The 140379-nt window shown below is 43.7% G+C and overlaps 12 protein-coding genes and 2 non-coding genes across 22 annotated transcripts in view; 6 read left to right on the top strand and 8 right to left on the bottom strand.

Moving 5' to 3' along the window:
* LOC112230245 (girdin) overlaps window positions 1–23160 on the top strand; it is a 28123-nt gene extending 4963 nt beyond the window's left edge. For 2 of the 6 annotated variants that reach the window (XM_042310725.1, XM_042310724.1), the window contains 26 exons: window positions 1424–1493; window positions 2329–2387; window positions 2621–2704; window positions 5176–5295; window positions 5718–5887; window positions 7168–7249; window positions 7806–7964; window positions 8308–8454; window positions 8790–8934; window positions 9183–9367; window positions 9544–10051; window positions 10364–10637; window positions 12444–12570; window positions 12880–13010; window positions 13262–13403; window positions 13543–13716; window positions 14028–14189; window positions 14630–14907; window positions 15265–15408; window positions 15656–15842; window positions 16568–16713; window positions 17653–17745; window positions 17917–18149; window positions 19878–20129; window positions 20422–20487; window positions 20926–23160. In XM_042310725.1, coding sequence (XP_042166659.1) covers window positions 1424–1493; window positions 2329–2387; window positions 2621–2704; window positions 5176–5295; window positions 5718–5887; window positions 7168–7249; window positions 7806–7964; window positions 8308–8454; window positions 8790–8934; window positions 9183–9367; window positions 9544–10051; window positions 10364–10637; window positions 12444–12570; window positions 12880–13010; window positions 13262–13403; window positions 13543–13716; window positions 14028–14189; window positions 14630–14907; window positions 15265–15408; window positions 15656–15842; window positions 16568–16713; window positions 17653–17745; window positions 17917–18149; window positions 19878–20129; window positions 20422–20487; window positions 20926–22106 — 5319 coding nt within the window. In that variant the 3' untranslated portion in view covers window positions 22107–23160. The other 4 variants (XM_042310726.1, XM_042310727.1, XM_042310729.1 and 1 more) reach the window with 4 other exon arrangements.
* Window positions 23161–23694: 534 nt separating this feature from the next.
* On the bottom strand, window positions 23695–28117 carry LOC121841575. Its single transcript, XM_042310730.1, has 3 exons — window positions 26411–28117; window positions 24678–25948; window positions 23695–24547 (listed from the first exon to the last, which is right to left on the bottom strand). Exons 1-3 carry the CDS (start codon window positions 26478–26480, stop codon window positions 24479–24481), a joined length of 1410 nt encoding a protein of 469 aa, XP_042166664.1. The 5' UTR covers window positions 26481–28117; the 3' UTR covers window positions 23695–24478.
* Window positions 28118–31341: 3224 nt separating this feature from the next.
* Window positions 31342–33743, top strand: LOC112230247 (methyltransferase-like 26). Its single transcript, XM_024396464.2, has 6 exons — window positions 31342–31688; window positions 31941–32103; window positions 32257–32316; window positions 32702–32769; window positions 32866–32944; window positions 33178–33743. The coding sequence occupies exons 1-6, from the start codon at window positions 31495–31497 to the stop codon at window positions 33232–33234; spliced, it is 621 nt and encodes a 206-aa protein (XP_024252232.1). The 5' UTR covers window positions 31342–31494; the 3' UTR covers window positions 33235–33743.
* Window positions 33744–36633, bottom strand: LOC112230246 (WAP, Kazal, immunoglobulin, Kunitz and NTR domain-containing protein-like). The gene is made up of 2 exons (XM_024396463.2): window positions 35946–36633; window positions 33744–35728 (listed from the first exon to the last, which is right to left on the bottom strand). Exons 1-2 carry the CDS (start codon window positions 36252–36254, stop codon window positions 34181–34183), a joined length of 1857 nt encoding a protein of 618 aa, XP_024252231.1. The 5' UTR covers window positions 36255–36633; the 3' UTR covers window positions 33744–34180.
* Window positions 36634–39764: 3131 nt separating this feature from the next.
* LOC112230248 (ras-related protein Rab-40C) lies at window positions 39765–48052 on the bottom strand. Its single transcript, XM_024396465.2, has 6 exons — window positions 47373–48052; window positions 46337–46397; window positions 46185–46245; window positions 45975–46052; window positions 44428–44650; window positions 39765–42536 (listed from the first exon to the last, which is right to left on the bottom strand). Exons 1-6 carry the CDS (start codon window positions 47524–47526, stop codon window positions 42232–42234), a joined length of 882 nt encoding a protein of 293 aa, XP_024252233.1. The 5' UTR covers window positions 47527–48052; the 3' UTR covers window positions 39765–42231.
* Window positions 48053–57423: 9371 nt separating this feature from the next.
* On the top strand, window positions 57424–61320 carry LOC112230136 (zona pellucida sperm-binding protein 3-like). Its single transcript, XM_024396334.2, has 9 exons — window positions 57424–58040; window positions 58210–58322; window positions 58471–58571; window positions 58656–58824; window positions 60394–60505; window positions 60607–60695; window positions 60779–60858; window positions 61058–61162; window positions 61254–61320. The coding sequence occupies exons 1-9, from the start codon at window positions 57495–57497 to the stop codon at window positions 61271–61273; spliced, it is 1335 nt and encodes a 444-aa protein (XP_024252102.2). The 5' UTR covers window positions 57424–57494; the 3' UTR covers window positions 61274–61320.
* Window positions 61321–62236: 916 nt separating this feature from the next.
* On the bottom strand, window positions 62237–64220 carry LOC121841615 (inositol 1,4,5-trisphosphate receptor-interacting protein-like). Its single transcript, XM_042310884.1, has one exon. The coding sequence runs from the start codon at window positions 64172–64174 to the stop codon at window positions 62390–62392; it is 1785 nt and encodes a 594-aa protein (XP_042166818.1). The 5' UTR covers window positions 64175–64220; the 3' UTR covers window positions 62237–62389.
* Window positions 64221–70236: 6016 nt separating this feature from the next.
* LOC112230137 (calcium homeostasis modulator protein 1) lies at window positions 70237–73520 on the top strand. 2 transcript variants are annotated; one of them, XM_024396335.2, is made up of 3 exons: window positions 70237–71216; window positions 71704–72299; window positions 72503–73520. In XM_024396335.2, the coding sequence occupies exons 2-3, from the start codon at window positions 71748–71750 to the stop codon at window positions 73031–73033; spliced, it is 1083 nt and encodes a 360-aa protein (XP_024252103.1). In that variant the 5' UTR covers window positions 70237–71216; window positions 71704–71747; the 3' UTR covers window positions 73034–73520. The 2 variants fall into 2 exon arrangements, with proteins under 2 accessions (XP_024252103.1, XP_024252104.1); XM_024396336.2 differs by lacking the exon at window positions 70237–71216 and having other exon boundaries at window positions 71223–72299.
* Window positions 73521–78703: 5183 nt separating this feature from the next.
* LOC112230251 (RING finger protein 122) lies at window positions 78704–85183 on the top strand. 2 transcript variants are annotated; one of them, XM_042310897.1, is made up of 7 exons: window positions 78704–78868; window positions 79734–80149; window positions 81592–81749; window positions 82735–82777; window positions 83013–83054; window positions 83310–83392; window positions 83683–85183. In XM_042310897.1, the coding sequence occupies exons 3-7, from the start codon at window positions 81646–81648 to the stop codon at window positions 83801–83803; spliced, it is 393 nt and encodes a 130-aa protein (XP_042166831.1). In that variant the 5' UTR covers window positions 78704–78868; window positions 79734–80149; window positions 81592–81645; the 3' UTR covers window positions 83804–85183. The 2 variants fall into 2 exon arrangements, with proteins under 2 accessions (XP_042166831.1, XP_042166832.1); XM_042310898.1 differs by lacking the exon at window positions 78704–78868 and having other exon boundaries at window positions 79390–80149.
* A 38-nt stretch (window positions 85184–85221) lies between these two features.
* On the bottom strand, window positions 85222–109802 carry LOC112230100 (protein RRP5 homolog). 2 transcript variants are annotated; one of them, XM_042310896.1, is made up of 35 exons: window positions 109718–109802; window positions 108588–108717; window positions 108220–108357; window positions 107785–107949; window positions 105034–105195; window positions 104606–104726; window positions 102746–102921; window positions 102348–102455; window positions 102030–102236; window positions 101502–101626; window positions 100916–100979; window positions 100519–100665; window positions 99448–99699; window positions 98884–99009; window positions 98499–98693; window positions 98060–98233; window positions 97432–97645; window positions 97079–97231; window positions 96659–96768; window positions 95873–96366; window positions 95661–95723; window positions 95476–95572; window positions 95279–95368; window positions 94997–95102; window positions 94513–94690; window positions 94279–94335; window positions 93932–94054; window positions 93487–93609; window positions 93056–93224; window positions 92335–92598; window positions 89663–89913; window positions 88192–88360; window positions 87784–87937; window positions 87268–87433; window positions 85222–85768 (listed from the first exon to the last, which is right to left on the bottom strand). In XM_042310896.1, the coding sequence occupies exons 2-35, from the start codon at window positions 108693–108695 to the stop codon at window positions 85597–85599; spliced, it is 5421 nt and encodes a 1806-aa protein (XP_042166830.1). In that variant the 5' UTR covers window positions 108696–108717; window positions 109718–109802; the 3' UTR covers window positions 85222–85596. The 2 variants fall into 2 exon arrangements, with proteins under 2 accessions (XP_042166830.1, XP_042166829.1); XM_042310895.1 differs by having other exon boundaries at window positions 109674–109780.
* LOC112230479 lies at window positions 89382–89622 on the bottom strand. Its single transcript, XR_002950340.1, has one exon. It is a non-coding gene; the product is annotated as a small nucleolar RNA SNORA53 (small nucleolar RNA).
* Window positions 104817–104964, bottom strand: LOC112230467. The gene has a single exon (XR_002950330.1). It is a non-coding gene; the product is annotated as a small nucleolar RNA SNORD15 (small nucleolar RNA).
* A 113-nt stretch (window positions 109803–109915) lies between the features above and the next one.
* Window positions 109916–111151, top strand: LOC112230252 (ATP synthase membrane subunit K, mitochondrial). The gene is made up of 4 exons (XM_024396470.2): window positions 109916–110034; window positions 110564–110662; window positions 110751–110841; window positions 111032–111151. The coding sequence occupies exons 2-3, from the start codon at window positions 110576–110578 to the stop codon at window positions 110838–110840; spliced, it is 177 nt and encodes a 58-aa protein (XP_024252238.1). The 5' UTR covers window positions 109916–110034; window positions 110564–110575; the 3' UTR covers window position 110841; window positions 111032–111151.
* Window positions 111152–111160: 9 nt separating this feature from the next.
* LOC112230250 (TAF5 RNA polymerase II, TATA box binding protein (TBP)-associated factor) lies at window positions 111161–119056 on the bottom strand. The gene is made up of 12 exons (XM_024396468.2): window positions 118613–119056; window positions 117126–117366; window positions 116720–116867; window positions 116474–116641; window positions 116069–116232; window positions 115597–115732; window positions 115248–115368; window positions 114915–115044; window positions 112905–113069; window positions 112488–112665; window positions 112040–112217; window positions 111161–111836 (listed from the first exon to the last, which is right to left on the bottom strand). Exons 1-12 carry the CDS (start codon window positions 119016–119018, stop codon window positions 111622–111624), a joined length of 2250 nt encoding a protein of 749 aa, XP_024252236.1. The 5' UTR covers window positions 119019–119056; the 3' UTR covers window positions 111161–111621.
* Window positions 119057–140379: the final 21323 nt, after the last annotated feature.

Genomic DNA, 140379 nt, shown 5'->3' with positions numbered 1-140379 from the left:
GTGTCATTACAGTATATCATCTAGAAAAATACATGAAGAATGATAGTCTTTTGAAATGATATTGTCGTAGTTTATACGTAAAGGGTATCTATCCAGCAATCTACTTTCCCAAGGGTTTGATTTGGATTCTTGCTCTGCAAAAAAAAAAAAAAACAGGAAAGAAACACCAAGAACAATCAGGATATCTAATGAATTCCCCTCAGAATCCCTTATGGGCCCCGGTCAAAAAGGAGTGGATTGCAATTTGGGAGGTATGCTAAGATGGCAAATGAAGACGGCAGCTCTCCTCTCGCTCTCTGCAGTAATGTAGGCTACAATGCTTGATCAAAAGATGAAATGGAGTCTGTTTCCCAGACACTATCATTTCAGGACAGATTCAAATTCTGTCATATTTAAACATAATTATTTTGGGATGGAATTGGCCTAGTTTGTGTTAGTCTTAGATTTGTGCATTTTGCGACAGGATTTTTAAAGATATATTATTTTTGTCATATTCAGCTGCAACGTTGCAGCTGTAATCTCTATGTCAAATTTATCCAAGTCTTATTTTGTGTGTAGTGCACCAATCACTGGTTGAAGAGATGATTTTACCTCAACTCTGCTACAAACCGCAGTCAGAAAAATGGACTTCACTTCATAATCAGATTTTAGCTCGAGGGGGAAATCAAAGTGACCCCAGAGCCCAGTCCCTTGAACATTCCTCACTGGAAATGGGTCGCGGTCACTGGAAAAATGTACTGGTTGGTTGGATGACAGTGGTTGATTTTACTGCATCACAGCTGCATGGCTCGCCAGACTGGAACTCTCTTACTAGGGACTTTACTAATTGTTTCCTGGACGTAAGAGGGGGCCTGGTTTTCCCAATGGGAAATTAAACACTGCATTACACATTCACACCACATTAGCCTAGCTAGCCACTGTAGCGACCAACAAACAGACATGGGTTCAAATAGTATTTAGTGTCTTTCCAATACTTTCGCTGTGCTCGATTGAGCTTACCCTGGAACCAATGGAATAGTCCCTGAAGTGCAAACCCCTCCCACCTGGCACTCGACGCAGGCTAAATAAAATGTGCTACATATTTGAAAAAAAATACAAATATTTTATTTGAACTCAGGTCTGGTCAACAATTCCCCAGACTGGAAAGTGCCTTGGCACCACTGGCGTTATAGGCTGAAAGGGTTATGCATAAAGAAGCACCAAAGAAACTGCCCATTTCTTACAGCCATTCTGATCCCTCTCCGTCTGTTGGCACCAAGTCGACACATTTAAATGCCTGACTATACAATCCCAACCCTACTCATTCAGATAGCATTGGCCAGATCCCAACAGTGTTTTTTTTTTGTCCTCCTGTCTCACTCTTTCGTTGTCCTTTTCTGTACCCATCCTCCCTCTTTCATCCCCCCTTTTCTCTCTTTCCTAGGAGACTCTGAGGCAGCTGATCATGATGCCCTTACCCAGCGTGTTGCTGCTTGGCAGGACTCCTCACTGTGGTGTGTTTGCCCACCATGCCCACACCGTCTTACATTCTGTTGAGAAACCCAAAGAGAGAGCAGTACACCCTTTGAATTCTACCGGTGGCCATTGAATTCTATGTGAAGTACAGTTCTACTATAGTTCCACAGATGTAGCATCTTCATTTGATCACCCTGTTGTTGCCGGAAATGTCGAACTTCTATTGTATTCAATGTTTAAAGACTTTTAAAGTTGCTCATATCCACTTAAAAATGTCCGACTTGATTTGCCCCAACAACATTTTTATCAACCATTACAGAAATGTTCATAAATTATAATCCACACAATAATTCACATTTCCTGTTGCTGCAGGATTCTTTTCCGTCTATGAGAAAGTGGTCAAATGAAGATCCTACTTGTAGACTTGGTTTGCCAGTCACACACGTCTGTTGAGAGACTAGAAATACCAACTGTATCTGTGCTGCATAATTAAGTACAGTTTGTAAGATGATTGACACCATCATACAGTTTGCAGTATCATCCTTCCATTTGTTGTCCATGACATACCATGACATAATATAATTATTCAAATGAGTAAACTGAACTCAAACCAGACCAGTTAATTTGCAATGCTGCCCTATAAATTGACCTCAAAACTCCTATAAGACAGACTTTGAGAGCCTTCGCTGTCTGTGTCTTCAGCAGATGTGTAATTCAAATGCACACCATCAGTCTGATAGATGTGCTAGCCTTGGTGACAGGCTCTGGCCTGATGAGTGACCCAAATTCACACAGCAGCCTGTTAGACTACATCTGAATCTCCTTTAATCTGAATTTAATGTGGGGGTTGTATTTTGGGGGTTTTCTCCTCAGAGCAAAGTTTGGAGGAAATGAAGAAATTACTTCTTCTCTTATTGGGCTGTGCTGTCCAGGTAGGAGGAGTTGGAGGGGTGTGTCACTGTGTGTGTAGTTGTGTGTCACTGTGTGTGTTTGCTTGCTTTTATTTGTCTGAAATTCAAATGGAAAGATGTTGTTTTAGCTGGCTCATAATTGAGGATTTGAAGGGGACCCCTGTTTCACCTCACCAACAGGATGTCTGTCCCCCAGGCTAGGCTACACACACTCATTAAGACCCTAATCTACTATACCCACTGTGTGTTTTCAGTGTGAGAAGAAAGAGGAGTACGTCGAACGCATCCAGACTCTCGACTTTGACACGAAAGCAGCAATAGCTGCTCATATCCAAGAGGTAGAGTATCTCGTTCCACGTTGCGCTTGTCCCTGGTCTGTGGGTGACAATGACAGCAGTAGAGTCGGCAAGACAGATCTGGGACTCAGGCTAGCTTGTTCCACATTCAGTAACATGCATGTTTCTCTTATGTGGAAGTATTAGTCATTGAGGACATGATAAGGGCAGGCTAGCCATTTGCAAACTGTTTATAACAACATGCACCAAACTGTGTTGTGATTGAAATAATTATCCTTTTTTAAAAAGCATTAGAAACATTCATTTTACAGTAATACGTTAAAGGTCCTGTATAACCATCAGGCTTTTAGTAATTAACAACAACATAATAAATGCATTTGGCATGTGTAAATACATTTTACATGTGGGTGGTCCCGGGAATCGAACTCAATACCCTGGCATTACAAGCACCACACTCTACCAATTGAGCTACAAAGGACTACATGGTTAGCTTTTATATCACATTTATCCCACATGTATTTATTTAGGAGAACATTGTATTTAGTTCATATTAGAAATTACGTTATTATTTCCCCCAAGTAATAGAAGTTCACATGGAACTTAAGGTCATAGGTCATTTTGTAATTTTTATTAGGATCCCCATTAGCTAACACCGTAACGCTAGTTAATCTTCCTGGGGTCCAACACCAATTAACAAGACATTACAAACAATCACAATCAAGTGTTCACAAACATTCAACATTTAGACAATACAGACAATTCAAATACCTGACAGGAAACACATTTAACATTCAGTTGATGCTTTCTATTTCCTGTCCAGTCATATGGTCTATTGCATTAGATGTTGTTTTATTTTATTCTTGAAGGTGGATTTACTTTTTGCCTGAGAAATATGGATTGGTAAAGAGTTCCATTCAGCTATGCCTCTATATAAAACTGTAGATTTAAGGCGATTTGTCCTTGGGTTAGGTTGTTTTAGCTGCCCTGAATTTGCCTGTCTGGTTTGGTGGTTATGTGTTTTGTTAGTATGTAATAACTGGACTGAAAAATGCAGTGTGTTTTTAAAAAATAGAACATTCCTAAAGAAAATCAGAAGACTGGATAGTAATTTGTTTTGAACGTGAAGCCATGAGAGATTCTGATGCATTTGGATAATATTCATACGGTTAGATCAATGAAGAGAATCTGGCTGCCCTGTTAGGAGACATTTGGAGATTTTTTAGATCTTTCTTTGCTGGAGATGACCATATAACTGGACAGTACTCTAAGTGTGATAGGACCAGGGATTGACCATGTAACCAGACAGTACCCTAAGTGTGATAGGACCAGGGATTGACCATATAACCAGACAGTACTCTAAGTGTGATAGGACCAGGGATTGACCATGTAACCAGACAGTACCCTAAGTGTGATAGGACCAGGGATTGACCATATAACTGGACAGTACTCTACGTGTGATAGGATCAGGGATTGACCATGTAACCAGACAGTACCCTAAGTGTGATAGGGGACCAGGGATTGACCATATAACTGGACAGTACTCTACGTGTGATAGGATCAGGGATTGACCATATAACTGGACAGTACTCTACGTGTGATAGGATCAGGGATTGACCATATAACTGGACAGTACTCTTAAGTGTGATAGGATCAGGGATTGACCATATAACTGGACAGTACTCTACGTGTGATAGGATCAGGGATTGACCATATAACTGGACAGTACTCTACGTGTGATAGGATCAGGGATTGACCATATAACTGGACAGTACTCTACGTGTGATAGGATCAGGGATTGACCATATAACCGGACAGTACTCTACGTGTGATAGGATCAGGGATTGAATCACATGATTCAGTGTGCTAGATGTTACATACTCTGAACAGGTCACGAGCAATGCAAACTAAATGAAAAGGCTTTCTGATTCCCCAGGAACGAATACCAAAGGAACGTTCTAGCACGTGTTGTCTTGTCTGCGTGACAACAATACACAGTGCTCTGTCACTGTTACCCAGCACGATCATCAAGCGCTTATTGGGAACAGTGTGCAATGAAAAATGAAAAACTGTCATTGCATTGCCAGTCTTCCATTGTAGCCAATCTAGTCACAGAGGCACTCCTACTTGGTTGCCAATAACATGGTCCAAACATTGTCATTTGAAACACATGTGCTGGGTGTTTCGCAACATTAGAGGATGTGTCTAATAACACACATAGATGCTGCTAAAAGACCTGCACAATATTTCACTATACTTGACTACACACACTAACGTGTTTTTAGGGTAATTTATCATGGAGTGGTACCTATGTACAGTATCATTCCACATACTGCTTTGAGGTACATATATAGGGAGAATGGAGTGAATGGAATGGCGTCAAACCATGTGTTTGATTTATTTGATCAAATTCCACTCGTTCTGCTGCAAACTTTACCACGAGCCCGTCCTCACCAACCTACGGTGCTGTAAATCATTGTGACTGCAACTCTCTGTTCCTCCCTGTGATTGGTCAGGTTACCCACAGTCAGGACAGTGTACTGGACCTCCATTGGCTGGAGGCCAGCGAGCTCTGTGCTGAGGACCTAGAGACCCTGTTCAGGCGCCTGGTGGACCAGAGAGACACACAGCTGGAGGTAGGGGGTTATAAATGGGTTATGGAGGGGTTATGAAGGGTTATGAATGTGTTATGTTATCCTTATGTAGGCCTGGTGGGCCAGAGAGACACACAGCTGGAGGTAGGGGCCACTGTTGACACACTGCACAGTGTTTATAGGTTTGACCTTGCTGAGTCATACAACATATTGCTGTGCCATAAAATATTCTGTAATTTGACGATAATGTATTTCAATGGAATATCTTTGAGCATTGTCTTACTAGGCTTTTATAGCAGTAGTTACTGATTTACTTTTATATTGATCTGTGATGAAATGGAGGAACTTGAAATGGAGGAACTTGAAATGGAGGAAGTTGCACTTGAAATGACAGGTGAAGGAGTGTCATTTCCTGTCCTATTTTCATCTTTCCTCCCTCCGTTCTTTTCTCCTCCCCACCCCAGACTATTTTAGAGCTAATGCAGGAGAGAGAGTCCACCCCGTCACCTTCTCCGCCCAGCACCCAGTCCCCCAGTGACTGTCCCAGCATGCAACAGCTGGCGGCCTCCCACCAGCACCTGTCTGTGGAGCTGGCCGACTCCAAGGCCAAGGTCAGACGGCTGCGCCAGGAGCTGTGAGTAGTCAGATAAGGACACTCCCAATCCCAACCATCCCACTCAGTGGTCATAAAGTAACCTGGGCATGACAATGACAGCCATGGGGTTGGCAAGACGACATAAACAGATCTCGAATGCAGGCTAAGCATAAATGTATTTGAAAGGCACAATCTGTCATTTTAACAGTAATGCAGTACTGCTTCAGGACTTTCTGAGTCATCTTCCACCCAACTGCTCATTGTGTTTAGAGGATACATATGTCATTTCCCTAACCCAGCGGTAGAGGATATACTGTATGTAAGCCTTCTTTAAAGACCTCAAAAGCACCCTAGGGCACCTTAATTCCTTGTTTTATATTCTGTACAACATTTGAAATAGCATGAATAAGACCAACTCGTTTTTTAAGACTTAATTGAAAGCAAATTCTGTAAGTGAGAGAGAGAGAGACAGAGAGAGACAGAGAGAGAGAGAGAGAGAGAGAGAGACAGAGAGAGAGAGACAGAGACAGAGAGAGTCTTCCTTAATGGATACAGGAGAAGGTGTCTGGGGATAGTTTGGCCCAGATTCTCTCCCTGGCCTGCCTTGGCATGAACCACCAAGGCCTTGCATCGCCATTGTCCCACATTCGCCCTCTGCCACCCCCCAGACCTGATTCAGCCCTTCATCTCTCTCTTTTATCGCTTTCATTGTCTAACTGGGATATGCTGACTCAAGCCCCCGGGCTGTACAGTATCCTCATAATGCAACCCAACACTATCTGTTCTGTCCCTAGAAATGCTTTAGTTTGTAGTGCACACTTGATGTCAACAAAGTGATAGGTTTGTGAGAAAACATGTACGAGAGAAGCTTTTCTCCTAGGGTTCTAAAAAATAGTCATGCCGTAGTACTGGCCAGTATGTTGCTACTTCCCAGAGAAACTGGGGGTGGAGGAAGTGATGGTCTGGGTGCTGCAGTGTGTGGTGGAATGTGGCCAAGCAAGCAGGAGCCAGGCATCCCATATCTGCACTCTTTAAAAAAAAAAAGGGTCCCAAAAGGGTTCTACAGGGAACCAAAAGGGGTTCTTCAAAGGGTTCTCTTATATAATATTAAATTGAACATGTTAAATGTCTTCTCCAAGAGCTGTATATAATGGCTGTATGACTTGACCTACTGTATCTGTCTGAGTGGATGGGGGGTAGAAGTCGGGACTGTGCGTGTGGCGTGCATGCGTTTGTGCGGCATCATTAAGAAAAGCTATGCATACTTACACCATCCCTCTCCATCTCTTTCCCTCCCTCCCTCCCTCCCTCCCACTCAGAGAGGAGAAGAGTGAGCAGGTACTGGACTGTAGACAGGAGCTGGAGAACATGGAGGCTGAGTTCAAGAGGATTCAACAGGAGGTAGAGAGAAGTGACGCACGCACACACACACACACACACACACACGCACACACACACACACATGGACCTCCTCACTAACCCTCAGTAACATGACACACAGTATCCTTACTTCTATCAGAGATTATTCAGATGAATGTACACTATGCTTTAGTGTAGATCAAGCCTTAGTGCTTAGCTAGTGACAGTGGCTACACCTCAACACCGTTTTCGACAACAGTACGAAAGCTGCAGCTTGATCTCCTGAGTTCCTCAATCTGTTTTCCTGAAAGGAGAATGAGAGATTTCCTATTTATTTTCATGCCTAAAACATGTTTCTACATCAACTGGGTTACATGGTCAGGGAAACCTCTCAGAAATTCAATGAAATTCAATGACTTTAATCTTCCAAAGATAAATACAGTGTAGATAGTTTTGTTTAAACTGTAGATGTATTTTAAGACAGGAGCTACTTCCCAGCATTTTCCTCTCCCCACTTGAGAGAACATTTGCCGTTTATTTACCTCACGACGGTGTCCCATGGATGCAAAACTCTTTCCCGTGTCGGTGTCCGTATCAGAACTCTGTGTTGCTAGCGGAGGCCCGGTCAGCCCGTACGTACCGTGACGAGCTGGATGCCCTGAGAGAGAGGGCCATCAGGGCTGACAAGCTGGAGAGCGAGGTGGGACGATACCGCGAGAAGCTGCACAACATGGAGTTCTACAAGGCCAAAGTGGAGGTACGGTAGCGTACGGAGAAACACATTCAATACTCTGACTATAGCATGATCAACAGCCACATTGAAAACAAAATGCGGTTTTACCTTCAAATGTGAATTTTGTCCTCAGTTAAATTTATATCCGAACGTTTCAGAATGCAAAACACCACAGCTACTAATATTTCAAATAAATTGTTAAGGTTTTACAAATGACTGTTATCGCACTTTGCAAAAAACTTAGCTAGATCTCAAACAATACTTCACGTATTTCATCATTTAACAATTGACATAAATCTGCTGTTATCATGTACCCGACAGGGGTTTCTTTGTTTGTAACAGCCTTGATTTGTGTCTCATCTTGTAGGAGCTGAAGGAGGATAACTCTGTGTTGTTGGAGACCAAGGCTGTACTGCAGCAGCAGCTGGAGGGGTGGAGGGCCCGCTCTGATAAACTACACCAGCTAGAGAAACACAGTCTGCTGCTCAACGCCAGGGTCCACGTCCTGGAACAGGTAGAAAACATGGACTATTATGCAGTGGATTACATGTATGTAAACGGTGGTCAATATCAACATTGTGGGGAAACAGGTTAAAGGTTAAGGGAAGGATGGGGAAGGGACTGGTCTTAGTGCAGGGGAGGATGTGTATTGGAAGATACATGCGATGGAACAGGTTGATGGACAAAGAGGATCATACATGCTTGGATTATGTTGGGGACATGTGTGTGCCGTGGTCAAAAGGTCATACGTTCAACGAAGATCAGATCGAGAAATAGGAAGTTGAATATCTTTAGAATAACAACGTCATCTCCCCCCTCGTCCTCTCTCTCTCTCTCGACCCTTCCCAGGAGAAGGAGGTGGACAGGAGGCGCATGGAGGAGCTGCAGGAGGAGAACCTGGCCCTGGAGCTGGCCCAGAGGAGGAGCATGGAGGAGTCACAGCACCTGGGATGGGAGCTGGAGCAGCTGTCCAGGAGCCCCGACAACTCACAGGGTAAAGGCTGACAGACTCTTTCTACCCACTTCCTCTGCCCTGTGGGAGCTGTTGTAACTTATGGGAAGAGAATTGACACGTGAAATATCATTCTAACGTTATGGGCTATTCTATATGGCACAAAAAGGATAACTTCAATAAGATCATTCAGTCAGTCAGTCATTATCTCACGTGTCTGTTCATAGTGGAGGTTATGTAACAGCTAGTTCGTATTCCTGTCATCCTTTCGGTCTGATGGTTGTGTTCAGGTCAGAAGTCTCTGGGTGAGGAGGTGGTTGAGGGGACCAGGAGTCGTCTGCTGCGGCTGGAGAGAGAGAACCAAAGCCTGCTCAGGACCATAGAGGAACTGAGAGCTGCTGACCTCAGCCTGGGACCGCAGCACAACCATAACCATGAGCACATGCGGAGGGACGGCCAGCGACCCACGAACACGGTAACTAGCCAGGGACCACGACACAAACATGAACACAATAGCCACACACAGCTGCTCAGGGAGCACACATACAACCATCAACCCACACATTCGGATTCCGGCGACTCTATTGAACTATAGCAGTGAACGGTGCTATTTCCATGTGAAAATGTTGGTCGTGTTTCCTTGTTTATTAGGCTGAGGTGGTTAGAGAGTACCTTGGCAGTTTAGACAACACCTCCTGGGAGCAGTCTGAATTGGTCATCAAAGAGGATTGTGACATTGACATAGACACATCACATCACAGGGACCCAAAGTGCAACGGAGTGTCGGTTGACCTAGAAGGAGAGATTGACCGACTGGAGCGAGAGAGCGAGACCCTCAAGGAGAAGATGGACCTTCAGAAGCAAGAGAAAGGCCAACTCGAAGACAGAGAGTCTTGCGATCTGAGTGACCCCATGGCTGACCTGGAAGCAGAAGCTAAAGACAACACCCGCAATCTCCTTCAACCAGGCGCTTCAGTGTCTCTGACTCGTGATACCTCACCCTGCTCTAAGAACAAGAGTCCACGTCGGGAGAACAGTAGCACGGAGCTGCAGACAAGGGCTTTCTCTTCATCCATGAAGCACACAGAGCGTCTGGAAGCGAAGTGTAGAGCCCTGGACACAGAGAACCAGCGGCTTCAGGCTGCCCTGGACAACACAGGTTGGTCTTCTGGGAGAATGTTGTGGTACTGCTGTCTCTTTGTAGCGTTTGGCTCTGTTGCGTTAGATACAGGGGCATTGAATGGGCAATGTGATGCACTTTATTTGTTCAGGGATCCATATGCTTGTTGATTGTTTTGCTCTGTATGCCGGCAAACCTAATAATTGATGATTGGTGATTAATGAAGTAGCCTATATTAATTCAGACTTTTTTTTTTTCATCCACCTACCCACGCACATGCCCATCCATCCAACCACCTATCCATCCACCCCACCCCCACACCCTTCCATCCATACATCCACTCCCCTCCAGGCCGGAAGCTCCATCGGCTGGAGGCCGAGGTCCACGAGCTGGAGGCTGAGAACCAGATCCTGCAGGCTGGGCTGGAGGAGCTGAGGATCTCCTCGCGGCGCATGGAGCAGCTAGGTCAGGAGAAGCAGACCCTGGAGCAGGAGGCTTCTTGCCTGGAGAGAGACAAGAGGAGGCTGGAGAAGGAGAACCGCAGGCTGAGGCAACAGGCAGAGATCCAGGACTCTACCCTGGATGGGAGCAACCTGAGGGTGGCTAATCTGGAGAGAGAGAACAGGTATGATGCTAATGGTCACCATGGTATGATCGGGGTGCTAGCAACGTCAGGGTTGTGGGTTTGATTCCCGCTAGGATCACATGTACAGTTGAAGTCGGAAGTTTACATACACCAAATACTTTTAAACTCAGTTTTTCACAATTCCTGACATTTAATCAGAGTAAAAATTCCCTGTCTTAGGTCAGTTAGGATCACCACTTTATTTTAAGAATGTTAAATGTCAGAATAATAGTTGAAAGAATTATTTATTTCAGCTTTTATTTATTTCATCACATTCCCAGTGGGTCAGAAGTTTGCATACACTCAATTAGTATTTGGTAGCATTGCCTTTAAGTGGTTTAACTTGGGTCAAACTTTTCGGGTAGCCTTCCACAAGCTTCCCACAATAAGTTGGGTGAATTTTGGCCCATTCCTCCTGACAGAGCTGGTATAACAAGGTCAGGTTTGTAGGCCTCCTTGCTCGCACACACAAATTTTCTATAGGATTGAGGTCAGGGCTTTGTGATGGCCACTCCAATACCTTGACTTTGTTGTACTAAGCCATTTTGCCACAACTTTGGAAGTATGCTTGGGTTCATTGTCCATTTGGAAGACCCATTTGCAACAAAGCTATAACTTCCTGACTGATGTCTTCAATATATCCACACAATTTTCCATCCTCATGATTCCATCTATTTTGTGAAGTGCACCAGTCCCTCCTGCAACAAAGCACCCCCACAACAAGTTGATGCTGCCACCCCCATGCTTCACGGTTGAGATGGTGTTCTTCGGCTTGCAAGCCTCCCGCTTTTTCCTCCAAACGTAACGATGGTCATTATAGCCAAACAGTTCCATTTTTGTTTCATCAGACCAGAGGACATTTCTCCAAAAAGTATGATCTTTGTCCACATGTGCAGTTGCAAACCGTAGTCTGGCTTTTTTATGGCGGTTTTAGAGCAGTGGCTTCTTCCTTGCTCAGTGGCCTTTGAGGTTACGTCGATTTCAGACTTGTTTTACTGTGGATATATATACTTTTGTACCTGTTTCCTCCGGCATCTTCACAAGGTTCTTTGCTGTTGTTCTGGGATTCATTTGCACTTTTCGCACCAAAGTACATTCATCTCTAGGAGACAGAATGCATCTCCTTCCTGAGCGGTATGACGGCTGCGTGGTTCCATGGTGTTTATACTTGCGTACTATTGTTTGTACAGATGAACGTGGTACCTTCAGGCGTTTGGAAATTGCTCCCAAGGATGAACCAGATTTGTGCAGATCTACAATTTTTTTTCTGAGGTCTTGGCTGATTTCTTTTGATTTTCCCATGATGTCAAGCAAAGAGGCACTGAGTTTGAAGGTAGGCCTTGAAATACATCCACAGGTACACCTCCAATTGACTCAAATGATGACAAATAGCTTCTAAAGCCATGACATCATTTTCTGGAATTTTCCAAGCTGTTTAAAGGCACAGTCAACTTAGTGTATGTAAACCTCTGACCCACTGGAATTGTGATACAGTGAAATAATCTGTTTGTAAACCATTTTTGGAAAAATTACTTTTGTCATGCTCAAAGTAAATGTCCTTACCGACTTGCCAAAACAAGAGTTTGTTAACAAGAAATTGGTGGAGTGGTTGAAAAACAAGTTTTAATGACTCCAACCAAGTGTATGTAAACTTCCGACTTCAACTGTATAAAAAAGTATGCACTCGTATACAAATGTATCTCATATACAATACAATATACAAAAATGTGTGCCCTGACTGTACTGTAAATTGCTTTGGATTAAAGCACCTGATAAATGGTTTATATTTCTATGAAATGATAACAGGGGGATGGGGAAGGAGGTGGAGAGGCTGAAGGAGGTGGAGGAGAGGGTCAAGGGGCTGGAGAGGGATAACAGAGAGCTGGCCAAGCAGGGAGCGATCAACCAGAGGGCCCTGGTCACCCTGAGAGAGGTGAAGCCACTCAGATCAGCATTAGCTTCTTATGTGTGATACTCATGTATTTCAGTGTGCCTGACTTGACAGATTTGTACGTTTCCTTATGGAAAGATCAAGTTAAGCGAGCTTGAAGTCGTGGAGATTTAGATCACATGTCATGTATATATATATCAATTGTGTTTGATTTAACAGCTCTCTGATAAAGAGGTAATTGATAAATAAGTAATTGGTCACAAGAGCTTTACATGGCAGCAAGAGGAGTCACTGAACTGAAATGTGTGATGATACAAAAAGCGGATATGTCTGACCGTCGTTGCTCTGTAGGAGTTGGTGAGTGACAAGCTGAAGACCCAGCAGAGGGAGAATGAGCTGGAGAGGCTGGCCCACGAGCTGGAGATGAGAGTCCTCAACCAGGACACGTCACCACAGAGTGACGAGGAAACTCCAGACAACAGGTAAAACACTGGACACAGCGAGGTTCATGCAACTGATTTAGTCTACCCCCCACAAACCAGGTTGGGTGATAGTTACACAAATCTTCAATCAAGTTTGTGAATGGCTGTTTTATACACACAACAATAGATTGGTGAGTTATTTCTCAAGGAAATCAATTATAATCAGTGACAAAACACAGAAAAATATGTCTACTTTTCCCTCCCCCACGTGTTGTTCTAAATCCCCATTTATTTTATTTCCCTCTCCCCAGTAGGTTCAAGATGTTGGAGTCTGAGCTGGAGTCGTCTCTGAAGAGGTCCCTGCAGATCAAAGAAGACAAGATGGCTGCCGTTGAGGCTCGTCTGCAGGAGTCCTCCACCCTCAACCAGCAGCTACGTCAAGAGCTCAAGACTGTGAGTCTGGCCTAAAGTTCCTCTGTTTCAAAGGGAAACTATACCTTGTCTACATTCATTCACTTTTACATTGGAATTCTTTGTCAAAGCATATTGAAGTCCGAAGTTGAAAAATGGCCTCGATCTTGACCCCCTACAGGTACGTCTGAACTACGAAGCCCTACTGCAGAGGGAGGAGGAGGAGCATGCGGCCCGTAGCCCCACCCCTCAGAGGGAGAGTGACAGGGCGGTAAGCGAATGGCAGTGGGAGAGCCAGGAGGCCACCAGGGAGCTGCTGAGGGTCAAGGACCGCCTCATCGAGGTGGAGAGGAACGTGAGTGGAGAACTTTATGTCATCATGTTGTGACTAAGCACTAAATTTGATGCTCTTATTTCAATTTTTATATTTTCTGAAATGCATCTGACTTTGTTTAAAGGCCTCCCAATAATGACTATGGGATGATAGAAATCAAACCTACTTTACATTTTAGTCATTTAGCAGACGCTTCATTATTTCATTACATTACATTGCCACGTTAATACAAATGTTATCCATCTCAACCATACTGTTACTATGGATCAACACCAGCTTCACATTTTTTCTATGTTTTATTGACTTGTCCCTCTTTTCCTCCCCTACTGCAGAATGCCACACTGCAGGCAGAGCGTCAGGCACTGCAGGTCCAGCTCAGACAGCTGGAGACCCAGTCAGACGGCCTGCAGGCTCAGATCCTGGCCCTGCAGAGACAGACCGCCTCCCTGCAGGAGAACAACACGGCTCTCCAGACACACAACGCTAACCTGCAGGTTAGAGGAGCGACATTCCTGATATACTAATATACTCCTAGTATACTGATAAGATACTCAAAATACAGAAATACCCACACACTGATTTAATGCTTCCAAAATATGAACTTTTATTTTGAAATTAGTACTTTTATTTTGAAGTTAAATCTGTGTGCAGATATCCATTCTGAATTGGATTCATCTTGTTTTTATACCTAGGACAGACCCCACTCAAGTTGCCTCCTATAATGTCATTCTAGTAGAACCTGATACTGTAAGGCTGGTGTTACATGAAGCAGTTTGAATGCAACTTTAGTTGATTTGTTAAATGTGAACCACTTCCTATAGAGTCCTTTCATACATGGTATGAGTAGTATTTCATCTTATACAGTATAAACTCATACCTTTGAATTACAACCTTTTCATGCATAATAATCATCTCCACGCCTATCCATCCACAGGTGGAGAAGTCCACTCTGAACTCCCAGAGTGCATCACTCCTGGCCCAGAACGCTCAGCTCCAATGCCAACAATCCAGCACCGAGGGTGATAAGGAGGTGGCCATGCGTGAGCGCGAGGAGCTGCGCGGCGTGCACGACCAGCTCCTGAGGGACCACGAGAGGCTGGCGGCGCTGCACGAGAGACAAGCCATGGACTACGAGGCCCTGATGGGGAAACACGGTTGTCTGAAGAACGCCCACCGCACTCTGGAGCTGGAGCATAGAACGCTGGAGGACAGGTAGAGGAAGGGGACCAGAGGCCATTCTGATTCTGGCATGGTTCATGATATACAATTTGAATGCTTGAGTAATGGTTGCTTAAATTCCACCTCTCAACATAAAAGTACTTTTTTTTTTGTGTGTAGCTATGTAATGTTCTCGTGCAACAATGAGGATATCTGTTGTGCCACCAAGTCAAATGGATCTTGAAAAATCATGTGGATTTTAGAACTAGAGTATATAGGTTCTACCCGTTCATATTTTATCAAAGACACTCATCAATGGCTGTGACACTCATTTCCCATCCATGCAACAACAACGAAAACAGCAATCGATAGGAAAGCTCTCTAAGTAACCACGATGGTGTGTTGCTGTAGGTACAAAACCCTGCTGCAGCAGAAGGCCAAACTAGCGGGTCTGGAGAAGGCTCTGAGAGAGGAGCAGGACAAGATGTCTGTGGAGAAGGAGCAGCACAGGACCACCGCCTCAGAGTGTCGACAGCTCCGGGATGAGAAGGACTGGTGAGGGGCGCACATAGCATAACATACACACACACACACACACAGCATCTCCTAAAGATGACAAAGACTCCCTCTACACACAGCATAGCTCACCACACACATAAGCTCACAATAAAGATAGTTACAGGCCGATAGCTTTTACCTAGAATTCAGAGAACTTTGCTTGTCTAACTGTCGTTCTTATCAATATGTTTTCGCCTTACTTTGTCAGAGTGTTTCTTCTATGTATATTTCTATGTGCCCCCAGGCTGAACCAGACGTACCGTCAGCTGTTGAAGGATCAGGAGGAGCTCCAGGCGGAGCATAAGAACATGAAGACCCTGCTGAACAGCACCAAGCTGGAGCAGACCAAGCTCGAGTCCGACTTCAACAAGCTCAGAGAGCAGTACCAACAGCTAGACATCACCAGCACCAAGCTTACCAACCAGTGTGAGGTATGAAGGATATATTTAAGCAATAAGGCTCGAGGGGGTGTGGTAAATTACCAATATACCCACGGCTAAGGGCTCTTTCAAAGCACGACACAACGTGGAGTGCCTTGATACAGCCCTTAGCAGTGATATATTAGCCATATACCACAAACTCCCGAGGTGCCTTATTGCTATTATAAACTGGTTACAAACGTAATTAGACCAGTAAAATACCCGTGAAATGGGGTCTGATGTACCACAGCTGTCAGTCAATCAAAGTTCAGGGCTCGAACCACCCAGTTTCTAATAATACTTTCCCCATCCAGGTTAATTTGAGTTATAATTAAAAATATATTTACCTAAAAGAATCAATTTTAATCAATCAAAACTAAAAAAATCCAATATTCTGTACAGTTGAAGGTTTTGTTGATCGTATTGTAATGAAACAGTCAGGGAATGCGGCTCGAACCCTCCACCTTCTGACCCGAAGCCCAGTGCGCCATCGACTGTGCCACAGAAGAATGCTCGTGTGGCAAAGTCGATTCTCCAGCCTTATTAACCCAGGGTCGTTACAGCATTGCTGGCAAAGTAATTGGATTCTATATTCCCCAAGCACTATAGGAAGAGGCTATGTGAGGATATACGCATTCGCATTTGCTCTCAAAGCAGTTTTAGTGCCAGATTGATGTGTTGTAGTGATTCTATCATTAAAGAAGTCATTGACATATACTATGTGCTCTTGTGTCTAGCTGCTGAGTCAGTTGAAGGGGAACCTGGAGGAGGAGAACCGGCACCTGCTGGACCAGATCCAGACCCTGATGCTGCAGAACCGCACCCTGCTAGAACAGACCATGGAGAGCAAGGACCTGTTCCACGTAGAACAGAGACAGCACATGTAAGGGACCCGTCTATCTGGCTGAAGGCCGAGTTGTAGAGCTTTAACCCCTTGCAATCCAACTTGCGGTTAATGGACTGAATTCGAAGTTAACTGAACCAAGTGAAATAGATGTTCCACCACAAGCAGCAGACTCTGTACAGTATATCTACAGTATATAAGAGCAGAGTTTGTACAATAGTAGCTACAGCCACAGTATAGTTCTTCTCATAATGATCGACTTATGGAATGTATTCACATTATGCTAAAACAATGGGCTTCACATAGGACACAAGGCATTCCAGAGCAGCACAAAACAAAAGGCATTGATTCAGCTATAGAGCACCGTTGCACCAAAAACACAGTGCATCCCATCATATTTAGAGCACCAAAACCACTGGGCCTCTGAGTTTGACAGAGCATGGATTATTGATGTCGTCTGCCATCTGTAGTGCCAGTTTAGAAAAAAAAAGTTGACTGACCTAAAAAAAAAAAAAATCCTCTCTCTCTGCTAGCATAAACGTTGGCCTATATGGAATAATTCTCCCCCATTTTGAGTTTATCTTCTGGACATATGGGACATACTAAGCTATGTGTAATATGTAGGAAAGTATGGAAATATAACATTCACATTCTTTTAACTTGGGTCGTATTCATTGCGGCATGCAACGGAAAACGCTTTGCAACGGGAAATGGAAATGAGAGTTCCTTATTGGACGAGTACATGTAGTCCCTCACTGTTTCAGTCCATTTTCTTTCCGTTTGCTGCCTAATAAATACGACCTTGGGGTTTGATGGTGTTTAAAGGTGCCAGGTGCGACAGTGTGACGGTTGAGACAGTTCAGTCAGAGTTTATTCTGAGACGTAAACACACCAGCCATCTTTGCAGCAGCGACACCTCTTCTGTTGATGCTACCTCTCTGTGTGAAACAGTGTTTTTCTCTCTCTCCTCTCTCTCAGAGACAAGCTGAATGAGCTGAGGAGACAGAAGGAGAAGTTGGAGGAGAAGATCATGGACCAGTACAAGTTCTATGACCCCTCACCCCCACGGAGGTACAGTGCCGTTTGGAGAGGAAATCAATTCACTTTGACAGTGGCAAGATTTATTAGTTTGGATACAGTATTAGTTAGTTTTACCTGTTTATTTTTAAGACAATTTTCACATCAGGGACTAAGTTCATTCTATTCTTTATCGATTTTAACATATCTATTATATTTCCCGAGGCGTGGGAACTGGATCGCCCTGAAGATGAGGAAGCTGATGAAGCCGAGGAGCCGCGAGCGTTGTGGCCCCGCCTCCTCTTCTGACCACCATCGCTCCCTCACCCCAACACGCTCCGGCTCCTTCGAGGCCCTCCCGCCCACCTCGCCCTCTGCTTCCTGTTGCCAGGACAACGGCTCCTTCGTGGGTTCGGACGGCTCGGGTGGGTCCACCACTTCCCCCCGGAGGAGCAGCAGTGAGTATGACCTCCTTATCCCCTCCCATTGGTCCCGTCTGAGAGCCCTGATAGGCCAGTCAGAAACGGGCTGTCCAATCACGCTCCGCCATCACCGCAGGCCCACCCACCCTGCTACGAGCTATAGGCCAAGAAGAGAGAGTGACAGCTAGGCCCCTTCCCCCGCCATGGCCGACCCCGCAGCCACGGTCATCAGGGATAGAACAGAAAGATTTGGGCGGAGCCAGTTACTGCAGGGAACCTCCCCCAGCCACCACTGATTGGACAGGGAGACAGAAGTCACTCAATTGCTACATCTTTATTTGACGGCCCTACAAGACAGACTCTTCCTATTTGTATCAAGATAGAACCGCCTCCCAGGCTCTTTACACAGAGATCTATGAGAAGGAATAAAAATAATCTGTTGGAAGCTCATCTGTTGCTGTGCCATTGTGTAGGAGTCTCCTGGGTAGGAAATCATCATACACACTTGACTTCTGAAGTGGTAAGATGTAGGGCCGCTCTGTCTGTATCTACCCTGTATAGCAGGATAGCTCACCTCTGACCCTACGAGGTCCAGAGCCTGCTGGTTTTCTGTTCTACATAGTAATTAATTGCACACACCTGGTGTCCCAGGTCTAAATCAGTCCCTGATTAGAGGGGAACAATTAAAAAATGCAGTGGAACTGGCTTGGAGGGCCAGAGTGTAGTTTGAGGGCTGTGTAGTATACGTGGGTTTCTATGACAGACAGTGTATGCAGAAACACTTGTTACTTAGTGTTGCACTACGGATGTGTCTGCATGTTTCTTTATGTGGATCCTTCCCTCAATAAGGCCAAACTCGTGTTTTGTCTATTTCTGTCTATCCCCATGTCTGTTTTGTGTGTGTTAACGTGTTCTCTCCCGCCCCCTTCATTCTCCCCTGTTTCTCCCTCCCCTGTCCCTTGTTGTCCCACACTGTGAAGTGTCCACTCTGAAAATCTTTCCCCTTATGAGGAACAGACTGAAGGATAAGGACAAAGTCAAGTCCCTCTTTCGTCGTTCCGTGTGTAAGAAACATGATGGGTCGATGTCTCGTGACTACCTCATCTTGGCTGCGACCTGCCTATTTTCTCATCATTAGCGAACTATTAGCCTGGGTCCCAGATCTGTTTGTGCCGTCTTCCCAACTTCTTAGGATTGACAATTCCATACGAAGTTGGCAAGACAGCACAAACAGATCTGGGACCCAGGCTAGTGAACAATGCTTTACCTTATTCTTTAGTCTACCATTGTTTTAATGAATGCAGCAGAAATCCTCAGAGACAATACTCTTGGAATTACGTGTAGAGTTCTGCGAAGTGTGCAGCTTGGCATCCTTCCTATGATTGAGTTCAGCCATAATATTGCTATATATTGCAATTTTGATACCCATACCCACTCTTTCTCGCTGTTAGCATAAGCATCTGCCACTCTTCTGTTCTCCATGCCGTTCTGCAGAGTTGCCCACGTGGTCAGGGGAATGCTGCATTGCAGAACACTGGTACTGCAGAATGTTTTTGTTTCTCAGGACCACATTGCTGGAAGGCAGGAAGACTCTGACGGAGGTTGTGAGGCTAAAACTGTAGTTATTGATCAACGTCATACTTTTCAAGTGAAGCGTGTAGAATCTTCTCTCCTTTGAATGAAAGACAGGAAGGGAAAGAAAATATAGGACTTCCCCATTAACCAGAGGCAACTCAAGTCATCTCTCTCCACCTCCACCCCTAGCCCCAGCCCTGAATGACCTGGACAAACTGAATGACTTGGTGTACCCCTCAACCCTGTCTCAGGACCCTGAGCAGCTAGAGGGGTCAGGGGTCACAAATGACAGATCCAGGAAGGAGTCTATGACCTCATCCATGAGCGACTCCATCTTGTCCATCATCAACCATCAACACCAGCCCACCACCACTCCTTTGTTTTATCCCACCACCACTGCTGCTGCCGCTGTCACTGATGGCAATGAGCGATGTTTGACAGGTAGAGTGATTCCACCATCCATATTACCTCCTTCCATTTGACATCTTCATCTGCTAGTTTTAAGAATCATGCTACAAGGGTACATTTGCCAAGGGGTTTGAGCTACAACATCTCTATAGGGATTGTGTTGCTTCCTACATCAGCAATTCCGTTTGTTTGAATGAACACTACCACTTCCCATATGCTTCTCTTGCTTTTAACCTGACCAGTTTGACCGCAACACCCCCTCGCTCCTGGATACCCCATACCGTGTCGTCTCATTTTCTGTCCCCTGCCATTTTGTGTTGCACAGACAAGGATTGTAATGACAGTGCTGTGGCGGCTGACTTTGACGACGGGGACGAACTACAAAACCGCGGTAAACAACATCCCGCTAACTCATTATTTGAGGGTTCCCAAATGGCACCCTGTTCAATACACAGTGCACTACTTTTGACCAGAACCCTATAAAGAGAATAGGGTGCCATTTGTGATGCAGACTAATGTATGCAGGTGTATAAGGGGTTCACATGAAGAATAAATCAATATCTGTTACCATGGCCTTTTTTCAAGTGAATCTCTTATTTTGCTCAAAGAAGGCATTAGTCTGAACAGCTTGATAATACTGCCCTCTATAGGCAGAAATAATGATACATGCATTTACTAGCTTGTATTGTCACTTATGCTATATTTATTTGACATGAAAAATGTTTTAAATACATTGTGAAAATGCATACATTTTCCAGACAGTTGTAATCAAGAGTGTAGCCTGCTATTGGTGTAACCTAAAGAGACGTTCTCTCTGCGGTTCCCCCAGGTCTGAATGGCGTGCCGAGCCGTGCCCAAAGCCAGAGCAGTGGAGAGTTCAGCCTCAGCCTAGACAACGAACCCTGGTCCAACGGCAGTAGCCCAGTCCAGCCGCCTCCGTCATCCCGCCGCTCCTCTTCCTCCTGCCTTCCTCCTAGCGATACCTCCACCCCCCGACACACACGGCAGAACCCCTCGCCGACCACACACACACAGCAGCGATCCACTTCCTTAACACACACCAGCAGCAACAAACACAGAGAGAGGGTAGGAGTTAAGAACTCCTCACCTATTGCCATAGCAAACACCCAGGGTTCAGTTCCCTGTAGGGGGAGGGAGGTGGGTAGCACCCAGGACCCCTGGCCCAGAAGGAGTGTCCTCAGGAGGTGCGCCAGCGGCAGCAGAGCCCCCCAGCGCCCTTCCGATGGGAATGTCCCCAAAACAGCCGTACTACGTCGATCTGGATTAGGTCTGAACAAAGCTCCGGAGACCACCACCACCCGAGCCTCAGCCATGTCCCCGACCACGGTGCTCTACGTCCAGGGTGAATCTTCCTCGGTGTCTGGGTGTCTCAACTGTTTCTCCACCCCGTTGGGGAAGGAGGTGCGTCTGAGAGGGCCATGGTCTCCTGCCTCTCTACCCCGGGCCAGTAGCGTCATCTCAACAGCCGAGGGTTCCTCGCGACGATCCAGTGTCAACAGTGACTCTAGGGTGATGGCGAAGGTAGATCCCTTACCTATCATGGAATCTGATGGGAGCCCGAATCAGGAGACGGACACGGTTAATCAGAATCAGAACAAGCAGAACAATCTAGAAGAACCAGACACTGATAATCAACCACCACCACCGAGCAAACCCCCCAGAGACCCAGCGGTAGCCACCGATCGACCCAAATCCACCTGCCAGGAATCCCTCTTCGGTGGCACCCCGTTCAACCTAGACTCTGTCTTCTCAGACACTATCTTTAGCGAGTCGGTAGTCACCACCACTACTAGTAACAACAGCAATAATAACGATAAGAACCAGACCTTCCTCTGTCTGAACCCAGATCTGGAGCGTAACATCAGTTTCCCGCCCCTGGGGCAGGGGTCCACTAACGGCACAGCACTGGGACACATGGACAATGTACAGAGCCAAAATGGAGGACATGAAGACTGTGAGAGTAATACTGTGGAAATCACTCCGTGCTGATTGCTGATGACAAGCAGTTTGTAGTTGCATGTATACGGTCCTGTATTGAGTTCTGCAATAGAAACAGGGAGTTGTGAATGTCAGTACCCACATAGTACCAACCATTACCAACGTAGTACCAACCATTACCAATGTAGTACCAACATTGTTTAAAAGAGATGCAAACATAATGATTTCCTATTGTGTTGATGCAATAACTGTTCTTCTCCTTATAGGTGCTTTTGAAGTAGTGATGTTTTGCTTTTAGGCACTTTTCACAAGTCATTATAACTCTGTGTTATACAGTATTATAAGATCTCTGTTTTTGGGCTGAGATTATAGACTGTATATAATGATAAGATGAACTGAAAACATACCAAGACACATTCACATACTATACTTGTTTCTCTAATGTACAGATGTTTTATATTTAGTCCAAATGAAGATGTAAATAGAATGTACTTTTAGGGAATAAGTTATTTGTTTTCAAAAAAGCACATTGACAATCTTCCTTTGTTGTTTGACAAAAGTTTTCAGTATTCTGTTTTTATTAGTATTTATAGGCCTGTGTTGATATTTGTGTTAATAGGCCGTGTCAATCTACAAATGCTTAAACTCCCTATTCATATGTACTTTTTGTTGTCCTATACAGTAGATCTAGTTATACACATAAATCCTTCAACCAAAAAGCCATAGCTCTCTGTCCAGAGTGTTGATATCACATACAGACTAGTAGACAACATGTACATTACATTACCATGTCAGTTCAGAACGTTGGACATTACAGTGAACTTATAACAACAAACACAATCAGTAATCATCTGATTAGGAAAAACGCACCAATATGGTTCTTCGGTCGTGTGTCATGTCACATATCATATCATGTGTCGTGTCATGTGGGGACTGAGTTTTTGTTTGGTTTGTTTATTTGTTTGCTTTTCATTGTCTCTGCTTCATTGTCTCTGCTAAAATCAGATACTGAGATTGTCCTCAGTGAAGATGGATCCTTGTAAATGTAAATGTGTGCAGGGACTTCAGGAGCCACCGTTGAATAAAGCCCTTTTCATTCCTTTAATATATTTAGTTGAGTCTGTTTTCATTTCTGATTCTAGAAGTAATCAGTGAGAACGCATGTCCTTCTCAACAAAATGTGCAGACAAAAATATAAACGCAACATGCAACAATTTGAAAGATTTTACTGAGGTGCAGTTCACAGAAGGAAATAAAACAATTGAAATAAATTCATTAGGTCCTGGGCAGGGGTGCTGCCATGGGAGGGCCTTGGATGGCATAGGCCCACCCACCTGGCAGCCAGACCCACCCACTGGGGAGCTAGGCCCAGCCAATCAGAATGAGTTTTTCCCTACAAATGGGCTTTATTACAGACAGAAATACTCCTCAGCCCCTGGTGTGGTCTGCGAAATTTGCTAAAACCACATTGGAAACAGTTTATGGTAAAGAAATGAACATTGACTTCTCTAGCAACGGCTCTGGTGAACATTTCCGCAGTCAGCATGCCAATTGCACGCTCCCTCAAAACTTCCGACATCTGTGGCATTGTGTTGTGTGACAAAACTGCTCATTTTAAAGTGGCCTCTTCTTTTCCCCAATACAAGATGCACCTGTGTAATGATCATGCAGTTTAATTGGCTTCTTGATATGCCACACCTGGCAGGTGGATGGATTATCTTGGCAAAGGAGAAATGCTCACTAACAGGGATGTAAACACAACATTTGAGAGAAATAACCTTTTTGTACATATGGAACACTTCTAGGATTTTATTTCAGCTCATGAAACATGGGACCAACACTTTACATGTTGCGCTAATATTTTTGTTCAGTGTAGTTACATTGTAACCGAATGTCAGCAAAATTTTCAGTTTCTCCACAATGTTACATGTTTCTGAAGGTCACAGTGCAGTGACTCATTGACAAGTACTGAAGTTGAACTGCTAAACCACTGCATTTGTTGTTGAATTCTACAATATTTGATGATAAATCTAGATGTGTAACATGACTGACCCTCATTAGAGATGTATTGTGGTTTTAATGAAGATCCAAAACAACTTCAAATAAAATTCTACAAAATTTACTGAAGATAGAAATGGATGGGGTGGGGGCTTGGGGATCAGGGTTGGGGTCAATTCATTTTCAATTCAGTCAATTCAGTAAGTAAACTGAAATTCCAATAGCAATTCAAATTTACCTCATTGCCTCCTATGAGAAACAATTGGAATTGGAATTTCAGTTGACTTGCTGAATTGACTGAATTGATCTGGAATTCACCTCAACCCTGGTAGGGTTTGGTGTGGGGGAGAGGGGCAGGGGTGTAGGTGGCGTTGAGGAGAAACAGAAGCATCATTCTGGATGCCTTCAGCAGTGAGTGAGTGTCCTCAGTGGGTGACTTCAGCATTGAGGCGGTCAACCAAGTGAACGTGCTCCTTCTTGGAAGCCACTTTAGCCTGAAAAACAGACAAGTAGACAATAGAGAAAAATATTTTAAAGAGAACCATTAACACAGAATATTAGTATAACAATAGTTAATAAATGATAACATATTACAGTACAAAAGACTATTTAAGTATTACTGACAGGCATCCTGTTCTTTCTTGTGAACAGTCTCCGTAGAGATGAGAGGAATCCACCCCTTGTTTTCTTCTGATTGGCTACAGCAGTGGATGAAACAATGTGGCCATCAGCGGTAGAGGTCGACATTTTCTCAGAAGAGTGCTCCAGGCTGGTAGCAATAGCATCAACTTCATGGACCGAAGCATTGCCACTCTCGGTTGAAAACATAGAAATAGTGATGACTAGTCTACTTCTCTTGGTTGAGACATCAGCCACATGGACCTCAGGTTGGTTGGAGTCTCTCAGTGTGGAATCATCACGATCCTTCACTCTAGCGTCACTGCTGGACAGAACCTGAGACACTAGGCCTGCAGCAGACTGGATCAGGTCATTCTCCACGATGGAAACACTGGTGGACAGAACCTGAGACTCTAGGCCTGCAGCAGACTGGATCAGGTCATTCTCCACGATGGTAACACTGGTGGACAGAACCTGAGACACTAGGCCTGCAGCAGACTGGATCAGGTCATTCTCCACAATGGTAACACTGGTGGACAGAACCTGAGACACTAGGCCTGCAGCAGACTGGATCAGGTTGTCTTCCTCGGTGGAAACAATGGTGGACAGAACCTGAGACACTAGGCCTGCAGCAGACTGGATCAGGTCATTCTCCACGATGGAAACACTGGTGGACAGAACCTGAGACTCTAGGCCTGCAGCAGACTGGATCAGGTCATTCTCCACGATGGTAACACTGGTGGACAGAACCTGAGACACTAGGCCTGCAGCAGACTGGATCAGGTCATTCTCCACGATGGAAACACTGGTGGACAGAACCTGAGACACTAGGCCTGCAGCAGACTGGATCAGGTCATTCTCCACGATGGAAACACTGGTGGACAGAACCTGAGACACTAGGCCTGCAGCAGACTGGATCAGTTCATTCTCCACGATGGCAACACTGGTGGACAGAACCTGAGACACTAGGCCTGCAGCAGACTGGATCAGGTTGTCTTCCTCGATGGAAACACTGGTGGACAGAACCTGAGGAGTCTGCAGGAGTGTCAGTGGCTCCCACTCATCCAGGAAGAAGCTCTCGACAGAAGGGAAGCTTCTTCCTTTCAGAGCTGGGGGAATGTAGGGGGTGTACCCAACAGTCCAGAGTAGAGAGCTGTCGATGGCATTCACGTAGTGGTACTTGTCACCAAGTACCTCTGCAAAGCTCTGAACAATGTTCTGACTCTCTGACTCTGGACCACCAAGGGCGTTGAGTTGGGTCACCGTTGACATCCACCCTGAAAGAAACACCAACACAGGGTTAACTAAACTGATTTCAGCATTACAAGCAAGGGATATTCTTCATATTCTTCATGCATCCCAATAACATCTCATTTCTGCTGAAGTGTGCACTCATTCACCACTTCCCACAAATCTAAAAACATTGCCTAGTAGGGGCTAGGTCGAGTTTTAGCCATATTTAATATACCAGTCATTTCCTTTCAAATCAGTAAAGGGAAGTGAACAAGTGCACATTTTGGGTGGAAGGAGAGATAATTGGGACATAAAGTATTTTCATTGGCCAAAATAAAACCATTGTCAGCTGGAAAACTTCAATTCGCATGGTTACATTGTTTGGTAACTAACAACAAACCCCTAAAGCCGTATCTTCTATGTTGTTTTTTTTCCCTTTCCAGTAGGAATTACACCTTCAATTAATATTTGTATTTAAAGACGGAAATGTATGTTATTGTTCATACCTGAATTGACTTCGTTCTCCTTAATGGAACAACGTCTGTCTTCAGGGAAGATGAATGAAAAGCTTGCCATAATAATGCTGTCTCTCTCGTTGTTTGTCGATCAAGAACTGACGATTTATTGAGAGTTCTGGACATATCTCTTGGGTTCTGAAGTTCCATGTGAAGCGTCGGCATTGTGACCCTCTCGGTCGCATAGAGATGGAACACGTCATTGCACATTGTTTCGAATCAGAATGGAATTCTAATTCGCTTTACCACAAGCTATAGCCATCAACAAAATGTAAACCAGTTTAATTTCTTATGTTTAATTGATTATAAAATATAGAGTAAGCTAGTGTCATAACACCATAACAACGTTTATGCATTACTGCAAAGAGACCGTGCGTAAAAGCGCGGGACGTGCGCACTGTCACAGAAATGAGTGTCCTCAGCCCTGCACTTTTCCTCACCTGGGCAGTGTAGGCGTACCCGCGCCTATAGTCATTCTGCCCTATCTCTCCAGTTCAGTGCCTTGTACACACACTTGCACATGTGTACAAAGCATTCAGAAAACTTTTTTTTTTAAATCACCATATTCGACTATTGAGTGAAATAGAGCTCTCAGAAAAGGATGCTACGAATAGAGAATTTAAAGAAATGTACAGGCAGTCTTCTATTACAATACACGGCTCTGGCTTTCGGCATTATATGTTGGTTAGACAAACAGAAGGACAATTTGATATACGCTTGAGTCCTATTGTCTGTTACTTATCAAACAAAACTGACATTCACCAAGAACAATCAGAAAATACTAGTATTTTTGACGAAGGCTCAATACTTTCTGCCAATTCAATGGTATATGACTGAGGCTCCACACACATGTGTAGTAGAGTATTTGTTCAGGTAACATTGTACTGTGATATATATGAACATCCCAGAGGCTGCAGAGTGGAGCCAGTCGTTTTTCCTGAGTTGTCCACTCACTGCTGATGATGTAACAGAGCATCTACATGATGTAGCCAGCACAACATTTCAGGTTTCAATTTCAATACCATGACTCAGTCATGTCTCAAAGGAGATCACCGCAATGAGCCAGCAGAACAAGCAGAACAATCTGGAAGAACCAGACACTGAAAATCAACCACCACCACCAAGCAAACCCCAGGAGACCCAGAGGTAGCCACCGATCGGCCAAAATCCACCTGCCAGGAATCCCTCTTCGGTGGCACCCCGTTCAACCTAGACTCTGTCTTCTCAGACACTATCTTTAGCGAGTCGGTAGTCACCACCACTACTAGTAACAACAGCAATAATAAAGATAAGAACCAGACTTTCCTCTGTCTGAACCCAGAACTGGAGCGTAATGTCAGTTTCCCGCCCCTGGGGCAGGGGTCCACTAACGGCACGGCACCGGGACACATGGACAATGTACAGAGCCAAAATGGAGGACATGAAGACTGTGGAAATCACTCAGTGCTGATGACAAGCAGTTTGTAGTTACATGTATAGAGTCCTGTATTGAGTTCTGCAATAGAAACAGGGAGTTGTGAATGTCAATACCAATGTAGTACCAACCATTACCAACATAGTACCAACATTGTTTAAAAGAGAAGCAAACATCAGAATGATTTCCTATTGTGTTAATGCAATAACTGTTCTTCTACTTATAGGTGCTTTTGAAGTTTTCAAGTCTTAATTTCAATACCATGACTCAAAGGCAAGTACAATAATCACATCTCACTATTTCATCACCCACATTTAAATCAAATCCAATTTTATTGTTCACATACACATATTTACCAGATGTTACTGTGGGTGTAGCGAAATGCTTGTGCTCCTAGCGCCAACGGTACAGTAATTTAAATGAGATGGTAGACCTACTTTGCCGTAGACGCCTACACATGAAATATCAAATGATTATTCATGAAATAGGGTAGAAATTCCTACAGGGATTCCTAAAATGGGCATCCCTTCGAAACAGCTGATAAAATAATTCTCATAAGTGCTCCTAACTGTGCTTGCTGGATGATTCTGCAACTTCGGGCATTTTGTCCCTGCAAGCTTTCAGAAATGAAAACTTAATGAAACACCATTTTACCAGTAATATAATTGTCTTTGATTTGTCTAGAAACCATATTTGATCATGGCTGCGATCCTACTATTCAGGAATTTATATATTTTTTACATTTTTCTCAGACAGCCATTTCCATCATTAAACATCCATTTTAGTTGAAAATGATAGTTGAAAATGCTCAGTGAACAGCTCAGTGAGCAAAGGGGAACTGTATCATTTGTAGTATATCCAACACAGGTGTGGAGGTTCACCTGATTGTGAGAATCACCAAAGTGAACTGCCTGGATTTCACTGGTGTATTTACACAGGTAGTTCTCTGCCAAGTCAATCTGCACGATGATCTCCTCTTTCCACAGATTCTCTTTTAATTCTCTCAGTTTGGAGTATTGGTGTCGAATGTTGTACACCTGTTTCCCCAACTTCTCTTTCAATCCTTTGAAGAGGTCCTCGAGGTAGAATCTGCAGTGTGCCACACTCCCTTTCTTTAACTGTCAAATGTAATGCGAACTTCTCCATGTTTCCCCTAGTTGTTGTTCTTCCTCTCTCTTCAGCTTTGTTTTCCCAACCAAGCCACCATGTCTGCTCAACAGCATCAAAGTCTGATGTTTTATGCTCTTTGGCTTGACAAAGGGAGCGCTCTGTGTACATGCGCTCTTTCTTCAGGTTCTCACAGCACAAAGACTCAATAACTTTCTCAATGTTGCTGCAGCTGATCCTTTTGTGGTGCTGTAGTTTGTCTGACATGAACTGGAGGTTGGCGTGGGGTTTTGCAGAGGCATGTGTCCCCATCTTGGACTGTTGGCTTGACAACCCAAAAGAGGACATATTTTGCAGAATTCATAGTAGGACATTTGAATCTCTGAATATTCCCTCTTAAATGTCTGAAAAGAAGTGCATCTGCTTTTTCTTCTTGTTCCTCGTTAGTGTGTCCTTTTCCCTGTTGTTGCTCTGCTGTTGTCATCACGTTCATAGAATCGAGTGGTTTTCTCTTCTGTGGCTGTGCTAATTCTGTTACACTACTTTTTCCTGGAGTATTGAAGACTTGATGGCCTGTTTTCATTTGCCCTCATTGCTTTTGCTGAAAATCTAAATTCTTTGTTTGCAGCTTTGACCAGGCCATACTGTCGCAGGATGTTGCCTCTGAGCATTTTTGAAGCCACTTGTTTGTCCTTGGCACTGCACGTTTTTTTTATACTTTGGCTTTAACTCTGCAATGATGGCATTTTGAAACAATAAAATCCTTCTCAAGTTCTTCGGAGTTCCCGCCATTAGCTGTTGTGTCTTTGTCTTTGGGGAATCTTGTCTCTCCATTTTCTTCATCGGTTGATCATACCTTTTTTTGGTATTTCTCAGCTTTCCTTGAAGCTTTATCAAGTTTGACATTTGCCTTGCAAAGATCTTTGTATGTTTTTGAGCAACCTTTTCCAACCTTTTTCCTTGCAGCAATTATTCGACTTCTCATTCCTGTTGCAGACAATGAGGAAGGGGTATCAGGGCATGCATCAGTGTCAGGTAAGTTAGGGGCAGGTATGTTGGCCTCATGTTCTGGCTGCAGGTCATCTGGTGACTGAGGTGGTGTGTTGGCTGATAGGTTGGTCTCCGTAGCAACTGTTCTCTTTAAAGTCTGTCTTCTATTCCATTGGTTGCATTTCCATTGTCATCTCTTACTTCTTTGTTGTCCCTTTGTAAGCTCAGAGAGAGATTTCACTTCTCCCTTCTCTTTTTTCTTCCAGTATCTCTCCCTGTCTTTTTGCAGCTGTTACTGGTATCGTATAGGATCATTTTTTATTTGGTTTCTATGTCTGTGACCTCTGTGCAGTTTTATGTGGCATCTTCTAAAAACAATTAATATATCTATTATTTTAATGGCTAACTACTTAAGTTCTTAACTTGTGCACACCTTGGAGGCTTGTCTAGAATAAACTCATTTATAACATTATTAAATAAGCCTAAAGTTAAAAATAAATTTAAAAAATAAAATTAATAACATAAGGGACTTTAGTCATTTCCACCACAGTTAAGTTTGTGATCGAAATGACTGTGATGGAAATGAGCTTCTACAGTTATTGGAGAAAAATGACAGGCTGCTCAGCATGCTTTGGCTAGTATTACAGCTAACATATAGCTAACACTAAATACATCAAATATACAAAAAACATCTCAATTCTACCACGAATTAAATAAATTATAGCTTGTTTGGAAATGGCTGACAATAAATAACATTCTCTACACAAGCAATATTTACCTAGATTTTTCTTCAACTTCTGGACATCACATCAGGAACAACTGTCTGCTGCAGCCATGTGCTTCAGTGTCTCAATACGTTTCCATGGTAACTAAATAAACATTATCTTGAAAAAACATTATTAAATGAGGAATTTTCCCCCCGTGGTGGACATTTTTGTGTAAAAAAAAACAATATAAAGGCATACTCACAATAAATATTGATATATATTTCATTTAATTGACTCTTTCTAGAGTAGATAACCTTATAATGTGTAATTATTAATGATTTCTAATAGCAAAACATAGTAGAACCACAAAAATCTGCGTCAGGGACAAGGGCAAAACAGTGAAATTGTGGTATAAATTGCATATGAAAAGAAGCTAAAATACTTGACAGAGAGGTGTTAAAAAAATCTGGAGTGATTGTAGTGTGAATTTAATATAATACTTAAAGAACAACAATATATATATATATTTTTTTTTTTAAATAAAATTCACAAAATGTACCAAGAGGACATAGAAGTGCCCTGTAGTTGAAGAATCACCCTGCTACTCCATCCTAAGGAACTGCAATCTCAGGAAAAATGCACATTGTGAGCTTTTTAAAACGTTGCAGTTATTACACTAGGCCGGGTTACGTGTTAATCACGTGACACAACGCGGAAGTCGATTACTATTGTTATAGTCCTGAGGCGATATTGTTCAGAGCTCTGTTGTGACTAACTTGCACAGCCAACTAGTTCAACTGGAGTGGTGGAAACAATTGCATCTTTTAGCGCGGAGAGTGTATCCAGGAGTTGCCCAAATGCTCAATGCACCTGCCGCCGAGAGAAATAAGGAACCCATCCTTGCGGTGCTCCGTGAGAGTGTGGATACGGCGAAGCCATTGAATGCACTGGAGATATCGTCTGGTACGGGGCAACATGTCACCCACTTCGCACAGGGTTTACGAAATATTACCTGGCAGCCGTCAGAATTTGACCGACAATCTTTAGCCAGGTGAGTTTAAAGAGTTTTTTTTTTAGCTTGCAAATGAATACATAATATGGTAACGTTAGGCATAACGGTTCAGTGAGTCCAGATCTGAGTTGTTTTTCCCAAAATCCAAAGCTGACTGTTATTCAAAATAGGTTACTAGGAATTCACGTTGATAATAATAGTAGGCCTAACTCTTTCTTTAGGCCTATATCAGCAGCTATTATTTGTTGTTGATGCTTACAATGAGAATGATCTATTTTGTCCCGCCACCAGTATAGACGCATACAGAGCGCATCACAACCTGCCGAACGTGAAACCTGCCATCCACCTCGACGCCTCTCTACCCTGTGAAAACTGGGGTGGGATCCAACCCGAGTCCTTGGACCTGGTACTCAACATCAACATGATCCATATCTCCCCAATGGCCTGCACTGAGGTGAATACTGTCTTGGCCTACATATTGTCTATAGAGATGCTCTTATAAATACACAGTTAATGGTCCACTAACCAATGATACATGATACTTTTATTGCAAACTAGTCATTATTACACTACTCATTATCGTGTGATGTTATGTTTTTACCCACAGGGTTTGTTCAAAGGAGCGGGAACCATCCTGAAACCACAAGGAGTACTGCTGACATACGGGGTATTTTATAATGGTGTTACAAGGACAGTGTTGACTATATCCTCAACTGGATGTTGGCAGTAAATAAGCATGTAGAAGAAAGGATGTTGGAAGCAATATTTGTGTATTTCCCATATTTAGAACTGGGACTCCCTAAAAATATGCAACTTTGATATACCTTTTCATTGCAGGTTAGCAGAACTTACGCAGCAGGTTTCAAACATGTACGTAGCAAGTGAGGAGAATTAGGTTAAGGTTAGGGAAAGGATTAGGAAAAATGCTCTCCTAAACTGCTACTAAAAGCCACTTGTATCGAAGTGCCGTGTTTTTAGGGAGTCCAATTTCGAACTCACTGTGAAATTGCCCTCATGAACTTGTCTTGCGTCTTCTAATATTGTCTCTCTAGCCCTATGCGTTAAATGGGCAGATCACTCCACAAAGCAACATCGACTTTGACCTCAGTCTAAGGTCGAGGTAAGTGAGAACTACAATAATGCCAGAATCTGAATATATCTGCTATTTGACCACACATTATCGAAGCAAATAACTCAAACTGTTAATGTCTTATAGAAATCCAGAGTGGGGCCTAAGGGACGTCACCCTGCTCAGGTCTGTGGCAGAGAGGAGTGGCTTGTTCCTGGAGAAAATGGTAAGAAGCGATACTCCAAATATCAGTCATTTAGGATTTTCATAACGATGTGAATGAAACCCAATGATCTGCGTAAGTAACACAAACATGTTAAATTAACTGTCAGACCAAATGTATTCAAATAGCAAAAGATGCCACATTGAAACATCCATGACCCATTTCTTACTTCAAAATGTGTGAAATACTTTGTGATGTCGGCTTATAACCACTTTCTCTTGTCATTGTAACGTTAGGTTGACATGCCAGCTAACAACAAGTGCCTTCTGTTCCGGAAGGAGAGTCTGGTGTGAAGTCCACTGCCCTCTCTGGGGTTCCATTCCAACATCACAAATGCACCATCGCGCTCCTGTCTGTACAGGGTATAACATGACCAGTAATGGATATTTAACACTTGGTTGAAAATGAACCTGAACTGATACCTTATTTGAATCAATGCCAAATCCAACTCCAATCTACACAAGTCATTTCCTCATAGGTGATTTGGTAACTTCAAAATGTATGGCGCTCACTTTTATTGATTAAAATGAATAGGATTGTTGTAGAAAGGTGCTTTTGCATGACACCCACATCAGGAAAGTGTATGAAAAAAGTATGACATTTTTTTTCAATCAACTTTAATTAATTAATTAATTTACCATTAAGAAGTATGCATTGAAGTTATGGGATTAAAAAAAAGGAGAAACATTACACCACTTCAGCATAGAATTATCACTAGAAAACAGTACGGCACGTTACACTGAATACAAGTTATCTTACACATGAAACATTACATTTGAATAAACCTATTTGAATAATGGTATTTACACATCTTGATTTGATTGTGTTATGTACAACATTGGCATTGTTTGAAAAGTCAGTGCTTGATTTTTCTGGGCAATGAAAACAGTGTCAGAAAGAAATGCACTGTAATTTGATACAGGACATCATGGCACAAACTCCACTGAAGAGTTACTCACAACCTGTAGGGTGCGTTCCATTTCAGAAAATGTCATTGTAGGGCTATGCCATTGTATATTAGTCTTGCTATAACAGCCCAAGTTGAGGTGATCAGTTCTAGGGCTCTATTCAATCTGTCTCGCTGAAGCATTAGATTGCGCGATAGAAATGTGAAGCTAATTTCCTATTGAGCCGACATTTGCAGTGTTTACCGTGAATGCAGTCTCCTCTAATGCGGGAGAATTGCCTTTAAATCGCACTGCAACGCTGAACTTCCGAGATACGAATCGAATAGAGCCCCTAGTCCCGGAACCTCTGCAGCATCTCACAGGTCCTCTTCTCCAAGACTTCATGAATCCTCTTCAGCCTCTTATCGGAGATGGGTCTGACGTAGCTGTCGGGGTGTATCACGGCCATGCCGTCCTGTACATCCCCCATGACCAATAGGGGGCCCTCCTCCATGGTGATGTTGGGGCAGGGGCAGCTCCAGTCCATCTTAGCCAGGGTCACCTCCAGGTGGCGGGTGTTAAAGAATGCCAAGCCCATCTTCTCGTCGCGGAGGATCTTCTCTAGACTGAACCGGGCGATCCCAGAATCGAGGTCCTCGATCAGTTCCGTCAATCGACCAACAATGGCAAAATCGCTCCGACACAGGCTCGGGACGATTTTACCTTTGACCCGGCATGTTTTGCAGGCTCGTCGTTTGGACTGCGGACAGTTTGCCTCACACTCCTTCTTGGATCGAAAGCGATTGCTGTTGCCCTGGCAACCGCCATAAGCAAAGGCCTGGCATTGTTTTAAGAGGGAGTTCCAGGCCCAGTGGGCCTCCCAGCTCTTGCAGGGGCCCTGGACCGCAGGTAAGGAACAGATCCCCATCCCCTCCCTCTGGCAGGATGCCTGGCACTCCTCGTAGGTCTCGAAGCGGTTGCGGCTGTCATCGCAGCCCCCGTTGGAGAAGGCCAGGCAGGTACCTTGCTCGGCGTCGTAGTACCAGTCAACGTAGCGCTCGGCAGAGCACTCCCGCCGGTCCAGCTCCGCCAGGCAGTCGGCGGGTGAAAACGGGGGCCCCATGGGCATTCCCGCCATCTCGGGGTCCTCCGAGAAGATGTCGTCCTCGGTCCGACGGATGACAGAGAGAGGGTAGTCGGCGCGGAGGACACCAGCTGCATTTCGGGCGACGCAAGTGTAGATGCCTGTGTCCCACACCTGGGCGTTGTAGACGACTAGCTGGCCAATGTTGGTGATGACCACGTTGCCGTACATCCGGTCGGGCCGCATTACCAGGCTCTCGTGGCGCTCGCTCTGCTTCTCCCAGGTCACGACGGGCCGCGGGACACCCATTACATCGCAGTGGAAGCTCACCGTGCCACCTATGTAGACCGACTGGTGGCTGGGGTTGGAGAAGAGCGTTGGGGGAATGGGGTCTTCCAGGAAGGACGTCAGCGTCGGATTGGCTGTTGTGTCCTGGGGGAGTGGACTTGTTTGAGGCCCAGATAGATGAAACCGGCAGGTCACCACAGTTAGTGTCACACCCTGTGTACACGCCTCAGCATCCATGTAACACTTGTTGAAGTAGGTGAGTCCGTCGGAGGCACAGGTGAAGCTGGGATCCTTCTCGCAGTGGTCCTGGCACTTGCAGATGGGCTGGCCCTCCCAGATGTCGCAGGTGGCCCCCTGTTGGCTGCAGATGAAGCCCTGGCAGGTGACGATGAAGCCCTGGCCCCCGGAGCCCTTCTCTCCTCCGCCCTGGCCATCCGGCTGAGCAGGGGTGCCATCAGAGAAACGGGCGGCCACACAGCTGAAGAGTCCACACACATTGGTGCAGCATTTCTCAAAGCCAGCACAGTCCTGGAGAATAACAACAGGCATTTACTGAGGTAAAAATACATAGTATATTTAAAAACAACAAACACCAAGTGGTAGGCCTAATAAAAGAAAAAGTAAATGTAATGGATGTGTAGTCATACAGTATAACACATATCCTTACAACTGTTTAAGTTTGTCGTAAACAAATGACAGACAATGGATTGTGAAATTAAATATTGAATACATATAAATGCCTCACCTCGTCAACTTCACATTCCCGTTCGCAGGTGCTTTGTGCATCAACCCAAAGGTTAGCATTCAGCTTGTTGGGACAAACTCCTGGATGTTCCACTTTGGAACCAGCTAGACTTGCACTCCACGTCTGTTGTGGGAAGACGCATTGGCAAACCAAAAACACAAGAGAGGACCAACCAACGCGTCCTGATAAGAGTCCTTTTGGGTATATAAGTGCTTTTGGCTGGTTTGTGTCCACGTTCTTTCCACCTCCAACCCCTCGACAGCTGAGGGAAGATATATTCATTTTAAAAGGAACTTTCATGAAAGTCATCCATCAACAAGTTCCATAACTTCCGTGCAGCCCCTCAGGAAAATACGTCCATTTTGTTCAAATGCAGCCATCCAGTTTGTGCGTAACCAATCTGGGTACAAGTGCCAATTTGTCGCTCGCCACGCAAGAGAAACGGTTCTCAAATTTCAGATGAATAAACCATTGTCCAACAAAAAGATCTCCCTCTGCGCTGTACATTGATTCAACAAGTAGCCTCGAATAAGAGGACAAAAATAAAATCTGTGAATCAACTCTGGTTTGATAAAAATCGCAAAACCGTTAGACTAAAACAGAAAACTGCAACAACAACAAAAAAATCAGGCTATATCTACGCTGACTTCCAATGCGTGCGGAGTCAACTCACTACACAAAGAGATAGAGAGAGAGTCGCAATATCGGTGTTGGTGTGACTAGAGGTATGAAGGGCAGCGCCTCTGACCGCCCCCATGCTTGTCCAGTGTCTGAAACTTTTATGAAGCAGCACCATGCGCTAAGCAACTGGACAAACATTGTAAAGACATCAAAGGAATCTTGATAGGGCGGTGTTGTCAAGCTGTCCCAACAACAGTACGCACTGGGCCAAACATTCCGGTGAGAAATCCATCAATGTTTCATGCGTCCAGACAAAAACTCTAGAAGTGTTGCTCATAATGCTCATATAAATGGGCATTGATTGAGAAGTTTCCTAACAGGAGGTACTTTTTGTTTGCTAGTGAACCCATGCACTGGCTTTATCTTGGCCAGGTCGCAGTTGTAAATGAGAACTTGTTCTCAACTGGCCTATCTGGTGAAATAAAACAAATAAAATAAATGCACACTGATAAATAAGTTGACATAAGTGTCTAATTCCGTTGTTTACGCAATGAGTAGACTATGGTGTAATTCTAGTTTATCTAGAACATGTAAAATGTTGATATTAAATAATGAATATGTCATGAACATAGACAACTTTTTAAATGCGGGATTAATAAGACTAGATAGGCTATTTGAATGAGAAAGAATCAAACATTTTGAGGAGGCGCGCACAGCAGAACTGGCAAGAAATATGCGCAACTTGACACTGATAGTGCATGCATAGAAACATGTTGTTTACGTTTGGTTGTGTTCAAGTCGAAGTCTAGAGGCGTCAGTCAGTTTACACCCATCATTCACACAAAGCTCAGAGATGCCACGGTCAGGTGGCAAGACGTAAAGCGACACATTTTCAATAGTGTGTGACTCATCTTTGTCTCCACACGGCTCAAAGGGCTATGAGAAGCAAACTCCCTTCGCTTTCATTGAACGTGACCCTTCAACCTTCGCGTGACTTTTGACCGCCGGCATTCAGAGCCGCTGCGGAGAGGCCGCGAGCTAGGGGCTGCGGAGCCAATAACCCCGGGGCGGCTAATCAATTCAGACCCCCCACCGTTTTACTTCACTTGAGCTTGATACCGACAGCCAAGGGGTCCGAGAGGACAAAGACAAACAAAAAATTCCCACCGCTCGCGCACTGACATTGCCAAAGCTTTGAATAGCCAATAATATCACCACAAAACTCAAGCTACCAATAAAACCAGATAAAAGATCACATTCCGGCACAACGGGGACTGTGAAGAGAGACATATTTGTTATATATTTTGTATTTTAATTTGCACAGTATTATGTAGGTGCGAGCCAGAACGGCTCATGGGGCAGGAGCCAGAACCGCTCATGGGGCAGGAGCCAGAACAGCTCATAGGGCAGGAGCCATCTCCTGTTTACTGAAGCATGAGGCAGAAACAGGTGACATGGTATTATGTACACTGCTCAAAAAAATAAAGGAAACACTTAAACAACACAATGTAACTCCAAGTCAATCACACTTCTGTGAAATCAAACTGTCCACTTAGGAAGCAACACTGATTGACAATACATTTCACATGCTGTTGTGCAAATGGAATAGACAACAGGTGGAAATTATATGCATTTAGCAAGACACCCCCAGTAAAGGAGTAGTTCTGCAGGTGGTGACCACAGACCACTTCTCAGTTCCTATGCTTCCTTGCTGATGTTTTGGTCACTTTTGAATGCTGGCGGTGCTTTCACTCTAGTGGTAGCATGAGACGGAGTCTACAACCCACACAAGTGGCTCAGGTAGTGCAGCTTATCCAGGATGGGACATCAATGCGAGCTGTGGCAAGAAGGTTTGCTGTGTCTGTCAGCGTAGTGTCCAGAGCATGGAGGCGCTACCAGGAGACAGGCCAGTACATCAGGAGACGTGGAGGAGGCCGTAGGAGGGCAACAACCCAGCAGCAGGACCGCTACCTCCGCCTTTGTGCAAGGAGGAGCAGGAGGAGCACTGCCAGAGCCCTGCAAAATGACCTTCAGCAGGCCACAAATGTGCATGTGTCTGCTCAAACGGTCAGAAACAGACTCCATGAGGGTGGTATGAGGGCCCGACGTCCACAGGTGGGGGTTGGCTTTACAGCCCAACACCGTGCAGGACGTTTGGCATTTGCCAGAGAACAGCAAGATTGGTAAATTCGCCACTGGCGCCCTGTGCTCTTCACAGATGAAAGCAGGTTCACACTGAGCACGTGACAGACGTGACAGTCTGGAGACGCAGTGGAGAACGTTCTGCTGCCTGCAACATCCTCCAGCATGACCGGTTTGGCGGTGGGTCAGTCATGGTGTGGAGTGGCTTTTCTTTGGGGGGCCGCACAGCCCTCCATATGCTCGCCAGAGGTAGCCTGACTGCCATTAGGTACCGAGATGAGATCCTCAGACCCCTTGTGAGACCATATGCTGGTGCGGTTGGCCCTGGGTTCCTCCTAATGCAAGACAATGCTAGACCTCATGTGGCTGGAGTGTGTCAGCAGTTCCTGCAAGAGGAAGGCATTGATGCTATGGCCTGGCCCGCCCGTTCCCCAGACCTGAATCCAATTGAGCACATCTGGGACATCATGTCTCACTCCATCCACCAACGCCACGTTGCACCACAGACTGTCCAGGAGTTGGCGGATGCTTTAGTCCAGGTCTGGGAGGAGATCCCTCAGGAGACCATCCGCCACCTCATCAGGAGCATGCCCAGGTGTTGTAGGGAGGTCATACAGGCACGTGGAGGCCACACACACTACTGAGCCTCATTTAGACTTGTTTTAAGGACATTACATCAAAGTTGGATCAGCCTGTAGTGTGGTTTTCCACTTTTATTTTGAGTGTGACTCCAAATCCATACCTCCATGGGTTGATAAATTTGATTTCCATTGATAATGTGTGATTTTGTTGTCAGCACATTCAACTATGTAAAGAAAAGTATTTAATAAGAATATTTCATTAATTCAGAACTAGGATGTGTTATTTTAGTGTTCCCTTTATTTTTTTGAGCAGTGTATATTATTTGTTGTGTTTTGTGTTTGGTTCCTGTTTGGTTCCCAGGAAGAGTAGGGTAAGTACTAAATATACACAAATATGCACATCTTAATCAACTAATCAAAAGTATACAATACAGTTATTCAGTAATAAATCATTTTGAATAAAAAGGTACACCAGTTTAATTTCCATGGCAACTATGCAGCAACATTTATTTGCAAAACCGTTCATCATCCTTACAATCAACTCAGCAGCTTATACCACATACAGGTAGTGCTTATAATACCCTGAATAATGATTATTTTCCTTGACCTTTTATTTAATAAAAGGGTGTAGAAACAGAGAGAAATGTCATGCATTGGTTTTCATCTCTCTTGCAGTGAGCATAGGGAATGTCTCAGTGTAAATACATTCTAAGAATTTTGTCCTTTACAAAAATATAAGACAACAAAAAACAGAATATTATTTACAAACAAATGGGTATAAATAAAATGGTGAATATTAACTTTTTTTTATTAAGCCTGTATGGAATTTGCTTTATGTGGATAAATGTAAGTTTACTGGAGTCCAAAGTTAGTAAGTCACAAGTTAACATAACCACTCCTCAAAGTGATTCAGATGAAAGATATTTTAGCCCTTTGCGGCATCCCCCAAAAATCCTACTGATACTTCAAGATAAATCATGATACCGGTAAAAAGCCAGGCACATATTGGTTACTCACAGGGTCACTCAGGGCAAAGGGCCATGAATGAGCAAACAGACTTGGATCAACACACCATTGGCTCTCTGATCAGCATTAAAAGGTAGACTCAGCTAAATGGCATTGCCACGAGCAGCACGGCAGATATGGAGATGATCAAGATGCAAGACTTCACTCTCACACAGTATCTGTGTCCACTTCACACTGTTCACAGCCTGGTAGCCACGGGACAATAACAGCATAGAAGTAGAGCCTCACGCTTAGTTGTTATGGAAGTTCCCCCCCATGCGGTTTACTTTCTGCATCTACGTCATATTGCTGAGTATACCTTTAAACTGCAAAGTGAGGGAGAGCAATCTGATATTGCACCCATTACGGTATTCTGAAATGCAATCAGTGTAATCTACAATGACTCTTTGCTATAACAGCTTGACCCCATTTGCTTTTAAATCAATCATATGAGCACAGACCAGACTGGTGTTATACATTCTGGTGCCAAACAGGACAAGGACCCAAGTCAACAGACAGAAGAAGGCCAACAGATGGATGATCGGCAGGTAGCCTAGTGGTTAGAGCGTTGGACTAGTAACCGAAAGGTTGCAAGATCGAATTCCCGAGCTGACAAGGTCAAATCTGTCGTTCGACCCCTGAACAAGGCAGTTAACCCACTGTTCCTAGGCTGTCATTGAAAATAAGAATTTGTTCTTAACTAACCTTCCTAATAAAATCATTAAAACAGACACACACAAATACTTTGCCAGAGTGCAGAGAGCTAATAATACAATTTAAAAAATTAGCTGCAGTTTCAATATTTTACATTATCTATTTGTTGGCAAATCTGTGTGAGATTTGGAAAGAATAATCACTCAATGTGTTTCTGAGCCATATCAAACCAGGGTCATGTTCTGTAAGCAGCAAATAAAAATAAAAAAGAAACAAGAAAGGACAACATGAGCTTGTTCAAGAAAAAAAACCTCTCAAATTTTCGGTTTCCGCTGCAAAACATTTTCCATCGCATGCCCTAATGAACACGACCCAGACATAGGCTATAAGTATTGAAGAGGGACAAAGTCAACGGACAGGCATAATAAAACAATCCCAAACACAAACTCCCAAAACATTAAAGACAAATCACGTAAGAGGTCAGTGCAAAAAAAAATCAGCTGGAAAACAAGCCGACCTATTACCACGTATGTACAATAAGTCTTGACTTAAATATACCCAGTGAATCTGTTCAGAGTCCTCATACTCTCTTGTAGTGTTGACAGTAAGGTGAGTGATGAAGTCACAGCTTGAAGTCCAAGAGGCTGTATGGAGAGAAATAGTCATGTCTTTTTGTAGGCACTAACTCCGCCATGGTTCGATGAACAAAGCCTATGGGGAAAATGACTGTCGTTTTTAGATAAACACTGAAAATAAGGTCTGTGGTAAACACAGAGTTAGGAGATCTTGTACGTTTTGTTCTAGGAGATCATCTTCATCAGCTAAAGTCACTTTGTGAATTTTGAAGCATTTATGTAATAAAAAAAGCACATGAATAATGGTCATGTTAACTGACTGATATTATCTCATAGAACAAAGTGTACTGTAAAAGATCTCCTAAGCCTCTGTTAACCTCTGACCTTATTTTCAGTGTTTATCCCAAAACCCCATTCTTTCCCCATAGGAAAGGCTGAACGAACCAGAGGTAACTCACTTCCGGGTTTTAGGACTACAAGCTAGCGATCTCTACTGGTCACAGTGGGTGGTAGCTGTGGGTTTTAACGGCGACCCACAAGATGGCGATAGGGGACTATGAAAGAGTGAAAGCCATATTGGACTCCCTCACAGCTCTTACAGTTCCTGTTGTGCGTTTATGCATCTCCAAATTGGGAACCCTGAACGCCCCATACAGCGATAGCATTAGGGCCAATGGGAGGCCTCAGAAGTTCCTCCCTCGCCCCTCACTAGGTGATGTTACAGTTACTTTTGCTGCTACTAGTCTTGGGGGGTCTCGACGGCGGTTTAAAGGACTTGGAGCGTTTGAGACGGTTTCCCTTGCTGCTGCTGTTGTTGCCGCTCACGCCGCCACCCGCCGCATTGGTGGCCACGGAGTAGGAGCGTCCATGCATCATGACAGCATTCATTCCGTTGGCCATGGAGAAGGACTTGAGATGAGACTTGATGGCCACGGGGAGAGGCAGCTTGTCAATGAGGTGGACGGGGGTGCATGAGACGATGGAGCGGCAACACAGGTCCTGAAGGCTGAACACTGGTGGGGAGGGGGATGGACAGGGAAGGACATAGTCATGTTGTATTACATTCTATAACGGTATAGCAGAGGACATGACAACAATCTAGTTGTGTTGCTGGTTTATTTTGCAGGCGGGACAGCTGCTGTTGCGTCAATGACGAGGAGAGCCCAGTGCGCTTTGACCCATCAAATGAGAAGCCAGCAAGCAAGAGACAACCCCCTTTCATTATTCCAAATAAACTCAGCAAAAAAAGAAACGTCCTCTCACTGTCAACTGCGTTTATTTTCAGCAAAGTTAACATGTGTAAATATTTGTATGAACATAACAAGATTCAACAGCTGACATGCAAACTGAACAACTTCCACAGATATGTGACTAACAGAAATGGAATAATGTGTCCCTGAACAAAGGGGGGGTCAAAATCAAAAGTAACAGTCAGTATCTGGTGTGGCCACCAGCTGCATTAAGTACTGCAGTGCATCTCCTCCTCATGGACTGCACCAGATTTTCCCGTTCTTGCAGTGAGATATTACCCAACTCTTCCACCAAGGCACCTGCAAGTTCCCTGACATTTCTGGGGGGAATGGCCCTAGCCATCACCCTCTGATCCAACAGGTCCCAGACATGCTCAATGGGATTGAGATCCAGGCTCTTCGCTGGCAATGGCAGAACACTGACATTCCTGTCTTGCAAGGATTCACGCACAGAACGAGCAGTATGGCTGGTGACATTGTCATGCTGGAGGGTAATGTCAGGATGAGCTTGCAGGAAGGGTACGACATGAGGGAGGAGGATGTTTCCCTGTAACGCACAACGTTAAGATTGCCTGCAATGACAACAAGCTCAGTCCGGTGATGCTGTCACCCACCGCCCCAGTCCATGACGGACCCTCCACCTCCAAATTGATCCCACTCCAGAGTACAGGTTTCGGTGTAACGCTCATTCCTTCGACTAAGCGCAAATCTGATCATCACCCCTGGTGAGACAAAACCGCGATTCGTCAGTGAAGAGCACTTTTTGCCAGTCCTGTCTGGTCCAGTGACGATGGGATTGTAAGCAACGTTGTTGCCGGTGATGTCTGGTGAGGAACTGCCTTACAACAGGCCTACAAGCCCTCAGTCCTACCTCTCTCACGCTACAATGGACAGTCTGAGCCCTGATGGAGGGATTGTGTGTTCCTGGTGTACCTCGGGCAGTTGTTGCCACCCTGTACCTGTCCCGCAGGTGTGATGTACAGATGTACCGATCCCGTTCAGGTGTTGTTACATGTGGTCTGCCACTGCGAGGACGATCAGCTGTCCATCCTGTCTCCCTGTAGCGCTGTCTTAGGAGTCTCACAGTACGGACATTGTAATTTATTGCCCTGGCCACATCTGTAGTCCTCATGCCTACATTTGCAGCATGCCTAAGGCACGTTCACGCAGATGAGCAGGGACCCTGGCTATCTTACTTTTGGTGTTTTTCAGAGTCAGTAGAAAGGCCTCTTTAGTGTCCTACGTTTTCATAACTGTGACCTTAATTGCCTACCCCCTGTAAGCTGTTAGTGTCTAAATGTCCGTTCCACAGGTGCATGTTCATTAATTGTTTATGGTTCATTGAACAAGTATGCGAAACAGTGTTTAAACCCTTTACAATGAATTTCTGTGAAGTTATTTGGATTTTTACAAATTATCTTTGAAAGACAGGGTACTGAAAAAGGGACGTCTCTTTATTTGCTGAGTTTAGATATATTCCATATATCAATCAAATCAAAGAATTGAAGGGTAGCAACATAAAATAACAAACAAGCCCAAGTTTCCTCACACCAACAATAACCTTTGACCTTTCCCATTGTTTTAATGCACCCTAAGACTTCCCAACCCAAGACCCTACAGTGGCTGTAACTTTAGTCTTCCCTTGTCTCCTCACCTCGGTTTGGTCTCCAGAACTTCTCCATGCCGTGCCTCATCAGCACGATGCGCGACAGCTCCGTGAACGACTCGATGACGTTGAAGTTGCACAGAGGGCTGACCTCAAAGAAGGTCATGCCGTTCTTCTCGGCGTAGGCGCGGGCCTGCTCCGTGGGCACCTGCCTCTTATAGGCCAGGTGGAGCCGGTTGCCTACTAGGATGCGGGGCACCCCCGGGGCATGCTGGGGGAAAGGAGAGAAAGCAATAGGAGGATGATATTGAGAGAAGGGGATGTTTTGTTAACAACTCCCAGCTTGTTTACGATTCCTTGAATCAAATCACACACAAACCCTGTTCGAACAGGAAACACACTGGCCTTCTCAAAGCAGGAAAGGAAACAGGAAGAGCAGAAATCACCTTTATTCTGTAAATACATTTGCATGTCCAGGAATTTCTCTTGGTGAAATGGTGCTGCTACTAGGCCTATATGAAACCATCTTTAGACTACTCTTCACACACACACACACACCAAAAGTTAGGCACCAAACAGAATTTAAGGAACAGAATAACCAGAAGAAGAAAAAATAGATTTTAGATTCTGATTTAGCTTAGAATACATTTATCATTTACATTATACATTTATCTCTTTGAGAGGACTATCTATCCCTTTTTCCGGTGCTATCCAAATGTGTGCACAGACAAGGTACCATGATGTTAGCTAGCCAGCCAGGTAGCATGGCTAAACAAGGTTGTTTGTTATCAAACCAAAAACTTGCGGCCGCGAGTAGTTTAAAACGGCCGGCTACAATGGTTGAAAATATGATATAAAAATGTGCACCAATTCACGGGAGAAGGGAGAAGGTAGCTCCGGTAACATGGGGCATAACTTTTGAGTGGCTTTCAGTGTTGTAAAGACGCAAGCATGACTGTCACTTTGCTCTGTTTTTCCTCTCTGGCAGTGGCACTCAAGAGGCTGCGTGACAGAGAAGCCTAGTCAGACTGGCCCTGCTTGTTCTTACTGGAGAAATTAAACCATGCCGCTCCAATAACTAAACAAATGTAACAACAAACCTCATCACTGTCTGCACACCCCAGCTCGCCATCACGGCTTAATAACATTTATAAACTGATGGAGAACAGCTAATGGCTGGTTAGGGGATGTGGCTTGATGCTCACAGCTGTCGCACGTGACATTGGGTGAAGTACTCATTCTGATATGACGTCACACTCTTAACTCTGTTTAATATTCTATTTGTAGGACGCGTAAGGAAGCATTCTGTGCTCAGTCATTCATTTCTAAGGTTGTGGGATGTTTTGGTCGTGACTGACCTAAACCGTTTGCCAGAGGGGAGTCTTTTGATAACAACAGCAGATCCTCAGACTACAGCCTGCCCGCCTGGCAATAGCTCTACATGGCTAGTGATTCTACCATCTACAAACCGGTATGGTGGATTTCATTTGAGCTATTACTGCAGCATGATGAGGCAGATATGCTGTTTAGAATGAAGACTTGAGTCACATCGTCAGACGTGCAGTGTTAAATGATCCGTCAGCAAACTAGCTTACCTCATCGATCTCCCGGATCCAGCGGTCAATGCCATCAAAGGACCAGCCATTTGTGATATCATAAACTAGCAGGATTCCCTGTGGGTTGGGGGAGTGGGGGGACATGAACAAGCAATACATCTTTAATCAGTAAACAGCCCACTTGTCCCTGAATACACAGATGATATAGCCTAGAACCTGAAGCATTTGGAATTAAGGGGTCTAACCCACCTGTGCCCCACGTGAATATGACCGGAAGATTGTGCAGAATCGACCCTGTCCAGACGTATCCCTGTTGAACAAAGAATGACCCTGTTAGATTCCATTTAGCTTTCTGTCAATGAGTTTTCTACAAGTATTAGACAAGTATTTTCTACATGTACCACAACTCTAACTTGACTCTTCTCCCATCCAACAGGATTGTGGTAGTCTTGTAGTCAATCCCTGAGAAAACAAACATAATTATAGCAGACAGCCAGCCCAACCTTAACCTCAAACTACATGGGATTGATTTTTCATCAACAAGATTGATAGTTTAGGATGGAGAGTACAATGGCAAATGGCCAGTTTGATTCCATAGTTAAAAATAAACACTGACTAGTATGTTTATACTTCATATAATCCCTCTAGTGGTGTGGGGGCTGTGCTTTGGCAAAGTGGGTGGGGTTATATCCTTCCTGTTTGGCCCTGTCCGGGGGTGTCCTCAGATGGGGCCACAGTGTCTCCTGACCCCTCCTGTCTCAGCCTCCAGTATTTATGCTGCAGTAGTTTATGTGTTGGGGGGCTAGGGTCAGTTTGTTATATCTGGAGTACCTCTCCTGTCCTATTCGGTGTCCTGTGTGAATCTAAGTGTGCGTTCTCTAATTCTCTCTTTCTCTCTCTCTCAGAGGACCTGAGCCCTAGGACCATGCCCCAGGACTACCTGACATGATGACTCCTTGCTGTCCCCAGTCCACCTGGCCGTGCTGCTGCTCCAGTTTCAACTGACCTGAGCCCTTGGACCATGCCTCAGGACTACCTGACATGATGACTCCTTGCTGTCCCCAGTCCACCTGACCGTGCTGCTGCTCCAATTTCAACTGTTCTGCCTTATTATTATACAACCATGCTGGTCATTTATGAACATTTGAACATCTTGGCCATGTTCTGTTATAATCTCCACGCGGCACAGCCAGAAGAGGACTGGCCACCCCACATAGCCTGGTTCCTCTCTAGGTTTCTTCCTAGGTTTTGGCCTTTCTAGGGAGTTTTTCCTACCCACCGTGCTTCTACACCTGCATTGCTTGCTGTTTGGGGTTTTAGGCTGGGTTTCTGTACAGCACTTTGAGATATCAGCTGATGTACGAAGGGCTATATAAATACATTTGATTTGATATAATGTATACATTTGATGTATTCTAACTAGTTACATACACTCACCACTGCTGTAGGGATAGGGAGACTCTGCTGATCCGTCCTGCAGACTGTCTAGGATCTCTCCTTTCCCCACATCACTGTCTCCAACCAGCAAGAATTTCAGGAGGTAGTCGTAACTCTTGACAGGGCTGCCCTGTGTAGCCATCATCCCACGCATTGGTATCAAGTTAAGACCGAGTTTTGGAGATCCTCGACTGCGGGTGGGAGAAGTTGTGTGTGGAATGCCTTGTCGAACACTAAGGGCGAACGACGTTGTTTACTAGCTAAAGATGCTGTTAGCCACAGATAAATGAAGGTTACTAGCTAGCAGTGTCGCACACAACTAGCTACAAAATATACAATGAGCGTTGAGCACGAATTATCTCCAATTCCATTATGTTTTCTTTGAAAATCCATTACCTAGCTAACGTTAGTAACTTATGTGAAAGAAAAATACCCCGTGCTAACGTTAGCTACCTAAACTTGGTTACGAAAACATTAATTAATCTGGGCCATTCTGCCTCCAAAACCAAATGTCCTCTACAAGGTAAAACATTGTTTTTGAAATGTTAATTCAAAACGAAAATTGTACTTTATTTAAGAGTCCATAAATAACAATTAGTTGCCTTCGTGTGCGCGTCAGTAGCTAAGCAATGCAAATAACATCACCCAAGATTGTGCTTTTGCCAGCATCAACATCCGGTTTGCCGGTGCCTCTTCTTCTTTGATGAAGTTTAATAGCGCTTGGCATCCAATATATGTTGCATTACCGCCACCTGAGTTCTCCAGCAAAAAAAGAAGCGTCCTCTCACTGTCAACTGCGTTTATTTTCAGCAAACTTAATAAATATTTGTATGAACATAACAATATTCAACAACTGAGACATAAACCGAACAAGTTCCACATATAAGTGACTAACTTTAATGGAATAATGTGTCTTTGAACAAAGGGAGGGTAAAAATAAAAAGTAACAGTCAGTATCTGGTGTGGCCACCAGCTACATTAAGTACTGCAGTGCATCTCCTCCTCATGGACTGCACCAGATTTGCCAGTTATTGCTGTGAGATGTTACCCCACTCTTCCACCAAGGCACCTGCAAGTTCCCTGACATTTCTGGGGGGAATGGCCCTAGCCATGACACCACCCTACTCCACTATTTAAATATATTTAGTCCTACCTCAGGCCAATAACCTGAAAGGATGGGACACCACCACTTAACACACCCTGTAACTCTTCAGATGTCAAGTCTCGCACACCCAAATACTTCAACAACCAATTTTTTTCTGCGACTTTCGTTCCATCCCTGCAGAACAGTTGATAACCAATGCTATAAATTATAAAGATCCAATCTTACTAAAACATATATCACTTGTTGGCCTATCCCTCTGTACTGGTACAGATCTACTACTCTCAGCACTCCTCTCAGGATCCCTCCCTCTTGACCCATCTTCCTCTACTTTCTTCACTAGCTCAGCATATGACAACTTCTGCATTACTCTAACCCTGGAAACCTCAACCTGCCTCGCACGAGACATTTCTGATCCCCAGCCCCATGGGCACCCCTACAATTAACACATACAGTTGAAGTCGGAAGTTTACATACAAATTAGCCAAATACATTTAAACTCAGTTTCTCACAATTGCTGACATTTAATCCTTGTAAAAATGCCATAGGTCAGTTAGGATCACCACTTTATTTTAAGAATGTGAAATGTCAGAATAAGAGTTGAGAGAAGTGTTTATTTATTTCATCACATTCCCAGTGGGTCAGAAGTTTACATACACTCAATTAGAATTTGGTAGCATTGCCTTTAAATTGTTTAATTTGGGTCAAATGTTTCAGGTAGCCTTCCAGGAGCTTCCCACAATAAGTTGGTTTTGAAGGTAGGCCTTGAAATTCATCCACAGGTACACCTCCTATTGATTCAAATTATGTCAATTAGCTAATCAGAAGCTTCTAAAGCCATGACATAATTTTCTGGAATTTTCCAAGTTGTTTAAAGGCACAGTCAATTTAGTGTATGTAAACTTCTGACCCACTGGAATTGTGATACAGTGAGTTTTGAAATAAATGTAAACAATTGTTGGTAAACAATTGTTGGAAAAAAGACTTATGTCATGCACAAAGTAGATGTCCTAACCGACTTTCCAAAATTATAGTTTGTTAACAAGAAATTTGTGTGGTTGAAAAACAAGTTTTAATTACTCCAACCTAAGTGTATGTAAACTTCCTACTTCAAGTGTACCACTACTTTCTCCAATGCTACACATTCCTTTGTCTCATGCCCTTCTGGTCACTTCTCACACCTAGGAACCTCCCTCCTACACACTGCTGCCACATGCCCATATGCTTGACACCTGTAACAACGTAATGTATTCGGCACAAAAGTTCCTACAGGATAACTTATATATCCTTACATCCAGTTTGCCGGTTTTCTTCTTCTTCTTTTTCTTTTTTTCTTCTTCTTCTCTAGTATAATGGCGTTCGCAACCATTTGATTTGCATAAAGCTATCTACTGCGCGGGTGGATAATAAGGATCCCTAAAAGGAAACAAAGTGGGGTGAAAAAAATCATACAAACTATCACTTTTTTTAAACTAAACAAAATCCCCCTGCTTTTCTATCCTATTCAACTATTGTACATATACTATTCTATCCCATGTATACTACATATTCTATTCATATACTGTCCATAATATTTATACATCCCATCATGTATTTATTGGTAGTCCTAATATTTAAATATTTCTTAATTCCATTCTTTAACTTTTTAGATTTGTGTTTATTGTCGTGTATTTGTATTGTAAGAAATTACTGCACTGTTGGAGCTAGGAACACAATCATTTCGCTACATCCACAATAACAACTGCTAAATATGTGACAGATACAAGTTCATTTGAATAGCTAGTTTTGTTTCCATTCTTTGATTTCACCATGTTCCACTCATTGTCACACACTTCACTTGCCGTACTTTCAGATTCAAGCAACAATTCCATGGATGCTTTGGCCAAGACTTCTTCTTCTTCTCGTACTGTATATAAATCCATGCACCAAGACGCAATTCGATGCGCAGTACAATTACTGTTGAAGAAATATCCCCTTTATAATAAAACTATAACAACATTTGCGATGTGGCGTAGGCTACAGTTGAGCTGAGGTGTTTTTAGGATTTTCACACATGGGGAACATTATAGGCTACAGTAGGCTACTAAATAACATTTCCAATGGCACACTGACTCACCTAATAATGAAGACGAAGCCATATGTTACTACTCACGGTGATGGCCGATGCACAAGTCTTGGCAATAGCCTGTCTCAAGATGAGGTCACCTACTTTGAAAAACAGTGCTGCTGTTTGCAAAATAACGGGAGTTGTTGAGAAACATGTTTTACTATTGGTACTACAGACAGGTTAGTCTTCTCTTGTCAGAAGTAGGAATTTGCTTTCCAAACAGTACGTTTTTTCTATTTTTAAATTTGCAAAAGGCAAACAGCTATACCCAACCATAGAAATATAATCCACAGATGGCAGTTCCCATTCAAGTCAGGACTGGCAGCCATTGCTAGTGTACCCATGAGATGAATAGTCAAGTTGCCAGGGTAAGAGGTTCCATAACCCTTCTATGGATTATATGTCGATAGCCCCGATGCAACAAGACGTATACAGTGCATTCTGAAAGTTTTCAGACCCCTTGACTTTTTCCACATTTTGTTACGTTACAGTCTTATTCTAAAATTGATCAAATTATTTCCCCCCCCCCTCAACAATTTACACACAATACCCCATAATGATAAAGCAAAAACTGTTTTTTTGCCATTTTTGCCAATTTATAAAAAATAAAAAAAAACGAAATACCTTATTTTCATAAAGTATTCAGACCCTTTGCTATGAGACTCGAAATTGAGCTCAGGTGCATCCTGTTTCCATTGATCATTCTTGAGATGTCTCTACAACTTGATTGGAGTCCACCTGTGGTCAACTCAATTGATTGGACATGATTTGGAAAGGCACACACCTGTCAACATAAGGTCCCATAGTTGATGTGCATGTCATAGCAAAAACCAAGCCATGAGGTCGAAGGAGTTGTCCATAGAGCTCCGAGACAGGATCGTGTCGAGGCACAGATCTGGGGAAGGACATAGCTCCAGAGTTCCTCTGTGGAGATGGGAGAACCTTCCAGAAGGACAATCATCTCTGCAGCACTCCACCAATCAGGCCTTTATGGTAGAGTAGCCAGACGGAAGCCACTCCTCAGTAAAAGGCACAAAACCCGCTTGGAGTTTGCCAAAAGGCACCTAAAGACTCTGACCACGAGAAACAAGATTCTCTGGTCAGATGAAATCAAGATTTAACTATTTGGCATGAGTGCCAAGCGTCACATCTGGACCATCCTTATGGTGAAGCATGGTGGTGGCAGCATCATGCTGTGGGGATGTTTTTCAGTGGCAAGGACTGGGAGACTAGTCAGGATAGAGGGAAAGATGAATGGAGCAAAATACAGAGAACCTTGATGAAAACCTGCTCCAGAGCGCTCAGGACCTCAGACTGGGGCAAAGGTTTAGCTTCCAACAGGACAATGTCCCTAAGCACACAGCCAAGACAATACAGGAGTGGCTTCAGGACAAGTCTCTGAATGTCCTTGAGTGGCCCAGCCAGAGCCCGGACTTGAACCCGATCGAAACTCTCTGGAGAGACCTGAAAATAGCTGTGCAGCAACACTCCCCATCCAACCTGACAGAGCTTGACAGGATCTGCAGAGAAGAATAGGAGAAACTCCCCAAATACAGGTGTGCCAAGCTTGTAATGTCATACCCAAGAAAATTCGAGGCTGTAATCACTGCCAAAGGTGCTTCAACAAAGTACTGAATAAAGGGTCTGAATACTACTGCAAATGTGATATTTCATTTTTAAACATTTTCATAAATTAGCAAAAAAATGTTATTATGGGGTATTGTGTGTAGATTGATGAGGAAAAAAATACCACTTAATCCATTTTAGAATAAGGCTGTAACGTAACAAAACGTGGAAAAAGTGAAGGGGTCTGAATACTTTCTGAATACACTGTATACGCTCAGACCAGTCCAATCTCTTTTTTTTCCTGACCCCCGAATAGTGGAACCAACTGAGCTAGGACAGCAGAGTCCCTACCCATCTCCTGAAAACATCTGAAAACCTACCTCTTCAAACAGTATCTTAAAAGGATCCACCCCCTTTTTTTATTTTAATTTCACCTAAAATGACATACCCAAATCTAACTGCCTGTAGCTCAGGTCCTGAAGCAAGGATATGCATATTCTTGATACCATTTGAAAGGAAACACCTTGAAGTTTGTGGAAATGTGAAATGAATGTAGGAGAATATAACGCAATAGATCTGGTAAAAGATAATACAAAGAAAAAAACAACCATTATTTTGTATTTTTTTTTGTACCGTCATCTTTGAAATTCAAAAGAAAGGCCATAATGTATTATTCCAGTTAAGTTGCTATCTAGATTTTGGCCACTAGATGGCAGCAGTGTATGTGCAAAGGTTTAGACTGATATTAGTATGTTCCAGAGATTTCTGTAAGTCTTTAGCTGACACTCTACGATTCTTCTTAACCTCATTGAGCATTCTGCACTGTGCTCTTGCAGTCATCTTTGCAGGACGTCCATTCCTAGGGAGAGTAGCAACAGTGCTGAACATTCTCCATTTACAGACGATTTGTCTTACAGTGGACTGATGAACATCAAGGCTAACACTTTCCAGATTTATGCAAGTCAACAATTCTTAATCTTAGGTCTTCTGAGATCTATTTTGTTCGAGGCATGGCTCACATAAGGTCATGCTTCTTGTGAATAGCAAACTCACATTTTATGAGTGTTTTTTTCTAGGGCAAGGCAGCTCTAACCAACATCTCCAATCTCGTCTCATTGATTGGACTCCAAGTTAGCTGACTTCTGACTCAAAATAGCTTTTAGAGAAGCCATTAGCCTATGGGGTTCTGTATGTTAATAAGATGAATGCACTAACTGTAAGTCGCTCTGGAAAAGAGCATCTGCTAAATGACAAAAATGTGAAAAATGTTAAATGTTGGTAATTCAGCCCCAGTAAACCCCTCATTAATCTGTCCCTGCTCCGGCCTTCCCTGGGAAATGTTTTAGTCCCAGCATCCACAATAATGTCCATCTTCCTGGACTTTCCCTCCACTTTAGCCGTGCCATTGATCACCATTGCAATACAAATCAGGTCACGAAAACATCCAGCCAACTTGACACAACTGTGGGAAGCATTGGAGTCAACATGGGCCAGCATCCTTGTGAAATGCTTTTGACACCTCGTAGAGTCCATGCCCTGACGATTGAGGCTGTTCTGAGGGCAAAGGGGGTGCAACTGAACTTCAGAAACTGTTGCAGATGCACCTCCGCCGACTTCAGTCCTGCATCACCGCTTGACAAAGCCATAGACTGTTCTCTCTGCTACTGCACGACAAGGGGTACCAGGGTGCCAAGTCTGGAACCAACAGGACCCTGAACAGCTTCTACCCCAAGCCATAAAACTGCTAATCAAGACTGCTAAATAGCTAATCAAATGGCTAACCGGACACACACACAAAACATGTACACAAATGCATATTGACGCTACACACACACACACACACATGCACGCACGCACGCACACACACACACACACACACACACACACACACACACACACACACACACACACACACACACACACACACACACACACACACACACACACACACACACACACACACATACATACACACACACACACACACACACACACACACACACACACACACACACACACTTTTACACACACCACATATGCTGCTGCTGTCTATTATCTATTATGTTGTCTAGTCACTTTACCCCTATCTATATATACAGTTGAAGTCGGAAGTTTACATACACTTAGGTTGGAGTTATTAAAACTCATTTTTCAACCTCTCCACAAATTTCTTGTTAACAAACTATAGTTTTGGAAAGTCGGTTAGGATATCTACTTTGTTCTTGACACAAGTAATTTTTTAAACAATTGTTTAGAGACAGATTATTTCACTTATAATTTCATTGTATCACAATTCAAGTGGGTCAGAAGTTCACATACCCTAAGTTTACATACACTAAGGTGCCTTTAAAAAGAATGGACAATTCCAGAAAATTATGTCATGGCTTTAGAAGCTTCTGATAGGCTAATTGTCATCATTTGAGTCAATTGGAGGTGTACCTGTGTATGTATTTCAAAGCCTACCTTCAAACTCAGTGCCTCTTTGCTTGACATCATGGGAAAATCAAAAGAAATCATCCAAGACCTCAGGAAAAAAATTGTAGACCTCCACAAGTCTGATTCATCCTTGGGAGCAATTTCCAAACACCTGAAGGTACAAACAATAGTACGCAAGTATTAACACCATGGGACCACACAGCCGTCACACCGCTCAGGAAGGAGACGCGTTATCTCCTAGAGATGAATGTACTTTGGTGCGAAAAGTGCAAATAAATCACAGAACAACAGAAAAGGACCTTGTGAAGATGCTGGAGGAAACAGGTACAAAATTATCTATATCCACAGTAAAACGAGTCCTATATCGACAACAAGGAAGAAGCACTGCTCCAAAACTGCCATAAAAAAAGTCAGACTACGGTTTGCAACTGCACATGGGGACAAAGATCGTACTTTTTGGAGAAATGTCCTCTGGTCTGATGAAACAAAAGTAGAACTGTTTGTCCATAGTTATGTTTGGAGGAAAAAGCAGGATGCTTGCAAGCCGAAGAACACCATCCCAACCGTGAAGCACGGGGGTGGCAGCATCATGTTGTGGGGTGCTTTGCTGCAGCAGGGACTGGTGCACTTCACAAAATAGATGGTATCATGAGGTAGGAAATGTATGTGGATATATTGAAGCAACATCTCAAGACATCAGTCAGGAAGTTAAAGCTTGGTCGCAAATGGGTCTTCCAAATGGACATTGACCCCAAGCATACTTCCAAAGTTGTGACAAAATGGCTTAAGGACAACCTAGTCAAGGTATTGGAGTGGCCATCACAAAGCCCTGACCTCAATCACACAGAAAATTTGTGAGCAGAACTGAAAAAGCGTGTGCGAGCAAGGAGGCCTACAAACCTGACTCAGTTACACCAGCTCTGTCAGGAGGTATGTTCCAGAATTCACCCAACTGATTGTGGGAAGCTCCTGGAAGGCTACCTGAAACGTTTGACCGAAGTTAAACAATTTAAAGGCAATGCTACCATATTTTAACTGAGTGTATGTAAACTTCTGACCCACTGGGAATGTGATGAAAGAAATCAAATCTGAAATGAATCATTCTCTCTGCTATTATTCTTATATTTCACATTCTTAAAATTAAGTGGTGTTCCTGACTGACCTAAAACATGGCATTTTTACAATGATTAAATGTCAGGAATTGTGAGAAACTGAGTTTAAATGTACTTGGCTAAGGTATGTGTAAACTTCTGACTTCAACTGTACATAGCTACCTCAGTTACCTCGTACCCCTGCACATCGATTAGGTACTGGTACTCCCTCTATATACTGTATAATGTTATTTTTACTCGTTATTGTTATTCACTGTGCATTTATACCTCAAGCCACTATTTCTATATATTTTTTTTCTTCTACTAGAGTCCAGTTGGGGGCGGTAATGAAACATATTGGATGACAACCGCCATTAAACCCCACCGAAGAAGACAATGAAGAAGAAGAGAGCGCCTTCTCTGTGAAGTGTGCGATAACTAAATTCGATGTAAACAATGTAATTTAAAAAAACTTTGGCAAAGGGTCACATCTACAAAACGTAGTGTACTCTGTTCATAACAGATCATAGTTTTGGGAACAGAAAACTGAATTGAGATCGGGCTTTTCTTTGATGAGAAAATCAGCCAAATGTCGGCCCAGTTCCATCTCGCTCCCACTGCCGGCCACTTGGCCTCCTCTCCCCACCAAGCGGAAATTCCAACCAGATGCTTAAGATTTTATGGTGAAACATCTGGCTCCTTGTTCTCTCTGTGACGCAACATTGTGGCACCATTGAGGCCATCTCATCTCCATTTTGAAGTAGCCCATTTTCTTCTTCTACTACTTCTTTGAGTTGGTAAACAAACTGAAAGGGTGCACACTGCCACCTGGAGTGTATTGTCTGAACAGGTATAAAGCCAAGGTTGACGATTTACTTCTTCCAGCAGTTGGGTCATTCCACGAAATGAGTGCCATTTGCTTCCGTTTGATATTTTAAGTAGGGTGAAAATTGTGCACCAATATTGAATTTTAAAAGCCTGTTATATTAATTGAAATGCCCTTTATATTTATATAGACCACATGGATCATTTAATATGGATAATTACTTGCTAAAGTGCCAAAATTCCTAATTTTGACATGAGACTGTGCACCCTCTGACTTCTATGAAAGATTTTAAGATACTGTTTGAGGAGGTAGGGTTTCAGATGTTTTCGGAAGATGTGTAGGGACTCTGCTGTCCTAGAGTCCATCATCATTGTAAAGCCCTAGTTATTTTGTTGCTTTGACAAATTAATTTCTGAAGATTATTTATCATTTAATGTGATTTAATATGTATCTGTCCCTCATTTTAAGGTCAACTCTGAACTGAGCTTTTAAACGTAGGCAAACAATTTATTTTAAAGTATTTATTTCAGAAGAAACATTTAAAACTTATAGTCAAACTATAGTATAAAAGCAGGTGGGCTGGTTCTACTCTTTTGGCCCATTTTGTGGTGGAAACGTCAGTGGGTCAAACATAATGTCAACCCTGTCACCCATAGATAGACAGGCTAGAAAGGTTTCAACAATAAAACCTTTTATTGTGAATCTTACTTTCAATTTCCCCTCCCTGTTGAACATAATAAACTTCCATTCCCCGTCAGAAGGCAATTTATGGCTGCTTTAAAATGAAATTATGATCATATAACTTTTGAAAAACTGGGCTCTGGTGACTGCTGATTGGTTGATTCTGCTACTGATTAAAGTCAGCATCAGGTGTTGCAATTACTTGGGTGCTGTAGCTAGTATATAAAACACACAAGCAAATGGTGGTTCTCTCATACACTTTGCCACTGTTCTGGATTAGTTGAGAGAGAGAGATTTGGTGGTGAAGGGCAAGATGGTGGTGATATTGGTGCTTTTGCTCCTGAGTTACTCCTCTGCGTATGGTTTGTCAGGTAAGGGCTTCCCTTTAGCTGTTGATGATGGGAATGACACTGAAGTTCTGTGGGATGAGAAGGAGCGATTTAGGTTTGATGACGACTCTGAACCCAAGGTCAAACCTCGTTCCCAAATCGTGGCCACTCCCATGTTGGAGCATTCTCGTAAGCCAGACTATCTGAAGCTACCAGTATACATCCCTATTCGTGCTTCTGAGGACCAAGCGAATGTCTTCAAGCCTGAAGGGAAGTTCAGGCCGCTGCCCCTCTCAGTCAAGCACATCCTGCTGCCCACCGCCTCTCCGCCCACCACTCCTCCAGTTCACTCTAAGAAGGTTGAGGTCCTGTGCCACCTCGACAGGATTTATGTGAGAATCAGAAAGGACGCCTTCACCAACCCCGACGCCTGCAAGTACCTCAAACTCCACAAATGCAAAGTCAACAAATCCACCGCGGAACACTACTACATGCTCTACAACATCAAAAGCTGTAACTTCCATAGAAAGGTTGGCTACCAATACAATCCCCTGTCACTCAGACATCAAATGTATGCCATGAGTGATCCAGTCAAATTGCGACTGTCTGAAGGGATTGTATTTCCATGGCTGTAGTGATTGAGTATGTTCAGATGTATTGGTGGTTTTTAGAGGGTTTTTTTTCCCCCTCCTATTCCAGTGTACCGCTGACTATATTTCCTACTCCAACGTGCTGAAGTACGAGCCAGAGGCCATAGGCGGTATTGTGAGGGAGTTGCCATTCTCAGTTCACATCGAATGCCGCTACAATCGGTGAACCACCACTTCATCATGATTTCACATTTTGGTGGCTACGTTCCAATGTCCACACTAGCATATCCTATACATGGCTCCATACTAGGTAGTATGCTAGTCTGGATATTATTGAGTGTCTGACTGCACTAATGGCCATTTTCTGCAGGATCCACCACTCTTACAAGTTTGGCTTTCATCCTCGTTTGTCGGGAAAAGTCTTCAAGGTCCTTAAATCAAAGGTTGGCGTCACCCTCACATCTTATGATGGTGAGTTGACTTGACAGATGTCACCCAAATCAGAATACACTTGCAGTATTGTTAAAAAACCTGAACTCTATTCTTTCTCTTCAGAATCATGGAACAAGCTCGCTGGAAATGCAACCTATATCATTGGACAACCAATGTACTTTGAGGCCAAAGTTCCCACTATTTCTTTGCATCGGCGGGTGTATATTAACAACTGTTACGTGACTGCTAGCCCCAACTCCACTCTCAAATACACTGTGGTCGACAACTATGGGTAAAACCTCTTTGTAATAGAACTACAATTTATCTTGTTCCTGGTGGTTAATTTCTTAATTGGCTAGATTCCACAGCTGGGCAGTTTACACAGGCAGTCTAACTCTATTTTGTCCACTAATTGGTTGAAAGACCAGTCACATGTCTTTTTCAGAACTTATCTGATTGGTCAAATTGAAGTTTGCAGTGGGAGTACAGAGCTTAGCATGTCTTCCAAAGCCTGAAGACATTTCAGTTTGGGGAAAATGGAGAATTTTCAGGAGTTGGGTAATTGGTTAAGGGAAGAGGATTGGAAGGAAAGGTTTTAAAGACAAATGGTGGTAGAGGATGGGTTTTGAATTTGACTCTAGCAATAACAGGGAAAGTGACCTTTATTTAACCAGGTAGGCTAGTTGAGGGAGACTGTCACGTTGAAAGTGGGCCAGATGCCAGTTCGAGTTATGGAGGTGAAATTGAAGGGGTAAAGGTTTGTGGAGCATGAGCCTTGTGTTGAGGGCATGGTTATGATAAAGATGCATTTTGGTCCAGTGGGACAGATTTTTTTATTTTTATTTTAATTTTAAGAGGATGGAACCAGGTCTTTTGGCTGATCCATGGGTGGGAAAGAGGGTGTGCTTTTGAGTAGGTGAAGTGGCCTTGTGATTGTGTTTCTTTAGATCAGAGGAAGCAGGCGCTCTGTATAGTCTTTGCGCACCATTGGGGGTAGTGTGTTCTGGGGTAGTGTGTTCTGGGGTAGTGTGTTCTGGGGTAGTGTTAAGTGTAGAAGTGGCGCAATGGAAGTTAACGATTCCTGTGAAGTTTGGTGCGACGCAGACCCGGTGGCGACACGGTGTGTCACTGTCAGTCCTTTTGAGTTGAGTCAGCCTTTACCTGACAAGATCACGTTAGGATGTATCAGTTATCCTGTTGGAGCTTTTGTGGTGAATCCACTGCCGTTTCAGCTGCAACATTTATGGTCATGTCACAGTGTGTAGGAGGGAGATTCCAAGATGTGGAAGTGTGCGGAAGGGCATGGGATAGAGGGTTGTGTAGTGTCATTGGATAGTGGTCAACTGTAGGGTGCACATGTTGCTGGGGCTCAAGTGTTCGGTGGCTAGTCAGAGTAGTGCTGAGGGAGTGAAGTAGAGAATGAGTCAAGGGTGAGCAAATCAGAGGATTCCTGTGAATGGGATGTCCGACAGCACAGAGGGATAGGCCATTGAGTTGCATGTGCTTCAGTAAGGTGGCGGGGACACGTGTAGCATGGTAGTGTCCTGTCCTCTCAGCCCGTAGGCCTGGGGAAGGCTCAGATGAGGTTAAAATAGGGTAATATTCAGTGTTTTTGGTTCCCATTTTGTATCGCAGTGTAATGGATCTATAATTCAGTTGGGGGTGGTAACGCAATATATTGGATGCCAACGGCTGTTAAACCTCAACCAAGAGAAATCAGAACTGTCTGCCTGTGTAACACAGCCCTAGTGTATTTTGTAACTCAGTCCCTGGTATACAAGGCGAGAATAAGAACCAGCGAGTGAACCTTGTCCCAAATTGGAGGGATTAGATTTTAAGTACATAATCTTCTCTTCACTAGATGCATGGTGGATGGCAAGAATACTGTCCAGTCAAAGTTCCTGTCACACACAACCAACAATGCTTTGAGGTTCACTGTCGGAGCTTTCATCTTCCAGGGCCTGGACAATCAGGTCTGATTCATGTGTGAATCTCCAATCAACTAATCATGATGGTTTGCTTTCATACCTACAGTAATGCACCTTAAAGAGAACATACTTTTCTTTTCTTCCAGAAACTCCACTTGCACTGTGAAATAACTACGGGAACTGTCACTCCAACTCCAAGTTCCAAGTCCTGCAACTATGACACAAAGACTAAAAAGTAGGTTCACCTGAGTGATTGACTTGAGTTCTGAGGGACTCCTTGCTATGAGGGTTAACTAATATTTGCTGTGATTGTCCTAGGTGGGTGGAACTGTGTGGTGACGCTGCGGTTTGCTCATGCTGTGTCGGTTCTTGTCCTTCTCCTTCTCTACAACCCTCCGGTGAGCATATAGGCCCGGTTCATGACCAGTAATGTCTTGTCTCATTGTCACCAACCCTTTCATCTGAGCACATTAGGGAATGGGAAGCCATTTTTGAGGACTTAACCCGGGCATTCATACCACCATTGTATATTTTACTTTATGGTTTGTTTGACTAATCTCTGGAAAATGCAATACTGATCTGATAACTCTCTCATAGCTCACGCACAAACTGTGACCAGTCATTTTATGTCTATGGCCCATGACGACCACGCTAAAAATAAAACATGGAGCATGGAAACCTTCAACGACGGAGCTACTGAAGGTACTCAGTCCCTCTGCTTAATTCTTAAGAATGTTTCATGTTAATATAAGAACATTTCTGAAAATAATAGTGTTTTCCCTCGTGGTTTCAGGTGCTGTTGGGAGGGTTTGATGAGCAGTGGACAATTATTTTGATAAAATAAACTTTTTAAACCATCATGTGTATTGAGTTCATTCAAAATGGTTGCAGAGGTCCAGGCAGAACTGGGTTCAAATTGACTTTCAGACATATTTGGTGATTTATTTGAAGTAGTTGAATATTGGAATGCATTTGGAAGTTATTGTTATGTAATTTTAAAATCCCCAAATGTCTTAATCCAACATGTAAACTTAATTTCATGAGCTGAAATGAAAGAACCCAGAAATGTTCCGTACGTACAAAGCTTAGTTCAAGTTTTCACATTTGTTGAAATCCGTGTTTGGGCATTTCTCCTTTGCTAAGATAATCTATCACCCTGGCAGGTGTGGCAAATAGAGAAGCTGATTAAATGGCATGATCATCACACAGGTGGACCTTGTGATGGGAACAAAACACTCATAAATATGCAGTGTTCACACGACCAATGTCTAAATTGTGTCCAGAGCGTTTGCCAGAATTTTGTTAATTTCACTACCATAAACTACCGCACATTTTTAGAACACTGGGCATTGTCTAACTGGCCTCACAACTGCAGACCATGAGTGACTATACCAGCCCGGGACCTTCACATCCAGCTTCTTCATCTGTAGGGTCATTGGAGACCAGCCACTCAGACAACTGATAACTGGAGTACTGTGTAATGAAGCCCTCTTGTGGGGGGAAACTCATTGTTGCCTAGCTCTCAAGTTGGTGGGTGTGGGAAGGCCCACCATGGCTGTGCTCCTGCTCAGTCCTGTGCAATATGTAGCTTGGGGCCTAATGTATTTCAATTTACTGATTTATGATCTAACTTGTGTTCAGTGTATATACTACCACGCAGTTCACCCCAGGTCTGTTTAGTATTTAGAAATATTTTTACTTTTTCAATTGGGTTATAGGAAATTACTTAAATGTAGTTTTGGCCCACATTTGGAAAAAATTCTGAAGTATTTCAGGTAACTTTCAAATAAGCATTTATTTGGGTCTGGGTGGTGGGGTGGAACTTTTCAGTTGAATTTTAATAACATGAAATCACTTAAGTGTGTTTCCTCATGTCATTGTAGATTTGTCATCTTTACAGTTAATTGTCCAGTATGAACCTTAAATTGTTCACTCTATACCAGTTGAAGTTTTGTCCAGACCATTGCATTCCTTTGGCTTTGGCAAATACTCCTGTATCAGCATGGATGAGTTCCTGAGCATCTCTTGCAAGTGGTTTACAGTCATGGTGTAGCTGCCATTTTGTACCCCAAGAGGGCGGAAGAGGTTTACAGGCTCTGCATCACTAAATACAGCAGGGAGTCCAATCTCACTTGGAACCAGAGGCTTTCCAATACAGCTGTGAAGCAACTTCCTGCCCTGAAGGCTATTTTCTAGGAAGCTCAATGCATCACGTAACCTGCTACCCAAGTGTTCAGGGTACCAGTCAGAAGGCTCTTTACTCAAAAGCAAGTGAATTAACACTGTTTTGAAGTGATGATCTGTCAGGATACTTCTGCCTGTGAGGCCCGTTTGCTTTTTGTGAAGGAACGCTACAATTCCAAGGCAGTGAATGTGGCAGGAGTTTTCAGGCAGGTGATTGGTCAGATACTTCAGGAAGTGGTCCTCGTAAGTTGTCAACGAGAGGCTCCAGTATGTGTCCAATGAGTTGGTCCTAGGTGGGGTGGAAGGAGAAATGGTGAAATAAGCTTCGGTGTCTTTGAGTTTCACCACGGGAGCCATATCGAAGGCTATCACCTTCCCTGATCTGAATCGAACCATCAGAGCTCCTGGGTCGTCCATATTGCGAAATGTCAGCTCAAATTCATATTTGTGGGATATCTGTCCCCAAGCTTTTCTAATCGTGGTCTGGAACCATTTGGTAACCTGGGTTTTGGCCAGGTAAGGGGTGTGTTTTGAGCAAAGAGCATTATCCAATACATCAGTGACTTTCACCACTTTGACTTTCTCATTGTCACAACACAGCAGGCATAGCATATCATCATCCCCTATGGCAGCTGTGCGACATGGGCAGCCATTTTGGTTCACACCACCATCCACCATTTTGACTCTACCACAGCCCTCCATTTCAGGTGGCATATCATCAATAGCCTGGTTACACCAGAGTTGAAACTGGAAACTGTATGGCTCTAACGGGGCAATGGGGACTATGATGTCACACACAAGGGAACTGATCCTGCTCTCCACCACAAAGTCTTCAATCACCATGCCAACCTCCACATCACTCATGCTCCTCATGGCTTCTAATAGGTCATTAGCAAAACCCTCCACAAACTCAGTCACCCTCCAGCTCTCATTGGGTGAGACTTTGACACATTTGTCGTAAAAGCGGTTGAGTGTATCATGGTCCGGTAGCGAAACGTCAGCCGAAAGGTTTTTCACAACAGAGATGTCTTCCATATCCTCCTGAATGATCTCTCCTGGATGGGGCTTCTTCTGTGAACGTCTTCTGAAGAATTTAATGGAGAAATGAACAAAAGAGATGAGGGAGTATGTGTTCCATAGGTACCAGGTGTAGTCGCTCTCCGAGTCTATGATATTAGTGACATGCTCCTGCTGCTGGTCATCCTTTGATGGTTCGCTGAGAATCTGTGTCTCTTCCTGGTTTGTGTTATATTGTTCTGTGAGATGTTGCTGGTCGTCTGACTTTCTGAGGCTGGGTGGTACTTTTACTTCCTGATGTGTGTTAGACGGCTGGTCTGTGAGATGCTCTTGCTGGTTCCCCTCTGATGATGTACTGAAGATAGGTGGCACCTCCTGTTCTGCTTCCTGGTCTGTTTTAGATTGCTGCTGGTCGACCTGAGACTCTTCCTGACGCTCTGGTGATGTCTGTTGGTCACTATTGCAACTACCAGTCTGGACCTCTTGTGGCCACTGTTGATTGACATTCGTCATGTCCTTGTCCAAGTGGTACAGCTTCTTGTCATTGTGAAATGCCTCTGTGTCCTTGTGAAAGGGTTAATGATAGGCATGCTGCTGTTCTTGTCCTTGGTGATTGGTTTTCCTTCTTAGGAAAGGGTTAATGATAGGCTGAGGTCAACGGTAGACTGTTCCTTGTCCTCTGGTGATTGGTTTTGCTCTGTCTTAGGTACATCTTGGTGTACTTGTGAAAGGGTTAATGATAGGCTGAGGTCAACGGTAGACTGTTCCTTGTCCTCTGGTGATTGGTTTTGCTCTGTCTTAGGTACATCTTGGTGTACTTGTGAAAGCTTATGGTCAATGTGAGATCCCTCTTTCTCTTCATCTTTCTTTTTGTTCTCTTGAGAATGTTTCTGTTTGATGAGAGTCTCTTCCAAGCCCTTTTGATAATGGTTCTGGTCAATTTGATCGACCTGTTGTACTTCAAGTTGTAAGGGTTTTTGGTCGATGGGCCCTTCCTCTTGGGTTACCAGTGGTGACACTTCCTGTTCTAGCTTTACCCTCTCCCTCAGCAGCAAATCTTCACGCTCCTGCATGCCCATTATGTGATCATCCTGCTCCTGAACCTGTCCTGTTCTGTCCTCTCTGGGGATGGGATACAGCAGACTAACTGCCAGCACAAACACCCGAAGAATGGTGTCTTGCATCCTTAACGTTGTCTCTGTGGAGTAGAATAAGACATATGAAAAAAGTGGTTTCTATTCGATGATATCCATGTTGATATATATCTATTTTCCCATCCTTCTCATTCAAAACGCCTGTGAAGTCCAATATGAGATTTTAACACACAGTATGATAAATTATACCAAACCTTCGATGGGTGCATCAGTGTGTGCAATGAAATCAAAGGTGCAGGTAGGTTCTGTGAAATTCCGATTTAGCAGAAATCCATAACTATGTATCATATCAGTTGAGAAACGACAATGCTAAGCATAAAGAACAGTGAGTGGATGAGAGACCGAGATGGGGACTTCCTTGTTGGCTCAAAAGCATCTAACTTTTGATAAAAAAACAGCATTATTTCTCAATCAAAATAAAAGTTGCAATAATAACACTTACCTGACTGGAATAAGTAGTCTAGTTGTACATTTAGTTGTACTCGGCAATGGTCGTTATGGACGTACCGTAGAGGAGGAAACGAAAAAGAGATCCTTGCACAGCAACACTGCTATCTCTTCCTATTTTAGATGCAGTTGTAAGTTGACTTATTTCCTGAGTGAGTACCCTGCCCATGTGCTGTGGCTATGTGACACTTTCCTCTGCAATACACAGAGCAAACCGGATAGCACACACTTCCTGTACTGTTCAGATAAGAATCAGAGTCATCAGACACAACACAGCGGGGACAAATATAGAGGTACTGTACATACAGTCGCTTGTGAAAGGATTCACATTTTGCAATCTACACAACCTACGCCACATTTTCAAATTGAATTACAGAACATTTTCCAAATAATTATATATATATATATATCTTCTTTTTTAACACCCCAAGCACTTTTGGCAGCCATTACAGCTGTGAATTGTTTTGAATAAGATTCTACCAACTTTAAACAACTCCTAGGGCAGTGTTTCCCAAACTAGGGGTGCACGTTTGGGTTTTTGCACTAGCGCTACACAGCTGCTTCAAATAATCAAAGCTTGATGATCAGTTGATCATTTGAATCAGCTGTGTAATGCTAAGACAAAACCCAAAATGTGCACCCCTTGGGGTCCCCAGGACCGAGTTTGGGAAAAGCTGTCTTAGGGCAACATTTATCCATTGTTTTTGTCAAAATTGCTCCAGCTCAGTAAATTGAGTTGTAATTCATTGATGGACAGCAATATTCATACCTTGTCTCTGAAATGTAAGTCAGGACTGAGGCTGGAACACTCAACACCTCTTGGAAAGCTATTCTGGTGTGTCTTTTGCATAGAAAATAGTGTAATTTCCCCACTGAAAGATACAACTCTATCCAAGGGTTTTAAGAAGACTGAGGTGTGTATTCCTCTAACTTTTTTACCTGGGTTTTGATCCTTTCATATTTCTTTTGATCCTGACAAACTCCCCAGCCCCTGCCGGTGGCAAGCGTACACATAACATGATGCCACCACAAAAATTGAAAATATAATGGCACACAGAGGCAGATCTGACTCGTTATCTCAATGTCAATGACATCAGCATGCTTTTATATGCTAGTGTCAACACTATTTTTATATACATATATTATCCGTTGGCGGCAAAGTATTTGCACAAAAGGGGAGATATCTAAATAAATAATGAGTTTGCTTTTAAATCCCAAAATTTGGAAAATGTTTTAGAATTGTTCTTTCACTTTGGAAATAGATTGTGGAGTAGATTGTGTACATTGGTAGGAAAAAAATCCTATGTAATATAATTTTTACAGTAAAACCTGAAGACTTTGACTTGGCATTCACTGCAAGGTAGAATGGTTCAACTTGTCACATGGATTCTTATGAATGCTTCTACCTTGCTAATTGAATGTGTCATGACGTTGCCCTCTTTGAGTACAGCGAGCACCATCCCCCGCTCACTGCTTCTACATCCAGACTGCTGTGGGCAGAGTGAGGTCGTAAATTCCTAAGGAAGACCCTGCCTCATGGCCATACAGTATTCGAGAGAGGGTAAACTTTCACAGAGGACAAAGGAAATCCTTCCACCTCACAGAACTTCAGGTTACGAACAAATTTCATGTCCAGAAAAAGTGTAAAATATCGGTGAAGAATCCAGCTACGAACTGGTGCGTTTGTCCCAACTTAGGAAGCTCATGGGAGATGGTATGGCCACATTACCATAATGCTGTTTATATAATAGCCCATGCTTCACAGTAGGTATGGTGTTCTTTGGATGCAACTCAGCATTCTTTGTCCTCCAAACACGACGAGTTGAGTTTTTACCAAAAAGTTATATTTTGGTTTCATCTGACCATATGACATTCTCCCAATCTTCTTCTGGATCATCCAAATGCCTCTTAAAGAAGAAGTTACGTGCTCAGTCCCCTCCTGTACCCCCTGTTCACTCATGACTGCATATGACCAGGCATGACTCCAACACCATCATTAAGTTTGCGGATGACACAACAGCGGTAGGTCTGATCACCAGCAACGACGAGACAGCATATAGGGAGGAGGTCAGAGACCTGGTCATGTGGTGCCAGGACAACAACCTCTCCCTCAACGTGATCAAGACTAAAGAGATGATTGTGGACTACAGGAAAAGGAGGACCGAGCACGCCCCCATTCTCATCGACGGGGCTGTGTGAAGCAGGTTGAGAGCTTCAAGTTCCTTGGTGTCCACATCACCAACAAACTAACATGGTCCAAGCTTCCTGCCATCCAGGACCTCTATACCAGGCGTTGTCAGAGGAAGGCCCTAAAAATTGTCAAAGACACCAGCCACCCTAGTCATAGACTATTCTCTCTGCTACCGCACAACAAGCGGTACCGGAGTGCCAAATCTAGTTCCAAGAAGCTTCTAAACAGCTTCTACCTCCAAGCCATAAGACTACTGAACATTTAATCAAATGGCTACCCAGACTACTTGCATTGCCCCCCCCCCCCTTTTTACACTGCTGCTACTTTCTGTTATTATCTATGCATAAGTCACTTTAACCCACGTGTACATATTACCTCAATGTGCCCCCGCACATTGACTGTACCGGTACACCCTGTATATAGCCTCACTATTGTTATTTTACTGCTGCTCTTTAATTATTTGTTACTTTATTTCTTATTTATTTAGGTATTTTTCTTAACTGCATTGTTGGTTAAGGGCTTGTAGGTATGCATTTCACTGTAAGGTCTACCTACACCTGTTGTATTCAGCGCATGAGACAAATACAGTTTGATTTAATTTCAGTGGTTGACTGTTTCTTTAAATAGTGTCTCTTTCTTAAAAAGGTATGGCCGCATGGGGGAAAGGTGCAGGTAAGGGGAAATTGCCTTGTGGCCTTTTAGTGTTTCACTGACTCAGTTGTTCGAGAATATATTTGATGCATCTTGATTTGAAATTGAATTAGTTTAGGTAGTGATTCCCTTGACCCTGCACCAAAACCTGTTTCTGTTTGTATATTTCACTGTGTTACCCTGTGTACTCTTTGACCTGGCTTAAAAGATAGTCTGAGGTTTTGACTAATGTTGAAGGAGAAAATAATACTATAATATCCACTCAACCCAAACTTTAAGAACCTGCATGTGTGTTAGGCATAGCTCCCCATGCGTTTGTTTAAACCTGGAGTGGTGTAGGTTCAGCTAAACGTGTTTCTCTACTGCCTCACAGACCTTTCACTTTGTATGTACTTTTGACCTTGTACATGAGGAAGCAGAGCCAACTATAGACGTATCTCAGGTAGGATACGATAGGAACAGGAGCTCAAGCAGTAGAAAATGTGAGGTGCCAGTAGTCCAGTGAGCTCCTGCCCAAGTCAGGCACTGCAGATGATACAGGTATGATGATGGGAATTCACATGACGATACTGGCATTCACTAGATTTGTCCTTCCGCCTGTGTTATCACCAGTATATGTCTAGGCGCTCCTACTCGGGCACAGATCGAAGTCTGTGCGATGCGCATGCGAGCAAACCTTCTAGCTGTGGAAAAACCAGACAACTGGCTAACGTCAACATGACACGCTCAATTACCAATGCACATTCGTGCATACAGAACGTGCACAGTAGAACACGTGGCTATACAATCTGCACTACAGTATTCTAAAACCGAATGTTCTTCCTGCCTTATCGTCACAGTAGCTATTCTGAGTGAGACGTAATGGTTGTAGCATGTTATTGTTACCATGTTTAGCCTATTGTCCTTTTTATTGTTATTCGCTGTTATCGTTGTATCTTTTAATTTTTATTTTATTACAACCATAATTTAAAAAGCCAGGGAGAAGACACAGTCTGCTACATCCTTCTGTGTCTTTCAGAGTAAACTGAACTTCGTTTGAGTAAATTCCTTTGCCTTCTGTACAGAAAGATTCTACTACTGATATACATCTAAAGCTACTGGCAGTGGTGGAAAAAGTACTCAAATATCATACTTGAGTAGAAGTAAAGATACTTTAATAGAAAATGACTCAAGTAAAAGTGAAGTCACCCAGTAAAATACTACTCGAGTAGTAAGTATTTGGTTTTAAATATACATAAGTATCAAAAGTAAATGTACTTTATCAAAAGTAAAAGTATAAACCATTTCAAATGTCTTATATTAAGCTAACCAGACAGCACCATTTTTATTTTTATTGGCGGATATCCAGAGGGATGCTCAGACATAATTTACAAATGAAGCATTTGTGTTTAGAGAGTCAGATCAAAGGCAGTATGGATGACCAGGGATGTTCTCTTGATAAGTGTGCAAATTGGACCGTTTTCCTGTCAAAATGTTATGAGTACTTTTGGGTGTCAGGGAAAATGTATGGTGTAAAAAGTACATTATTTTCTTTAGGATAGTAGTAAAGTAAAAATTGGCAAAAATATAAATAGTACAGTACAGATACCCCAAAAAACTACTTAAGTACTTTACACGACTGGATAGCAGGACAACACCAGATAATAGTAATATATCATTATGTGATGTCATGAGTAAAATAATAGAATATTCCATGTTTTTGATCATACCCTCACATTAACAATGCTGTTCAAACAAAAGCTAACAATGTATGGAAAATGACTTGCTTTTATATGGTCGTGTGGGGTATGAACTGGTATTAGCTAGCTTTGACTGGTTTGTCCGGCTGTGCCTCATTCTCCTAGGTGCAGTTGGATGCCACGTAAAGCCCATTACTATTGTATAGGTAAGACTCAACACAGGAAGGCAGGACAGAGGATGCCTAAACCTTATGTAATATTGTTTACGAGGTGGCAGGGTAGCCTAGTGGTTAGAGCATAGGTCTAGTAACTGAAAGGTTGCAAGTTCAAATCCCCAAGCTGACAAGGTACAAATCTGTTGTTCTGCCCCTTAACAAGGCAGTTTAACCCACTGTTCCTAGAAAATAAGAATTTGTTCTTAACTGACTTTGCAAGTTAAAAATAAAGGTAAAATAAAAGTCATGTGACTAAGGGTATATAAGATGACAGCAGTATGTGTACTGGCATAATTCATTATAAAGTAATGGATTTGGTGTATATATAATATTGTTAAATACAGAGATACCAGTCACATCACTGTGATTCCCAAGTGGAAACAGTGACTCATTCATCTGTGAACAAATATTTCAGAGAGAATAACCCAGATCATTTGAATGGGCTGAAACTATTTTTGCATCTCAGCTGTGGGAATTTCAGCTGTGTCGCTCTGGTTAGAGACAGAAAACCACCTCATCCTGTCCAGACAACTGCAAATAGACGTATCATTCCTCTTGTTATATGAATATACACATATAATGGTAGACCAAAAAAAAGCATTTCACAGACCGACATATAGTAGAATAACAATACAATAAATATTAGTTGCTCTAGTTTGAGGTGGTTCTCACCTCTTCTTGAAAGTCATGAGTCATGACTGTCTTATGTCAGACTAACGTCTGCAAAGCAGTACCTGTAGCCCAAGTGTTTTTTAGGGCCTGTAACATGTTTGCTCTTGGGACAATGGAGAGGGGGAGATGGGAAACCTGTTACATCAGTACAACAGAGAAAGGAGTGCAGGTGCCTTCACAGGGAGGGGCCTAGCTGATGGCAGATGACGTGACCTTGCCTTTGCTTTCTACCATTCCACATCCCCATAGACTGTTCTTGAAGGGTTGAGTGAGCATCAGAATCAACAATATTCCAAGAGTACCTGGAGAACTATTTGCCATACATTTTCAGCCTTATCATCATTTGAGCCCATTGAACTTGAACTTGATTTAATCAATGACTGCATACTAGAAAGAGGAAAGTTAGTATACCAAGAGGTTTGGCAAAGCTGGAGTGTATCAAGAGAAGTTGAAGAAATATTTGTGATCGTCCATTTGTTGCCCTTTCATCATTTGAGATTATTTCACCACCTGCATACTTGGAAGAGGAGAAAAGCCCATTGTGACGTAAGTAGGCCTTTTTGTTCAGTTACTTAATGATTGATTTCTGACTGTCTATTTTGTTAAGTCTTTTTCAGACACTCAAACCATTTATGACTTGCTGGAATGAAACCGAACATTGATTTACCAGTTGTTCAATAAAAACAAGTCATTCTTGAATGATTTGTGAGCTCTTCAGACGCTCAAACCATTGATGTTTCATTATAAAGCAGTGGGAGATTGATTCAATTGTTTAGTCAGTACTACTTGTAAACAACATCTTCATTTACTTCTTTGTCTACATTTTATGAGTTGCAAATTTACACAGACACAGGGCTACACGATTTCTCCAACATCAAATGACTGAGTGCCTTTCACATTTTGGGCCCCGTCACATGTTTTGTTGTTGTTGAATTCTAACATCTGCCTCTGTGTTTTCCCACCGATTTGAAGACTTCAGAGGCACCACTATCAAATTGATTTCAAACAACTGGATCCATCTTTTTTTCTACAGATCTCAGTACATTTAAAAAAGGCGCCACCAGCAGACCATTCAAGATGGATAAGTTCCGTATGATGTTCCAGTTCCTCCAATCCAACCAGGAGTCCTTCATGAATGGCATCTGTGGTATCATGGCCCTAGCTAGTGCCCAGCTCTACTCAGCCTTCGAGTTTAGCTGCCCTTGTATCCCGGAGTACAACTACGCCTACGGGATTGGACTGCTGGTTATCCCACCTATATGGTTCTTCCTACTAGGTTTCGTGTTGAATAACAATGTTTCGATGTTAGCTGAGGAGTGGAAAAGGCCGACGGGGAAGAGGGTGAAGGATCCGACGATCCTTCGTTACATGTTCGTTTCGATCACGCAGCGGTCCTTGATCGCGCCCATGGTGTGGATATCTGTGACTCTTATGGACGGGAAGAGCTTCCTGTGTGCGTTCAGCGTCAACTTGGACATTCATCAGTTTGGGAATTCGACCCTCATTGAGGGAATGACGGAAGTGGAGATTGTTAAATTGTTAGCGAAGATTCCATGCAAGAATATCTTCAATCAGCCCGAGGTGATATCGAGAGAAGCGGCATCGAGATATATCAAGTGTATATCCCAGGTAAGTTGTCGTTGGTAGTTTCCATATTCACCTAGTTCACATTTAGGTGCAGACAATCTCTTTCAAAATAACTGTTGTGTTCAATCCATTGTACATCAGTTGTCCAACCTAAGTGTAAACCAGGCCATTGGTTCAAAGTAAGTTAGTTGTAGTGGTAAAGCAAGGTCTTTGTTTACGTATTATCATCACGTGTTTCCCTGTAGGCGTTTGGCTGGGTATTCCTGCTGCTGATGACCTTAGCAGCCTTCCTGATACGAGCCATCCGACCCTGCTTCACCCAAGCTGCCTTCCTCAAGACCAAATACTGGTCTCACTACGTCGACATCGAACGCAAGCTCTTCGACGAGACGTGCAAGGAGCACGCCAAGACCTTCGCCAAGGTCTGCATCCAGCAGTACTTCGAGAGCATCAGCGGCGACATGCGCAGCTTCCACAAGCACCGGTCAAGCAAAGACGATAGCGACGATGATGATGATGATGACAAGAAGAAGAGCGACGAGGACAAGCTTCTCGGGATCCACGACCAGGACGATATGAATAAAGTTCTGTGGAATTGGCACACGTGTAAGCCGCCTCTGGCACTGAGGAAGGAACAGCCGGATGGAGAATCCCATGAAGGGCTCATACCAAATGGAGACGTCCATGGAGTCAGCGGAGGACCAAATGGATATGCTAACGGTCACGCTCCTGATTTGCCTAAGAGGGAATGGGCGGTATACTACAGCAAAGTTTGAACATTTCAAAAGAGGAAAAAGCACTATTCACTGTGGCATGGATATTTTTGATTGACTATTTAGACTGATGAGACTGATTGTCCTTTAAGATTTAGACTGTGGTTTAAAGATAGAATTGAAGTCCTTTTTGTGGTGTGATCATTTATAATAATTCATATTTTGATGGAGGGCTTAGTTGGAAATTATTCCTGGCATCCAACATCAAACACTCCCAAATTGGCACTTTTGTTGCTCCTTGGTTTCAGAGTGGTTAACTGTATTTTTTGTTAGAGTACCCAAAGGGTGGAACCTTACTTGAGTTGTTGTACATAATGTGTCAGATATGTCATGAGGATGTACAGTCTGCTTCTTGTTATTACTGCTATGTGTAGACTTTTGAAAATTCTTTATCAATTAAACCAAACATCAAATGTCTCCTTGTAGAATCTCGATGAAATGTTTCCTTTAGCCTAACGCTACTGTGGAAGCCTAAATTCATCACTTTTTTATTCCTCCTAGCTTACATAAAAAGCATCATTCTGAGATCCCCCCCCCCCGCCCTAAAATGTGTTTGTAATATTTTATTTTGTTTTCCTACCAGGAAATACAGTAGAAATCAGAAGTTTACATACACCGTAGCCATATACATTTAAACTCAGTTTCTCACAATTCCTGACATTTAATACCAGTAAAAATTCCCTGTCTTAGGTCAGTTAGGATCACCACTTTACTTTAAGAATGTGAAATGTCAGAATAATAGTAGAGAGAATGATTTATTTCAGATTTGATTTCTTTCATCACATTCCCAGTGGGTCAGAAGTTTACATACACTCAAATAGTATTTGGTTGAATTGCCTTGAAATTGTTTAACTTTGGTCAAACGTTTTGGGTAGCCTTCCAGAAGCTTCCCACACTAAGTTGGGTGAATTTTGGCCCATTCCTTCTGACGGAGCTGGTGTAACTGAGTCAGGTTTGTAGGCCTCCTTGCTCACACACACTTTTTCAGTTCTTGATTGAGGTCAGGGCTTTGTGATGGCCACTCCAATACCTTGACTATGTTGTCCTTAAGCCATTTTACCAGAACTTTGGAAGTATGCTTGAGGTCAATGTCCATTTGGAAGACCCATTTGCGACCAAGCTTTAACTTCCTGACTGATGTCTTGAGATGTTGCTTCAATATATCCAATTAATTTTCCTCCTCATGATGCCATCTATTTTGTGAAGTGCACCAGTTCCTCCTGCAGCAAAGCACCCCACAACATGATGCTGCCACCCCAGTGCTTCACAGTTGGGATGGTGTTCTTTGGTTTGCAAGCCTCCCCCTTTTTCTCCAAACATAATGATGGTCATTATGGCCAAACAGTTCCATTTTTGTTTCATCAGACCAGAGGACATTTCTCCAAAAAGTATGATCTTTGTCCCCATGTGCAGTTGCAAACTGTAGTCTGGCTTTTTGATGGTGGTTTTGGAGCAGTGGCTTCTTCCTTGTAGACCGGCCTTTCAGGTTATGTCGATATAGGACTTGTTTTACTGTGGATATAGATACTTTTGTACCTGTTTCCTCCAGCATCTTCACAAGGTCCTTTACTGTTGTTCTGGGATTGATTTGCACTTTTCGCACCAAAGTATGTTCATCTCTAGGAGACAGAACGCATCTCCTTCCTGAGCGGTATGACGGCTGCGTGGTCCCATGGTGTTTATACTTGCGTACTATTGTTTGTACAGATGAATGTGGTACCTTCAGGTGTTTGGAAATTACTCCCAAGGATGAACCAGACTTGTGGTGGTCCACAATTTTTTTTCTGAGGTCTTGGCTGATTTCTTTTGATTTTCCCATGATGTCAAGCAAAGAGGCATTGCGTTTGAAGGTAGGCCTTGAAATACATCCACAGGTACACCTCCAATTGACTCAAATGATGACAAATAGCCTATCAGAAGCTTCTAAAGCTATGACATCATTTTCTGGAATTTTCCAAGCTGTTTAAAGGCACAGTCATGTTAGTGTATGTAAACTTCTGACCCACTGGAATTGTGATACAGTGAATTGTAAGTGAAATAATCTGTCTGTAACAATTGTTGGAAAAATTACTTGTGTCATGCACAAAGTAGATGTCCTAACCGACTTGACAAAACTATAGTTTGTTAACAATACATTTGTGGAGTGGTTGAAAAATGAGTTTTAATGACTCCAACCTAAGTGTATGTAAACTTTCGACTTCAACTGTATGTATGCAGCATTGGTGTGATCAACTTGGCTCTGAGAAGTTCCACGACAAAGTTATTGTAATTCCAAAACCAATGAGACTTCGAGCCAGAATTATCCTGTTGGGTGCGCCTCATGCTTGTGGAATCAACTTTTGTCTTCCTTAAAAGCATTGTTGTTTCTTTGCTGAACCTGTTGTAGAATACCAAACAAAGATCAGAATGCCCTGAATGCTGGTTTAAAAGCTACCATGAGTAGTAATGTTTGAATCAGTGACATTTTGCAAACAATCAATGATTTAAACTTCCTTTCATACTCTAATGCTGACCGATAGTGTTAGATTGTTGTTCTGGAATGTTCTTTGACACACTCAAAATGAACTTTTATTGATTAGGTGTCACAATTCGGTCAAACAGAATTTACAAATTGAAAAACATCTGTCAACTGTAACCCAGATACTAAAACATCAGCATACTGTATGTAATTTCATATGGTATTTACAGTTGTGACTCAATCTAAACCTTCTCTCAACCATGACAAGTGTCCTCATGACCTGATATTCCATCTCACTCAGTAATTGCATGTAAACTGGACACACACACACACACACACCCAGCCATAACAATTTACATGATGGGATAGAAACAAGGTCAGGATTTGCATCTCTCTCTCGTTTCATCCTATCCCCAAGCTTTCAGGTAAAGTGCTTTTTAATCAGTCAGGTAGCCTTTTGGCAATCAATGTTTACTTCACTTCATCTGTCACAAAGCTTTTACAATAACATTTCTTAAAACGCCATTTATTTATTTCATTACATATGCATGGCGATAGATGACATTTATCCTCATATATCAGTGAGTTGTTGACGGTTTGACATAACACTGCTCTCCCATAGCATACCACTAGAGGGTAGAAAAACTACAAATACCAAGTCTAACCTCCCAAAGCCGCTTGTCAACACCATTGAGGTGTAAAAGAATGGTCAATGCCCTGCTCATTTTTAAGTCACAGGACACCCGATACAAACATTTCGCTACACCCACAATAACATCTGCTAAACATGTGTATGTGACCAATGAAATTTGATTTGAGGATGTTAATGGAGCCTAGGGCATCCTTATAAATCAAAAACGTCCATATCGACTGAACATCTTCATCTTGTTTTGTACTACACTCTCGTGGAAGCGTTGAACAGAGTAGCTGATTTGGTTCTGGGAGCAGAGATTCATCTTGGACCGACAGACAATACAGCTGTGCTCTGGATAATGATGATGTCATAATTATAGGATGATGAGAATGTAATGAATCCCCCGGATCCCACGGAAGCCTCCACTTCCTCCTCATAACAGCTGGTGCCAGATCAGTTTGGGCTGTATAGCCAACTGGTATAACCATAGGGCTTAGCTATAGAGCAGATCTGGGAACAGGGTATCCTCCCACACACTGGTCATTTTCATTAGCAAGAAAACAACAGTTTCTCATTAGATAGGTTCAGGGAGTCACTCCCTCCCTGGTATGCTATGGGAGAGCAGGGTATCGTCAGACAGGGCCACAGTGTCCCACGATGTGCGGGGGAGTTAGGACAGACTGACCCTATCTGGTGTATTACTCCTGTCTTATCTGGTGTCCTGTGTGATCTTAAGTATGCTTCCTAGAATTCTCCCATCTCTTTTTCCCTCTCTCTCTCTCTCTCTCTCTCTCTCTCTCTCTCTCTCTCTCTCTCTCTTCCCCTCCCCTCCCGGAGGACCTGAGCCCTAGGACCAGACCATGCCTCAGCACTACCTGGCCTGAGGACTCCTGACTGTCCCCTCCCTAGTCCACCTGGTCATGTTGCTGATCCAGTTTCTACTGTTCTGCCTGAGGCTATGGAACTCTGACCTGTTCAGTGGACATGATACCTTATCTTGGATCTGCTGTTTTGACCCTCTCTCTCTCTCTCTCTCTCTGTACTGCACCTGCTATCTTGACCTCTGAATGCTCAGCTATGAAAAGCCAACTGACATTTACTCCTGAGATGTTGACCTGTTGCACCCTCTATAACCACTGTGAATATTATTTGACGATGCTGGTCATCTATTAAACTTTTACAACATCTTGAAGAACAATCTGGCTATAATGGCCATGTACTCTTATAATCTCCACCTGGCACTGCCAGAAGAAGACTGGTCACCCCTCAGAGCCTGGTTTCCCTCTGCCTTTCTAGTGAGTTTTTCCTAGCCCCTGGGCTTCTACATCTGCATTGCTTGCTCTTCGGGGTTTTAAGCTGGGTTTCTGTATAATCACTTTGTGACATCTGCTGATGCAAAAAGGGTTTTCTAGAAGGAAAATGTGACCGAAAAACACATGATTTCACGTGTTTTTGGAACACTGCACGTGATCACGTTTTCACGTGTAGTTTCATGTTGTCACATTGACTTCACATAAGATCACATGATAACATGAAAACGTGTTTTTGGAATACCTCACATGTGAAATTCATCTGTTTTCCCCCTATAAGGGCTGTGTTAGTCTGTTTTTTTCTGTTTGCTGCCAAATGAACATGGCCCAGGGAACCTTCACATGTGAAACAAATTTGTTTTTTCACCCATAAGGTCCGTTTTAGTCTGTTGTCTTCCGTTTGGTGCCTAATGAACATGGCCCATGGAACCAGGGCGCCAGGAAAGCATATATCCTCCTTCCTAGCTCCCTACCCTACAGCCCAAATCCTGCAGCTGTCGTCTCCGAGGCCTGTTGGCCTGCTGGTCTGGCAGGACTGACGTGTGGGGGTGGAAGGATGGATGTCTCTGGCCATCTTTCGCTCTCTAGTATTTGTCTTTCTTTCTGCTTTCTTTTGATCTCCCTTTCTCTGTATTTCCCTCTCTCCCTCCAACTCGGCTCCTGTCTCTCTACCAACATGATAGCAACACGTTTATATATAGACTATAGAAAATAACCAGACTGGAACCAAACCAAACTGGAAAATAACCAGGGCTTCGACTGACAGAGCTAGCTTCCCAATCCCCCTATATGTGTTGGCTGTGGTAGCCATGTTGGTTTTGTTGCCCAGTGATAGTTTTATTGTTTTGAGTAAAAGGACTGGCTGCTGGCATTCCCCTCACCCTGCCTGGCTTTGCATTGCTGGGTTGCAACGTACATATATCACATAATTAATGAGAAACTGGGTTGTTGTCTGGACGGCAGCAGTGCACATGTCACTGACCAGGCCCTCCCTGTCTTTCCTGCAAGACTCCAACACACACACCGTATCCAGTCGTCTCATTCGTCAATGTCTAGCCCCCCTGTCTACCCTCCTGCCTATGCCTGTTTTCACCTCTCCCATGGAGAAAGGGAGAGAGACAGGGATTGGAGGACGGAGGGAGAAGGGGAGGGCCCACAGGAGAGGGAGGGGGAGGAGGGAAATGAGAGTTGCGAGGCAAAGGACTGGTCACATGACCAACAGCCAGAGCTCTGTTTACAAACCAAAGAGAGAGAGAGAGAGAGAGAGAGAGAGAGAGAAAGACCCTTGTATTGAATTGAGAGAGGCAGAGGCAGAAATATAGGAACAGCAGCAGCAATAGCAGAAGCAGCAGAGGAGGATCGAGGCAGATTTCTAGACCACCATTATGGATTGAGACGAAGAGGGAACCCTGCCATCATGACCAGGCCAGCTGGAGGTGGGAGACTTGTCTTTGTCTCAACATTTTCCCCAATCGAAGCAGCAGATGGTTAGAGGGAGAGTAGGAACTTCCCCCTCCTAAATACACACACACACACACACACACACACACACACACACACACACACACACACACACACACACACACACACACACACACACACACACACACACACACACACACTAGCAAAATATCCTAGCTAGAAGACTGTTCTTTGTTTGTGTTTTGGGGAAATCCTGTTTTTTCCTGCTGTGAAGAGTAAGCTCTACCCCCCTAGTAGATCAGAGCCCTGAAGGAGTAGAGGAAGAGGAGGAGAAGAGAGGGCAGACAGAGGGGATAAGGCTTGTGAAAATCCCTCTGTTCAGAAGGATTTGGAGGGGGACAAAGCAGGGACTAATACCTCCCACACTGGAATAAGAGCAAGGACTCGTTTGGAATGGTTTTCTGTCACTGTGATGAACTGGACAGTTGTTTACCGGATTGCAATTTATGGGGCTGTTTTTCTCCTGAATGCAAGTTGTTTTGATTGGGAGGAAAGGAAATGTGTGTTGTTTTGATTGGGAGGAAAGGAAATGTGTGTTGTTTTGATTGGGAGGAAAGGAAGTGTGTGTTGTTTTGATTGGGAGGAAAGGAAGTGTGTGTTGTTTTGATTGGGAGGAAAGGAAGTGTGTGTTGTTTTGATTGGGAGGAAAGGAAATGTGTGTTGTTTTGATTGGGAGGAAAGGAAGTGTGTGTTGTTTTGATTGGGAGGAAAGGAAATGTGTGTTGTTTTGCTCCGTGTCGAGAGAAGATTTCACCAGTGGACATTGACATGAGGTAAGAGCCATGTGACTAAACTGATTTCTTCGTCTCTCTCTGACAGTCATCACTTGGACGTCATCGTCAACGTTGAGAGAGGAGAAGGAGCACACACGAGGACTGCAGCACTCCCACATCTCCCAATCCTAACCCTCGGGAGCTAATCCAGATTTGGGAATGTCGCGCATGGATTGCTGAGTGGACAAAACCGCACAGCCAGAATCTGTACACTCTTCTTCTCGGAATTCTGATCATCTTCATGGTTTGGTTTTTGGACGATCCACCACGACCTCAAACCACCCCTGCGACTCGTTTTTTCTTCTTTTAGCCCCAGTTTAGAGACTAATTTTGGGCTTCCGGGCGTCGGGGTAACCTGGTAGTTTGGCCCTCACACAGGTCCAGCCTTCTCCTGACAGGGCCTGGATTTACTGCTGCAGTCCTGGGAGTCAGGTTTCATGCAACCATTCCAATGGTGTAACGGTGAGTGTTTTCCCCCAACCTTCTGCCAAGTCAATGTAATGCAGTCTGTAGCTTACACAGCCTGTGTGTTCCACTATAACTCTCCCCCCTCCCTTCAGATCTTTACTTACTGCTAACAGGGCTTCTGTAATTGATATGCTTGAGAAATGAGAAATGACGAAGTTGCTTGTGGGTTCAGTTGGGTTTGTCGACAGGGCGAAACGGAACTCAAAATAATTATATTTTCCAGGGTTGTGTTTAGTTAGTTATATATATATATAGGCTACATAGCAACCATCGTGTAACTGTAACTAACGGTACTACTAGAGGTTGTTTAGCTATTCAATACCTAGCCGGTCTCTGCATATGGCCCATTCTACATCTGAGAAAATAAACTGTCAATGTAACCATGTTTCAATTCTAAGCCCCCTACTCCCATTCCCCCTCCCTTTACCCCAATGTCAAATTAATGACCCCCCCACTGTGCTCAAGCTGTACCCGTTCTATCACTCCAAATGAAGTGACACGGCCGTTAAAACAGACTGGCAAAGAGAGGGGGGTGAGGGGGCATCTCGTCCGTGGTGAGGCAAATTCACAAGAACAGAACACATGGGGCATATGGGTGGAAGTGGTGCTTCCTGGTTACCATTGTCTTGCCAAATGGTGCCTCAGTCCCTAGAGTGTTGTGTGTCTGTTCATGAAAAGGCTAGCTAAAGCCCCCAACCAACCCCCACCCATGACACACACACACACAACCCACAGGCCAGCCACCTAGTCTGTGAAGGGGAGTCTGTGGAACAGATGGCCCACCGACGGAAGTGGAGCCACCGTACTCCATGTTGGTTTAGTTCACTGCCAATTACGTGCCTCGGCTCCAGTGAGAGCAGAGCAATACAGAGCAGTACGGGTGGGATGGGAGCCAAATACCAGGCAGTCACTTCCCCCTCCCTCCCCACCAAATATTGACCTTGTCGTTTGGATTGTCAATACAAGGCTTACTAGGCTTTCTAACATGAAGCCCTAGATAGTAAAACACATGTCGGTGGCTCTGGTGTCCTACATGGAGGGTATAATGGAGATGTCTAAGGGAGGAATACCATACAATAAGCAACGCAGTTATAACGAGAGCCCTATATTTAGACTGAAATATATTAGTCCAAATCTAAATATGTCTCTAGTTATAACACCTACGTGAGAAGTGAATCAGCGAGAGATTCTGTGTTCCATTTTAGTGTCTCTCTCCCCTGTTTTAAAGGTGTGTAAACAAGAAGCTGTGAACCATGTGCATGTGGGGATATGTCCCCGGCTCCTCTGTTTTGAGAGGGGAAAACAAAGTAGTATTTCTAGCACTTTCATTATATGGTAAGTGAGGTAGGCTGTGACATGTTTTCGTTCAAGTCCCTCTATTGTTTTGACAATCTCTTTCATGACAACAAGCTGTGTGCAAATATTTTTCTTCTCAGGATGCCTGTGGTTTAGGTCTCCAGCACTTTGAGAAGTACTGTGGACATAGCAAGATGGATACCACTTACCACCTGCCACTCAATGTCTACGTGATAGTGCTGGGCATCGGCCTGTTCGTCTTCATGCTCAGCCTCATCTTCTGCTGCTACCTCTTCAGGTATGTAGGGTCATCACTAGTTGGAACAGCCACAAAGTGATGAACCCTGCCTATTTCTACAATTTAACATCTGAATTTAAACCTAACCCTAACATTAACCACACTGCTAACCTTATGCCTAACCCAAACTTAAATTAAGACCAAAAAGCACATTTTTGTGCTCATTAATTTTTACGATATAGTGAATTTTGACTTTGTGGCTGTGCCACCTATTGGAAACCGTAGGGGGAAGGACCCAAACAAAGATGGCTGCTGGCCGGTTGCCATTGCAATCAGGATATTAACATGTAGACTTATCCACATGGAGGCTTCACTTATTATGCTTCAAGAGCCTTTATTTAATTACGTATTATCATATTATAGGCCTATGATATTATTTATATACAGTACAAGTCAAAAGTTTGGACAAACCTACTCATTTGTTTTCTTTATTTTTACTATTTTCTAAAATTGTAGAATAATAGTGAAGACATCAAAACTATGAAATGACACGTATGGAATCATGTTGTAACCAAAAAAGTGTGAAACAAATCTAAATATATTTTATATGTGAGATTCTTCAAAGTAGCCACCCTTGACTGCTACTGTATATTACATTATGTTGGTGTATGACATTGATAATGCATCAGTTGATATATTCTACATTTTAACAAAGCACCATGCAATGTAAGCAAGAAATACCAAGTCTGACATACAGTGCCTGTCTAGGTCAAGGGTTGTGAATACTTTGAGGGCACTGTATAAGATTGGAATACCCTGCATTTTAAAGTGATGCTACAGAGGTTTTGTATAATTGTGCCCAATTGTGTACTATGTCATCCATTTCGTGTACGTTATCCCCCCCAAATAAGAAATGTTACAAATTCCAATTCACACAATATGTTTGAAATTTGCAAATCAAATCAAAGTTTATTTGTCAACTTAAGTGCTTAAGTTCCCCGACTCCATCTTTAAACACGGCCATTTTGTATTTGTCTCTTTGTAGGTTGAAACAGCAAGGGACGAGGGAGCAGTTCAGCTACAACGAGGTAGGCCTTTCTCTACACGAGCACATATAGCACTGGGGTCTGACCAGGGCTCAACTACTACTACAGTATTTCACACTGTCTGTTGTCGTGCGTTGAAACACAACGCCTACTCTTTATAGTTAACCTTCATTACGTCACCCCTGGATTTGTACCAATACCGGTGTGTGTGTGTCAAGTAGCTTATAGCTCCCTCTAACACATGTACAAACTGCTTTTTATTTTTCTTTCTCAATAGGTGGTTCTTAAAGGGGCAGGCAAGAAGCTGAGCCTTCTAGGAGTAAGTCGTGTTATTATGTGTGACGTTTTATTTCAATGCAGATCGTTTGGAAAATAATCTAACATTTTCTGACCCATTTCTGTGTGGCTCGTGTTGGCGATGCAATGCCGTTCATTTAACCTGGTGTCGAGTGTTTGAACTCAGATGATGTATTTATCTTCGAGCTAAGGGCGGGTTGACTCAATCATTGTTTTTGTAAATGTGACCACACACACACACACACACTAACACACATTTTTCTTCTTGCCCTTAAAGCAAACGTGTGCAGTATGTTTGGAAGAGTTTCGGACCAGAGATGAGCTAGCCGTGTGTCCGTGTTCGCACGCATTTCACAAGAAGTGAGTTAAACCGTCAGGCTCACCTTACAGTCAGAGCTTACAAAATGTCAACACGTCTGTGGTCATAATGACGTTCAAGAGGCAGCTGAAACTAACATGATTACATCATAAATCCTTCTGGTTCCATCCCCCCTTTCCTTGAAGTTAACATCCTTGTCAGGTCAATGATTAGCTCATGGAAGAAAGGAATGAAGGACAGACAGAATAAATGAAGGATGCATCTCTATAATATTTGAACAGGCTATGTACTTTTTGAGGACATCTCGGTCTATTTTGTGTGTCCCATCCAGGTGCCTGCTGAAGTGGCTGGAGATCCGTAGCGTGTGCCCCATGTGTAATAAACCCATCCTCAGGCTCCATCCAGACCCCACACAGGGAACTGAGGGGCCCCAGGACCCAGAGGAGGTGTGAAGGACCCACAGGGGCCACCATGACCGCCATACGCACCTGTACACATTTACACAGAATTGATGGTCATTTTATGGGCATCAGAGTCGATTGTATTCTTAAAGTGGCTTCCATGGTGTTAAGTCTTTGACTGAGCATTAATCATTATGGCTGGGGTTTGGTATACTGTATATGGATGTTGATTACACCCCGTCCATGCCTTTCAGATCTTCAAGAAAGTAAACTATGACCGAGGGGGCAGGGCGCAAGAGAGTGTTTCAGGATCGGGCCCTACTAGTTTAGCAATGGAACCTAAAAACAACATGATAACTCTAACCTTGAGGGATGTGGTGTTTGGAATTTGGCCATACTAGCATGCCAATGGGGCTTCCTGCAAGAAATGAAGGATAGTGTAGGGGGTCAGGTGCAGCAGGTCAGTTTGGGATTGGGCCCTCCTAGCTTAGCAGTGGAGCTTCATAAAGCTGCCGTCTAGCCTCCCCCTTTAGATCAGGGAGAATAATAAGAGTAAAGGCCATACGGACACTCCTGACCCGAATATTCATTTTGCAGGTCAGCAGCGTACTAATAGTATCTCCAGTGAGAATAAGAGGAAAGTGACATAGGAACAGGAGCCACTTTAGAATACCGAGTTCTCCCCCAGTCATTGGACGATGCCTGGTACAACACTGCCAGAAACAGCCAATCACAAACGACACATCAGGCATTCGGAGAAGGTCATTAGTCGAGTATCAGGATTGATGTAAATGGATACCTCTTATACCTCAGGGGTGTTACAATACAAGCCAGCACAAACATGCCATTCAATACCATGTGCCACACACAGAACATGTCCAATACTGCCAACTCCAACCTAGGTAACACGATACTGAGGTCGTCGAAACATTGGACACGTTCCAGGCCGACTACATTGCAGTCGCGCTGCACACAGCAACAAATGGTTCTGCGCCACGTCATCGACTGAGCAAATGCGGTTAGCTGACATGTTAAACACTTATCCAGGCGTGGAGATCCGGCAAGAGACTGCAATGTAGTCGGTCTGGAACGCAGCCAATGGCTGGAATCACAAAACCAGTCCAATACCAACATCACAGCAGCTCTCTGATGTACAGAACTATATATCCAAGAGTGTCAGAAATGGCACCCTATTCCTTACACAGTGCACTTACCTTTGACCAGAACCCTATGCAGGCCCTGGTCAAAAGTAGTGTCCTATATAGGGAATAGGGTGCCATTTCTGACACAAACCAGGTCCATAACCTCGAAGACTGATAGACAGCTAGTCTTGCCTGTATGTATGTATGTATGTATGTACGTAATGTTGTGACCCCACCATCTTGTAATTTTGTACCGTTTGTTGCTTTTAAATAAAATATGTATCATCTCTGTGGTGCATCTTTTGTACATGGTATATAAGACATCAGTTTAGGTTATTTACTGTCATTTATTTCATTACAGGTCAGCATGCTTTCTCATCCATACATACAAAAAGTCCATTTAGTTTAAATGATGCTATTTATACAAAATGGGTAAAAAAAGACTAGGTAGAATGACCTCCCACATTCCCAAATCCATATCATGTGTGACATGTCACCATTTGAAAGCTTTCAAGCAATTAACAAATGTCTTCCCCGAATATCCATCAACACAATCCAATAGCAGGGTGTGTATCTGTGTGGCTACATCTGTGTGTGTCGAGGCTGTTAAGACACTCCGGTCAGGCTTCCCCCTTGAGCAGTTTGCTTCTTTTCCCACAGTTGCACAACAGCTGTTGGAAAATCCCCAAAACGTGTGTGTCTCTATCTGGCGGCCTCTGTCCCTTTAGACTCCACGTACTCCAGAGCCTTGTCCTTGACAGCCTGGATGCTCTCTGGCGTGCCGCTCTTCTTCTCATACTCCAGGTAACGCTTGAAGAAGAACTTGATCCTCTTCACCGCCACACTCAGGTGGATCACACGGTCAAACACAGCCCTGAACACAGGAAACAGGATGTTAGACCAGGTCACATGACAGGAAACACCTTGCCACCAATGACAGTGCATTCGGAAATTATTCAGACCCCTCGACTTTTTGCACATTTTGTTACGTTACAGCCTCATTCTAAAATGAAATAAAAATGCCTCAATCTACACACATTACCCGATAATGACAATGTTCGCAAATTTATAAAATAAAAAATGAAATATCACATTTACATAAGTATTCAGACTCTTTACTCAGTACTTTGTTGAACCATCTTTGGCAGCGATTACAGCCTCGAGTCTTCTTGGGTATGATGCTACAAGCTTGGCACACCTTTATTTGGGGAGTATCTCCTCTGAAGATCCTCTCAAACTCTGTCAGGTTGGATGGGGAGCGTCACTGCAAAGCTATTTTCAGGTCTCTCCAGATATGTTAGATCGGGCCCAAGTCCGGGCTCTGGCTGGGCCACTCAAGGACATTCAGAAACTTGCCCCGAAGCCAATCCTGCGTTGTCTTGGCTGTGTGCTAAGGGTCGTTGTCCTGTTGGAAGGTGAACCTTCGCCCCAGTCTGAGGTCCTGAGCGCTCTGGAGCAGGTTTTCATCAAGGTTCTCTCTGTATTTTGCTCCATTCATCTTTCCCTCTATCCTGACTAGTCTCCCAGTCCTTGCCACTGAAAAACATCACCACAGCATGATGCTGCCACCACCATGCTTCACCATAAGGATGGTCCAGATGTGATGCTTGGCACTCATGCCAAATAGTTCAATCTTGATTTCATCTGACCAGAGAATCTTGTTTCTCGTGGTCAGAGTCTTTAGGTTCCTTTTGGCAAACTCCAAGCGGGTTGTTTTGTGCCTTTTACTGAGGAGTGGCTTCCGTCTAGCTACTCTACCATAAAGGCCTGATTGGTGGAGTGCTGCAGAGATGATTGTCCTTCTGGAAGGTTCTCCCATCTCCACAGAGGAACTCTGGAGCTATGTCCTTCCCCAGATCTGTGTCTCGACACAATCCTGTCTCGGTGCTCTATGGACAATTCCTTCCACCTCATGGCTTAGTTTTTGCTATGACATGCACTGTCAACTATGGGACCTTATATCGACAGGTGTGTGCCTTTCCAAATCATGTCCAATCAATTGAGTTTACCACAGGTGGACTCCAATCAAGTTGAAGAAACATCTCAAGGATGATCAATAGAAACAGAATGCACCTGAGCTCAATTTTGAGTGTCATAGCAAAGGGTCTGAATACTTATGTAAATAAAGCATTTTTGTTTTTTAGTTTGAATAAATGTGCAAAAAATATTTCCTAGACTAAAGTCGATCATATTTAATATTCAAACATGTTTTCATAAATGAAATATTACCGGGTTAGCCTGGTCCCAGATGTGTTGGTGCTTTATTGCCAACTCCTATGGTCATTGTCATGCCAAACAGACCTGGGATCAGGCTATTCCAACGTCATTTCGTAAACAAAACAAAACCAGTGAGACGCTGTCGGGCTCACTCACCGGACTTCCTTCTGGGAGCCGTGTTTGACCATGAGGTCTATGAAGACGGACCACAGGTCGGTGCGTTTGGGGTAGCTGGTCAGGATCCTGTCCAACATGGCCTTTCCTCGCTCTACGTCTCCGTAGCGGAACTCCAGCTGGGCAAACTTCGCTATCAGATCCACATCTGAAGAGGACGACGGAGAAGGTGGATGGTTAACATGGAGATACTGTATGTAAGGTGTTAGTACCTTTTTGTCATAGAGTCAAAAACGTACTAACTAAGAGCTGTCAACCTGGACAAATGACTTGGTGAGTAGATCTGTTGAAAGATAAACGGACTGAGTAGAATCAGGACAGGAAAGATTGGCGTAAAGCAATACAGCCAAAATTCCACAAGATGGCGTTATTGCCATCTTGTTTATATCAATCCAACCCAGTGTCCAATTGGAGCTAGAGATCGAATAGGGAATGTGTTGAGGTAGGGGGCTCCCAAAAGGTGTGTATGGGTCCGAAAGGTGATAACAGGGGCCTTACTGTCTTTGTTCGGCAGGCTCTTGATGGCCCTCTGTAGCAGGGCGCTGGCCGCGTCACTCTGACCCTGCTGAAGCAGGAAGGTCCCGTAGCTCAACCACACAGCCTTCTCCTGACGGAACCGCTTCACCATGGTCTTGTACAGACCTTCCGCCTCCTACACACACAGACACACACACAGACAGAATTGATGAGAACCAACTCCAAACCGCACCAGTAAACACAGCGAGCTAGCAGGACCATTCAACAGAAGAAACCTTACAAGAAGCGCAGGAAAAAAAAAACTCCCAATACCACATCTAACGTGCTCTAATATGCTTCACGTATTTACTCGTGTCGTATATCACCTTTTTTCCATTGAGGAATGTTAGCCGTTGTAATGAATGTTTGTGAGCCCTGGCAGTAAGCTACCTTAGTCTTCTGACACTTGGCGTAGATGTCAGCCAGCTGCTGGTAGACAGGCATGGGTTCACAATACTGCACGGCTCGCTCAAACACCTTCTGAAGACTCTCCTCTGTCCCATACAGGTTCTCCAGGTTCAACAGAGCCACCCACACATTCAGCTTCTCCTGCTCTTCTCTGAGGGAGAATACACACGCGTGTTATAGAATACATACGTTATATACACCCTTTCCTTCTTCCTTTCACCTCCTTTTTTTGTGATACATCTTTGTAAGAATTATTTGATGACAGACAGGATACAGACATTACACACAGTCAACACTAGGGCTTTTAAATTATTATTTTTTTAAAGGCGGTATGAGGGTATTTTGTGTTTTTTGAATAAATAAAAGTTGTAAATGTGCTTTATGAGTAGCTTTATATAGTTAGAATATAATAGTGAGCACTTTGAATAGTGTTGTTTGACATGACAACGAATGAAAATGCCAGGGACGAGTTGACAAGTGTTTCCCTGGGGACCCTACAATCTTTGGCTACATTGAATGTTTTCTTTAAGCTACTTCATTTAGCTAACATATTCATGCTTTGCGTATTCCTCTCTGGTTTAGAAGATACTGTTGATACTGAAGATAAACGTATTATCAGGCTGTATAGCTGATTACGTTCTCTGACTCAGTACATTTATTAGCTAGCTAGCAAGCTAACTAGGGATTAGCATTAGCGGCAAATAAGATTACGGCCCAATTTTCTAAGAAAAGACAAACTAGCCGTTTGCTGATGTAAGAAACACACTAATAGTGTAATTCTAGAATGCTAGTAGATTTATATTAATAAGCAAAGTGAAAACAGCATTGTTGTCATCAACATTGTTGCATGTGCTGCATTGACCATGCAGACTGAACGCATGTGTCTCGTGGTCGAGGAACAACAAATGCGCTCCTTGAGTGACAGGGGGCGGGGCTCGGTCTGTGGAAACGGGCATGAAGCGAGAGAGAGAGAGAGCAGAGAGATGGCCAAAGTAGCGAAGTAAACTATAAAAATGGACGTTACACACAGCGTATCACATTTAACAAACCAAACATTCAAATACTGTTTTAGAAGGTCAAGTAAAAAAAAATACGGTATACTGCCCAGCCCTAATCGACACATTCATATCCCCCCACGCCAACCCACCCACAGGACCCGCTTTCTTCTTCGTGTTGTCCGCCCCCCAGCCTAGCTGCGCTGGTAGAATCCCCCCAGTAGAACTGAGGGTTGCCAGAGCAACAGTGGGGCTGGGCGGGGCAGGTAGACTGCTCTCACACACCAATGACTCAAGCACCTCCAACTGTACAGCCAGAAAGCTGCTGAGGGCCTCCAGGCTGGAGTTGCAGCACTCAGAGAGCGACGACAGCACCAGCACAGGAGAACCCTCCAGAAGTGGATCTAAGGAGCGTGTGATGAACACACACACACACCTGTCCCCACCACACCACTAACCTGAAGGAGATAGTCTTCAGAGCCCTCTCAGCCACCGCTCTAGCCTGTTCTATCTGTGTGGCCTGCAGGTGGAAGGCCATGAATTGCAGCCAGAGCAGAGAGCTGTCAGGGGAGCCGAGTAGCAGGCGCTCAAAGCTAGCCGCCGTCTGGGGTCGCAGGCCTGGGTCCATCAGCTCCGTCTCCAGCTTGGTCAGGGCCTTCTCGGCCTCCCGCTTCTCCACCTCCTGCACATGGTGAGACTTCTTCTGGGGCTGGGTGGACGAGGGGATGAAAGCAAGGAAAGAAGAAAAGAAAAAAGGAAAGAACGAAAGGATTTAGAGGAGAGTGGCAGTTAAAGAGAGATAGAGAAAGGTCATACAAGGTCATACAACATTTGAGGCTGTACAGCCATTCTAACCCTCATAGCAAATGCAACGCAAACATTCCTTTAAGTGATTTCCTTTAGTAGGTGCCCCTCGCCGTACAACCCCAGCATTACTCCTTACCTTAGTGTTCCCCTCGCCGTACAACCCCAGCATTACTCCTTACCTTAGTGTTCCCCTCGCCGTACAACCCCAGCATTACTCCTTACCTTAGTGTTCCCCTCGCCGTACAACCCCAGCATTACTCCTTACCTTAGTGTTCCCCTCGCCGTACAACCCCAGCATTACTCCTTACCTTAGTGTTCCCCTCGCCGTACAACCCCAGCATTACTCCTTACCTTAGTGTTCCCCTCGCCGTACAACCCCAGCATTACTCCTTACCTGAGTGTTCCCCTCGCCGTACAACCCCAGCATTACTCCTTACCTTAGTGTTCCCCTCGCCGTACAACCCCAGCATTACTCCTTACCTTAGTGTTCCCCTCGCCGTACAACCCCAGCATTACTCCTTACCTGAGTGTTCCCCTCGCCGTACAACCCCAGCATTACTCCTTACCTGAGTGTTCCCCTCGCCGTACAACCCCAGCATTACTCCTTACCTTAGTGTTCCCCTCGCCGTACAACCCCAGCATTACTCCTTACGTTAGTGTTCCCCTCGCCGTACAACCCCAGCATTACTCCTTACCTGAGTGTTCCCCTCGCCGTACAACCCCAGCATTACTCCTTACCTTAGTGTTCCCCTCGCCGTACAACCCCAGCATTACTCCTTACCTGAGTGTTCCCCTCGCCGTACAACCCCAGCATTACTCCTTACCTGAGTGTTCCCCTCGCCGTACAACCCCAGCATTACTCCTTACCTGAGTGTTCCCCTCGCCGTACAACCCCAGCATTACTCCTTACCTGAGTGTTCCCCTCGCCGTACAACCCCAGCATTACTCCTTACCTGAGTGTTCCCTCGCCGTACAACCCCAGCATTACTCCTTACCTTAGTGTTCCCCTCGCCGTACAACCCCAGCATTACTCCTTACCTGAGTGTTCCCCTCGCCGTACAACCCCAGCATTACTCCTTACCTTAGTGTTCCCCTCGCCGTACAACCCCAGCATTACTCCTTACCTGAGTGTTCCCCTCGCCGTACAACCCCAGCATTACTCCTTACCTTAGTGTTCCCCTCGCCGTACAACCCCAGCATTAGTCGTTACCTTAGTGTTCCCCTCGCCGTACAACCCCAGCATTACTCCTTACCTTAGTGTTCCCCTCGCCGTACAACCCCAGCATTACTCCTTACCTGAGTGTTCCCCTCGCCGTACAACCCCAGCATTACTCCTTACCTTAGTGTTCCCCTCGCCGTACAACCCCAGCATTACTCCTTACCTTAGTGTTCCCTCGCCGTACAACCCCAGCATTACTCCTTACCTTAGTGTTCCCCTCGCCGTACAACCCCAGCATTACTCCTTACCTTAGTGTTCCCCGCCGTACAACCCCAGCATTACTCCTTACCTTAGTGTTCCCCTTGCCGTACAACCCCAGCATTACTCCTTACCTTAGTGTTCCCCTCGCCGTACAACCCCAGCATTACTCCTTACCTTAGTGTTCCCCTCGCCGTACAACCCCAGCATTACTCCTTACCTGAGTGTTCCCTCGCCGTACAACCCCAGCATTACTCCTTACGTTAGTGTTCCCTCGCCGTACAACCCCAGCATTACTCCTTACCTGAGTGTTCCCCTCGCCGTACAACCCCAGCATTACTCCTTACCTTAGTGTTCCCCTCGCCGTACAACCCCAGCATTACTCGTTACCTTAGTGTTCCCCTCGCCGTACAACCCCAGCATTACTCGTTACCTTAGTGTTCCCCTCGCCGTACAACCCCAGCATTACTCCTTACCTTAGTGTTCCCCTCGCCGTACAACCCCAGCATTAGTCGTTACCTTAGTGTTCCCCTCGCCGTACAACCCCAGCATTACTCCTTACCTTAGTGTTCCCCTCGCCGTACAACCCCAGCATTACTCCTTACCTTAGTGTTCCCCTCGCCGTACAACCCCAGCATTACTCGTTACCTTAGTGTTCCCCTCGCCGTACAACCCCAGCATTACTCGTTACCTTAGTGTTCCCCTCGCCGTACAACCCCAGCATTACTCGTTACCTTAGTGTTCCCCTCGCCGTACAACCCCAGCATTACTCCTTACCTTAGTGTTCCCCTCGCCGTACAACCCCAGCATTACTCCTTACCTTAGTGTTCCCCTCGCCGTACAACCCCAGCATTACTCCTTACCTTAGTGTTCCCCTCGCCGTACAACCCCAGCATTACTCGTTACCTTAGTGTTCACCTCGCCGTCCTCTCCGTCGCTGGAGTCCTCTCCCCCCAGGGCAGCGGACGCTGGTTTCAGGGCGCTCAGCGCTGCATCCCAGGAGAAACCTCCGGTCACCTGCAGTCTGGCCGGCTGCACTGGGACGGGCTTCTCTACCTCCGCAGGCTCACACTTATTTTCCTCCTCTTCTTCTCTGAAGTACACCTCCACTCCGCTGTCCTCTCCTTTCCCCTTCCTCGTCTTCTTCGTTGAAACATGTTCTGCGGTTCCCTGTGTTAAGACAGAAGATAAGTGAATATATGGATTAGACATTCCAGTCCCCGGTCAAACTGCTAGGGCAATCCAAGTTATACAGTGATCAGTGCTTCCTCTATTCTGTTTGGTAGTATTAGTATCAGTGACATCATAGAAGAGGACAGGTTTCCTTTGAAAATAGCTTATCATCTAAATTGTATTACATGTATAATTTAAAAAACAATTAAAAGCACTCACACATCTCAGTTATCTTGTTGCAAGTGTCATATCACTTTGTTTATTCAAACTAAAAAAGGATTAGCTTGTATTTCACCCTCAGCGGGGTCACTAGAAACCAGAAACATCCAGTTTTCAGGGATACAGCGTCTCCAACGTAGCGTCCTTTTCCTCTGGAAACTGGATGTGGTGACCCCGCTCAGACGCCTGCTACGTTAGATGACCTTGTATTAACAAAAGGGGGACAAATAGACACCTGCTTGCTCTCCGACTCCGTGCGTTCCCTCTTCTTGGTGGCGTCACGCTTCTCCTTGGCCTCTCCTGTCAGGCGCAGGTGCAGCCCCAGGGATTCTGGGAGCACGTCTGGTTTCCCAGTGTCCTCTTGGAGCAGAGACAGATCCACCAGCCCGCTTTCTTTGTCGATGCTGCGAGGAACAACACATTCGTGTTAAAAGCCAAAATGTAGAAAACTTAAAACTCCTACACATTGGGGCTCTTGTTTGCGCCATAATAACCCTGTGGGTCACAGACATGTTCAATATAACAAATAAATCTAGGTTATTACCCAAAAATAGGACTAACAACTACCTTGTTTTATGGAACACCCCTATTCAAGAATGAGGTGGTCAGGAAGGGCCGAGCAGTGGTGATGGGGTTGTACCAAATTATTGTAGGGGGGGGTCTTACCTGAGGATCTTGGTGGTGAGCAGTGTGGCCTGCGGTACTTTCTTGGCATAGTCTTGGTGGCTAGCCACAAAGTACTTAGTGGCCTTCTGGAACTGGGCTCTGCCCTGTATGGATCTAGACAAACTGTCAAAAACAAAAAGGCAACATTTTCAATTAGCTATATTACCATAGCAACAGCTTTTATACGTTGGTTTTTCATAATCAGAATTGATCTTCAGGAAAAAGCTGCATGATAATGTCAAACCTTCCCAGACCATTGTACATGTATACTAAAGGGACGGTGAATCTGAGATATAATGTCTAAGTATAATACTGAATTAATGAATACCGTACATGTATTTTTCATTCATAGTTTCATATCTTTCCAGGACATTGTAAAGGTACGTCATTTTTTAAATTTGATTAAAAGGGTTGGTTTCTATAAAGGGATAATGGACTGAGTTACCTAACAAAGACTCCCTGTGCATTGACAGTCCTCACATAGCCTCTGATGATCTGCCCCTCTGACAGGTCTTCTAGAGACACAATCTCTGGGTCCTGTACTACCGAGGCCTTCTCTGGGTTCGTCCTGAAAGATCATTCAAATGATTCACTTAGAAAATGCCCCTTTCCAGTGCTCAAAGTGCCTAACATAGATATATGATAGTTAGAATGGACCAGTAGAATAGAGGAGAAGAACGAAGAGAGAGACATGTATAGGGTTGAATAGGGTGTCGATATTGCATTTCCTAATACACTTGAACTCTTTAATTCATTTTGTCCATGAAAACCAAGTCAGATAGGGAATCGTACCTCGAAGAGCGGAGGGACAACTGCCAATTGCTCTTCGCCTCTCCTACAATGCAGCACCTAGAGAAAGAGCACAAAAACATTAACACGCTACTTAGTATAACCTTGAAATAACTTGAAGAATTACATAAATAAAGACCAGCTTTAGAGAGTTAACACTCCAAAACCATTTTAACTTGACTAACTTTTAGACTGGTCCAGTTAGCCCTTAAGCCAGGTTTAAAGTGTGCCACTGACCTGACCAGCTGGTCCTTGCTGTACCGCTCCAGAGGTTTTGGCTTATATTTGTCGGCCAGGTCCTCCATGGCAACCGTTCCCATGGCGCTGAACGGCAGCTTCACCAGCAGACCCAGGACTGGATCTAGCTTCTGCACCAACCCCATGATTACATGGCCCTTCTCCAACTTGTGTACACCTGACAGCGATTGACAACCAACACCACGAGTGAGTAAATGCAACCACAACATAGCGAGAGAGCTGTATATGGTGAGTCGACATGTCTGTATTGACGGTTGAAAGTTGGTTATACTGTATTGTTGATATTTCATATATAAGTTATATAAGTTGATATTTCTGTATTGGTGGTTAGCAGGGCCTATTTTCAATGTACTGATGTTTAGAAGGTTCTATGCAATATTCAGTGTACTATTGATGGTTGGAAGGGTCTTATATTCACTGTATTGACGGTTAGAAGAGGGTTGTGTTTATTTTGTGTTCTCACCATTGAGAGACAATGAGAGGCGTGAGGGCTTGGAGGAGCTGACTGTCACCACCTTAGCACTGACCGCCTGGCCCAGCTTGAACAGCTTCTCTGGGTGTTTGGCACCCTGAATAATACAAATTAATGATTTTAGAGAACCTATTAGGGTGAACACAGATCCATACAGTATAAGAGACATCTGAGGGATGACACCATCTTCATTTTACCGTTTTACAAAAATGTCTGGGAATTCCCCATAGAAGGAATGAGAAAAACATTGAGTTAAGTGTGTATAAAACATACTTTAAGGTCAGAGGTCATGGCCAGTTGTTCAACAGTTCCAGTTACTGAGGGACCAGTAGTCACTTCTAGACACTTCCTATTTGGAAAGTACTGAGGAAGAAATACACATTTAACACAACTAGTACTACAACTAAACATGTTTCACACATTCTGTATAACAAGTCACTTAACGTCAATTTACGTTTGTTCAAACTCACCTTTGACACAAAGCAAATGACGTCGTCTCCGACCTGATAACGCTTCAGCTTCTCTTTGGTCTTGTCAGGCTTAACATCTGCATCTTCTTTCAGGTTCCTGTGACCAGAGAGGGAAAGATTATCGAACAAGAAACCAAAAAGGCAGTATAACAGAATACGTTCTTCTAAATGTTCAGAACATTTACCTGGGAAGAAGTGAGAGTTCAGGCATGGAGTACGTGAAGTTGGGATGGGAGAACGGCAAGAACCTAAATAAAAGACAGACAATATATATTTGCAACTAAAATAACGCAAATATTTCAAGCAGAATACCTGTAATTCAGAAATATCCTTCAAATGATCAAACTATATAACAAAATGTGGCTACTTAAATCTGTTACTATATTGTTATCCTTACCTGTGACTGTTGCCCTCCCGTCCTCCAATGACCCGGGCTGTGACCTCACGTCCTATCTTGAGGAAGGACGTGGGGAACGTTCCCACGCACACCACTTCCTGTATCTCGGACACGTGCACGCACCCCGTGCTCCCGTCCTCTAGCGTCACCAGCACACACGTAGGCTTCACTGTCTTCACCTTCCCCTTGACTACGTTGCCGTAGCGATACATGCCCTTCGACCTCTTGGAGTTGGAGATTAATCTTTTGCTTATGGGCGGGGCGAGTTCCCAGGACACTAGGGGGAGCCCTTCTAGTTCCTCGCAGCTGGATTTGGTGACGGTGATCGCCAGGGTTTTACCGGCGGTCAGTTTCTCAGCGTCGAAGCGGAACGTTTCGTTGAGGTGATTGGTGGTTTGGATGACTGTCAGTTGGGCCGTGTCGCCCAATGAGATGACGGCAAAGTCGCGGTCGGCGTGATGCACAGTGGCAGTGTGTGTGGACCCTGCCTCCACCTATAAGGACACAGGTAATGAACTATCAAGATTTAAAGGCTTTTCAAAGTATTAAAGATTGTTTAGTCCATAAGGGTGCAGGGAGTTTCAACTTGAGGGAGAATACAGATCTATTGCATTGAATGTTTAAAAAAAATGTTTTACCAAATTAACCACTATTGACTTTTCAGCCACCCAACCACTCATAAAGAAGCTTCACGTAGTCACAAACGATACTAGCTATAGTAGGGCAGTGTTCCAAACGCACCATATAGGAACTAGGGTGTCACTTGAGATGCAGCCTTGTACTCACCGCTTTCCTCTTGCCGGTCAGTTTAGCCATGAGGGACACGTAGACTTCAGAGGTCACAAGGTCAACGTGGAGGATTACCAGCATGCACTCCTGTCCCGTCGCCAACTTACCTGAAACATTACACACATTTGGTTTACATTATACCTATGATGTAACAGTCAAAACATGTGTCACACTCAAAAGATTCCTCATTTGTCTGGTAGAAGGGTAAACAAAGCTCTATTATTGGGTTCATCGCGATGACTAAGGTGTAACAGTCAAAAGATTCCCCATATTATGTCTGGTAAAAGTTCCACTGGGTACAGGGTCAATTCCCTTTAAATTCAGTCAATGCAGGAGCTACAATTGTAATTTCAATTCACTTCCTGAATTGAAAGGGAATTGAGCCCAACCCTGTCTGAACATATAGTGAATACTCACCCGGCGCATGGTCCTTGGTGGCCAGTACGGTGGCTGCGCTGAGTTCGTCTGACTTGAAGGTGACACTCCCGTCCTCCCTCACCTCGTCTACGCTCATCTTCATCCTCTGGCCTATGGTCACCGCAGACAGCTGCTTGAGTAGGTCAGAGTCACCTGTCAGAGACAGAGGGAGGAGAGAGGAGGAACAAGAAAATAGAGAGTTAAAGGTAACTCTTAGCATAATCATTTTGATCAATTTAAATGTATTGGAATAGCACTTTTGAACCTACTAGGAAAAGGGAACTTTAGCAAACGGAAGAAAACTAATAGTTCCTTGAACAGTTGACAACAACTTTACAACTCCACCCACGTACCTCTGCTGGCCATCATCTCCATCACCGCCTTCCTCTCCTGCAGGCCTCGGATCAGCCTGGCCTGGCCGTCTCTCTCAGGGGAGGGGACCTCTGACACCTTGAGACTGACCAGGAACCTGTGCTTCTCCTCGTCCAAGTTGGTCACCTTGGCAACCACCGTATGGCCCAGCTGGAAGTGAGCCGCAGTGTCGCCGACGAACTTGTCACTCATGGCCTAGAGGAGAAAGAGTATGTCAATATAAATGATTCTATACTAATGGCTTTTAGACAATGTTATTGATGATTTGAAGGAGAAAGGAGACATGAGCTGCATAAATTCTACAAAGAGAGGAATCCTGAAAGAAAAAAATCTGTTCCGATTGTGTTTCTTTGGTTGAACATATGACTGAGCTTCAGATCCTGGTGGATCTTTGTCAGGGTGATTATAGCTTTTCAACAAACTGCATAATATATTCTTAGCTAACTCCCATTGACCCCTACTAACTCCCATTGACCCCTACTAACTCCCATTGACCCCTACTAACTCCCATTGACCCCTACTAACCCATTAGTAAATTCCAATTTACTCCCACTAACTCCAATTGACTGTGGCTAACTCCCACAGGTAACTCCTTCCCTACCAACTCACCGCTTTAGGGGCCAGGCCAACCAGGCCATAGGGGAACTCCACAAACACTCCATAGGGCATGATGTTATTGACCCAGCCAATCAGCTGCACCCCAACTGTGATGTCAGAGAACTCCTTAGCCACCACGCCCCCCTCCTCCAGGAATGACTTCAGAGTGGGCTTTTTAGTCAGGGTCTTGAGACAGGCAGGGTTAAGGGAAAGGTACTGTGTAGTCGTACTACAGTAAAACGTGGATACGATGTCCTTTAGTAAAAGGTAGTCATTTCCTTGGTATAGCCACTACATTCTAAACACAACCACGACAGTCAACCACAATGGTGAGATGAACACAACATTCAGCCACACCGATGAGCGTTCTGTTATGTTTTGGGCTATGTGTCTGAAATCGATGTGTGGAGGTAAGTGAGCGATCTGAAGTTCAAAAGTATGAAAAGGATACAATAATCTGTTTCTTCTTGCTGAGGCAGAGAATGTTGGAGATGATGTCACCCTCTTGCAGTCCCTCCCACAGCAGTAGACAGTTGGACACGTGGTCGGAGAGGTGCATCATGGGTAGCAAGGCGGGGGTCTCCTCTGGCAGAATGGACACCTCCAGACCGGTAAGGAATTTACTCACCACCTTAACCTCCACTTTCTAAAACAAACAAAAAAAGACAAATAACAAAATGCAAAGATCAGTTTAGACTCCAAGCCAACAACGGAGATGAACACGTTTAACAACTGCATTGAACATGCAACTATATAAGAGAGACCATCTTTTTTTACAAATTCAGAAATGATTATATGTGTTAACAATATGAAAGGACGTGCTGCCATTTTCTTACCTTCCCAACCTCAAACTCAAACTTGGGTTTAGGCGGTCTCTCAGTGTCTCCTCCTGCCACTGCCTTGAAGGAAAGAAGGAGCTTCTCCTTCTCCACGTCACAGTTCAGCACTTTAGCCTTCACCACCTGAACAGAACAGAGAACCAAGGTAGGCATTAAGACTGCGTTTAGAAAGGCAGCCCAATTCTGATATTTTTTTTCTCCACTAATTGGTATTTTAACAATTAACATCAGATCTTTTTTTTTTTATGTGATTGGTCCAAAGACCAATTAGTGAAAAAGAGATCAGAATTGGGCTGTCTGTCTAAACTAAGACTTCCCTGTTTTGATACAGAAGTTTAAAACAGAACCTTTTCTGACACCGGCAAGACAAACTGGTGGAAGAAATTCAGTTAAACTTTTATGTGTCAAAGTTCAATAACTATCAGTAGGCTACTTCAAAGTTATTCAAGAGGACAATTAGCCTATATCGCAAGTAGAACAGAAAAACAACGACAAATCTACAACGCATAAGAATGATCAAGATACAGAAAAGTCCCAGGCAGCCATTTTGTTTCCCCTCACCTGTCCGACGTAGAACACGTTCTCAGGAACTACCACTGGCTCCGTGCTGAGCTCGTTGGGGGGCACAAGCCCCTTGACTTTGCCATAGAAACAGACGATGCAGCCAAAGTCCTTGACACAGACGATGAACCCGTGGGAGACGCGACCGCGGCGGGCATCTTCGTAGGTCAGGAACGGGGGGAGGGAGGAATCTATCAGGGCCCTTTTCCTGGTTAGGGTCAGCTTCTTCGCCTGTGGGTCCACCGACAACACCTGAGACAGAGGGATGGAGGGAAACCGTTTTAAACTAAGAAATTAAACAGCAAACCAGACAAGCAAGCACAGAGTACGTTAAAACCTCTTAAGGATCTCTACAGATTGGTGTTCCACCCGCGGGACGGTTGAGCTAATGTGCACTAACGTGGTTAGCATGAGGTTGTAAGTAACAAGACCATTTCCCAGGACATAGACATATCTGATATTGGCAGAAATCTTACATTCTTGTTAATCTAACTGCACTGTCCAATTTACAGTAGCTGTTACAGTGAAAGAATACCATACTATCGTTTGAGGAGCGTGCACAGTTATGAACTTGAAAAGTTATTCATAAACCAATTAGGCACATTTGGGCAGTCTTGATACAACATTTTGAACAGAAATACATTGGATCAATCTAAAACTTTGCACATTCACCACTGCCACCTAGTGGCCAAAATCTAAATTGCACCTGGGCTGGAATAATACATTATAGAATTTCTCTTGCCCTTCAAAGATGATGGTACAAAGAATTTTTACAAAAAACACATGTTTTTTTCTTTGTATTATCTTTTACCAGATCTAATGTGTTATATTCTCCTACATTCATTTCACATTTTCACAAACTTCAAATATTTCCTTTCAAATGGTGCAAAGAATATACATATCCTTACAAGACAATTTTTCATTTACTTATTAGATAGATTAACCTATACCTAATATTTGCCAAAGAGAATTATGAGTAGGTGTTTATTTCATCAATGATTGGTTCCCCAAGGTTAAAGGTCACCACAGTTGACCCTTTCTAAAGGTGAGCGGTTACACAGTACTACTGACCCGGCACTTGATGATCATGCCCACTGCGTACTGCTTCTCTGGGTTCTTGAGGATGATGTCAGAGAGGTGTGTCCGGGGAACCAGGCCTCTGATATAGTCGGTCACCTTCACCATCATGCCATGGTTCTGGAGGGACGTCACCATGCCCTGGGAGAGAGGGAGGACAAACTGGGTTAAAACACACGCCACTAGGAATGCAGAATTCCAAGGTTGGAAGGTTCCTGGAATCAGGAGCAAATCATCCAGAATCCCCCAACCGGGATTTCTAGAAAACCTAGGAAAGTTACAGAGTTTTGGCACCCTACACACACACACTTTAATGGGCAATTTTTTTTGAAGACCTTTCAGAGGTGTTGTGCGAGAGAGAGAGACAAACTAAAAATATAAAATATCTTACCTGAACAATCTGTCCAGGTTGGATGTCATGGTATCTTCTGAAGAACGGGGCATCAATGATGCTCCTATAGGAGAGACAGCAAGGTTACAAGCTGGAACAGACATACGTCCTTTCCAAGCTGGAACAAACATACGTCCTTTCCAAGCTGGAACAAACATACGTCCTTTCCAAGCTGGAACAAACATACGTCCTTTCCAAGCTGGAACAAACATACATCCTTTCCAAGCTGGAACAAACATACGTCCTTTCCAAGCTGGAACAAACATACGTCCTTTCCAAGCTGGAACAAACATACGTCACACACATTTGCAACAGGGCTTTCACGCGCACACACTATTCAAAGTCGGGTTCATGACCCCTAGTGGGGTTGCTTGGGAATTGTAGTTGGGTCACCCGAAACAGACAATTAAGAATACACATTATTGTATGGGACAATACACAAACGTTTGAGAAAGATAACTTGAAAAATACTATGTTATTGAATTCATGTATTTATTGGTTCTGGGGGGGGCAAGAAAATGAAATGAAAACATTTGAGTACCACTGCACTACAGGATGTCCATCCACACACACACACCACACTTACTGACGCAGGCTGACCAGGTGCACCTGCTCCATGGGGCTGAAGTCCATGATCCTACAGGTGTGTTCAGGCTTGGCCATGACACGGTTCAGGTTGAACGCCTCCATGGGCTCCTTCATGTGGTTCCTCTGGAGACGGGAGAAACGGACGGATCAAATCAAACCACTGCCACTAGGCCAGTCACAGACCACATTAGTCCACTTTCACTGTGGGCCAGGTCAAAGCAGCCATGGGTTTGCATTGTTTTTAATGTTGGTTTGTCACATGATCCAAGGTGCATGGGCTCACCATTATGTTCTCACCGTCGCAATATTCTCTACAACACTGTCTTTGTCCTATAGTGGCTAATCCTTAGCATTTTGGCAGTAGTAAGGTGCTCTACCAGGTCTATAAAGAGGGGCTTGGCTATAGTTAGTATAGTACACCAACAATATGGTCTACCAACAATAGGAACTAACATGTACAAAGACCCGAGTTGGTACTTAAACTCACAAGACGCAACGCAGGTATGGTCTAACAACACGGACTCACATGTACAAACACCACAGTCTGGTCAGGCAGCTCCAGCATGGCTCCAGACAGGTGATGGAGAGCGGTCATCTTGCAGCCATGCGCCACCTCCCCTATCCTCTCAGTGGCCACCAGATCCACATCGCCCCCTGGCTGCAGCAGGTGGCTGCGCAGGGACAGGCCCACCAGCCGGGTGGACGGCTCCACATAAAGGACGCAGGCCTTCACCTGGGAGAGAAAGGGGTAAGAGGTCAAAGGTCAATAAAGGTCAACTGAACGTAATGTCTAAACAAGATTACAGTCATAATTGGCCAATTTGAAATTCTCATGAATTCTTACGTTGTCTCCCTCGTTGAATGTAGAGGCCTGTTCTGGTTCCAGGTGCATAAAGTCCACCAGGCCGGTGAAGGAGGAGAGGAACTCCAGAATCAGACCATGTAGGGTCACCTAGAACCACAGTGTCAACCACAATGAAACAGGACATCAACAGATTATTGACTTTAAAAAAAAAAGAGACCTCTCAGATATACTAAATTGCAAGTTCTCTAGTTGCTATAAATATGACAAAAAGTGTATACATCAAGCAACAAGAGACATTTGCCAACAATACTAAGCCATGAAACGGTGCAATTGTTCATTTATAATCATAGGTGTAAGCCAACACTTCTCTGTGCTTAGACTTAAGACTACTAATATGTAGAAGATTGTTGTTAGAATACAGTATTCAGTCAATGTACCTTTTTGATCTGCGCCTTGACCAGTAGGCCAGGCAGCAGGTTGGTAAGGGTCCAGCCGTGCGCTGTGTCTGCAACGGCCTGGGCCACCGCCGTGGGGCTGATGGACAGACGGACCACACGCTCATCGTTCTTCACCTCCTCCAACAGAGAAGTCACATACTGGCCCACCTTCAGCTCTGCAACACCAGGGTTGTTGTGTTCGTTAGGCATCAAACGGAAGAAAACAGACTGAAACAGGAAGGGGCTACTGGGACTTGTCCCATAAGAAATTCTCATTTATATTTTCCGTTGCAAAACATTTAAAAGTTATTCACAAAGTTATTGTGAGCCACAATGAACATGACCCATAAAAGTCACATTCAACACAGTTAAAACTTCTTTGGGATAGGGAGCAGCATTTTCACTTTTGGATGAGTAGTAAACTGCCTCCTACTCAGACCCAGATGCTAATATATGCATATTATAATTAGTATTTGATAGAAAACCCTCTGAAGTTTCTAAAACTGTTTGAATGATATATGTGAGTATAACAGAACTCATATGGCAGGCAAAAGCCTGAGAAAAAATCCAAACATGAAGTGAGAAATCTGAGGTTTGTAGTTTTTGAACTCAGCCCCTATCGAATACACAGTGGGATATGGGTAATTTTGCACTTCCTAAGGCTTCCACTAGATGTCAACCATCTTTAGAACGTTGTTTCAGGCTTCTACTGTGAAGGGGGGCCGAATGAGAGGGGATTGAGTCAGAGGTCTGGCAGCAGCCTCGATCTCAGTCACGAGCATTCACATGAGTTAGCTCTCGTTCCATTGCTTTTCTACATTATTGAACAAGTTTGACAAGTTTCTACGACCTGTAATATAACTTCTTGAACTTTTCGTCCGACGTTCGGCTGGACCTCAACGCGCGTTTTGGATTTGTTTACCATACGCCCTAACAAAAGAAGCTATTTGGACATAAATGATTAACTTTAGCGAACAAATCAAACATTTATTGTGGAACTGGGATTCCTGGGAGTGCATTCTGATGAAGATCATCAAAGGTAAGTGACTATTTATAATGCTATTTCTGACGAATGTTGACTGCGCAACATGGCGGATATTTCATTTGGCTGGTTTGGGCTCTGAGCGCCGTACTCAGATTATGCTTTTTCCGTAAAGTTTTTCTGAAATCTGACACAGCGGATGCATTAAGGAGAAGTGTATCTAAACTTCCATGCATAACACTTGAATTTTCATCAACATTTATAATGAGTATTTCTGTGAATTGATGTGACTCTCTGCAAAATCACTGCATGTTTTAGAACTACTGAACATAACACACCAATGTAAAATTAGATTTTTGGATATAAATATGCACTTTATCGAACAAAACATACATGTATTGTGTAACATGAAGTCCTATGAGTTTCATCTGATGAAGATCATCAAAGGTTAGTGATTAATTGTATCTATATTTGTGCTTTTTGTGACTTCTCTCTTTGGCTGGAAAAATGGCTGGGTTTTTCTGTGACTTGGTGGTGACCTAACATAATCGTTTGTGGAGCTTTCGCTGTAAAGCATTTTTTTTTTTAATCAGACACTGTGGTTGGATTAACGAGAATTGTATCTTTAAAATGGTGCCTAATACTTGTATGTTTGAGAAATTTGATTTATGAGATTGTTGATTTGTATTTGGCGCCCTGCAATTTCATTGGCTGTTGGCGAGGGGTTCCGCCAGTCCTAGACAGGTTAATAACACATTAGTAATTTTGACGTCTACAGAGTACATTGAAGAAATGTATCAGACTCCTGGAGAAACTAACAGCGTGACATTGAATGGTATGTGTACTATATTTGATGTGAAAGGGGACTCTTTAGATACCTTTCGGACTATTCGTTTTGTCTTTGGCTGCCTGCTTGGGCAGGAAGGCCTTGGTTCCCTTGATGCCGAGGTCAACCAGGTAGCCGTGATCCTCAATACTCTCCACACAACCACTCAGGATCTGAAACAAAAACGTGACACATCCGTATAAGCCTAAAGCATGACCTCAAATCATAAACAGGATATCACAACTTTTATTTATTTTTCTAGCTCTTCTTAGACAAATGCCTCTATGTCTTCAACTGAAGAGACACTGCTCTGGGGAACTGAACCCAGAGACACAAAACATGACCCTGACTCAGTGACCCCCCAAGACAGACTGTGCTCCGTTCCGACTCGTCATCGTATCATCACTGAAGAGGATATCACAGGCCCAGATCCTGTTTTTAATTTGTACTATATCACGTATACTGTAGGTGTTGACTCACCAAGCCAGCCTTCAGAGAGCCAGTACTCAAGCCCTTGTTGACCTCTTTGGGGTTGATTGACAGCTGAATGCTGACCGATCCTCCTTTGGCAGTGTCCAACCTGGCTACCACACACCTGACCAGCATGCCCGGGGAGAAGAGACTGGCGAGTGAGAAGATCTCCTGGAGAGAAAGAGCAAAGTGGATCCATTAGGATGCGTTGTTCACACCTCATTCGTACAGCATCAGGCATTTTCTTCTGAACTCCGTAAGGTCGGGAGCCCCACGGTGCACCAAGCAAAAATGTAATAATTAAAGCTGTATACGTTAAAAAAAGTATACACACACAGTTGTTCTAAATATTGTATAATATGAGGATAAGACCTCTCAGGCCGTGTGTAGACTACAGTTAATTACGTTTTGTATTCTGATCAAGGAGTTTTGATCATGCATCTACACTACATTTAAATATGTCTACAGTGTCCGGATTTCCTTTCCCGCACTATAATCAAATGTCAGTAAGCATTCTGCTAATGGTGGCATAGGCAAAAGATGATAATAGCACAAGAACTTGATGGCAGTAGTAAAATACTGTAACTAGTCAACGAGCCCCTGTAGCTAGCCAGCAAGCTCGGAAAGCTAAAGAGGTTAGCAGAAACATCTCTGTAACTCTAGCCAAACAAAATTGTGTTTTTCAAAATATTAGCCAGCTGGATTACATTCATGAAGCCAGCAAACACATTCCTCACACACAAAGAACATATTTCCCCCACAACAGTATAATGAAAAGATGGCTCTCGCTCCCAAAAAACAAGTTTCTAAAAACTTGCCGTTGGAATGCTGATGACGTCGCCCACTATATACGCTTTCAGTGGCCTGATTGCATCCAGACTCAGGAGAAGTCCGCACATAATGCGTCCCTGAGGTGATCAGCCTTATACAGTGCCTTGCGAAAGTATTCGGCCCCCTTGAACTTTGCGACCTTTTGCCACATTTCAGGCTTCAAACATAAAGACATAAAACTGTATTTTTTTGTGAAGAATCAACAACAAGTGGGACACAATCATGAAGTGGAACGATATTTATTGGATATTTCAAACTTTTTTAACAAATCAAAAACTGAAAAATTGAGCGTGCAAAATTATTCAGCCCCTTTACTTTCAGTGCAGCAAACTCTCTCCAGAAGTTCAGTGAGGATCTCTGAATGATCCAATGTTGACCTAAATGACTAATGATGATAAATACAATCCACCTGTGTGTAATCAAGTCTCCGTATAAATGCACCTGCACTGTGATAGTCTCAGAGGTCTGTTAAAAGCGCAGAGAGCATCATGAAGAACAAGGAACACACCAGGCAGGTCCGAGATACTGTTGTGAAGAAGTTTAAAGCCGGATTTGGATACAAAAAGATTTCCCAAGCTTTAAACATCCCAAGGAGCACTGTGCAAGCGATAATATTGAAATGGAAGGAGTATCAGACCACTGCAAATCTACCAAGACCTGGCCGTCCCTCTAAACTTTCAGCTCATACAAGGAGAAGACTGATCAGAGATGCAGCCAAGAGGCCCATGATCACTCTGGATGAACTGCAGAGATCTACAGCTGAGGTGGGAGACTCTGTCCATAGGACAACAATCAGTCGTATATTGCACAAATCTGGCCTTTATGGAAGAGAGGCAAGAAGAAAGCCATTTCTTAAAGATATCCATAAAAAGTGTTGTTTAAAGTTTGCCACAAGCCACCTGGGAGACACACCAAACATGTGGAAGAAGGTGCTCTGGTCAGATGAAACCAAAATTGAACTTTTTGGCAACAATGCAAAACGTTATGTTTGGCGTAAAAGCAACACAGCTCATCACCCTGAACACAACATCCCCACTGTCAAACATGGTGGTGGCAGCATCATGGTTTGGGTCTGCTTTTCTTCAGCAGGGACAGGGAAGATGGTTAAAATTGATGGGAAGATGGATGGAGCCAAATACAGGACCATTCTGGAAGAAAACCTGATGGAGTCTGCAAAAGACCTGAGACTGGGACGGATATTTGTCTTCCAACAAGACAATGATCCAAAACATAAAGCAAAATCTACAATGGAATGGTTCAAAAATAAACATATCCAGGTGTTAGAATGGCCAAGTCAAAGTCCAGACCTGAATCCAATCGAGAATCTGTGGAAAGAACTGAAAACTGCTGTTCACAAATGCTCTCCATCCAACCTCACTGAGCTCGAGCTGTTTTGCAAGGAGGAATGGGAAAAAATGTCAGTCTCTCGATGTGCAAAACTGATAGAGACATACCCCAAGCGACTTACAGCTGTAATCGCAGCAAAAGGTGGCGCTACAAAGTATTAACTTAAGGGGGCTGAATAATTTTGCACGCCCAATTTTTCAGTTTTTGATTTGTTAAAAAAGTTTGAAATATCCAATAAATGTCGTTCCACTTCATGATTGTGTCCCACTTGTTGTTGATTCTTCACAAAAAAATACAGTTTTATATCTTTATGTTTGAAGCCTGAAATGTGGCAAAAGGTCGCAAAGTTCAAGGGGGCCGAATACTTTCGCAAGGCACTGTATGAACCCAACGCGACTTTTGTGCGCCTAGAACTGTCTTTTAAGTGATTATCATATTCTGATAGCAGAAGTAGCATCTATGTGTCAAGTGTAGACATGCCCTTAGAACTGCCTTATTAGACATCTCAAAAACAAGTGCATAGCCTTTTACCTATATAAGACAGAACAATCCCCTCGGTAGGAGTTACATGAAATGTGTTACCTCTGAAGAAGCAGAGTCCAGGTGGTCACTCAGTATCTTGGTATACGAGTCCGAGATATTGGAAATGTTCAGGTATCCCAGAAGGCCGCTGGGCAGGTTAATCGTCACCTCTAAATCTGCCACCTCCTTCACACAGCCCAGCAGTAGGGTACCCACCTTCAGGCTCTGGGGGTAAAAAAACCCCCCAAAAAACAGGATTGTGTTCATTAGTAATCAACCAGAAGAAAATGTACCGAAACAGAGGGACTCCTTGAACTTGTCCAATAAGAAACACTTTTTTTTAATCCCTGATACACAACCTTTAAAAGAAAAAATTGCAACGTTGTGCCCTTATGAGCATGACCCAGGTTCAGATCATATTCAAAGGGTGTGCAAAAGAAATGAGATGGCAGAGAAATATAAAATGTTAAAAAGTATGTTGTTGATTGAACTTACTTTTAACTGTAGGATATCTACAGAGGTTGTTGTATTGAGCTTCAGCGCCTCCTCTTTGCTCGTCCTTTGCCTCTTAGCTTTCTTCAAGGCATCCCCTTTCTGTCCCTTCCTTTTCTTGGATTCCTCTGCTGTATGTGTCTGAAAGAGTCAACCACAATAGTATCTTTACTGACAGACAGAATACTGTTTGAGATGCACATTTGAGCTTAGCTCTGGTCCAGGGCGTCAGTAGGTTGCATTGTCGCCAGAGTGTCAGTCGGCTGCACTGTTGCGAACGAATCTCTGGACCAGAGCTAATTAGAGCTAAACCACAACAAGGTTCGTATATCACATTGATGATCGACTAGACTCATTTTTTATTTTTATACCTCGAACAGATTGTCCACTTCTGTATGCCTTCTCACAGGTTCTGCTTTACTTTCAGTGGTCTGCTTGGTTTTACCTCCGCGAGGGAAGTCCTCCTCCGTTGATGCCATGGTTGTTTACTGATTTAAAGGTCTACAGAGACAGATGACACAGTGAATGTTATCAATCAGAGAGGAAGGGGGTGATAAGGGCTATTTTAGAACACATGCCAGTGGTGGAAAAAGCACACCATTTTCATACTTGAGTAAAAGTACAGATAGCTTTAAAGAAATTAACTCAAGTAAAAGTTAGTTACCCTGTAAAATACGACTTGAGTAAAAGTCTAAAAGTATTGGGTGTCAAATGTACTTAAGTATCAAAATTAGAAGTATACATTTAAAAAAAAAGAAGCATATATTAAGCAAACCAGACGACACGATGTTCTTGTTTTTATTAGGATAGCCATGGGCACAGTTCAACACTCAGACATAATTTACAATCGAAGCATTTGTGTTTAGTGAGTCTGCTAGATGTGAGGCAGTAGGGATGACCAGGGATGTTCTCTTGATAAGTGCGTGAATTGGACAATTGTCCCGTCGTGCTAAGCATTCAAAATGTAACGAGTACTTTTGGGTGTCAGGGAAAATGTATGGAGTAAAACGTACATTCTTTTCTTTAGAAATGTAGTCAAAAATATGAATACTAAAGTAAAGTACAGATACCCCAAAAAACGACTTAAGTAGTACTTAAAAGTATTTTTACACCACTGCACATATCATGCAATGTATGATTGTACAGTTTCATATATCTACTATTTCCAATACACCTATGATAAAGCATTTGATTGTGAACACTTTGGCATTGCTACATCCACATTGAATGTATTATTTACCTTCTGCTTTACAAAATATTTAGCTAGATCCCCACTAGCACATCCCAAAACATCAGCAGCATTGCTAACCTTAGCTAGTAAGCTACAATCCATTAGCATGCAAGCTATACGTACCAGACAATCGGTTAAAACACAAAAATACAACAATCAATACGTGCCAACGTTTTCCTCGATTCTACATGTTTATAAAAATGTAACATCTATCAGCAAACTCTACCTTTTTTTAAAATATCCAGTTCAGAAGTTGGTATGCAAACTCACATGTGTGGATCAGAAGCACACCATGTTTTCAAACCGGAAACGAACTTCAGTGGGCGTTTCCCTAACTGTCCATTCACGTCCATCTTTCGAGTTATTGACGTTTCAACAAACCTGTCACTGTCCAATTTTACATTAAAAAGGCGGGGTTATTCATTGACTGACGTTAGCTTCGTCCAGAAAAATTGGTTCATTAAACACTAACCACTGAACATGCGCTGTAGAGAGTAGGCGGGACTTCCTGATACTTTTAGCATTTCGGCCTCTCTCGTTGAAGGGCACTTGTTCAATTCCGTGCACAAGGGTCGTGTGTGGTGAAGGTAAGAATAGTGACAATCAATATAACATCTAGCTTTATTCATTTCCCTACGTTTTATAACAGCGTTGTCCAGGACGCTGTTGCTTGTGGTGTCTCTAAAATGCCCGTTTAGTTGTTTGTCAGTACCAACCAATCTTGCTAGCCAATATTGCTAACGTTAACCTCTAGCGGTAGCTAGCTAGCTACTGCCTGCCAGGTACTGTTTTTGAATGAAAGTGAACCAGCTAACAAACTAACAATACCCACACAAATATAGCAGTCCGCTTTGGGTTGAATGGTACCACACAATTACATGATATAATTACTGTAACTAGCTAACGTTACGTTAGCTCATTTGTTTTCACTGTTGTGGGAAGAAACTGCCTGGCTTGCAGACCGTTATAGGCTTGTCAACTAGGGCTACTGAGCTTTAATGTTAGACAGGCAAGTTGTCTTGAGTAATTATTTTCCCCCCGAGTCCAATAAGTACTGACATTAATGTCTTGCGCTGCATTGTAATTGACTGAGTAATCTATTTCTCTCTGGACCAGCTACTATCCAACATGGGCGGACACGACGCAGGAACCAGTCACCAGTTTACTGGATTTGCCAAGTACTTCAATGCATACACAATCACAGGCAGGAGGAACGTAAGTTCATGCATGAATTACTGTGCAAGATGGTGTACAACCAGTTCACATTCTCAGAAAGGTCACACGTATGTTGTTCTGTCCACAGTGTGTCTTGCTCACATATGCAAGCATAGCCACCATTGCCCTCTTCTTCAAGTTGAAGCCCAAGAAACAGGCGGCTGTCACGGCAAAGTGATGTGAGTGTATTGCATAGGATACCGTCAGTTTCTCGTACCCATTTTGTCTAGCAAACTTACCATTTTATAAAGACTGCACTGTTTTATTCAGAAATGTGTATGACTAATCGGGAGTCTTCGTATGGACAATACATGTTTCTGCCTGGTGTTAAGCTAACTGTATGTCCAATGTGTTCTTGTTTCCCCACAGGTCTCCTGACTGTTCTGTAGTATAGTAGTCGGAAGTTTGGCGGCAGCTGGATGTGCTTGTAAGAAATAAGGCCATTATTTGGCATCACTGTGTTAACAATAAAAACAATGTAAAATTTAACCCACCAAGTCATTAAAAAAGTGTTTTATTTACACAATATGCACCAGTATAAAATACTCTATACAGCATGACAGCTACATAAAGCTGTTTGTGGCAGTGAAACATGGTCTCTTTAATAGGCTAGTAATGGCACTCTTTTTAGGGGAGTAGGGTGACATTGCACCTAGACACTGGTCCTGGGTCAGTTTTGCATTTCCCCACTAAGATTTGAGAGGACAAGCTTATCCTGGATCTGTATCTAGGGGCAGTTTCACACCTGAGCCATTTTAGGCTAGGTGGGCTCAATCAGATCCTAGATCAGCTTGATAGTGCTGCAGCTTTTGGAACAACCATGATCCTTAGGTCTGCATCACAGTAGACACACTTCAGTTGGGCATTTTGCTTTGATCCACTGTGGTTGGATAAGACTTTTATAATTTCTCATCTCACACAACCCCAGTTTTTTTTAGCAGGGGGTTCTCTGAATGTCCTCATGGGTTGTAGGCCCCTGCAGCCAGCAGTAGGTTCCTGCGGGTGAAGTGCAGGTGAATGACAGGGGTGGACTTGGTCATGTAGGTGCCTAGCAACAGCTCCTGGGAGTTCTCTGGTAGATGGATGTGACCTGTTGCCGCGGTGAAGTCATCCAGCTCCACATCATCAAAGGCCTTCAGTGTATCCCACAGTTTAACAGTGTTATCCATTGAGCCTGGAAAATATTATTATATAAGTGGAGTGGTGGAAAACTACAAGCATACATTTCTTGTAGACCCAATATCCCCCTAAACCATACTGTGCTTGCTCAGATATTCTTTTCACATTGTCTTTAAGTATGGTGGGTGCATGACCAGGCCAGCACAAAGGGCTCAGTAGTGTGAAAAGGCTATTACATGTCAGTAAAGGGACACCAACCTGAGGCTAGTATCTCTCCGTCCCTGCTGAACTTGAGGGCGTAGATGGTGTCAGTATGTCCCTTCAGCTCTCCGACCATCAGGCCGTGACCAACGTCCCATAGTAGAACCCTCCCGTCAGTTGCTCCCGAGGCCATGAACTTCCCATTGGGGGAGAAGGCCAAGGAATGAATGGGGCCCTGGGAACCAAACCGGTTTGAGATATGGAGGTTGTAACATCACACATACTACTCTTGTTGTGTACAGTATGCAACAAGTTATTTCAAATTGTACAAAAGGACATGTTACTCAGGGTTGTGAAAAAAATGAATTTAGGCTGTTCCTTCTCCCTTTCAAGGTGTAGTCTCCCATTTTGTGCCTACTAAACCTTGAACACCAAACCATTCTATACACATTCTATTGGGATTGAACAGATCACCGGGTACCCTACGACCTTGAACTCTTTGTACCTTGTGACCCGTGAGGATGCGGACACAGTTTCCAGTCAGGACGTCCCAGAGGCGGATGGTACGGTCAGCTGAACCCGTGGCCACGTAGTTGGAGTTAGGGTGGAACAGGGTGCATGTGATGTCAGCCAGGTGACCAGCGAACATACGCAGGGGCTGGTAGTGGTCAGTCGCCCACAGACTGCGGAAGAAGACCAAGCAAAACCTCAAGACCAGTGGCTGTTTTCTTGTGACCCATCAGGTAAACAAAACCAAATTACAGTCAGGCTTTTTCTCTAGACATAAATTAAGCCTTGAAAGCCCTTTCAATAGAAGATTTCCATTGAACATCCTTTTCAGTCCAGGAAACAGGCCCAAAGAATGCCATTCATCAATTGCATTGAAACAAATGGAACATTAGGTATTTATAAGGGTTCTTACCGAGCGACTCGGTCATGTCCCCCAGAGATAAAGTAGTAACCATAGGGTGAGAACTGAGTGTCCCAGACAGGGTAGTTGTGTCCTTTATACCCCACCAGACAGGTGAATGTCTGCAGACTCCACAGTCTGACCGTACCGTCCTCAGAACTGGACAACAGGTAGTTCCTAAAATACATGATTAGAGGAGAATTTAAGTTAACTGTAGAAATAAGAACACTAGAAAAGACCGTAACTCTAGTGTTTCAAATCTCTATGAAGTTTACAGTTAATTCAAACTATGTATCCTTGCCTCCTAACATTAGTCCAATACGCCACACTACATGATACACCCAGGTCCAGTTCTCCAAGGACAGATTAAGCATAGTCCTGGACTAAAAAGCCCTTAGACCAGGGGTGTCAAACAGTGTCGTTTCTTGACTGTCCAGCTAACTAATAATCACTAGACAGTCAGGGAGCATAAAAATTCCATTAACAATGTATAGTGGACTCCTTTTTAGAAACATTTGACGTCAAGGAAATAAGACAGCTTCAGTGCGGCCTTCCAAACTAGAGGTCGACCGATTAATCGGAATGGCCGATTTAAAGTTTTCATAACAATTGGAAATCAGTATTTTTGGGCGCCGATTTGCAGATTTAAAAAAATATATAGATTTTTTTCAATACCTTTATTTAACTAGGCAAGTCAGTTAAGAACACATTCTTATTTTCAATGACGGCCTAGGAACGGTGGGTTAACTGCCCTGTTCAGGGGCAGAATGACAGATTTGCACTTTGTCAGCTCGGGGGATCCAATCTTACTGCCTTACAGTTAACTAGTCCAACGCAATAACGACCTGCCTCTCTCTCGTTGCACTCCACAAGGAGACTGCCTGTTACGCGAATGCAGTAAGCTAAGGTAAGTTGCTAGCTAGCATTAAACTTATCTTGTAAAAAATAATCATAATCACTAGTTAACTACACATGGTTGATGATATTACTAGATATTATCTAGCGTGTCCTGCGTTGCATATAATCTGACTGAGCATACAAGTATCTGACTGAGTGGTGGTAGGCAGAAGCAGGCTCATAAACATTCATTCAAACAGCACTTTAGTGGGTTTTGCCAGCAGCTCTTTGTTGTGCGTCAAGCATTGCGCTGTTTATGACTTCAAGTCTATCAACTCCCGAGATGAGGCTGGTGTAACCGAAGTGAAATGGCTAGCTAGTTAGCACGCGCTAATAGCGTTTCAAACGTCACTCGCTCTGAGCCTTGCAGTTTTCGTTTCCCTTTGCTTGCATGGGTAATGCTGCTTCGATGGTGGCTGTTGTCGTTGTGTTGCTGGTTCGAGCCCAGGGAGGAGCGAGGAGAGGGACGGAAGCTATACTGTTACACTGGCAATACTAAAGTGCCTATAAGAACATCCAATAGTCAAAGCTTAATGAAATAAAAATGGTATAGAGGGAAATAGTCCTATAATTCCTATAATAACTACAACCTAAAACTTCTTACCTGGGAATATTGAAGACCCATGTTAAAAGGAACCACCAGCTTTCATATGTTCTCATGTTCTGAACAAGGAACTGAAACGTTAGCTTTCTTACAATAGCACATATTGCACTTTTTTTTTCTTCTCCAACACTTTGTTTTTGCATTATTTAAACCAAATTAAACATGTTTCATTATTTACTTGAGGCTAAATAGATTTTATTGATGTATTATATTAAGTTAAAATAAGTGTTCATTCAGTATTGTTGTAATTGTCATTATTACAAATAAATAAATAAAAATCGTCCGATTAATCGGTATCGGCTTTTAAGGTCCTTCAATAATCGGTATCGGCGTTGATAAATCATAGTCGGTCGACCTCTATTCCAGACCTCATTGAAGATCGAATGCAGCCCCCGGGGCAAAATCAGTTCGACACCCCTTACCTTATACATTCTCCATTGAGCATTCTTCATAGTCCAGGACCAGATTTAATCTGAGTTTGGGAAAGTGTCCCCCCCACTGATCACTTTATAGCATCTTACCTGTCAGGGCTGAAGCTGATGCCGTACACTGGTCCACTGTGTCCGTACAGGATCTTAGACTCACTGGCCGTCTTCTCATCCATGATCCTCTCCAACACGTCATCAGACTCTTTATCAATATTACTCAGGTCTACAGGGAGATGAGAGAGAGAGAGAGAGGGAGCAGATTTAAAGTCATGGTTACTATCAATTTATGTGCAAGCTTATGATCTCAAGTTCAACAATGGTTATAGATGGATTGTGGAATGCTACTTTCAGCCTTGGTCATAACATGTGTTTGGATGTGTGCATGATGTATTGTATGTTATCTCTGTGGTCACCATTGTCATTTACCTGCTGCAGATTTGACCCGGCGTAGTTTCTTGGGTGTGACGCTCCACACCCTAACGGTGGAGTCAGCGAAGCCCCCCGCAATCAGACTGGAGTCATCTGTGAAGTCCACCGCTGTCAGACCCTACAGGTCAAAGGTCAAGACAGAATACTGTATGTTACCGCATTGTTTTGTGGTAATACTGTGGATAAAAGTTTTATTCACAATATTAAATAATGATGCTTTAGAAGCTTCACGTTGAGAACACTGAGCTCATCACAAAGTTTTTGTCAACATTGAAATCAAGTTATACTTGAATACTAATAAAGTTGTCATTCAAACATTGAAAATCCATATCCAAGCATGGCTGACCTGGTAAGCGTTGAGGAAGGAGTAGAAACAGATGGAGGGTAGGTTGTCTGGGCCCAGACGAATCTTCTTCGTGGCCTCCTTCATGTTCATGATCTTGTCCAGCTTGTCAGAGTCCTTCAGCTCGGGGAGGGGGATTCTTGGATATTAAAAATGAACACGGTCAATTTATACATCATTCATAAGTCATAGTCAGGCAGTAACAATTGTTTCAATGGGGAGGGACTGCAAATGCTAACAAGGGTTGTGGCTAACTCTAGTGCAGAATAGAGTACAGATGTTGTTTGTGGTCTCTGAAACATAAGGAAATCTGGACCGTGTTCATTAGGCACCAAATGAAAACTGACTGAAACAGGGACTACCTGGACTGGTCCAATAAGAAATAAACATGTTCATTTCCGAAACGGTTCGCTAGGGCGTGTGCACTAAGGAAAACAACTCCTAACTAAAGAAATGTGTGTCAGTGGTGACGTACCTAGTTTGTTGGGGTGCGTTGGGGTCCTGTTTCTTGCTCTTGGAGCCCATGCTGTCCTTCTTCGGTTTCTTCTTCTTGGGTTTGCCCTCCTCGTTCTCTGCCTCCTCATCCTCATCGTCCAGAGGTACCTCGATCTCTGGCTCCTTCAGAAGACCATAGAACACCTGCACAACAGCCAGGAGTGGTACAGTAAGTCTAGTCAGTACAGATCAATGCTCTCAATCAGCAAATACAGAAATGCGTATCTGAAATTTAAAAAGTATTGCTCACAGGCTTTACTTACACCTACATTGACAACACTATCACTTTAAAACAAACCAACTATTACAGATTTTTGCTTCAGCATCACTCACACTGACAACCCCCCCCCCACACACACACACACACACACACACAGACCCCCACCTTGGCTTTGTTGGCATCTCTCTTGCCCTCCCCCGCCAGACTGCCCGACATGGCATCAATCTGACTTTTACTCCGAGGCATCCCGTCAAAGATATCAATATAGAGATGTTCCTGTATAATATTCCAGATCTGGTTGTTCTGACGTTCCTGCAGGTGCCTCTTCAACAGCTGGTAAGATAACATACGATACGTTATTGTCAACTGCCACAGAGACCTTGACATTTCTGGTTTTCCAAGACAACTTACCTGGTAGGAGTCTCGGGAGATGCGGAGGACAAACTTGCTGGTCCTGAAGTCCAGCATGGTCTCGTTTCCCTTCATGTGTTCCTTCTTGGACATGCTGGAGAGGATGCGGAGGTCCTCCTCGTAGTAACACTCCTGGTCACCGCTGAACCTGAGGTAGGGAGAGACAGCAGGGAGCAGAGTCAGTGGATCTAACATCTAAATAACGCATGCATAGTGTCACATTACACCGTGTTAGGCAGCTACAAATAGAACAGGTTGTTTCCCATTTGATTGTGGAACTCATAAAAGTCCCTGACAAATCAATACACCAGTTGGACCTAAAATCAATAAAAGACATGTACTTGACAGGCAGGAACTTTGGAGACGCTACAAAGGAGCAACAACACTACCAGTCCACAACACTTACTTTTCAAAAAACTGTTTAGCCTCATTCTCGTGGTTGTTGTAGACCAGCTCCAGGTACATGTGGACAAACAGTGGGTAGAAGACCTGGGAGAGTTCAGCTCTGTGGCAGTCCAGGACAGACTCAATAAACTTCTTCAGGCCGTTATAGTAGAGTGGGTAGAGGACAGGGTCCCCCTGCTGGCTATAGGCCGACAAGACAACGTTGACGTCTGGTTGGTCTTCCCCACCTGATGCTGCCACCACTGTACAAGCACAGTTGTTAGAAGAATGAAAATATATTGGAGTAGCTAACTAACAGTAATAGAACTATTGGTCTTACCCATAGTACTTTCAGGGTCGGGGTGCTGCGACTAGTAAAGGCCCAGTGCACTACTTTTGTGAAAACAGAAGCTAAATGTATTTGAGTGTTTACCTGCGTTTGTAACCAGAGTCTGATAATTATCTGTACAGAACAGTTAACTTGTGGAACATAAAAATACTTGTTTGATATATGTTTTCCAGTTTCTTGAAATACTAAGAAAATGCAACTTATTTCTTTGTGAAAAGTGAAAATGGTCTATTCATTTCAGTAGACAGTTCTTATCCAGAGCAACTTAACTGTAGTGATGCATACATTTTTCATACTGGCCCCCCCATGGGAATCCAACCCACAATCCTAGCATTGCAAGTGCCATCTGAGCCACATCATCAGAATCCACTTGATGTCTCAATGTACTCAATTACTGTATTGTGCATTGTTGTTCTTCATGGTGATGGAAAGCCTACTGGTACTAACCTAGATGACCAGCCTATGTACAATACAGTCATGTACATTTACATTAAGTGGTTTGTAAGGATGGTCAATTGTGTTTTTTCTATTTTATTTGGTCAAGAAAAATATTAAAACCCTGCCCTCAAATATAAAATGTTTGAGGATGGGGTTTTGTTCATTCTGGATTCCATTAGAATGACAATCGCAGGGACGGGGCGACAACTCTTACAATTGCAACTATTGAATTCTGCAGGATACTGTTCTGAATTATACAACGACCTTTTTTTGCCAAAGCAGAGATGCTGGGGGGAAAAAAGTGCTTCACGGTAACAGACCTCTATATCAGTCCGCTTATACTAGTAAACGCCGAGTGCACTACTTTTGTGAAAATCATTTTTTGCAAAAATATTACTATTTTACATTAATTTTTTTTTTTTTAATTCTGTTTTTTTTCAGGGGGTGCTCCTACTTCCCGCGGCTATGGTCTTATCGCAAGAACTGTTTTCATACATCTACCAGTATGAGGAACAAAAACAGCAGTTTCAGGACTGGCTGTCAAGCTCTCTCGTGTTTCATTCATTCAACAGTAAGCCAACTGGCAATAACACATCAATTGCATTGCATGCCCTTGTGAATACGCAACGTTATAATCATTTATTTGGTATCTTAGCTGGGTAGCTAGCTAACAAGGCAAATAAAAACAATACGCATGACTTTTGAATGTGATCGCACGAGACCTTTTGGGGGTGCCGTGGCCGGGGGTGCGACGGGGGTGGCGATTGACACTCGGCTGAGGAGAGAGTTGGCATCCCCCCCATCAGCACCGACACTTGGGACGCCACCCGATCCAGCTCCCGCCGACTCGGATACCGGGGAATCATCTGCATCTGCAGATAAGCCCGCTTCTCGCCGCAAAATGTCGACCGACTCTGTCAATTTATTCCTCTTGAGAAATTGCAACACCGCGAGCAGTGTCTGTTGATCTTCACCCGATCCCGCAGGAGATTTTGATTTACCGCCCGAAGACGTAGAACCGGGTGACGAAGAGTTTGCATTGATGTTTCCAGACCCATCGTTTGTTATTTCTGTTTTTATGTCTTTTTCGACCTCCAGATTGAGCTGACCATCTTGCACAGCCGCCATTTTCGAAATGAAGTGCGCATGTACGGGCAAAATAAAGAAACGTGGACCGCACAATATCTGCTATTCTGATTGGTCCTCCGAAAGAAGAAATTGTAGTTTCGTTGGTTCTCAGTGGTGTAGGCGAATTCTTAGAGAACCGTCATTCCTGTACAGCAGCCAATCAAAATTCGAGTTTATAACAATTTCTATTTTTATTTTTAGAAACGATTTATTATGGCCAACTCATCTTTCTTGCTTGTAGAAATATTGTGCTATGATGTTTACATTTTTGTATCATATGAAAATCTTGTATTTGTAACTTAGTTAACATTATTGAAGAGGACAGCTAATAGCTTAGAGGTAAATCTTTTTTGCATTACTTGTATTGCTTTTAGTTTTAGTTAGTATATATTTTTCACCTGCTGACAAAAATATACAAAAAATGATTTGATCTGTGATCTATATGTGCCAGTCATGTGTCAGTTGTACCAGTAGGTGGCGCTTTGGGCCCACTGTCACTTTCCCTGACGTTTGAGAGAGATCAAATCTCCTTAAAGGGATTCGGCAATACCAGTATATTTTTTATTGCTGATGTTTTTAATGAAATGGTGTAAAAGAAAAGAAAGAAAAAGCAATACATTTTTATATTCTAGTCATTTAACAGACACTCTTATCCAGAGTGACTTACAGGAGCAATTAGGGCTAAGTACCTTGCTCAAGGGCACATCGACCGATTTTTCACCTAGTCGGCTCGGGGATTCGACCAAGCGACCTTTCGGTTACTGGCCCAAAGCTCTTAATCGTTAAGCTACCAGCTGCTCCTTCAACAACGCTATTCTACGAGAAAGACATATTGAGTACGGTTACATGCACACAATAATACAATAATGCAGTTTGGATTTTATTATTGTGGATAGTCAGATTAATATAATAGTTTGTTTAAACTGTTGACATGCTTTGCAAGAAGAACCATTTTCCTAATAATCCAGTTTACATGGACACATCTGAAATCAGACCTGATCGGACAATAAGGAGGAACTTCGGTGAATAAGTAAACATTTCCTGACTCAAACCGATAGTACTTTTGATCAAAATAGCTCATTCGGCCAGAGGCTTTCAATAAAACAACATTTCACCGATTTCTGAATCCACTATATATATATATATATATATAGTATCAGGAGTCATGTGACCCATTTTTGCAGTTGCTTCAGTATAACACTACAGTGAGAGAGAGAGGACCAACTCCAATGAACTAGTTTCAATGTATGGAATCACTTCAGAGTTTCTTGATTTTGGGTAAACTTCCCCTTTAAATAAATGTAGAAAAAAAATCCAGTCAAATTGAACTTTCTACCACAGCAACCATGGTATTTTTGTGAAGCCTATTTGTTTCTATGTTCGGACATGTAAAGTTTGTATGTGAAAACTCTCTCTAAGATGCATACTTTCACTTTTTCCGAACTCACTTCACTCGAGCTTAAGAGGGAGTCTTGCCCTACCGGTGCTGGTACCTGCGCAGATCAAACACACCGCTGGAACACCAAGTAAGGTGTTTACATTCCTAATAATTCCAAAGATTTCTCAGCAAAATAGGTGTTTTATTTGGCGTATGCTTAGATTTGGACCTTATTCCAATTAAGATAAAAATACTAAAGTGTTTACATGACTATGGCCATACTTGGCCTACTGCCATAATCATGTGTAATATTCAAATTATTAGTGTGCATGCAAGCGTATTCATTGTTACAGTGAGTGTGACGTGTGCCACTGTACTTTCTCTCTCTCTGCACTTTAACGGAAACTGTCATTTATACCTTCATTTTAGGTATTATCAACAGTAAAAAACTCATACTGTAAATTATGGTGCATTGTGGGAAAATTGCTGTATATCGAATGGTACTGTAATTCCACCCCACAGAATACCGTATCATTGGAGCGTCATAAACCTTTTGACCACTAGTGGGTGCATGGTATTATTGTTTCTGGCTCATTAACAACATATTTTGAGGCGTGCCTTGTAAAAGGCTATATTTGTTGCACCCGTGAGTGAGAATGTACATTTTACTGTATTGTACTGGGTGTCATTACACAGTACTTGCTTTGATACCATGTTTATATTACAGTAGGTGTACAGTAATATTAAATACAGAATTTGACTTGCCACCGAGCTGCCTCTAAATTACTGTCCAATTCATGGTAACCCCTTTACAGTGTGGCTAACACACACACACACACACACACACACACACACATACACACACACACATACACACACACACATACATACACTCTCTCTCTCTCTCTCTTGAGCCACAATGATTCTTGCTATTGCAGCCTGTGTTCAATCATTCTCCCAGCAAGATTTCTGATGGGAATCTTTATCCTTCACTAATCCCTGTATATCCTCTTATATTCTACACTGCTTATCTGACATTAGCCAGACTAGTCATCTTGTCTGAGGACATTGTACATAGAGATTTCATTTAAGATATTGATTATTTTAAGGAATAACATACAGGTGTACGATCTTAATTTGATCTATATTCAGTCACAGCAAAACAATCCTGCAGCGACAGAATCTGAGCGTTTAGTCTATAATGTTGTTTGATCGGTGGTTAAGCTACTAGCTGGCCAAAAGTAGGCTACATGAACTGCAATACTGTTAATATAACCGTGTGTTAGTGTGGGTTTTCAGTCAATTGATCAAATCACGAAGCTCATAATTCTCAGCAACAAAAGAGTGATCAAATTACATCTGTAACTATAGCTTTAAATTTGGCCAAAACCACATGTCTGTATGTGTTAACATGGTTCAACAGTTTCATAGCAGTCTGATCTAACACATGTCAGCATTTAAATCAATCAGCTTTTAGTTTGAATGCACTCTATTGATGGAACAAAATTCAAAATACACGACCGTTTAAAAGTTTGGGGTCACTTAGAAATGTCCTTGTTTTTGAAAGACAAGCACATTTTTTGTCCATTAAAATAACATCAAATTGCTCAGAAATGCAGTGTAGACATTGTTAATGTTGTAAATGACTATTGTAGCTGGAATTGGCAGATTTGTAATGGAATATCTACATAGGCGTACAGAGGCCCATTATCAGCAACCATCACTCCTGTGTTCCAATGGCACGTTGTGTTAGCTAATCCAAGTTTATCATTTTAAAAGGATAATTGATCATTAGAAACCCATTGTACAATTATGTTAGCATAGCTGAAAACTGTTCTGATTAAAGAAGCAATAAAACTGGCCTTCTTTAGACTAGTTGAGTATCTGGAGCATCAGCATTTGTGGGTTCAATTACAGGCTCAAAATGGCCAGAAACAAATAACTTTTTTCTGAAACTCGTCAGTCTATTCTTGTTCTGAGAAATGAAGTCTATTCCATGTGAGAAATTGCCAAGAAACTGAAGATCTCGCACAATGCTGTGTACTACTCCCTTCACAGAACAGCGCAAACTGGCTCTAACCAGAATAGAAAGAGGAGTGGGGGGCCCCGGTGCACAACTGAGCAAGAGAACAAGTACATTAGTGTCTAGTTTGAGAAACAGATGCCTCACAAGTCCTCAACTGGCAGCTTCATTAAATAGTACCCACAAAACACGTCTCAACGTCAACAGTGAAGCGGCGACTCTGGGATGCTGCCCTTCTTTCACAACATTAACGTCTATACTATTTCTGATCAATTTAATGTCATTTTAATGGACACAAAATGTGCTTTTCTTTAAAAAAAATAAAGGACATTTCTAAGTGACCCCAAACTTTTGAACGGTAGTGTAGATTTCATTTTGATGTTCTGATGCCATTCGGTCAATTTAAAACATTGATTGGGGACTTAGTTGAGGAATGTAATTGTTTTTTTCTGGGTGATTTGTGATGTTACATTTGTGCTTCCCATGACTTTTTGTATTTTAATGTACACTGCTCAAAAAAATAAAGGGAACACTTAAACAACACAATGTAACTCCAAGTCAATCACACTTTTGTGAAATCAAACTGTCCACTTAGGAAGCAACACTGATTGACAATACATTTCACATGCTGTTGTGCAAATGGAATAGACAACAGGTGGAAATTATAGGCAATTAGCAAGACATCCCCAATAAAGGAGTGGTTCTGCAGGTGGTGACCACAGACCACTTCTCAGTTCCTATGCTTCCTGGCTGATGTTTTGGTCACTTTTGAATGCTGGCGGTGCTTTCGCTCTAGTGGTAGCATGAGACGGAGTCTACAACCCACACAAGTGGCTCAGGTAGTGCAGCTCATCCAGGATGACACATCAATGCGAGCTGTGGCAAGAAGGTTTGCTGTGTCTGTCAGCGTAGTGTCCAGAGCATGGAGGCGCTACCAGGAGACAGGCCAGTACATCAGGAGACGTAGAGGAGGCCGTAGGAGGGCAACAACCCAGCAGCAGGACCGCTACCTCCGCCTTTGTGCAAGGAGGAGCACTGCCAGAGCCCTGCAAAATGACCTCCAGCAGGCCACAAATGTGCATGTGTCTGCTCAAACGGTCAGAAACAGACTCCATGAGGGTGGTATGAGGGCCCGACGTCCACAGGTGGGGGTTGTGCTTACAGCCCAACACCGTGCAGGACGTTTGGCATTTACCAGAGAACACCAAGATTGGCAAATTCTCCACTGGCGCCATGTGCTCTTCACAGATGAAAGCAGGTTCACACTGAGCACATGTGACAGACGTGACAGAGTCTGGAGACGCCGTGGAGAACGTTCTGCTGCCTGCAACATCCTCCAGCATGACCGGTTTGGCGGTGGGTCAGTCATGGTGCGGGGTGGCATTTCTTTGGGGGGGCGCACAGCCCTCCATGTGCTCGCCAGAGGTAGCCTGACTGCCATTAGGTACCGAGATGAGATCCTCAGACCCCCTGTGAGACCATATGCTGGTGCGGTTGGCCCTGGGTTCCTCCTAATGCAAGACAATGCTAGACCTCATGTGGCTGGAGTGTGTCAGCAGTTCCTGCAAGAGGAAGGCATTGATGCTATGGACTGGCCCGCCCGTTCCCCAGACCTGACTCCAATTGAGCACATCTGGGACATCATGTCTCACTCCATCCACCAACACCACGTTGCACCACAGACTGTCCAGGAGTTGGCGGATGCTTTAGTCCAGGTCTGGGAGGAGATCCCTCAGGAGACCATCCGACACCTCATCAGGAGCATGCCCAGGCATTGTAGGGAGGTCAAACAGGCACGTGGAGGCCACACACACTACTGAGCCTCATTTTGACTTGTTTTAAGGACATTACATCAAAGTTGGATCAGCCTGTAGTGTGGTTTTCCACTTTCATTTTGAGTGTGACTCCAAATCCAGACCTCCATGGGTTGATAAATTTGATTTCCATTGATAATTTTTGTCTGATTTTGTTGTCAGCACATTCGACGATGTAAAGAAAAAAGTATTTAATAAGAATATTTCATTCAGATCTAGGATGTGTTATTTTAGTGTTCCCTTTATTTTTTTGAGCAGTGTATATACAGTACCAGTCAAAAGTTGACACACCTGCTCATTCAAGGGTTTCTTTATTTTGACTATTTTCTACATTGTAGAATAATAGTGAAGACATCAAACCTATGAAATAACACGTATGGAATCATGTAGTAACCAAAAGAAAGCGATAAACAAATCAAAATATATTTTAGCTTCTTCAAAGTAGCCACCCTTTGCCTTGATGACAGCTTTGCACTCTTGGCATGCTTTTCCAACAGTCTTGAAGGAGTTCCCACATATGCTGAGCACTTGTTGGCTGCTTTTCCCTCACTCTGTGGTGTAACTCATCCCAAACCATCTCAATTGGCTTGAGGTCGGGTGATTGTGGAGGCCAGGTCATCTGATGCAGCACTCCATCACTCTCCTTCTTGGTCAAATAGCCCTTACATAGCCTGGAGGTGTGTTGGGTTCATTGTCCTGTTGAAAAACAAATTATATTCCCACTAAACCCAAACTAGAAGGGATGGCGTATCGCTGCAGAATGCTGTGGTAGCCATGCTGGTTAAGTGTGCTTTGAATTCTAAATAAATCACAGACAGTGTCACCAGCAAAGCACCCCCACAACATCACACCTCCTCCTCCATGCTTCACGGTGGGAACCATCCGTTCACCAAAAGGTAAGTCAAGGCAGGCAAAGAGTCGTAATCCAATTCAGAGTCAGGCAGGTATAGGATGGCAGGCAGGATCAGGAGAAGCAGAAAGGTCAGAACTGGGACGCCTAGGAAAACCAAAAGCTAGCGCACAGGAAACATGGGAACCCGCTGGTAAGACTTGACGGGACAAGACGAGCTGGCAACAGACAAACAGAAAACGCAGGTATAAATACACAGATAATGGGGACAAATGGGAGACACCTGGTGGGGGGGTGGAGACAAGCAGCAGACAGGTGAAACAGATCAGGGTGTGACAATATACAATGGCATTTTTGGATGCACCCTGTGAGTTGGGGGACCTCTGTTGTATAAGGTGATTTATTGCAATGTGATGATTGGTGTTACAGGGAGGAGAGAAAAGGGGGAAGGAGAGGGGGTTATCATATCCCCTTCTGCAGCACACCTGGTGAGCTTGCACTGCAGTCCTTCGTACAGAATCCCCCAGACTCCTCAGTATGGGCTGTACACCAGACCTCATTATCAATTACATAGATACAGCACAGGAAGAGAATGCACCATTTCAGTTGAAAGGCAAACTAGTATGTTTTGTATACAATATCATAGCAGGAAGTCTTGTCAGCATAAAGTAGGAAATTCAATAGTTAATTGAAAGTTATACTCTGTAGGGAAAGGTCCATCCATTTGTCATTTTAGTAATTTAGCAGACACTCTTATCCAAAGCAACTTACTGGAGAAAGTAGGTTGGAGTGCCTTGCTCAAGGGCACAACAGCAGATTCTTCACCTAGTCCGCTCGGGGATTTGAACCAGCAACCTTTTGGGTACTGGACCAACCTCTTAACCGCTAGGCTACCATTCTGGTCACAAATGAATTCATCAACCCCTGCGTCTATTATTATTAGAATAAGCAGTTAGTGAAACACGAGCGTTTAACATTTAGAATGTCTGTTTCTGGATCACACAACAGAGAGATTGTTTTTGGAGGATGAAGATGAGAGTACTAGAATGGACTTTCAGTCCCACATCTGCTCCTGCATGGGACCACACCCTGGGCTGGGTAATGCTAACGTCTGTGCGTTTCCCCCCTCCTCGCCCCCACACCGCCCTAGACTGCTGCATCTGTTATGCAACAAACGCAGTGCTCAAGCTACACCTCCTCCTCCCCTGTCATGGACCCTGGTCCACCGCATGTAAAACCTGGTGCTGGAATGTCAGTGTAATGACACCCTGTAGGTAGGAGGAAGCAGTGGAGAATCTGGACATCTGGACATCAGTAGTTTGCTGGAGATGAGGAGGAACCTGTCACGCAGACAACTCCCTAGAAATAGGTGAAACTTTCCTAGATGGGTTACTTTTTCTGTTAATAGCGATATTAATGCTTTCTTCATCACCTAAAAACAAAATTAGAATGTTTGTTGCTAATAATCCCCCCTCCCAGATAGATCTCTAATGTATAACACTGTAGATCTGCCCCCTACTAATGCTGGCTCAGGACTGGAGCACACGCAAAGGGCTTAAGTTTATTGATTCAAGATCAATGGCTGTTTGGCCCTCCCCTCCAAAAGCAATTACCAGAGACAGGACCTGCAGTGTGTCATCTTAATTAATGCGGAATCTGCCGCCTGCCTCCTGAAATGCCACATAGACATGCTGCAGACCGCCTATAGCATCAACGTACAGACAGCAGCTTCTCTCTTCCTGAGTGTCCATGTGGTCGTTGGATCTTTGTGTCTCCATGACGTTGTGTGTGATTTGTGCGTGTGTGCGCGTGTGTGTGTGATGTGTGCGTGCGTGTGTGTGTATGTGATGTGTGTGTGTGATGTGTGCGTGCGTGCGTGCGATGTGTGTGTGTGTGCATGCGCGCTAGGTGATTTGTAGATCAGGGATCATGTGCAGCACAAGGTAGTCCGTCTCAAATGTGCCCATCCTTTAGCTATCAATATGTGGATCACAGCTTCTATTCTGTCTGTTTCTCCTTAGTAGGTTCATTTGCACCTGCCGTTACAAAATTCAACAGACTGTCGGGGAATGGATGTAGTAGTAGTTTGTTTGAAGTAGGAAATGAAACAGAAATGTTGTTTGGTAGAAAAAAATGTTCTGGATGGCAATGACCCAGATGCTTGTCTAAGAGCTTGAAAGTATCTTGGCAGTTGGCACTGCGGCTGCCAGTGATTTGAAATAAAACGGAGTAATTCGATTTCTCGTCAAGACATACAGTGCCAGATTGATTTGTGAAATGAACACACCCTGGACGCCAGTAAATCTTGTGAAAGCATCCAACTGATTAAAGAGGTAACCATGCCAATGTGTTTTTCCTATTGTTTTCCTACTACACTTTTTCACAGTTTGCTACCCTTTCTCTGTGGGATACTTTGAGAGGAAGTGGATGTATGTTGATGTGTAATGTTATATGGTCATGTTTTCTGTGCCATGACTTGCAGTGCTGTTGGATTTAGTGCTCTATGAATATTCAGGCGCTGTGAGCGTGTGTTTGTGTGTGTGTGTGTATTCTGGTGTGCTTTAATACCATCGGGTGCGTGCTGTTCCGTATTATACGTGTACAGTGCACTCTCTCATATTCTCACGAGCGCCTGTGTGTGTCTGCCCGCTGGTTGTGTGTGAGGGGGGAGGGTTCACATGTTCAGTAGCTTCACAGGAGGAGAGTGACAACTCCCCTAGTCACACGCTGGGTGTCAGAACAAACCCATTCTCTCTCCTCTTTTCTTTTCTCTCCCCCTCCCAGCCTCCCTCCCTCCACCCCTGCCTCCCGCCCTCCCTCCCGCTCGCCCTCCCTCCCTGCCTGCCTGCCTCCCTGCCTGCCTGCCTCCCTGCCTGCCTGCCTCCCTGCCTCCCTCCCTCCTTCCCTGCCTCCCGCCCTCCCTCCCTCCCGCATTTACAACACCTCCCTCACGTTGACTGTGTGGAAACACAACAGGGTGTGGCACTACCACCGTCGCACCGCTTGACAAAAACACTACCAACGATGCACAACAAACAAATGCAACCACGCACACACTCACGCTAGCACTCCAAGAAACCAGAAGGACTATTTTATCTACAGTTCAGTAAATCTAAACCACATGCCAAAAGGAACATTATTAAAAGATCTGATGAATGACCCTTTAAAGCTGTCTTCTTTATCCTGTTTGGAAAATGCTGCCCTGATGATGAGATCGTTTGGGAGTTTTACAGCCATTGTCTGTTAAGTGCACTGCAGTCTGCAGCATTGGTGACTGTAGCCATAGAGATCTTTTGTCACACTCAGGTGCTCGCTAGGTACTCTGATGGCAGAACTCTCTAGAGCTCTCTTCCCCGCTGGGCTTTTCCAATTAGTTTGATATCAATCTGCAGTCATTGCGTTGATATAAATCATGTAATTCCCTTCAATGCCCAGTCTGGTGAATAGTCTTATTCTTTCTTATTAGATTGAAATGTGTGAAGGGTGTGTGTGTGTGTCTGCGGGTTCGTGCATCTGCGTCTGTGCGTGCGTGTATGTTTTCCGCTTGGCAGAGGAGAGCAATGTAACACCATTCTATGACAGAGAAGGACTGAGATAGGGCGTGGTACATCCACACTTCCCTTCCCCCTCTTCACTACCCCTCTTTTTTAGGTGTGTGTGTTTCAGGGAAAGCACATGGCACAGAGAACAAGGGACTGACAAAGACTTGCAAAAAGATACAGTGAATCCTGATAACAAGTTGTGTGTTGTACTTTTTAACAAAACATTTATTCAGGTCTTCTGTGAGAGGATGATACACACTGCCAAGATTATTTTTGTTGTGTGTGTGTGTGTGTGTAAAATAATAGCCATGCAATATTGTCAGTCTTTGGTCCCCTCCCTATCTGTTCAGTCTGTGAGAGAAGGCCTTTGCTTTGTTGTCTTTAACTGCCTTCAGACTCTGTAATAGCTGTGTTCTGTCATTGCTCAAACCCCTGGTCAGTGAACGAGTTCCTCAAGTTGTTGCTCGAAAGATAAGATGCTGGTTGCCTTGTGTTCGCTGCCCTTCATCAGTGCTGGGTTGTAGTTTATCATAAAACGTGTCCTAACTGCTCACTGAACACAGATTTTCATCTTTTAGCCAAAATCGTGAGTGTTTGGGGCATTGCTTACCTTTAGCAAACAAGCGTCTATGCATTGGCTGTTTGAAAGGTCTCTACTGAGGTGTGTCTATTTGAGCTGTGTGTGTGTGTGTGTGTGTGTGCGTGCTCATGCGTGTGTGCGTGTATGTGCAAATGGTGAGAGTGTGGCTCCTCACCCCCCATTGTGTTGCACATTGAATAATTCATGAGTTGTGGCTCACAGATGAAGCAGAAAACACCCCAAGAGAGAGAAAGGAGAGAAAGAGAGAGAGAGAGGGAAAGAAGGAGGGAGCGAGGGAAGGAAGGAGAGGGAAGAGAGAGTGGGGGAAGGAGGAAGGGAAGGACAAAGGGGTAAAGGGAAATGGAGGTGAAGGATATAGACAGGTGAGGGATGTAGAGGTGAGGGGGATGTAGAGAGGTGGGGGATGTAGAGAGGTGGGGGATGTAGAGAGGTGGGGGATGTAGAGAGGTGGGGGATGTAGAGAGGTGGGGGATGTAGAGAGGTGGAGGATGTAGAGAGGTGGAGGATGTAGAGAGGTGGGGGATGTAGAGAGGTGGGGGATGTAGAGAGGTGGGGGATGTAGAGAGGTGGGGGGGAGGTGGAGGATGTAGAGAGGTGGAGGATGTAGAGAGGTGGAGGATGTAGAGAGGTGGAGGATGTAGAGAGGTGGAGGATGTAGAGAGGTGGAGGATGGGGGATGTAGAGAGGTGGGGGATGTAGAGAGGTGGGGGATGTAGAGAGGTGGGGGATGTAGAGAGGTGGGGGATGTAGAGAGGTGGGGGATGTAGAGAGGTGGAGGATGTAGAGAGGTGGGGGATGTAGAGAGGTGGAGGATGTAGAGAGGTGGAGGATGTAGAGGTGGAGGATGTAGAGGTGGAGGATGTAGAGAGGTGGAGGATGTAGAGAGGTGGAGGATGTAGAGAGGTGGGGGATGTAGAGAGGTGGGGGATGTAGAGAGGTGGGGGATGTAGAGAGGTGGGGGATGTAGAGAGGTGGAGGATGTAGAGAGGTGGAGGATGTAGAGGTGAGGGATGTAGAGGATGTAGAGGTGAGGGATGTAGAGAGGTGAGGGATCTAGAGAGGTGACAGTTGGGAATGCAGTTTAGAGGAGAAGGCGGGAGAGAGAGAGAAATTGAGTGAGAGGTAGAAAGAGTGATGGGGATGAAAAGTGGGAATGGGCTATGTGTCGAAAAGAGAGGGAAGGAGGTTGAGAGAGAGGAGCGAGTGAGAGATAGAAAGGGAGGAGGTGGAGATGAAAGTGGCACAAGGGGGATGTAGTAGAAAAGAGAGAGAGGGAGGGATGTAGAAAAGAGGGAAGGAGGTAGAGAGCGAATCCAGGAGACTTTCCCTCTTTCACCCTGAGGCACACCTCTTTCATCAGCCCCCATCCTCCCTAATCAAAACATATTGGAGAGAAAATATTCCCTCGCCTATGGCTACCAGGGCAACCCCTGAATGCCTAACAGGGGCAAGCACCAACAGATGCTTCCACCTAGCTGCCTCACATCACAGCAGATACCAGCCTCTTGTCTTTCATTTGCACCTGAGTCACACCGGTGACCTGGTGGGATAGATTTATTAACCCTTCATCTGTCAATCTGGCAACCCACTCCATATCCCCCACCTGGCAAGCTGAGGCACCAGCAGACCAGTGATCATATGAACCTTTTCATATGTCAATCTGGCAACCCACTACATATCCCCCCCACATCCAATTACTGTTCCATCCAACCCCCACATCGTTTCATGCCAACCTCAAAGACAGATCTGATGGCGAAGAGGGTGCATTTAAACTGAAATTCAAGGACACTCCCTCATCTCCCTTGTATAGCCTTGGGCTAGCCCTCTCACCAGACCTAGGTTCAAATAGTGTCTGTTTTCTTGCAAATATTCTAGCTGAAATTGATTGAGCTTGCCTGGTGCAAGGGAAATAATAGATTCGTCCCAAAAGTGCAAAACAGTCCCACTTGGCATTCTCAATCAAACACTCAAATGCTAAAAAAAAACAAATGCTGTTGAATTCATTTAACTCAAATGAGCTAGCTAGTTGGCTAAGATAGCAGCCCCAACTGTCAAAGTGAGAGAGTATACCATTCTGGATAGGGCAGGTACTTTTGTGTAGTTCCTGTCCCTAGAAGTGAGGACGGAGATAATAGTAACATAATATTCAGTGTGGTGTAATTTGACTTTTATGAAGTCTGTTCCTTATGAGGTTTTCTGTCCTCAGATAAAGAGAGCTATGGAAGCCTGTCTGCAGATTAAGACGTCCCAATGAAGAGCAAGTGGTTCTCAGTCCTGGTCCTGGGGACTCAAAGAGGTGCACATTTTTGGTTTTGCCTTAGCACCGCACAGCTGATTCAAACCATCAACTCCTCATTAAGCTTTGAGTGGTATTTATGTATTCATTTGTGATGCTATCCTTGATCTGATCCTGATTTTGTCACATGCTACACAAACACGTACAGTTGAAGTCGACATACACCTTAGCCAAATATATTTAAACTCAGTTTTTCACAATTCCTGACATTTAATCCTAGTAAAAATTCCCAGTCTTAGGTCAGTTAGGATCACCACTTTATTTTAAGAATGTTGAATGTCAGAATAATAAGAGAGAATGATTTATTTCAGCTTTTATTTCTTTCATCACATTCCCAGTGGGTCAGAAGTTTACATACACTCAATTACAATTTGGTAGCATTGCCTTTAAATTGTTTAACTTCGGTCAAACATTTCAGGTAGCCTTCCAGGAGCTTCCCACAATAAATTGGGTGAATTTTGGCCCATTCCTCCAGACAGAGCTGGTGTAAATGAGTCAGGTTTGTAGGCCTCCGTGCTCGCTCACGCTTTTTCAGTTCTGCCCACAAATGTTCTATAGGATTGAGGTCAGGGCTTTGTGATGGTCATTCCAATACCTTGACTTTGTTGTCCTTAAGCCATTTTGCCACAACTTTGTAAGTATGCTTGGGGTCATTGTTAATTTGGAAGACCCATTTGCAACCAAGCTTTAACTTAAAACTCTTTAAAGGCCACAACATGATATCCGGCTTTCCTTCAGAGACATCTCCTGTTTGACAGGCTCTATAAAAAGACTGACCCAACTGTTTCTCTCCAGGTGTATTGAGCCAAATCAAAAGTTTTAGCTTCACTGTCCAAATAAACATGTAGGGTAGTGTATGTGTGAGAAAAATAAAACGAAGCCTAGCGAACAGTGAGAAGCATGGCATCAGAGACACATTATCTTACACAACAGACAAACTACCATCATCAAAAGACAAACTAAAAACGTTAAAAGAGACAGTAAAAATATGTAATTTAAGAGACTTGAGTGGGGTGAAACAAGTATCCATGATGTTTGCACAGGCTGGGTCTCCAGTGGAAATCCTCTGTCCTGCTCTGAAATAGGCTGGGGTATATTGACTGATGTCTTGAGATGTTGTTTCAATATATCCACGTCATTTCCCATCCTCATGATACCATCTATTTTGTGAAGTGCACTAGTCCCTCCTGCAGCAAAGCACCCCCACAACATGATGCTGCCACCCCTGTGCTTCACGGTTGGGATGGTGTTCTTCGGCTTGCAAGCCTCCCCCTTTGTCCTCCAAACAGAACGATGGTCATTATGGCCAAACAGTTCTATTTTTGTTTTATCAGACCAGAGGACATTTCTCCAAAACGTACCATCTTTGTCCCCATGTGCAAACTGTAGTCTGGTTTTTTTATGGTGGTTTTGGAGCAGTGGCTTCTTCCTTGCTGAGCAGCCTCTTAGGTTATGTCGATATAAGACTCGTTTTACTGTGGATATAGATACTTTTGTACCTGTTTCCTCCAGCATCTTCACAAGGTCCTTTGCTGTTGTTCTGGGATTGATTTGCACTTTTCTCACCAAAGCAAGTTCATCTCTAGGAGTCAGAACGTGTCTCCTTCCTGAGCGGTATGAGGGCTGCGTGGTCCCATGGTACACTTGCGTACTATGGTTTGTACAGGTGAACGTGGTACTGTTACGCCCCTGAAAACAGGGGAGAAATAATCACGAGAGTGATACGGTGTTGTATTCTCAATGCAACGTTTAGTTCAATATTTCACAAAAGTAACACATTACAAAACAGAAAACCCATTATACAAATAACACAGCAAAATATCTTATTAACAACGTACATGTTCATTCACAATCGACATAAAATGGCAGCTACTCTCAGTACGATGCTATTCTTCACTTCAACCGAGCAGGGCTAATATTACTCTCTTCAAACTTAACTCTAACTTCCTCAAGACGTTACTAAGACACACCTTAAACACTCTTGACATGTTAGTGAGTTATAACATTTAAATTACTATTTTTATCATCAATAAAGTACCTGAAAACAGGGGAGAAATAATCACGAGAGTGATACGGTGTTGTATTCTTAATTCAACGTTTAGTTCAATGAGAAAAGACCGTGATTTTCCCCAGGAATATGGGTGGAGACAAGAGCAATCGATCTCCGGCTCATAGATTAAGAGCATTTCGTAGATGACAGATGAAAACTTTTAGGCACCACAAAATAAAGTAATCAATATAACGTTTACACATTACTCTCACAATTCGTACCCTTTGACAGATTTTAACTTTAACACAATTATATGAATGTTATCAATCTCTATCAACTAATACTGAATGCATCTTCTTAACCTTAGATGTTTTAAGATCCTCACATACTATGAACTTACTAATACTTTTTAATGTATAACAGGCTATGAATATTTCCTTTAACCTGTTACACTACCTTCAGGCGTTTGGAAATTGCTCCCAAGGATGAACCAGACTTGTGGAGGTCTACAATTTCTTTTCTGAGGTCTTGGCTGATTTATTTAGATTTTACCATGTTGTGAAGCAAAGAGGTACTAGGTTTGAAGGTAGGCCTTGAAATACATCCACAGGTACACCTCCAATTGACTCAAAGGATGTCAATTAACCTATCAGAAGCTTCTAAAGCCATGACATCATTTTCTGGAATTTTCCAAGCTGTTTAAAGGCACAATCAACTTAGTGTATGTAAACTTCTGACCCACTGGAATTGTGATACAGTGAATTATAAGTGAAATAATCTGTCTGTGAACAAAACGATTGCCTACAGTTAACGTGTAGGGCACGGAAAGGTTGGGTGACCAGGGCCATCTTGGACTGCCTCCTGGAGGACTTCAGGTGTGTGAAGGCTACATGTGTCCTGCATAACTTCATGAGGATGGACAGGAGGACCAGGAGGGGATCTGCATCTCGCCACCGTGTCCCAGAGGAGGAGCCTGCTGCTCTGCAGGATGTTTCAAGGATGTGGTCCAACAACGCAGAGGGAGAGGCAATCAGTGTGCAGGAGATCTTCACCTCCTACTTCTTGGAAGAGGGTGCTGTTCCCTGGCAACACCATAGACTACACTATGCTCCACCAAAGTGTCACGCCCTGACCTTAGAGAGATGTTTTATTTCTCTATTTGGTTAGGTCAGGGTGTGATTTGGGTGGGCATTCTATGTTTTCTATTTCTTTGTTTTTGGCCGAGTGTGGTTCCCAATCAGAGGCAGCTGTCTATCTTTGTCTCTGATTGGGAAACATACTTAGGCAGCCTTTTCCCACCTAATGTTGTGAGTAATTATTTATTGTCTGTGCGCGCCACGGTCGCGTCACGGTCTGTTTACCTGTTTTTTTGTTGTTGTGAAGGTTTCACTTTATTAAAGATGTGGAATTACACGCTGAGCCTTGGCTCATATATGACAGGGAGTTTGACGAAGGTGAACGTGACACAAAGGCTCTTTTTAGAGCCATTCACATCGCAATAAGAGTATTCTTCCATTTACTTAGCTATATCAACTGCAGTTATTCAATTCCCAGTTTCTCTCCCTTTGATTTCTACTTCTCAGGTGAGGGTGCTGTTTCGGTAAGGGTGTGATGTCCGTACAAAAACAAAACAGGCTATTTTAAATCACCCATATTGAAAAAATGTAGAACAATTAGACACCCTTTAACCCACACCTCCACACTCATGTATCAATCTGATTGAGGGATTGTGTTGTGCAGTAAGCAGGCTCAGGTGTATAACTGCGGCTCCTTCCCCCTTTAAAGAAAAGGCAAGAGGGCCAACCATGGAAAATAGTAAGACACTTCACTATTTCTATAACTACGCTAAATTGTTTGTCCTCGTGTGTCCGTTCATGTTTTTCAGCATAAAGTACTCTGCAGCCACTTAGTGTGGACACCAGGTGAGGCCACACACACAGATTCCTGTTGAACACCGTCTCTTTAACTACCTTATTTTCTCAAGTCTCTCTCCTTCACTTCATCCCTCTCTCCTCTTCTCCCTAAATCCTCTAGGTTGTATCAGCGGTGTCAAAAACACAAGGCTTAATCTCTCTCTCTCTCTCTCTCTCTCTCTCTCTCTCTCTCTCTCTCTCTCTCTCGTCTGCAGGTATGTTTTGATGCGAGAGAGGATGTCAACCCCAGTCTCTTTCTCCACCTCCATCTTTCTTCCTCTGTTTTTTATAATGCACGAACAGATGTGCATTGAAGCACAGATTGAGCTTTGAAATCCTCTTTCAATAAAGCATTTCACATTCTCTACTGATTGAAATTAAGTCTCATTTGATTAAATACTACACCTATCCTGTGTTTATCTAATCAATGCAGATGAAGGGCATTAGATATTGAGATTAACTGATTTTAGACTATTTACATGATGCATAGGAAGTGTAGTGTACTGTTTTTAAAAAATCTATTTCTGTATATATATATATATATATATATATATCAGTATACATATTCATTTGCATGGCAAATATCAGCAAGGGAAACTTGCAAAATTGTACATTCAATTTGCAGTAAATGTTTTAGCCAGCTAGATTCTTTACATCCACTGTTTCACAAGACAACAGCCTGGTTTGCTGGTTATTTCAGGAGTCCCTAAAACATTAAACAACCAGAATTACAATTTCATACTCATGTCACAACACCCATAACGCTAGCTGGCTAATGTTAGCAAGTTCGCTAGCTCGCTAAGTCCCGATTTTCGTAGATATGCATAATTGTTTGTCTCTACATTAACTAACATATTCCTGTCAACTGTAAAAAAAAATCATGATTCGTTATGACGTTATATTCACTTACATTTGCTTCCATCCAAGTATTTTTGTGATTTGCATGAAGTTGGGAAAAGTTTATGTTTCACCACCTCCCATGCCACCTTCGCCCTGCCCAAAGGTCCCCCGCCCTCTCCGCTTCTCATCGCTTTCCTTCCATTGAAATGAATGGGAAGCGGTGTTTCACCGCGCGGCATCCTGTGCTAGTGTATCATGCCCGTCATATCCCCTTCTCTCTCCTCTCCTCTATCCCCTCTCCCCTCTCATATCCTCTCCTCTCTCCCCTCTCCTCTCCCGTCTACTCTCCTCTCTCCTTTACACTCCTATCTCCTCTCTCCTCCATCCTCCTCTCCTGCCCGCTCCTCTCCTATCCTCTTCTAACTCCAATCTCCTCTCTCCTCTCCTCGCTCCTCTCCCCTCCGCTCTCGTCTCCTCTCTTCTCGTTTCCTGTCCCCTTCCCTCCTCCCCTCCATCTCCTCTCCTCTCCCCTCCTTTCATTTCCTCTGCCTCTTCTCTCTCCTCTCCTCTTCTCCCTCCAATCCCCTCTTCTCTTCTCCTCACTCCTCTCCCCTATCCCTTCTCCCCCCTCTTTTCTCCTTTCCTCTCCTGTCATCTCTCCCCTCCTCTCTCTTCCTCTCTTCTGCCCTCCTCTCCTCCCCTCATCTTCTCTCCGTACTCCTCTCCCCTCTCCTTTCCTCTCTCCTCTCAACTCTCCTCCCCTCTCCTTTCCTCTCTCCTCTCAACTCTCCTCCCCTCCCATTTCACCCTCTTCCCTCCTCTCCTATCCTCTCTCCTCTCATCTCCCCTCTCTCCTCTCACCTCTATCTTCTCTTCTTCTTTCCCCTCCCCTCCCCTCCCCTCTCCTTTCCTCTCTCCTCTCCTCTCCCCTCCGCTCTTGTCTCCTCTCTTCTCCTTTCCTGTCCCCTTCCCTCCTCCCCTCCATCTCCTCTCCTCTCCCCTCCTTTCATCTCCTCTGCCTCTTCTCTCTCCTCTCCTCTTCTCCCTCCAATCCCCTCTTCTCTTCTCCTCACTCCTCTCCCTTCTCCCCCCTCTTTTCTCCTTTCCTCTCCTCTGCTATCCTCTCCTGTCATCTCTCCCCTCCTCTCTCTCCTCTCTCTTCCTCTCTTCTGCCCTCCTCTCCTTCCCTCATCTTCTCTCCATACTCCTCTCCCCTCTCCTTTCCTCTCTCCTCTCAACTCTCCTCCCCTCCCATTTAACCCTCTTCCCTCCTCTCCTATCCTCTCTCCTCTCATCTCTCCTCTCCACTTCTATCTCCAATCCCCTCTCCGCCCTCTCCTATCCCCTCTCCTCTCACCTCTATTTTCTCTTCTCTTCTTTCCCCTCCCCTCCTCTCTCCTTTCCTCTCTCATCTCCTCTCTCCTTTCCTCTCTCATCTCCTCTCTCCTCTCCTCACCTCCTCTGTCCTCACCTCACCTTTCCTTTCCCCTCCTCTCATATCTTCTCTTCTCTCCTCTTGCTCTCCCCTCACACCATCATCAGCCAGGGCTGCTCTTATCCTGTGTGTGTGTGTGTGTGTGTGTGTGTGGGGTGTTGTTCAGAGCCTTTTGCCCAGTGTAGCATGATAATGGCTGTCAGGGAGAGTTCTGGGACCAGTGATCTCTCTGCTCTGTTCAGGAGAAAATGTGGGCAGCCTACATTATTCAGTACCAGCCCAACCCAAGATGGAGCTGGAGCTGGGCACGCAGTATAAAATACAATGATGAGGTGGCGCAGTGGTCTAGGGCACTGCATCGTTCGTGCCCAGGCTCTGTCGCAGCCGGCCGCGACCGGGAGGTCCGTGGGGCGACGCACAATTGGCCTAGCGTCGTCCAGGTTAGGGAGGGTTTGGCCGGTAGGGACATCCTTGTCTCATCGCGGACCAGCGACTCCTGTGGCGGGCCGGGCGCAGTGCGCGCTAGCCAAGGTAGCCAGGGTCACGGTGTTTCACATTGGTGCGGCTGGCTTCCGGGTTGGATGCGTGCTGTATTAAGAAGCAGTGCGGCTTGGTTGGGTTGTGTTTTGGAGGACGCATGGCTTTCGACCTTTGTCTCTCCTGAGCCCGTTCGGGAGTTGTAGCGATGAGACAAGATAGTAACTACTAACAATTGGATACCACAAAATTGGGGAGAGAAGGGGGTAAAAAAATAAATAAATGGGAGGATAGTAGTACCTGGTTTAAATGAATTATGATGATGCATGAGGACCTGAATAGACTTCATGGTCGGTGATCTTGGGTTTGGACTGTACTGTGAAGGACAACGTCTGATATAGTGGGTTAAATTGTGCCGTACCAGCCTTAGTTTGTCAACTTAAGTTTTTGCAGAATTGTAATTCCTCTCTCTCCTTCTTGCTCTGTAGTTCTGTCTCTCTGTTCCCTCCCACACACTGAGATCCCAACCAGGCAGCCCGATCCCCGTCCTCACTGCCACGGGTTCTTCAAAACAACAATGTCTATCTCCCCAGTCTCTTTATTAGCCTGAATAATGCATCTAAAATGAATAAGGCCCCTCGCTACATCAGTGCACCGCACGACATCACAGAGCGGCGACACAACACAGTTTACAGAAGGATCACAGCACCTTATCCAAGTTGGAAGTATTTTATTCTTGAATTCAGTCTGTGTCCGTGTGAGCCATTTTGCTCCACTATCGTGTCATGTTTGGACAGACAATGACTTGCTAAAATGTGTAAAAAGACTGAAGTCCAGGCTCTTTTGGGGTTTAACAAAACCTTGTTCCTGTTCAATTTAACAACATTGTTATCACAGAGAGCTGCTTTGTTGAAATGACATCCTGGAGTGTAAGGAGGTTGTTGTCCCCACATTCACAGTCTCTTTAGATAGCTCGCACACACACACAAACACACACATACACACTCTGCCTCGTTCAATAGCTTATTTTAAATCGGGCCTTTGTATGCTCTAGTGACAGTGTCTAAATATAATGGTTAATTGGCCCTCCTCCTTGCTTGATTGACAGCTGCTGTGAGGCCAAGATAAGCAGGAGAGACTGGAATAAAGGTTTAAAAAGTCACAACATTGCTACTTAGAGCCTTTCTCTACGGAAAACCTTGAGTCGATGAGGAATCAATACTGTGTGTATTAAAACATTATCACTGAATTAATACAAAAAAATTATCTGTGAGAATTATTATTGTTTTTTATGAGTTTGTTTTAGTGTATGTTAATTATGTTTATTAAATCCGGATATTTTTCATGGTGCAATGACGCATCCCACGTCAAGTACTAATTCTTTGTAATAACATCTGACCCAGTGCAGGTGGTTCTGTGGTGTTCCTACAGTATGTGGGTAGACTAATAAACAGCCAGGTTTTCAAAGGCAAGTGTTTATCCAGACACTCTGCTTTTACCAGACACTCTGCTTTTACCAGAAACTCTGCTTTTACCAGAAACTTTACCAGAAACTCTGCTTTTACCAGAAACTCTGCTTTTACCAGACACTCTGCTTTTACCAGACACTCTGCTTTTACCAGACACTCTGCTTTTACCAGACACCCTGCTTTTACCAGACAACTTTACCAGACACTCTGCTTTTACCAGAAACTCTGCTTTTACCAGACACTCTGCTTTTACCAGAAACTCTGCTTTTACCAGACAACTTTTACCAGACACTCTGCTTTTACCAGACACTCTGCTTTTAACCAGACACTCTGCTTTTACCAGACACTCTGCTTTTACCAGACACTCTGCTTTTACCAGACACTCTGCTTTTACCAGACACTCTGCTTTTACCAGACACTCTGCTTTTACCAGACACCCTGCTTTTACCAGACACTCTGCTTTTACCAGACACTCTACTTTTACCAGACACTCTGCTTTTACCAGACACTCTGCTTTTACCAGACACTCTGCTTTTCTGCTTTTACCAGACACTCTGCTTTTACCAGACACTCTGCTTTTACCAGACACTCTGCTTTTACCAGACACTCTGCTTTTACCAGACACTCTGCTTTTACCAGACACTCTGCTTTTACCAGACACTCTGCTTTTACCAGACACTCTGCTTTTACCAGACACTCTGCTTTTACCAGACACTCTGCTTTTACCAGACAC

The sequence above is a fragment of the Oncorhynchus tshawytscha genome, linkage group LG32, assembly GCF_018296145.1.
Source record: "Oncorhynchus tshawytscha isolate Ot180627B linkage group LG32, Otsh_v2.0, whole genome shotgun sequence".
NCBI classification, from domain to species: domain Eukaryota; kingdom Metazoa; phylum Chordata; class Actinopteri; order Salmoniformes; family Salmonidae; genus Oncorhynchus; species Oncorhynchus tshawytscha.
This window is presented reverse-complemented; position numbering and strand designations above follow the sequence as displayed.

Excerpts from the sequence above, each read along its gene's own strand:
- LOC112230100 (XM_042310896.1), bottom strand. The coding sequence starts at position 108,695 with ATGGCATCAACGGAGGAGGACTTCCCTCGCGGAGGTAAAACCAAGCAG. Across the intron at positions 105,196-107,784 it reads TGGACTCTGCTTCTTCAGAG|GAGATCTTCTCACTCGCCAG; the intron begins GTAACACATTTC and ends CTTTCTCTCCAG. Across the intron at positions 102,922-104,605 it reads CAAAACGAATAGTCCGAAAG|AGCTGAAGGTGGGCCAGTAT; the intron begins GTATCTAAAGAG and ends CTGGTGTTGCAG.
- LOC112230251 (XM_042310897.1), top strand. The coding sequence starts at position 81,646 with ATGGATACCACTTACCACCTGCCACTCAATGTCTACGTGATAGTGCTG. Across the intron at positions 81,750-82,734 it reads TTCTGCTGCTACCTCTTCAG|GTTGAAACAGCAAGGGACGA; the intron begins GTATGTAGGGTC and ends GTCTCTTTGTAG. Across the intron at positions 83,055-83,309 it reads AGAAGCTGAGCCTTCTAGGA|CAAACGTGTGCAGTATGTTT; the intron begins GTAAGTCGTGTT and ends TTGCCCTTAAAG.
- LOC112230136 (XM_024396334.2), top strand. The coding sequence starts at position 57,495 with ATGGTGGTGATATTGGTGCTTTTGCTCCTGAGTTACTCCTCTGCGTAT. Across the intron at positions 58,041-58,209 it reads GCTGTAACTTCCATAGAAAG|TGTACCGCTGACTATATTTC; the intron begins GTTGGCTACCAA and ends CTCCTATTCCAG. Across the intron at positions 60,696-60,778 it reads TATGACACAAAGACTAAAAA|GTGGGTGGAACTGTGTGGTG; the intron begins GTAGGTTCACCT and ends TGATTGTCCTAG.
- LOC112230247 (XM_024396464.2), top strand. The coding sequence starts at position 31,495 with ATGCTCAATGCACCTGCCGCCGAGAGAAATAAGGAACCCATCCTTGCG. Across the intron at positions 32,317-32,701 it reads GAGTACTGCTGACATACGGG|CCCTATGCGTTAAATGGGCA; the intron begins GTATTTTATAAT and ends TTGTCTCTCTAG. Across the intron at positions 32,945-33,177 it reads GCTTGTTCCTGGAGAAAATG|GTTGACATGCCAGCTAACAA; the intron begins GTAAGAAGCGAT and ends TTGTAACGTTAG.
- LOC112230248 (XM_024396465.2), bottom strand. The coding sequence starts at position 47,526 with ATGCGTGGGATGATGGCTACACAGGGCAGCCCTGTCAAGAGTTACGAC. Across the intron at positions 46,053-46,184 it reads CATATTCACGTGGGGCACAG|GGAATCCTGCTAGTTTATGA; the intron begins GTGGGTTAGACC and ends CCCAACCCACAG. Across the intron at positions 44,651-45,974 it reads GGATCCGGGAGATCGATGAG|CATGCCCCGGGGGTGCCCCG; the intron begins GTAAGCTAGTTT and ends CCTTTCCCCCAG.
- LOC112230246 (XM_024396463.2), bottom strand. The coding sequence starts at position 36,254 with ATGACTTTCATGAAAGTTCCTTTTAAAATGAATATATCTTCCCTCAGC. Across the intron at positions 35,729-35,945 it reads GGGAATGTGAAGTTGACGAG|GACTGTGCTGGCTTTGAGAA; the intron begins GTGAGGCATTTA and ends GTTATTCTCCAG.
- LOC112230250 (XM_024396468.2), bottom strand. The coding sequence starts at position 119,018 with ATGGCGGCTGTGCAAGATGGTCAGCTCAATCTGGAGGTCGAAAAAGAC. Across the intron at positions 116,868-117,125 it reads GCTAAACAGTTTTTTGAAAA|GTTCAGCGGTGACCAGGAGT; the intron begins GTAAGTGTTGTG and ends TCCCTACCTCAG. Across the intron at positions 112,666-112,904 it reads GGACATGACCGAGTCGCTCG|TCTGTGGGCGACTGACCACT; the intron begins GTAAGAACCCTT and ends CTTCTTCCGCAG.
- LOC121841575 (XM_042310730.1), bottom strand. The coding sequence starts at position 26,480 with ATGGCAAGCTTTTCATTCATCTTCCCTGAAGACAGACGTTGTTCCATT. Across the intron at positions 25,949-26,410 it reads GGAGAACGAAGTCAATTCAG|GGTGGATGTCAACGGTGACC; the intron begins GTATGAACAATA and ends TGTTTCTTTCAG. Across the intron at positions 24,548-24,677 it reads CAAGAAAGAACAGGATGCCT|GCTAAAGTGGCTTCCAAGAA; the intron begins GTCAGTAATACT and ends TCTGTTTTTCAG.
- LOC112230252 (XM_024396470.2), top strand. The coding sequence starts at position 110,576 with ATGGGCGGACACGACGCAGGAACCAGTCACCAGTTTACTGGATTTGCC. Across the intron at positions 110,663-110,750 it reads CAATCACAGGCAGGAGGAAC|TGTGTCTTGCTCACATATGC; the intron begins GTAAGTTCATGC and ends TTCTGTCCACAG.
- LOC112230137 (XM_024396335.2), top strand. The coding sequence starts at position 71,748 with ATGGATAAGTTCCGTATGATGTTCCAGTTCCTCCAATCCAACCAGGAG. Across the intron at positions 72,300-72,502 it reads ATATCAAGTGTATATCCCAG|GCGTTTGGCTGGGTATTCCT; the intron begins GTAAGTTGTCGT and ends GTTTCCCTGTAG.
- LOC121841615 (XM_042310884.1), bottom strand. The coding sequence starts at position 64,174 with ATGACGAATGTCAATCAACAGTGGCCACAAGAGGTCCAGACTGGTAGT.